The following is a 140,579-nucleotide window of genomic DNA, read 5'->3' on the forward strand; positions in this document are numbered from 1 at the left end:
TCCATAAAAGCCTTTCATTCAAATATCCCTTTTGAGGTGAAATTTGAATGTTTTACATGAACTTTATTTGCGCAAAAAGTTTTTCTGGTGCACTTTCTTCTCGCATCGTGGGAACGCAGGTGAGGAAGGGTTTCGATTCCTACCTACACATATTTTTTCAACGGTCCGAAGTTGCACAAAAGTTAGAATTATTAGCCCTTTGTGATGTTGTCAACTAAAGTTATACTAATAGATTATTTATGGATCCACCGCAGAACATGTCAAACTGAAATATTAGGGTTGAGTGTGGAGCCTCCGATACAGAAGATAACCATGCCCCCGGCTCCTAGCAGCACGTCTCACACTTTACGTTTTTATTATTCCTTCAATAATATTTGCCGAGAAAATGAGATCTCGGTTCAAGATATCGGAGTTGTGTTTAAAGTTATGGTAAATGAGAAGATTGCGGGAGGGGAATTCGATAGGAAATCTTATAACCTACTTTACAACTTTATTTAAAGAAATATTATATTTATTTCTATGTATAATTTATTCCTTATTATTTCTAAGAGGTTTTAATTTGCTATGAAAGCTGTTGTATGAATGGTAACGGATGCTGAACGCTCGTAACTCCACGTTCCAGTCATGCGTTTGTTATTAATTTGCGTTATTTCACCGAGCGTTACATTTAATCCGTTTACATTGATATGTAAGGATTAGAGATCGGCCGATGACGGGACCCCGTTAATGCTGGAGCTGTTCCAACAGTCACGTCAGGACACGCGCTCCACGCTACGAAGTATCAATAATCAATTTTAAAAGTCATCAGATTAACGTCCTAATAATATTTTGCACAAATATAACGTTCGCCTTGTAAGTGAGTCAATCTAAAGTTTAGATTATGTAGTGGCTCGCTCTCATATCAGTGACACCCTCTGTATATACAACCTGAACCCTTTCATTCTGGGCGGTGTCAGTCCACACCTCCCATAGACAGATTTCTATATCATAACCCTTCCATAAGCCAATGGTGGCTCGTCGCGGTTCGATAAAAAATCAACGGTGGAGTCTGTAAAAAACTAAAAAGACGAGCGGCGCGCGCGCAGCTCTCGAGCGGCAGTTTAATAATAACCCTTTGACGACGGGTTAGGAAGGGTTAAACAGCCAATGAGGATCGAGGCGGAGCCCCTGTAATGGCTACATACGGGGACACTTTATACTCATTATGGAGACATAAAACACGATACGAGGTTAGTTAGTTTATAGAAAGAATACATAACTCGTTAAATATAACTCCGCTTAACGATACAGAGAGAGATGAGATGGTTCAGGGCACTTCTCTTTAGACTTAGTTTACAATCAGATTGTCTCTAAACGGGAAATCAATTGGAATAGTTTGTCGGTAATTTATTACAAACGTACATACAAAAATAGTCCCGCATATAGATGGTTCAGCCACAGATGAATTAAAAACGGTCACCCTCTTGTAACAATTGAAGACAACTGGCCGTGTTACGTCGCGCCGCGCCGGTACACTTATCAACACATTTATAAAGGTATCACTATGTACTTTATATTTATCAAATAATTTCTCTTACACGTTAAAAACAATTATTATTATGTGTACGTATGTGTTGTATCTTAATCGATAACTTTAATTCAAGGTACATATATTATAACAAACGTTCTGTACTCGACTGTATTTATATTTAACATGCTTGTATTTACAAATTATCGCGTCGTCGGACAATTCGGATTCAGAGACTGACCCCTCTCAATAAACTTTTGGAAGGACGAATATTATATATTTAGCTTTTATGGGACGCTATATTTATTAGTATTTTATACAAAGCAGTCTGTTCTAGTTGTTGAGACGTATACTTTTGTACCCAGATTAATTACAGATGAAATTCAATAAAGTCCTGACACGCGGAAGTCCTCAGTAAATAATAAGACAATACATTTTAAGAAACTGAACGGTAGAAAAACGTCAAGTTGAAAATGTACATATTTTTTTTACGATTAAAATTTTATCTAATATTAATGTTAATTAACTTCATTGATCCGAATACTCTTCATGTTTCTTATGTCCGTGTGTAGACTCATTTCCCTCTGAACTCTCACTAAAAATCCAATTTGTAAAGAATATGAGGCACGCCTACATTACACACTATCACAAAACAGACGTCATAGCCACAGTCAGTCAATCATAAAATTGTCCCCTATGAATGTAATAAGTTGAAAATTCTTCTTTACACGAACCAGTAATGAGGCCTTTTAAAATAACATAAAGAAGGACAAAAAGCTGGAACGACCATAGGGGCGTATTCACAACATGTGGGCTCTATATTGTTTTATGTGTAATTGGTTAAGTAGATGAGTGTAATGGTTTACCGACACGAGTCTGTTTATGCGACTTCCTTGATATTAATTGATGTCACTGTTTAATTATATTATAGTTTGAACCACAACTTATTATTCTCTCAAAATAATCATCTACTATTCGCTCGCAAACTAACTTCTGGTCCATGTCGGGCGAAAGTATTGATTATAATAATAGCAGACAAAACCCTAATTTCGCTCGCTCGTAATCAGTTTTAATCTATTCGTTAATCCAATGTTTTGAGCGGTGCGTGTGTTTATAATCCTAGGTGAGTGGTGTTTTGTGGTTGGCCTGTGGTGTCATGTCCGAGGTACAAGGTGTCGTTTAGTAATCCGTCCAGCGAGGCGCATTACTCAAATTAACAGAGCATAAAGTGTGGCGTGCCCCTGATTAGTTAGCGGAGACCCGCGGGCGCGACTCTGACTAATTGACCTAAAAGTGCTCAACACGAATCGTTCGAAATTACACTTTATAGGCTCTCAGGGTTGTCCATCCCACATCAGACATTCATCAAATGTATTAAGACTTACAATTTAATCTGCTCCGAGTAACAATACACAGGCATTCAAATTCTATGGAACTAAAACCTTTTTATATCGAAAAAAAAGCCATCGATGAAATGCATTAAATATTTCTAATTGCTGTTCCTCGTTTGAGACTACATATGACACTAAATAAAAATTAAAACTATACATATATAACTATACCTACTATCCCAACGTTTGATCGACTTATCATTCAGTTTCATACATTATTGATACATAAACATATATGTATAGTATATATATGGATATTGTCAAGCAGCCCTGGACAGTCCGCGAGACATGCTAATACCCCGGATTGATGGTTCCACACCCACTAACCCTAATCAAATTAATGGCGACTGGACTGTGATTAACGCAGCGCAGTATATATTTCCATAGAGTGTCATCGGTCGGGGAGCGGCCGATTTATATCTATCAACTTGTAATCTACGATTCATAGTACCTTCATACTGAGCACAGAACAGAACTGGAACAGGTATCGATGATGGATGAGAGCATGTTGTATTTTCTGTACAATTTTTGTACATTTCTTTAAAGTTATTCCGAGACTAAAAACTTTCGCTAACACGGAATCACAGGTGGCGCTGTAATCGCAGTATCATACATATCAAAGTGCCAGATATATTTAATAAGAAACGTACGAACATCAAGTATAGTCATTAGTAAGTTCAGGAACGTTCCGCGTGATTGGTTCTCATGAGACGATATTAATGGCTTCGGCTGCCGTTCGCTGTTCCCTGCTCCCGGAGCCGAGTCGCACCAAACTCCTACAACTTTGTTTGACGTAATTAAAATCCATCTCTCTTCTCCCCCCAACTCCCACATCCTCCCCCCGGTGACGACACGCGGCCATCCGACGCGTAATTTTCCTTTCAAAGAGAACTTCCGTCTTAGCTCCTCCTACCCTAATGAAAGATTACTTTTCTCAGCCTAAAAAGGCTTTTAAGCAACGCCAGCAAAATGACCGAAGTTTTATACTTTAATGACTTAGTGCAAAATTTGCCGATTCTCGAACAAATTTTAAACTTAGATTAAGATTTCGATGTTTGAGATTACGAGATGTTTCTGGAACATTCCGGCCGTCGACTACCGAATATGAATACTAAGCAATCTGCTCTAATTACTTTTTAATTGCTTTCATGTATTATGGATTTCGTGTAGAAGCTCTCAAACGGTAGACGACAAATTACAGCGAAGCAAAAACTAACTTTTCAATCAATTAATAATATCGGAAACTTGAGGCGTGTGCTAAGTAAAAAACAATATTTAAATTTGTATTAACATTTTGTATTTTTACATTTAAGAGATGTACACCAGAGTAATAAAAGGTATTTGCGTTACACGAAAAAGGAGTGTTCAGTTTTCCGGTTCGCGACAACGGCGCAATTATTAATTGCCGGCTCCCCATCGGAGTGACCCGCAGAGAGGGCGCAAAAACGTCCTCCCGAGTCCTGTCAGCGAGGGAAAAAATCAGTGAGCGATCGGCCCCTCCGAGTCCATCATATTGATTGAGGGTGGGGCCACCACTGGTCAGCGTCGCGCGTTCATCTATTATACACATCGTGATGCTGCGACCTCCGTCCCTCCGACCGACGCCGACACATCCGTCCTCTCACCTTAATAATACAATACAAATATAAATTACGAAACAAAAACCTACACACAATAAAAAGCGAATGCCACAACACAATGTAATCTTTACAAGTGAAGCGGCAACCGTTCTATAACAAAAGAAATTTCTTATCTTTTAAAGTAGCCGATGAGATGAAAGTTTAACTATCGAAGACAGTAAAATCCCAGTGGCCTTAAGTCGGGTCAGGTTTAAAAGGATTTCATAGTCTCATCTGAAGTGTAAAGCACCTTTGATTGTGATAACTAGACAGGTAACGGTCACTAACTATGTTTGTGAGGAATTTATTCGACAGCTTCCAACAACTGTCATCTGCTCTATATACTGTTCGTTCGTTTAGTATTGTGTATTGAGAATCTCGTTATGTATATTTTATCAAATTATGCAATGTATTTTTATTATTATTTGTTATAAAACACTGAACACTCATATTATTATAGTAAGGTCAATATTGACAAGAGCGGTCCGAATAAGTCTGACGAAATCAAACCTTACTGTAGTGTCAGCATTAAGAGGCAAAGGAAAAATAAAAGCGGGGGCGGGGGTGAAAGTTTGGTTCTCCTTAAAATATGTAGAGAGAGTGAAAAGTATGTGGCCGGGGCCCGAGGGAGGCTGCGGTCATCAGATGATGGATCACCTCGGAGACTTCGCCTTTCTTTTCCCAATTACAGCAACCCAAACAACTTATTTAACAGATAGCGGTACATTGGGTTGTTTATTATATTTTTATTGTAGTAAATGTCGGAGCTATATACCGTTCATAATTATTATTTAACTTACATATGTAAATATACTTTTGTTATACACACTGCAGATTGCATATCAACTAATCGCTACAACAGATCTCAGACACAAACCGGTCTAGAATGTGTCGGTGGAGTGTATGTTTTATCGTCGCGAGTAGTAGTAGCGATGTGTTCCAGCATCCCGGTCCGGCGTGTCATACATACATACACACAGGGGGTCGTGGTGAGTGTGGGCGAGCCCCCGCCCCCGCCCGTAGCCCGAGGCCCGAAGCCCGACGTTGCCTGGCAACCGTTTGTTTTCGCGGGGCGGACTCCTAGAAGGGGTACACTTCATGATTGATCAGCCTATCCACTGAATGCCTACTCTCACAATGTCTGTTATATTTTTAAAACTCATCCGATACATCATTAGTGGCACACTATTGAGGACGCTATGCCCACACAGTGCCTACACATACACATGTACATGTTACGTATCTGAAACATCGTCGTTAGTTTTTTATGTTAATATATAAGACTGTGAAGTACAAAGAGTTCATATTAAAATAAAAACATATGTTTCCTATAAACTTTAAAGTGATAATTTTTGTTCCGTATAAAATAAATGTCTTCTGATAAATATATATGCTTACAAAATTATAGTAATCTTCGGACAAAGACACGGGGTATTGTTAGTGTTATTTGTTTTTAACTTTAATTTAACATTTTTCCATCAATTTTCTTTGTAGGTATACCTATTTAATATTTATATAAAACCACGCCTTGTATGTATAGCAGGTATTAAAATATAGTATGAAAAATCAAATAAAATGACTAGCTTTAAAACAAATTGATATAAATGAGTTATTCAGATTGAAAATGCTGAACACTAAAATATACAATGTAAATTATCTTTTTATATAAAAAAAATACAAAGATCGTCTGTTCCAAGAACAGAAAATATTCATAAAGCGAAATGTTTTAGGAGGCTACTTTATAATTATTCATAGGAGAGACAAAAGGGACGCAAAAAAAAATGGGTTCAATATTTTATAGAGTGCGTAAATTTTGCAAGTTTTTCAAAAAACGTGTAACAAAATCGCAATAACATTTCTGCTCCTTTTCAAATCGCTTCGTATTGTTTCCTTTGTAAACTTTGCATTTAACAAAAGAATTTATGTCAATATTAAAATTCCACGAAATATTATGCTCAGTTTGCATAACAGTCCTCAAACACATTACTTTAAAATTAACTAAAACTGTCCAGTAATTCAGCGTTTAACTATAAAACCCATTTCGGTTCGTCTGTACACGTTTCAAGACACTGTGCTAATACAAACACTGGGTTTAGCCTCCAAAGCCGTCTATAAAATATTTAAAATGAATTCAAATTTTTATAATACTTTAGAATATAATATAAAATTCTTGACACAAATAAAGAAATAATTACATTTAAAAAGACGTCTCAATAAAATATTAGTTTGTAGTAATTGGAGAAAAGAAAGTTCCCTCCAATTAACTACTACCAGTAGTCACCCTTGCTTCCGAAAAAAAACTATGAATAATAGAATATAATAGTATAGCTGGTTTACATAAATATGAGCGTCCGTTACACACTGTACTGTTATTAATGAAATACAGAACTTTTAATTTATTAGAACGGACTTATCGTGAGAATTAAAGAACATGAGGCGTTCCCTTGTTCGGGTGTCCTTCGCTTGTCCTTCCTCCAGTCTACTTTATTTAAAAGACGTTAAACAACGAAGCCGACCCAATTAATATAGTTAAAGCGAGCAATGAATCTCTCCAAAGGAACATAAAGGAATGTAATATAATTTTAATATTTCGATGCATATCTTATGAAGGAATTCCATCCCGGACCCGGTCTTTCCAAATTACTCCTATTATTTTCTAATCCCTCCCACTTACGTTTTTAATATTCATCACATTCCGATGTATTTTCATGTACACGAACCGTTTCATTACAATTTCCGTCCGACGTCACTAATTTACTTCCAAATTATATACGCATTCCTCATCTGACACGCTGTACATAGATAGTGCTGTTAACAAACGGGTCTCGTAGATATACGTATGTAGCATGCATGTACGTGAACGTTGTAACGTTATAAAATATATATATTATATAACTAATTCATAGTTGTATGCTAATTAAACAATAAAGTCTTCGTTTCACGTGCTGGTTTTAGCTTAATTAAAACATCACCTACCGCACATCGACAGATGTCAAAAAAAACGTAACCTTAACGGATAAAATAAGGTGAGCTTTTTATTAACCGCTGTAAAAAAAGAATTGAGAACACGCGCCTTCGAAATCCGATTAAAAAAGGGGTAAACGCGTGTCTCAGGAAAAAAAACGTAACCCGTAACCCTAATACGAGACGATCTGATGGAGCAATTTGAAAGTCTTTAAGTCAAAGGCGATGGTTGGTCTGATATCAGCTAATTGGATCACACGGTCATCGATAAACTTACGGCAGTATGTTCTTACATCTGCCCCTTTAATATTTATCATAATACATTAACTGAATTAAAAAAAAAAACAATTCTCAAACTACACTGTAATTCAAACGCAAATCTTTTGCAATACAATATATGGTTATTCTGATGAAAGAGTATATTAATCCCTATATGATATGTAGTTAATAAATATTCAATGCATGAGACTTAAGATGTAGGTATATATTACGTGTGTAAACAGTCATTCCGACGCCTCTGTAATATAACAATTTAAATGAGACCGCGGCCGTTAATCTAATTCAATATTTCTTTAGACACGAATAACAGGTGATGATACAAAAAAACAAGACACAAAGCTGTTTTGAATCAACTGTCTCGGCCGGCGGAGGTTTTTTGTTAACAAAAAAAACGTCCTAGATAAATTAAGAAATATAACAGCGCGTGCTTCGAAAGGATTCGTTCGATAAAATAACTATTAAAATATAAATAACAGTTAAAATGTTGACAAATATGTTGTAGCGGATCGTGGAGTACAATCATCATTACACAAGCGCCCACATTCAATAGAACAGCCCGCTTGAGTCGTTATGGAGGCAGCGTATTCCACAAACAAGTGTATTTCAATAAAAAACACACACAATTGAAGGGTTGTAAAGGGTTGTAAAGGTATGATGTCCGTGTAAACATCGTGTAATTACACATCGGAGGTGCAGGTAAAGGGGTTGCTTTTTGTGGGCTTGTTAATATAATACGTGAAAGTTTTATAAAAGACGCCTCTATCTACGTCTTTGTTTGTGTGTTGATAGGTTTTTTTATAAGAATATAATTTAATTATAAAACTTACGACATATTTTATATTACTCATGTAATTAGATTATTCTTATTTATTTTTTTATAATTTTAAGAATGCTTATTATAAATGTCCTTAGTTATATATTTCATCAATTAATATGTCGTTGTGGTGTCACCGCGTGCTGTCGGCGCAGCTTCCCAGTACGCTTGTCTCTATGGATGTCATAAATCTACGGTAGATAATAAAAAGCTATCTTCAATACGTACCCTTTTATTGCGGCCGATTGTAAACCTGATAAAGGCCTGAATGCCGGAACTGTCCGCGAAACTAATTTATAAATAATTGAGATTTCATTTTTTATAAAAATAGGGGAAAACACAAATAGAAAGTGTTCAAAATATATACAGACCAATCAGAAGAAATCGAAACTGGAGCTGAAAGGATGGAGGCGTTGAGTTACTAACGAGGTGCCGCAAGACGCCTGGAACCTACTCTCTGTCTAGGATCCTCACGCCTGCTGCTAATGAAATGTAGCATTCCATACAATTCTTGAGACTTGACTTGAGACTTCCATTGAATATTTTTCAAAACTTTAACATGATCCTGGGAATTACATAAATATCGTAAATTTAAACGTTAAAATAATACAATTTATAAAATAAATCTCAAAGCAACGTATTAAAAACACTGAGGATTTATATTTTTTATAATAACGGCAATCGATCGACACAAAGTAATGATTACTAGTTTCAAAAGCACCCTTTCTGACCCACTTTTTACCTATTTTTAACAATTTTTCCGTTCCCTCTTCAAAAGCTTTGAAAGACCGGGCGTGAACGAGTTGATGATATTACATTTTTTATAAAAAAAAAAAGTAAATTTACGAACAATCTCCCATATTAACAACAAAACATAGCTGTTGTGTTCATTGTGCTGTTTTTTGCGGGCTCGCGTGCGCCTGCGCGTCGGCGGCCCCGCGAACCCTTCCGAGATTGACGCGGAACCCTTCCAGGACTCCCTATGTGGCGAGGGTCGTCCTCGGTACCCGGACACATAACATCCTAAGGCTCACATCTCGGCGCTCCGTCCCCTGCACATGCGACCCTTTTCTCTCCACGTATCCGCTACAATTCGCATGTGTTCAAACCGACAGCTGCACTCCGTTTTTATATACTCTCATATTTTTTCACAATGGACGTAGCCGAGGCACCCTTGAAACAGTTTGCGTAATCGATGACAAAACTAAACATTCCGCCCGGTGATTTCCGTATTTTTGGATATTTCGATTTCAATGGAGACGAGGAACCGGTTTATAGCATTTAAAACATTCAATAAAACTTAAAAAATACTATTATCAATAGTGATATCATCTGAAGGTTGGGATCGATGGACACCTTTCAAACGAGAGTTAGCACATTATCACCATCGTATATGTAAATAAGGTATTGTTTGTAAAACAGCTACTGTCCATTTAAGAAGAACGATCTTAAAAGAATAAATCACTCTTAATGTAATGCAATTGAATTTTAATGTGCGAAAAAAATATTCAAAGTTATCGATCCATCCGATCGCTGTTCTAGGAACCGATCTAGTTGAGGGACACAGGTAACAGACGCGGAACACGCTCCATATTACATTATCTTTAATATCGCTTCTTTATACTCAACTTAGGTTAATTCATACTTTAGTTACCTAATACAAACCGAAAAAAACAGTAACTAAGGTCAGTGACAAGAAGGAGCTCCGGCATTAGACTCAACACCAAAACGATTCTACCGGCTCCTCTTCTGAAACTCCGACTGGTAGTCAACAAATTCTTTGGGACGAATATGATCGTCGGGGAGCACATTAGGTATCGTCATCCCTCCAAAAGCTATGGGATCGTATATACATTATTTACTCAACCCCAAATAACATTAGAATTCGGAATGGTGGTTCAGGCCGTTGATTTATGCAGAAGTATCCAGCGCAATGCAACTGTCCAGTTTTTGCAACAAAACACGAGGGGCGAGTGACCGAGGGTTGAACGGTAAAATGCAACGAAGGCTATTTCACATCCCCTTGTGTGAGAATAAAATAAAAATAAAAATGTTCTACTATTCAAAAGTCATCCTTTTATGCATTCAGTTTTACTAAGTTTCTATTTCATGATTACTTAAAGCAGACAGACCTCTTCACATGCAGGTACATCTAAATAATTAAAGGAGTGTCTTTGATTTCGAAATGACTTGGTTGTCTAAAGTTATCATTATTTAGCAAAAACCTTGTTTGATTGTTTCCGTCTGTGTGTCCGAGGTCATGTTTCAAAAATATTGGAGCTGAACGGATTGTAATAGTACACTAAACGGTAGAAGCGTTTCTTGATCTCCAAAGAACATTTTAATTATGAAACATCTAGGATTCCACGAGGAAGACCTGAAATGCCTTTAACATTAAGTATAAAAGTAAATTTCTATTTATTAATAACACAACGCCAATTATAATAACAGATTACTCACCAGTCCATATTTCGTACACGCTTTTAGCAGAAATAAATCTAAAAAAGTAATAAGACCAAGAAAAGATAACAAAAATTATAAGTACGGTGTATAGTAGGCGGTATAGGTAGTTAGTAAGCACGTGTCGGGACAGCGGAGGTTTCCATCAAAGTATCGATTCAAAGGATACAATTAAACTAAGAGTTAGGTAACGGCGCGTTTGTTTTCTCACACATGCGTATGTGCTTTAACCCCACAAAACTTTCATCTCCAGAGGCCGGGAGGCTCCCCATCCCTCCGAGGGAGTCCTAACTTGTTGTGACTTGTTCACCTCTTTCACTGTCGCCCTACGCACGTCCCGATACCGCCATTTATACAGTTACATTATGTACCAACCTACTTATTTTGAAGATGGCCGATGTTTTATGAGCTTATTTAAAATTACTGTCCAGTATTTCTGTAAATCACAAAGAGAATATCTACTAAGTATGAATATACATATATGTACTAACATGAATTCTAAATTTATTGCAAAAATTTGTTTATTTAGAATAAAAAATTCTATTGTGATAATTTGATGTTTTTTATTCAGGTCATTACACATGCATTTCCATCGATCACATTCACATACGATATCTTCTCAAAGTTCAAAACATTTTTTATTATAAACAAACAATAAATATATCATAAATCAGTTTCTGTTACCGCAAGGATCTGTTAAGAAGACGTGTGTCGCGTGAAGAGAACAAAATGTCTGCCGGCGGTTCCTCGCACACACCAAGCAATAAAAAATCCCTTCAACATAAAATCAAACGCGTGCTCATCCGACACGCAACAATTGAATCCAACCGCGGGGACACATTTTTACTAAAAAAGTGAAATTTATTTTTAAAAATCCTCTTCCCCCGTTTAAAAAACTAATCTGAACGTGAAGCGCGCGGCCCGGCTGAACATTTGACGCGCTTGCGCATGTGTTTATAATGTCCCCTCGGAATTTACAATTTTTACGGAAAATAAGTCTAGTAGAGACATTTGCGAAGGGCGATCGATGTTAAAGGGAAAAAAAATCGCGAATTGTTACAAAGAACGGACATCACGAGGATGAAAAAAATTGAAGTAGACATCGTTTTTCAACAACGGCTGGACGTTATGGGCTTAGAGAGTTCAACGGTTTTTGTAACCCCTAATTTACAAGAAGGGATCGTACCTTACGTCTTAGAGTGTGTGGAATCTAATGTAAATTTGGTACAGAAATGGGAATTTAAATAAGTGACCCCTCGACGAGGGCCCTTCGCATTAAGTACAAGTTATTGATAGCGTTTGTCTGTTGGTTGTAGAAAAATATTTGTGCAATAAATTAAATGATTTATCTTTATTAATCCATGAATTTATAAACAACTGCACTCTTTAACTTCATTTACAAATTAGCTTAAACTCTTTGTTATTGATCAGAAATAAAGAAGAAATATTCGTCTGTTTGACAAAAAAAGTCTGTCTATATCTATTGATTAAATGTATTCTAAATAAAGAAAAAGTAAAGACGAGCGGCAATTACTCAATTAAAGTGTTGTTTTCTTTAAGACCTAAACTATATTAAAAATTATCTCATGGACTCGACAAGACGAATATTGTATTATACTTTTGTTGGAAACCGTTAGACAGACAGACCAATAGAAAATTACCACCTACATTATATAATATATAAGCACTTGTTTGTAATAAATAAAAATAATACGTTTAGGAACTGAAGGCATTAGGAATCCTCAATAATTTTTTTCAGATCATTGTCACTCCTTGTATTAAAATAGTATCTTTTATACAATTAATATTTTTTGGTTAATATAATATAACAAAATAAATATATTAGTTTATTGTATAAATACTACTATTGTCCATTATATTGGTGGTTCATATTATAAATAGCATATAATATAGTTACGAAAGCTAACAATAACTTATAATTAATAGATACAATTATAAAAAGATATTTCTCCCAACGACTATGCTATTTAATTTTGTCTTTTCGTTTATTTCTTTTTATGTCAGGTTGTCTCAGTTCTATTAGAGAATGCAATAACTTCACGGGTAATACTCAAAATATTTCATATTCTACAATTAGGTAATAACAAAACTGTATTGAATATATGTAACGATTAAAAGCAAAGGGATAATATCTCGTGGCGAGAGACGCACAGGAAATTAACATGATGCGAGTTTTCCTCGGGGTGAAGCTGGAGATATCGTCAATAAATAAAATTGCCGAAAAGAAATGCCTCGGCGAACGAGCAGCGGGGGAAAAACATAAAAAACTAATAGTGAGGCCGAGACCGACTCCGGCATATAGCTACATGTATCGATATTATAACACAAACATACAAACATCAGACACCAGTTTTATATTAGAAGGACATATTGTACATATATTTGTGACATAGGAACGATCATTCAAGTTCCAAGAATCGACACAGCTATCTACTAGTCTCGTAATGAACACACAAGTAGGTATACATAACTTAGTCTTTCGTCGAAAATGTAACAAATGATCATTAAAGTTATATAAAAGATAGGTTATATGTTAAAAAATATGAGGATAAGTTTTAGGGTGCGTTGAACGATGGACGAAGTTGGGCAGCGTCAGGAAGGGTCGCAGCCAGTGAGTTGCATGACCGGCTCGTCGTTGACGAGAGGCAACATTTACATTAAACCCTCGTTACTCTACGGCGAGTCATCGCCAGCCACCAACACTACAAATACATCTAAATAACTGACATAGGGATATCAAGCATTATTTAACATAAATAAATCCACATCATCAACTTAGTAAGACGTACATTTCCCAATTATTGTGGCAATTATGCAATTTGTGGTCCGAATCTAACAGCAAAGCTCGCTAATTAAAAAACCCCTAATGAAAAATGTACTATTATTCAAGAACGCACTGTATATCGTCATGAAGTAAATATATCGAATGCGAACAATGTCCAAAAACGTATTACATGAAGGTACGTAGCATTTATATAAGCGTATAGATGCCAGGGTCGAGCGAGGGTGAGTCGCCTAACCCTTCACCGAGGGTACGTCGTCGGAGGCGGGCAGCGGAAGGGTTACCGCCCTGGCCCTGACGAGGGGGCCGGCCAGACTCCCTACACCACACACTTTTACGATCAGCTTTTTTATCGCGCGCGTCGTTTTCCTTTTTCTATTTTTTATGTTTATTTCCTCGAGATCATAAATTACGTTCGAAGGAAGGGAACTCTCGGACGTTCGCCGCGACGGAACCGGGGCCTCGTCGACTTTATTTTCTACCATACGTTTTGTTTTTTATGAGCCGTGCGTTCATAGGGTTGCAGCGTCGCCATGGTTACTGCATCGCATTAGACGCGAGGGTGTCGGCCACCGTTCGAACCGAGCCACTATCTACTACATGCGAGTATGTGTAAATAACCTGGAGATCTGTTGTTGTTGTTGTTGTAGTTGTAAGGCGATCCTCCTAATACTAGTGTCAATATTCATTTGTTGTCTGTTTACATCCAGGCAGCGAGATGGACGCACTCGCCTCGCCATGTTTACCCTCGCTCGTCACTGGACATACTCACCAGCGTGTAATTCTATCCGACAATGTTACGGACTACTGATATTAAATGTAAGTGAAAGTAAACCGACTCGACAACACACTTTCTTAATATTTATTAGTTAATATTTGTACTGGATGGCAAATTAATGTGAGGCTTCACTGTTAGTAGCAAATAACTAGTAACACTAAATGAGTCTTTGGTTCTGTAAAAGTCAGTGAAATGCCTTCAAGGACAATGGTACTAATTTTATTTTTTATTTGTTTTTAATCCAAAATTGAAGTAAATCTAATTAGCTTTGAAAATAATTACTTTTTGAAAAGAAAAATTAAGCAATTATACTTTAATGATTCCGAAAGAAATTATGATTTCCCTTGATTATAACTCAGTACATTAACAATAATTTATAATTCGTTTTAATTGTAAAGACTCTTCCTCGACCGCACGAAGCGTCCTTTGTCTCCAGGTAATTGCTTACATTTTGCGTAAAAAACCGACCGCAGCATATTGAGCTCGATCGAGTTAACCACCCGCGAAAAAGAAACTAACCAATAAAAGGAGAAATAGTTACACGCTGCATTTACAATTAGAACCCTTTAGGGCGCCACGCCGACACACAATAGAAAATGGCGAATGTCGGCAGGTAGCGAATATGTTGGAATGAAGCCAGTAATTATTAAGGGTTCCACTTTAATAAATGGCTCCTTTTCTAAATGATCACCATCGACCAGCCGACCGCGCCATACGGACGAGCGGCCGTACCTGCCGCGAACCCTTCATCGCTACCTAACACACTACTCATATTAGCAATTTTCGCCAGTGGTCACAGCAGAACTTATTGTTCTATTGAAGTAATAAATAATGTATATTTAAATAACCAGACCAGTTCAAAAATGTTCCTAACTATATCTGACGTGTGTTTATTTATGTAAACGAAGTATATTGAGTTTTAACAAACAAGTAATAAATAGTTGTTGACAATAATGTGCCTCTGCTTTGCTTTAAAAAAACCGTATTTATTGTCAAATACATATGTTGTTTATACAAAAAATGTATTTGAAAAGATGTTTTAAGCATTAAATAAATAGCGAAATTGTTATAAATTGAAAGGGTAAGGATGTGACAAGAACCCTTTTGCCTGAAGGCATCGGAGTGCATCATTAGGACTTATAATTCTAATGTTTTCCTTTTTAAAATCGTATTTCCTATCGACATTCGGATTCAGCGGAGCGCGCACGAGTATGTTCCTAATACTAGGACAAAACACAACAAACAATACACTCACGAACATTTGTAAAGAATCTCTCCACAACGCCTACGCTTCATGCGGGGTTTGGTACAAGTTGTAAGGATTATAAAGACATTAATTACAAATATAACATAGAATTAAAACTGTGATTTCGTTACTCAATACAGAGTGTACTTGATACAATGAGACTTATTCTACATTGTCTGTAAATGCCCCGGATCATCATGATGAACGATGGACCCGAGACTTACGCAATATATACACGGGACTTTTCGAATATACAGATTGAACCAATATATTTATGTACAATTTTATGATTGCGACACAAGTTTTTCACTTGGGCCGCACACGGAAGTTAAACGAAGGTAGCTGGCAGTCCTGACTACAGAACTATAGCAGACCACTCAACTGTGAAACGACAGGCCGTAATCCTTTACCGACTCAAGCCTTTCACGAGCGATAGACTCGAAATGTTTGTTAAATATTATGGACGCTACACAATGTGCTTCTTGTTACTCACACCTTGACTATTGAATCGGAATTCGGAAGGACTTAGCGCAGGTACTAATACTAAAAAATGGAAACGGTTTTATAAAATTACTAATAAAATTAATTATCATACAATAAAGTTTTGTTCAAATAATCATGGTCAGATTTAAACTCAGTGACAAACGATGTCATAAAAATTCCTTCTCATTTCGCAAAAATTTTTAGAACTACTTTATTTCAATGGTAATTTTTTAAACTTATGCTTTTTAATAATTTTAAATAAGTGTAGAAATATATTTAGAAACTACAACAAACTCTGATTGAAAATATGCATTTAAATAATTGATAAAAAAATTTCACCACATTATAAAACGAAATAAACTATGTGTGACACGAGGAAGGAATAGTTTATTATCTAAATTAATTGTCAATCGATGTGAATGTAGCGAGTGTACACAGCGCCATGTAAGAAGCCGGGCCGATGTTTCCTCAGCGATAAGTAAACAGATATTCTGAATAGCTCTCGTCATTAATAAATGTCGAATGGACTGTACTCATCCGGACTAACATCGGATCATTAATATTGAGTAATACGTGTAGGCGGTGCTCACGGAGAAGCTTTCACCCTTTACGACGGCTATTTGTCGGTAGAAAAAACGTCATTACGGCAACCGAGGACTGCGTTACAGTAATAGTGTCTCTTTTATGTTCATTAGATGGAATTTACGTGGCATATCGATTTAACGCCTGCCTGACGGACGACGCGTGTCGGCATGACTTAATAAGATGGACTCGACTAAACGTTGTTATGTAGGAATAAAAAAATGACTTAGTTTGTGATTCTGGAGTTTTGTGTTTTCTTGATCTTAATATTATTCGATATAGAATAATCATTACAAGCAATAATTGCGTTGTAATTTATCATAGTGATGGTTATCGCAGAGACAAGTTTTGGCTCTCGCCGAGATTATTATTTCCCCATGAGCAGAACTCAGATTTATACCCCGCTATTGGAATTCTCTCGTACACCAATAATTCTGTCACTCTAACATTCGGAGCGTCGAATAAATCACTGGACTGTGCGCGGTCGTCTGTCCGCTATCGGTCCGAGTATTGTACGTACATATCCTGGACTTGTGTAGCATTTCGCGAAGTGCTAAGGAAAGGGCGGGTTAGGTTTTTTGCCTCGGTCAGATATCATTTATTTAGCCGGCGATATATTATCCTTTCACGTGTCCGTGACGTCACCGATCACAAAGGAGACCCGACGGCCAACCCATTAGCCGGGCCGCGCAGCGGGCGCTCATGATCACTTCGCTCATGTTAATTTATGTGCATTGACGCTTTGTCCCGTGACAATGGAACTATTTTATAGCATTCGGCTGCCGGACACCCAGATTAACATCCACGCACGGGTTTGGCTTTCTCTGGTTTTGTGCAAGAACACAATGGCACGTCCACCAGGCACCTGGCCACGCTTTAATAGCCGAGGATACCTGGCGATAGTGGTGCCACTGTTGAAAACAATTATGCAAAAGGATTAAATGTCATTTAAACTTATTGTGCTCGTACGCTTTAATGGCAACCGAGTACAATAAGAGTCATTGGAATACATGGGAATATAATAATACGACGATATGCTCGTATGAAACCTTTAACAGCTTAGCATAATAACACATTATAATAAAGTAGTCACGTAGAAAAGCTACAGGGAACTATAAATAAACGAAAACTTAAAAATATTGATTGATATACAGCTTGGTCCTCTCTATTCTGTTTCGATGCGCATCTCCTCCTCGTTGGAGTTGTGCTGCTGCTGGCCCGGCACCAGGTCTCCGTGGATCCTCACTCTGTACACACACGTGTACACCGGGTGACCCCAGTTGGAAAATATTTTGAGACGCACTAAATTGTAGCCTTTAGACGGCTGATGCAACACTTCGAAGTACTGTATCGGCTTCCCGTCCTTCTCGTACTCGAAAGTGCCGAAATCGTATGGATAAGGGTCTCCTCGGAACTCCAGACCCTCCAACTGAAAGAGACGAGGTGCCGAAGATATCTCTCTGAAAATACATCGACGCGATGAGGGGTTATGTGAGGATGTTATTGTGCTGGCATACAAAAGTAATTCCACACGTGTAAAGTAACCGAAACCCACTTGGTGGGAGAGATGTGAGCTGGTATGTGTTCCAAACTGAGGCCGGTGATGCGTACTGTCCCTAGAAGTCGGATCGTGGCCTCTCCTTTAGAACCTTTGAAGGCCCAACACTCCCCTGGCAGCGTTCCCGGCTTGATGATAGCGTTGGCGCCGAGACAGTCGCGGCACACCAGCGCACTTATAGAGTGCAGCACCCAGCCCACCGGCGATTCGTGGATAAAGTGCTCCAGGGTGTCGCCGGTGTCGATCACCCGCGCTCCAGCGGTCTCCAGGGCGAAGTCTACTATCTTAAAATTGTTTTACTTGTGTATATTCTGCAGCTCGTTATAACCTAACCTCCTTATATATAACTCGCACTAACTTATTAACTACCTGTCGGTCGTAGTCATGGACGTCGAACAGTTGTCTCGGACTCCGCCGGGGCTCCAAAGCGTCTCTGGCTCGGCCCGCTGCCGCCGCCACAGCTGGCAGGGCTGCCGATATACGCTCCATCTCGTTCTGGAGCTTTTCATGTTTACGATTCACCTTATAAAGAAACAACCTTATGCGAAGGCACCACACGGCCAATATTATTTTAAGCTAAATATTTGGGTATTTTTAACAACCGATTAAAAACTGTATCGGCTTTATTTATTTTTACTAACCCAAATTACAAATGAAATATACTGAATTGATTATTCTGTAAGAAGCCATGCCGATCAAAAATGTCAGTGTCCATGCTCAACTCTCTAGAAACACGCAAACTTAACGAACGACCACAACCAGAGAGACAAAAGAGACCAATTACTATTAATAAAAGGTACCTATCCGTCGACTTCAGAGCTTGAAAGAGCTTTATATACAATTGCTCATTCTTTTAAATCTCCTATCTGTAATTCATTATAGAATACTGACGATTTTTGGGCATCGTGTGTTATCATTGAGATAATTAATTTCCACTGCGAGCTATACCTTAGTCCCAACTTGAAGTCATCAATACGGAGCCATTCCAGTTTTAAATTCATGGATCAGGCAAATTATAGTATAACGTAGACCTATATTGTTCTTGTTTTTACAATCATATTTTTAATTTGAGCTGTAGCTACGTATGTAAACAATTTAGAACTAACACGCATACGGACTTCATACAATCTTTCTCATTTATAATTGCACATTTTAATTACATCAGTGAGACCCCGTGTGAGCTGCATCACAACATATTTGATATCCGAGAAGTCTCCGTCGAACGAGTCCTGAGACGCCCAGAAGTAGGTGTACACCTGCAGACCCAGCAACATGGACAGAACCACACACACGAACGACCGGAACGCGTTACGGAAACACAGGTCGTGTTCCAGCTCGTAATCCATATACAAAACAAATATAGAAAGATACCTCTCTGTACAACTTGTTAAAAAGATTTGAAGGAAGACATCAAATTGACAGGTTTACTTTTTTTAGGAATATAGTTTGTTATTATGTAAAACTAACTTCAGATATATATCATCAGTCATCGATAAACAATTAATCTAAATAAAAAAAGGAAAATATATTATAGTTTCTTTTAAAATACGATATAAAATCAACCTACATTTGTTACAAATATCAAAGATGGCGTCAGGTGTTTATTAAAAGGATTTCAGTTTAGAAACGCGACAAACGTTAATAGAATACCGTTTAGAAATAGATATTATTAAACAGTCGTTTTCTAAAGGCAATCGGTAAGATGAAGAGAAATTTTGACAGTACAGACTTAAGTGACAAAGACAAGCAAGAAATAGTATGGAACACAAATAAAGAGACGCATCAGTTTTTAAATATATATATTGTATCAAAAGGCGAAATGGTTTCAGGGTTTGGGAGACTGCGAGGCGTATTCCAACTGAGCGGCGGCCACGGACTTCATGGACTCGTGGGCCTGGTGGACGTTGGAGCGCCAGGACAAGAGGACGTCGCGCAGAGCCAGCCACTGGGCGCGCCCGAACGTACGGTGCATTGTACTGGACACGCGCACGGCACGGGACGACTGGTCCATCCGGGCGCGGACCAGGCGCGTCTTCAACACTGTCAACACACACGACCAACTATGACGTCACAGTTTACACCCACACACATTAAGCACTTATTGAAGTGAAACTTCTTATGCGACTTCCAACAAGGTTGCGTTTAACGTTTAACACTCCCTGAGGGGGAGGGGGGGGGAGATAAAAAGAGATAGAGTGTGAATTGTGACTTGTAAGTAATGTTAACAAAGTTTGACTTAAAGAAACAAAGAATTCCCTAAAAATTAATTTGTACTCCTTCCCGTTTCCATTCCAGCATAAGGAAGTCTCAGTCCAGACACATGTAATGTTTCCAGGATATTCCTCCCACATACCTTCTATAATAAACTCCTCCACATTCCTTTCTTCTATCTGTAACTCTGATATGATCTCGTCGAAAGAGATCTCCGGGTTTGTCTCTGCCATCTGCATGAACGTCAGTATTCTCATTTTTTTCACGTTTTGGTCGTGATTCAGACCTGTAAGAGTAAGATACATGTCATAGGTATACTGAGACTGTGTGGAGTGTTCATAGAAACATTAATACAATAATAACTAATATGTTTGCATTATAGTAGATCATTTATCTTTTACAATCATTAATTAGTCTTGAATAAAAAAAATCTGTCTCTCTGTCAATTTTAAAACCTTACCATATATGGTAAACCTATAGGTTTAGATAAAAACATAATTTCTAAAGTCAAAATTAATAGTTAAAAATGTTAAATATCACTATCAAACCCTACCATTACTCAGAGAGAAAAAAATATTAATAAGTAATGTGAGCAAACTATTAATATGTACATTTGAAAATTGAAAGCCTCACCTTGAGAATGAACAAACTCTTTGTGATTCTTATAGAAGGTCAAATAGCTAGATAACTTTTCAGACACAAAGATGTTGAGCAAGTCATGTATCAGCTCTCCCTCCAGGAAGCGCACAGGTTTCAAGGCTAGCAGTGGGTCCAGGAGGTAGGTATTGGGGTCGGCGAGGGCCGTCACTATACATTTAATGGCATCCTCCCGGGCATATGAGGCATTCTCATCGGTGTAAGTACCAAGCAGTTCTATCATGACCTTGGCTGCCAGCTCGCTGTAAACATTAGTAATAAGTTGTAGTTTTCAATAAAACTATATTAAATTCGTAACATAACTATTGTGCTGAGTAACAAGACTGAAAAACAGTTAGTTGGAATTTTATATGAAACCCCTCACCTGTTCTGTCCCAGTAACGCTTGATGGAGTAACCTGTAGAGTTTTTGCATCTGTTCATTGGATGGTGTGCATGTGGCGAACTCTCTCTTCAGCTGTTCCACCCCCTTGAACACCTCACCCACAGAACCCACTCGGGCAGCTAGCTCAATGACGTGATAGTACACATGATAACGGAGAGGAGAGTTGGACTCTAAATTGTTGTAGAGGCGCCACAACCTGGAACGAGTAATGTTTGCTGCAGTGATTCCTTTTAATACTAAGCCATACAGAAATATTTTGTAGTCTTAAAGTTAAATAAATACAAGTATAAACATTACTGCCACAACTAATAATATTGTGAAACTAGTGTTATTCGGATTTACTACGCGGATTTTATTATTTAAAAACTACATAATCACGGGCAGACGAGGTGTGAATGTCTGCCCGTGATCACGGTTGCTGCAAAGTAACCGAAACGTCGGGATTATGTAGTTTTTAAATAATAAAATCCGCGTAGTAAATCCGAATAGCACTAGTTTCATTTAAATGAATACTCGCGAAAATCTTAGATCTCATTAATAATATTGTTCTGGGATTATTATAGTAATAATATGAACTAACGATTGTAGAGCGACCATGCCCAGCTTAGGTCCAGGGGACTTAGTGAGTCTCTGACTGAACGCCAGGATAAGATTTTCCCCTCTCTCAAGAGGTATCTGTAATCAAAACATTACACATGAATAAATATAATCATTTTGAGTGAAAAACCTTTTCAAACTCAACTCCAAAAGTTGATTTAAACATCAGTTCATCAAAAGGTGACATGACTCAAAGTTAATGAACTTAACACAATCGGTGTAGGTTTGAAACGAGAAAAACACAATAATATAAGGGCAACAAACAGCAACACTATGTAATGAAACCTGAAAAACTTGAAGCAAATTTTAAAGAAAACAGTGGACAGGCTTCGGGGGTAGTTGTAAATGTTGCGTTACATAGTCTTGAATAAAACTATATTAATTTCGTAACATATGTATCATGGTAAGTAGCAAGACCGACTGACGGAACCTAATATATAAAAACAATCTACCTACATTATACTCCACATGATATTATAATCGGACAATACCCTCCAAGTGAAACTAACGGATAGCAAGTTACAAGGAAGAGGAATAAAGTAGACTGTCTTAATAACTTGAGTGTCGGTTTACAGACCTGTGTCATTTAAGTTACACTTGTTATAGAACATATATGTAGTTTGAGATTAACATGACAAAATTAAGCTAAATTCTTCTGAAGGGTCAGCAACCTACCGTAAATTCTTAAGTATATCCTAAGATGTGGTTGTCGATAGAAGCTATGGGACTAACTTTATGCTTTTATGACATTAGGTGTATTCTATATATGATGTCAATTACACTCAGTAAGGACGGGCAGGTTTCAATATGCCAGGCAAAATTTTGGTTGGGTCCAGTAAAAAGTGTAACTCTCTCTCAATATATAAAATGTAAACAGATTTATAAGTAGGGGAAATAAAATAAAAGGAATTGATATAAAAGGTACAGTGAATGTTATGAGGCCCTTTTGAAAAACATTTACCACCAAATGAGAACGAATAATACATAACATCTCTGCTACTCAGATGAGGATACTCACGGACACCATGATGGACACTATACTGTTCAGTATGGCCTCAATATCAGCTTCATTGTTTTCTTTAAAACATGCATCACAAACTCCTACTATTTTGTGAAGATCGTCTTCAATACCCTTAGGAGATTTTTCTTCAGAAATTTCAGCACCAAGGCTTTTGAAATACTTTCTGAGTTCTAAAGCCTGAAATGAAAAAATACACCATTTAAAATTATAAAGTAAGTAGTAAGTAGAAAGCAGTAAAGATTATCAAGAAAACATTAGTAAGGGTACTTCCAAACATCAAATATATATGTTTTACAAGCTGTGTACAGAGTTTTGATAGATCCATTACACTATGGTATTTAAATCATTACGATATAAGCAACACTTTAAAACAGACATTTCATGTTTGTCCCGGTAGATCTTAGAAATGGTTTGTGTATTTCCAGCGACTTTCGCTTAATACTAGACGAGTAGTAAGAGATATAAAGTGAAATTAATATATCCTGGAAAACTCGCAAGAGCAAATCGTTATCGGAATTACAAGGATAAGTAATAAAAATATAAGGCTCAGAGCAGCAAAATGTAACTTTTAGAGGTTATGTGCACATCAACTCACCTGATCTTCTAGCGATATGTCCATAAAAACTGCTGGGCCTTGCATTTTTAATTGTTAAAACTTTATAATGCGACTGAAATAATGGTCCTTTTTGGTATCATAAATTTATAATCAAATACTAAGAAGTATGCATTTATTTTTACGTGTAACCTGTGACAACTGCTTGTTAATAGCTGTTGAGTTTTGACATAGAGTTTAACCAAGTAAAGGATATATATGGTAAGTGGTGATGGTTATTAACTTCATGACACTACTTTTTTATTATTGATTAAAGAAAATATTGCCTACGCTATAATAATTTTATATTAAAATTAAAAAGCCTCATATGAAAATAGTTTTATCAATTGGAGAAATGTTTCTTACGGTATACAAAGTATATTAGACTTCTTTTTAGCGCATACCATAAGATAACATGTTTACATTGCGAGAGAACCCATAACAGAATAATTTTAAAGCTGCAGCCATTATATGTATAATATACACGCGAGTGTATAATTTGCTGCATTCTGTGGTTTTTTGAGGTCTGACATTTACAAAAAAAAACTAGTATGTCAATGTCAATTATGAATGTTTAATGTTGTGATGATACAAAATGTGCTCTGTTTTTCATCTCTCCTACAATACTTTATACAAAACACGAAGTTTTGAACCTTTTCATGAAAAATAAAAACTGTTCATTAAGTTTAAGACAGTTTTTTGTTATATACAAGATATTTTTTAGGTTTATTGTTACATATTATCAATATTGACTATAAATACGATATGTCGAGCTTTCAAAAAGCAGTTCCTCGATCTAGTTTAAGTGGTACAAAATTAAAAAATAACATTCCCTATGTATCTTCCGGAATACCATCCTTGGACTTTATAGTCGGTGCGTATTTATTCAAACGTGTAGTTCCTCTAAGGTTATAATGACTTCAACTATAACATGTAATTTCAGGAGGTGGTCTACCTGTCGGTTCTATTTTCGCCGTGGGTGAGTATAATAAATATAATAAATATATTGAACAAATAAATGATTAGGACAACTACAAATTGTAGTAACAAAATTTATAATTTTCAGAGGAAGATGTCTTAGGCAGTTATAGCAGAGTTCTCTCAAAGTATTTCCTAGCTGAAGGAGTTGTGTGTAAACATGGCTTATTTGTTGCTTCTGCAGATGAAAATCCCAAGTTAATTGTAGGTAGAGTCTGGTTAAGTTAAATGAATGTAAAACTAGATTAGAATGTGTTCTTATTGAACAATTCTTCTTCTCGCCAAATAATTGGAAGAATGTCTGCCTTTCTTATTGGAATATCATCAGTTATATATGGAATAGTCTATAAGAGTGTTTATCAGTTCCATTTAGGATTTATTACTGGCTCAAATAAGATTCCGATTGAAGTCTCATATACAACTAAGAATAATTCAGGGTTGAAACTATTCTGTTTAATGAAAATCAATATTTTTACTACAAAAGCCTTTTTGAACAAATATTTCTTGAAGTTTAAAAAAATCCTTTTCATTCAGATCCAAGAGCTCCCCACACCCTGTACAGTACAAGAAGACAAAACAAATCAAGATGTTAACAGTGAGATGAAAATCGCCTGGAGGTATGAAGGTCTGGGCCAAGTGGAGTCATCGTTTGGAAGCAACACTAACTTCGGCCATCACTTTGATCTCAGCAGGCACATGGAGGAGCTGGCTGTTAGAGATGTTGATTTAACTTATTGTCACTTGAAACCGAGCAATGGAAAGAGCAATGGTGACTTATATACTGTTATTTTATATATATGTAGTATTCAATAAAATTATATAAATTTTGTAACATATCTATGGTGCTCGTAACAAGACTGATTGTAGTAAAGTGATCTACCTACATGACACTTGACAGCATATTATTTAAATGATACCGAGCAAGTATAACTAATACATAACAGTATAAGTTTTATGATTAATATTAAACATTTAATTTCAATGTGTCCGCAGGGTTTAGGAACTGTCTGTATCATGATCTGTTGAAAGAAATCGGAAAGGTTTTATCCAAAGAAGAATATCGGAGCGGTAGTAAAAACAAAAATATACTTCGGATCAGCATCCAGTGTCTGGGTTCGCCCGTGTGGTTGGCCACTGACTGTGACCATGACAGCAAGTACGGACAGGATCTCATTAAGTTGATATATAGCTTAAGGGTTCTGATCAGAGACACCAATGCAGTTGTCTTCATCACAATTCCCGAGCATCTGTTTGAAGTGAGTGACATGTTTATATGCCGCCTTTAAAGGTCTCGCTGGCGTGTTGGCTACATTCACGTCTATATGTGTATATAATGTCAGAGGCGCTCAGTTTGTATGAAATAATGTGTTGGGAAGCTTCATTTAATATTAAGATTTAAGAAATTATTATTACTTTGATGTGTATTCAGCGTTCTTGTATACAAAAAACTTTATTAATGCGATCGAAGTAGCGGGTCTCAGCTTGTCAGCTTCAAAATTAACTTAGTCACATTATCGCAGTATGTACATGACATATAGTTTTTTAATATAATTGTAGGATAATCAAATAATGAAAAGGCTTCTCTACTCTATCGACAACGCGGTGCGGATAGAGTCGTTCGCCGGTTCCAGTAAGGAGACCAACCCGGTGTACAGCGAGTACCACGGGCTGTTCCACATCAGCAAGTTGTCGGGAGTCAGCTCCCTGGTGGCGTTCGTTCCTCCCAGCCTGGACCTGGCCTTCAAGCTGAAGAGGAAGAAGTTTGTCATCGAAAAGTTGCACCTGCCGCCAGGTTATAACACTATTCGTGTAAACTGTTTTTAAGGTGGTAGAGCCTTGCTGTGGTCAAGTTACTACAGCTCAAACATGGGCTGCCTCGACCGGGGAAGTACACGCTCTCACAGAAGATCAATAATGACTGCGTTTCGTCCTATGAGTGAGAGAGTTGGCTGCCCTTTCCCTGTTCCCTCCCTTCCCTATCATTACCTTATTCCCACCCCTCCCTTTTTCTCAACAACTAAGGTTGGCAAAGCATCCGTAGCATGTCTGTTGCGAATGTCTCTGGGCGACGGTGACTACTGCCCATCAAGCAAGCCGTCTGCCTGTTTGCCAACTTTTACATAAAAAATATATTCCATAGGAATAAATGGAAGTCATGTATCAGTTTGCACTTAAACGCTTTCAACGCTTTTGGATGTATGTGGTACGTGCAGTGGCGTGCACACCGTAGATGCCAGTAAGCACTGCGTACCCTACCCATAGAACAACTAAACATACATTATGTAATTCTTACATTCTTTGAACCACACATTACGGAATACGAATGTTTACCGACATTCAAAATGACATTTGATTCACGAGTTGTTAAAAGTGTCATTTATCAACGTAAAAACTAACATTTTCGATCGGCCGCCGCTAGCTGCTAGCGCCGCTATGCAGCCAGAGCGGCGGTAGGCACAACTACTCTGTGCTTATTTTCCATACAAATGATCTCAAGGACGATCTACAAATCCCGTGTTGTGTGCAGAAAATGTTTGCATTTGTGTGTGTACAACCTACGCATGTGTTGTATTCGAGAGGCACTGCTTCCTTTTTTTCGTTTAAAATGTCATAAAAATGCGTTAATTGTCAATTAAAACGGGACTCTCTGATTGGTCGATAAACTGTTCATGTATTTTTTTCGCCATTTTGTTATTATTGAATATTGTCATTTGTCTTTCTAAGCGAAAATGAATAAGTTTTAAGTAGCTAATTAGTAAAAAGTGAATTATGGAAAATTATAGCTGTGAGCTCTGTACTGGTGTATGTTTATCGAAATTAATTACGAGTAGATTTTTCATATTGTCGTTTGATAATAAAATTAAAATAATTACAAAGGGAAGGTGTGTGACCAGTTTAGATTTAAGTAAAAAAAGGTAATGTTACTCGTTTTAATAAAAAGTATTATGATAGTTTTAATTAGCTAGTAGGTTGTGTACAATCATCGCTAGAGTCTTTGCAGACTCGTGGTCATCACGTATCAGTGATCCGTATACATGATGACTTTCTTGGGAAGAGATAGTTGCAGTGGTTTCCCCTTGCCTTATGCACCAGCACTTTTCGGGGCTATTTAGACCCCAAGGCTTGCTGTGGCGTCTTCTAGACAGTTTCCCGGCTGGGCTCGTTATTCCGCTACTGCTCTGTGAGACCTTCTGTCAGTGGTGTTTAAATACTCTTAGAAAGTACATATGACTCGGAAAAATCACATTGAAACTTGCCAGGTTTCGAACCCGCGCGTATGAGAAGCAGGCCTTTAACCTCCATACCACCAGGACTTATGTACAAAGAAATAAATTGTTTTGTTTTCCTAGTTTGTTGTTTTCAAATAATCATAATAATAATGTTTGGATCTCCATTGGATATTCCGATTTAAATAACTTTCATAAAGCGTCGATGAACAGATCGTAATCGTTTTAGGGTACTTCCGTGGCTCGGATGTAGTTGAGATATTCATAAAATATATAGATGTTCGTTCAGACCGGACTGCTCACTGCTGTAACTTTGGGCGCGAATATTATCAATGTTTAAATGAAACTAGTATTTTCGGATTACTTCGCGTATTTAATTATTTTTTAAAACTACACTCCCGACGTTTCGTTTACTTCGCAGCAACCGTGATCACGGCGCACATCTCGTCTGCCCGTTAAAATAATAATTTCATGTAAATGAACACTCGCGAAAGTATTAGATCTCATTACTATCGATGTTTGAGAGGAAGGAACTATGATGAAAATTGGTATTTTTTTTTCCCAACATATTCTGTTTACCTTAACCCAAATCTCTGTGCACATCCCTGGGTACATGTACTGAAACAGATTTTTTTTATTTTTGTCTATTTGTTTGTTACTACTCTACTCTGTTGCTACTCTTTAAAAGGCTGTACCGATTTTGAAGGGTCTTTCACTTGCATATAGCTGGATCAGTAAATGACCTAGTGTCCTAGTCTAGCTTCGTTTTAAAAATTGTATTTGTTATGATGGCTAAAAGACGAAGAAATAGGAAACAACTTGTAATGTTTCAGAACTCCAAGAGTCCAGCGAGCGCGAGCAGGACGACGTCACGGCCACGCCCGGCACCTGCGGCGGCTTCAAGAAGAAAGATATAGACTTCTAATAACAGTTCTGTATAACGATGTTTGTAATGAAAATACACGATACGATCACACAGCTGCGTTTCCTTTCCTCGTAACATCAAAATAATTGATGCATTAACGTGCTCAAAACTTGCTTAATTATTAGTCACCCCGCTGGCCAGCGGACCGTGTCTCCCTAAAACCGGTGAATCTATTCAGCGAGGCTCGTCCAGTGTGAGTACAGTCGACGGCCGGCGCGCACTCGTTATATTAAAAGGCAGGACAAGTATTAAAATGACGGTATCGAGAGGAAAAATCTTGTTCGGGACTTGCAACACCGTACTCTTCGTAAGGACATTCATTTTATTCCGTTGTTCATAATAATATCAATTCTCAAATCCAAGCAGGGTCTAGAGTACTGAAGTGTTATGAAATACATTCAGTGTGTTTTGTGTGTCGGTGATCCTCATCGCCATGCTTAGTCCAAGTTAGCATCGCCACATTACAAACTCAGCGTTAATAGTTTTCCATTCATAAATGTTCCTACATCACCTATTGAATGAGAAACGGTCGGCACCGCGTCACGGCGATGCAAACTTGTGCTAAGTCTGCATTGTTTCAGTTAAAAACAAATCTTGCTTCCACAGTGCTGCGGGTTTGCGAAAGTGGTTTGTGGATTTCTGCTTCTGAGTGATTCAAAACGAATCCTTTTATCTCGCCTACTGGTGTCCCCCGACACCGGCCTGGAGGAGCCTCCCTTCTACTACCTGGCCCTGGCACTCCTTGCCACGGGACTCACCGTGTGTGCTGTCAGCGCGTTGGGCGTCTGGGCCGCTTACTTGCCGGGTTACGCTATTTTAACCGTCGTACGTATATCGTATCCTAAATAGTAATTAAAATAAGTATCATTACTTCTGCTCCTCTCTACGAGTCAGTCTTTCGTCACCAGTGTCTTGTTGTCCAGTATTTCCTCCTGGTCGTGGGACTGTTGGTGTGCGAGTGCGCGGGCGGCGCGGCGGCGGCCACTTGGCCTCGTTGTGTGGGCGGCGGAGGAGCGGGGGACGGAGCCCGGGAGGCGCCGTCGGAGCCCTACAGGGACACTACGCCGTGCCGGACTACGAGCACTTCACTACTGCCGTTGATCTTGCTCAGACTGAGGTAGACGTTGTTCACTTGCCATTCAATTGTTTTGAAATGGTTACAATAGCTGCGCGACGGTCCAAAATGTAATTCCTGTTAATATCCCACCCCCAGCTGAAGTGTTGCGGCATGACGGGCGCGCGTAACTACGACCTGTCGTCGTGGCAGCTGCGGCGGCTGGGTCCGCGGGGTCTCTCCGCTCCTCTCAGTTGCTGCGTCCAGCGCGCCGGAGGGTCCTACCTGGACCCCGCGCCCCTCAACGGTTCGCGATGCCAGGAAGTCACCGAAAATGAGTACAGGCACTCCTCGGTGAGAAAAGAGGCCATCTATCTTAAAACTTACCTCAATTTCTAAAAAAATGGTCTAAGCTCCTACACTATCTTGTCCGGTCTGTAACGGACATGATATTATTTCACTGAGATTATAAAAAAACAAACCTCTTTCTATCAGATTAGTGGGCGTTACCCGGTATTTACACTCTCGCCTCGTACCTCAACTCGTGCTTCGTCTCGTATCACAGCTCGCACCTCGTTCGCTCACACCTCAGGACACGAGCGCTGCGAGGCGCGAGACAAGACACGGGGCGAGCCGCGAGCGAGTATTTACACTCTCACTTTGTGCTTCGGCTCGTGCCTCGTCTCGCGACTCGAACGCGAGTGTAAATACCTGGTTACAAATATTCTCTGTTTCATAACAGACTTCCATTGAAAACCATTCGTTCTAGCAGCGTGGATACTTTTATTGTTTTTATCGGTCACTAAAAATATCGTCTCCCTTAATTCCAGGGCTGTCTGTCAAAGATCGAGGCCTGGTACCAGCAGCAGTACCTGGTGTTCATGCTGTCCCTATTCAGCGTGGTCATTTTCAAGCTGGTTATATTGCTGAGCACCGTCTACTCGTGCATCCATTACCGGAAACGCCGCCAGGACGTGCACTTCATCATCCAGCAGACGGATCGGAAGTCGATGCCGCACGAGCCGATCACGGCGAAGTACGTCCAGCCCAACAACTATTACAGTCCGCGGGTCAGGAACCCGAGGATCTTCCGCGACAAACCCAACGAGATGGTATGAGAATTAGCCGCGGAGATCAACGCCCTGGAGAGGAAACTGGACAAGTTCTCACAAATCCTGTACAAGCACGAAGCCGATTCTATCATGTGGTGAAAACTACCACGAGCTGCCGGGCGGGATCCACACTGCGACCTCGGTTTAAGGAGATTGAACAACCGCAATAATAACTTAAGCTCGTCGTAGTGTCCAGGAACAGATCAGTCCGGGAGCCGTGTCGCCGCATAGTGTCCATGTGCCATAAGTATCTGCGAACTGCGCCTGTGAACTTTCTCTCCGGAGTGTTTTTCTGCCGCTGGAAGGGTCGGGGTCGCCGACCGAGCCCCGCGTCCTCGGGAGGCCGCGGCGGACGGAAATAAAAGACATCATCTCAATATGTAATATTATTTTCAAAAGAACATTCAAAAATTGGTCCTAAAGTTAAAAACATTGTTAACAATGGCTTTGGAATGTTACACTCGGTCACGGCCGCCTCGGGCTCGCTCCGGAGCGCCCGCGAGCCGCGCGCTCTACGTCCATTCAGTTTCGGGTATAAATAACAAAATCGTCCTCCTCGTCCGGATCGTCGCTGGACTGCTACGGAACCCGCGTTCCGAGAGCCTCCGCCATGACGATATTCTGTTTCGTAATAATTGATTCTATTCACTATGCTAGAGACGGCCGAGGCCGACATCACAGTGTGGCTGCTACGTCTTAGGTACGGAAACGACCTCACGATTACCTCAATAATAAACATTTACATTTCAACTATAAATAAAGTAATATACACACACACCGCACTCCGGTGGAGCCGGCTTCGGAACTCAGTCTCTGTGAACGACCTAACCACGGCGACGCGCCCGGGCCGCGCCGGGCCGCGCACGCCCGCACCGGAGGCTCGGCGACGAGTGACCAAGTCCACCCGCACACTGCCGCGTCTCGTCCGGCGATAAATAAATTGATTGTAAATAAAACTATGGAAATGTGTTTTGTGCTAATTCCTCGAGACGATGACGTCAGCGGAGAGAGAGAGAGAGAGCGCCCGGAGTCTACAGGATGTCGCTCAGGAAGGAGTTGTCGAGGGAGTTGAGCAGCTCCTGGGCGGTGAGGCTGCTGGCGTCCGTGGACGGCATGCTGTCCAGGAAGTCCAGGTTGAAGTCGGCCGCCTGCCCCGCGAACGACCCGCCCGCCTGCAGCCCGGGGAAGTGCATCGGGGCGGCCTGCGCATGCGCCGCGTGGCCCGTATGTCCCGTCCCGTGCCCCGCGTGCGTCCCGCCGTGGCCCGCGTGCGCGTTGTGGGGCATGGACATGCCCGCCATGCTCATGCTCTGGGACTGGGACATGTGGATGTTCGGCATCTGCTGTAACATGACGAACGATATAACAGAGCGTCGCACACCTCACCACTTATAACATTCCGATGACTGGTCTAGATGTGTAGATTTGAAACACTGAAAGCAGCGTCGCAGTGACCAGCACCGGTTATGATGTACGGAAGATCCGCCAGAGACAGAACCACGGGGCGGGTTATGTGTTGTGACTTATCTTAAATGTAGGGCAAAATAAAAACAAAAAAAAAGTGAGCAACGACACAGGGCTGAGGAATACGGGAGATTATATATTAGCGTCGCCTCTCCCACAGAGATGTACCCTGGAGGTCCCGGAGGCATCGCTGGTGTTATTATTTCCATTAATCTCCGAACCAAAACACCAAGTCTTCCGCCGACGCGTGTCTCCCCCGGCCCTCCATCTGTCAGTTATTATGTATATATTGTCATTAAGAGTGCTGAAGGGGCGCAGTCCCCCCCCCCCTCCGACGGTGCTGCCTCTGACGGATGTGTTTTGAATCTCGGTCGAGGAATGAGTCGTGTGTTATATTGTATTAGAGGTAGTAAGTATGAACCTGTGCCTGGACGGTCATCACCTGGTTCTGCTGCATCATCAGCTGCGACATGGACGACTGCTGCTGGCTCGACGTTCTGCGAACAACGTTATGTTATGTGATGTTAATTTTCGCCCAGTCCTGATAACGCTCGTTTGATCCCGTTCCTATCTGTTATCTAATGCGTCAGATTATCTCTACACAGGTGTTACCTTTCGTTCCTTGTTTAAACTAATTTAAATCCTTTGTTTAATATATTACCAAAGGAAACAAAGAAAATTTCTAATTTCACTATATTTGAAATTTCTTATACGAAATGTACCAGCGCGTGTCAGAAAATGGAAATATTAATTAAATGTAGCCTCGGGGACAGTCGATGATATGTTAAAGAATAATCCGAATAATAATCTCGTGTTCGAGGAGTGTGTCCGTGCTGGTGGTTCACCTCTGCTGTTGATGCTGCATCAGCTGCTGTTGCTGCTGCTGCAGTCTCGCCTGCTGGAGTTGCATCTGTTGCTGCTGCGCCATGCTGGTGTTCACGCCGCCAACGTTGCCCATGTTGCCCACGCCACCCATACCGCCCATGCCGCCCATGTTGAAATTGCCTCCTGGTTGATATAAGGAGAGTAAACTTTGAATGATGTAATGAGATCTAAGATTTTCGCGAGTATTCATTTAAATGAAACTAGTATTTTTCGGATTTACTACGCGGATTTTATTATTTAAAAACTACATAATCCCGACGTTTCGGTTACTTTGCAGCAACCGTGATCACCTCGTCTGCCCGTGAATGATGTATTAAGGAAGTAAAATGAGAAAATATAGAAGGTGTCGATGGTCACACGACACGAGCTGGGCCCGAAGCTACAGCCTTTGGTGTAACAAGTAACGGTCGCTTTACCAGTAAGCCATCACATGGACCTCCATATAAGTTTTATGCAACCACTAGCTGAACATAGCTCTGATCATCCTACCTTGGAGATGGTGCGGAAACTGTTGGCGCGCGTTCTGCTGCTGTATGAGGACGTGCCTCCAGTCGGGCGGGTACTGGCGGCCGTGAGGGGCGAAGGCCCGGGGCGCGGGCGCGGGAGCGGGTGCAGGCCGGCGGGCCGCGAATCTGGCCTTGTACTCCGGCGGGGGAGGACGCATCTGTTGCTGCTGGGCGCGCAGCATCTGCTGCTGCTGCTGTTGGAGCATCTTGGCCTGCTGCTCGCGGGAAATCCCCGCCGCCGCTATACCTACGACACCACACAACGTTCTCATAACTAATGTTTTCTATAAACTCATACATAATAAAGTATGTGGAAACGTTGTGTGTCTATTGACCCGCATCCTATCGCACAGGGGGGGGGGGGGCATTATGTTCAGTGCAGATAATGTACACGGAGGGCTGAACGTCATGTGTTCGTTGTTTATATGTGTAGGGAACACACAATGAATCCCGACTGGACATTAAGAACTCCGGAACGCACCGGAAGTGACATTGAATTGCTGACATTTGTTTGTTAAGTTTTGCGCGGGAAAGTATCTGTCGACGCTGTTTGTGAGTGTTTTTGCAAATTAAATTTAAGGTTAATTAAAGTAAATTTAATGTGTTTTCTTTTTAGTTAATACTAAGTTAAAACTCTTAAATGCAAGTTTTGCTCCACTTAAGGTTTGAAATATTACTTTAAAGCTGTAGATTTATGAGACAATCGCATTTTTTTCTTCGAATATTAAATACATATAAAATTAAATAATATTTTAATACAATACATAATATTTTCAATACACAAGCGATATAGCAGGTGTCAGTGTGAGTGGTTATCGATCGCGTCCTCTCAGCTGGCCGGCTGACTGCTCCACTGGCTGCTTCTCTAAGTCTAGACCGAGCCTGACAGACTAGACTGAGACTCCTTTCATAACGACTACAGAAATAATACCCCAATAATGTATTGCTGTACTGTGCCCCTACTACGAGACTTGATTCTCGCACTAAACAAGAACGGTTTACAGTGTTTCAATAATAATTCTTGGAGCGTGATAATATCGATCTGGGAATAGGAATGAAAACTATGTTTTTAAATCGATTTGAACTCATGGTAGGGGACGTCCTGTCGCTCACAGCCAAATTTTCAAGTAACTTGTAACAGGATGGTAGTGTGTTTCTGAATATTTCAGTGTGTTTATATATAACCAGCGAGCGCCGACCGCTTCAGAACAGATAGTAGGTACGTTTCCAGTACAATTATTACTAAGCATTAAAATTGAACAGAATCATTTAGTACGAGACGGACCTCGCTGTCGGCGTACTGTACTGAGCTAAGAGAGGTGAACATTAAACATGTATATATGTAACGTGTTGTGTAAGGAAATGTGTTGCGATTTGGTTACGAAACAGCTTTCGTTCGTCTCTCACAGCCGTCGTCAGCGTGCTCAGCCCGCGCCTGAATCATTAAAGCGAGTCCATCATGAGCCACATCAACAATTCATCAGATTCAACGAGACACATTTATTTTAAATATCATATTATTAATATTTAAACCGTCGAGTGTGGAACTGTCTTTATAACCGTGATGCTCTGTATCGGTACAGTTAGCACGGACGTACGGAGCGTTCAACGTTTACATTCACATGAGAGGTATTATAAATGGAAAACTTGTAACGAGCCGTACAGTGAGACGGTGTGAACTCAGACTAAGAGTATCGACGTGTTGTGATATATATAGGTGTAATTACATGTATTTGATACTGACACACGTCGTATAATGCGAGCGGGGTTTGTGTTCGGATCGTGTCTCATGGTACTAATTTAATTTTTACTATATTCAATACACGGGAGAAGAAACGGGACATACCCTATAGAGTATAGTAGAGCAACTGATGTGTATATCAAAAGGTATGTCTGTAGTGTCCGGCGTTATCTCCGCAACAGAATATATTATATCAATGCATATACAATAATCCTGGTCTTTCTGGCATTTTAATACAAAATATATATTATGTTAAGATACATGATGACCCAAGTTAGCGTCGTGACTACACACGAAGCGTTTCCAGTTTGTCATTCAATAAACCATTTTAATACTATATTGTGAGAATATTGATGTATTGAAAACTGTTAACGCAGAGTACGTAGTGAGCCGATGTGGACTCATGATAAGCATACTTTTCAATTGAAACCCGGCGCGGCTGGGAGGGAGTTGAATCGATCGCGCGGCACTACGTACTTACTGTGCAGAGTGTTAGAGACCTATACTTTATAATTATAAGAAATGTGAGATCAGGAATGAGTTGAGGACAAGCTCTCGACACAGGGTTCTCCTGCAGATGACAGCGACGACACGAATGTTATATACATAGCGTATAGTATGTGTGTGGTGTGTGTGTGTGTGTGTGCGGAGCGAGGTTGTGTGAGTGATGGGAGGAAACATTAATTTAGAGCTGGATCGAAGTCTTCGGTTAATACGTAATGAGATGCAGCAGACGGCGCTGAGACGATTCAATCAGCTGGGAGGGTCGAGTGTGGGCAGAAGTGTGCATCGATAGGCAACAGGACCGCCGTAGAATATGTACGCTGTTTATGGTTTTTAAGGACGTATGCGGACGCCACACAGACCTCGTGTTATCAGCGACATGAATGTTTTAATCAATTAATTTCTGTCCGCGAGGGCCACACCACGGACTCATAATGTACACGGATCGGGAATCGAACCCGGTGTGTGAGGCCGGCCGGGATGAGAGCCGCCGCCCCGCTGGAGCTTGAGGTTTATTGATTCAGTGACGTCATCCACACGGCTGCGGGGGCTCCGGTGGCTCCGGGGGCTCCGTCGCATTGTAATGAATCGATCTCGTGAAGCATGATGTTCGTGAGAATCTCGCTTTTATTTTTAATAGTTTAATATACAGTAACATCTCGCTAAGGTTTCGCTTTAAACATATCTGGAACCTTCCACGAGCGGACCCTGCTAGTAACATGTACCGTGTTCGAACTCACCGAGAGGTTGCCCCTGTGCCGGGCCCGTGTTGGTCTGCTGCGGGGGCGCGGCGCGGGGCCTCATAGACGGACTGAACTTGATGCTCTGCGACTGGGACACGGAATACGAATCGCAGCTGTTACCTGGAGACGGGACGCACTGAATTACTTACACCACCCTCGTGCTGTGGATGACTACTTCAAAAATGTGACGTCAAGTTCGTGACGTCATAACATTCCGGGGTGGGACTAATGTCGTAGACTGGTGACGTCATACAATAGATACTGTATGACGGTATTCGGAAATACTTCAAAGTAAATATATAATACGGGCTTAAGGCTGAATATACATGGATACACTTTAAATATTATATATATATTCTTTTAAATAGCTCTTTTCTGTACGTTTACTGGACGTTTTCCGTGTCGCACTACACGGTGGACGATCGTCCTTTATCAATTTGTAACTATCGGTAAAACTACAACGTTCGAGTTACGAACACGTGCAAACTTATAGTACGGAAACTATGGGCAGGACACATGTTGTATATTTGTATCAGTACAGGAGGCAGGTATGTTAACACTGCTTGTCTGTTTGTCTTGATGACATTGACTCGCTTACATCTGTTTATAAATAAATAACAACACGAGACCTCAATAGAAAATATCAGTTTGGCGAATAAATAATGAGATTATACAAAAATTGATGGTTTAAGAATAAAAATTCTGTTTCGGATAAAACACGATGAACAAATAAAAACCTGTTCAGGAATGGCTTCCGCTCGCTAATATTATTATTTATATTAAACCGAGGAATACCTTTCTCTTGTGTTTATAACACGATTAGAGAGCTGTACTGGAGAAAGGTTATACTAGATAGAGTTTCGAGCGGACTGAAACCACAGCATCCGCTGCGACGACCGGAAGCAGGTCGCGGCGGATGACTCGTGGAGGCGCCACGAGAGAAAGAGACCTGAACGAATATAGCGATAGAGGTAGTCCAAGTATGTGGTCCGAGCTGCCACCTCCAGGGGCGAGGAGGCGACTCGATGCACCTGCCACCTACCACCTACCTTGATGGTGCGGCGACGGTGACGGCGCCTGGTGACTGTACCCGGCGTACATGCCCTGCTGCGCGGCCACTGACAGCCCTCCGGCCGAGCTCACCTGCATGTGCTGGGCCGCCGACACCTGGACATGACGACCCTCACATTACTGCGTAATACATATCACACACTACTGTTACGAGACAGAGCGACGGTTTAACATATGTAAGGAAAAACTTATTCCTATTAATATTCATGCAATCATTAGTGATATCTGTCTGTCTGTCTGTCTGTGTACCGCACATATACCTTTACACGCGATACTAAGTAATGAATTGAAACTATATAATTATCTCACGTCAATACTGAGCCGGTCGGTGAGACGAGTCGCGAGCGGGGACACCTACATGTTAGTTAACTCTGATACTTCACGTAATCAAAAACTCGATGGAACTCGTTACATATTACGGAAATATTATAAGTCACAGCCTCGTAGAGACAGACAGACATACATTAATTACGAACAATAAAACATATTTTAAAAGCCTTCGAGGAACATACGGAGACATTTTATTGACATGGGTTAAATAATTTCCGAGTGTCTAATATTTATTAAATCAACGGGAATGTCTCCAGCGCGCTGTAGTCAAGCAGCTCACCCAGGGTCAGACCCGTGCGTCCGTGGTGAGGTAGTCGGTAGCGTGCTAACGGCGCCCGTTATCAGATGGTGCAGTCCGCGCGCGGCTCGCTAGCTAGTTTACCGTTACTCCGGCTACATCGTGATGAGTCCGTCCTCCGTCCTCCGTCCCTCGTCCCTCGTCATAGTGCGGCCCGTACACTCGCTAACGTCGCTACCTGAGCGTGTTCGTGCATGCACATGTGACGCGGCGTTATATGCATGTGTAGAAGACCCAACTCGTCCTCAGTCTAGTCGCCTGGCAGTGTCATTGATCTCAGTATCCGCGGACTTCACGTACAGAAACACGTAACGTACGTCATGACGTCACACGCCCACCCTACAGCGGTCCTAATATAGACTTCCATCAACTTAAACCGAATCTACTCCATGTAACATGTATATATATTATACATATACGAGTTCGCAGTCCTTAACATGAGTATGATCAAACTAAATACAGATAGTATGGAGTAATGTAATAATTCGAGCTGGCAGTAACGATCTAGGTATATGGATGAAAAACTCGAAACCGTCCGTGTCGAGTCCGATGATACGAACTCGTGATAAGGGAAAGAAATAAATATGAATTAGGTAAACATCAGCCATACAACGTGTCGGGCTCGAGATTAGGAACGCGGTTGTGTAACAAATGTTTCTCGAACACTTAACATTTGTAATCGAGGTAAGTAATATTTGAATCGAGGCTGTGTTTAAAAACCAGCCGGAGAACGGATGCGTTGAGGACGCGGAGACACAAACTAGTTTGTTTATTAATAAATATTATTCAACGTTCAAACGACACTGGGCAACACGGACGACGAGCGAGCGAGTGAGATCGAGTCGAGATCGAGACGTAATGTTACGAAATATATTAAAATACAGGAAACAACGAGGGTCCGGTGTGGTGAGACTCGGAGTAGGAGCGCATTAATGAGAGTGTCGGGACACACGGCACACGTGTTCACCATACAGGAAGCGAGCGAGCCGCGGCTCGCAGCCCGCGGCTCGCTCTCATTGTTATGTACTCGTATATGTTTCAATAATATTGGCTGTGTCCGCGTCCCACCGCACGCGGCCAGCGACCAGCACCACATGCTGCATCTATGGACACGAGCGGGACCTCGTTAATGTATGCGTTACAGCGAACGTCGACCAGGACGGTGTGTAACGCGGCCCGCTGTCCGGTGTGAGGCGAGGCTATCAGCGCGCGCACCCCCGCAACCCCCGCGGTCGATGCCACACCCCACTCGTATATTTTTTATATGTTGTACGACACGTCTTACACGGAATGAGGCGACGGGTGAGCGGTGATCGGGAACCGGGGTACGAGGCGAGGAGGGAAGAGAAGATTATACATGGACGGATACGTAGGTGGAGATGTCGTAGAGCGTTACTCACCTGAAGGTTGTGAGGCTGCGAGAGGTGCATCTGCTGCTGCTGCGTCATGTGCAGGTGTTCGAGTGCGGGAGGCGGCGGCCGCGGGCGGTAGTTGTACCCGCGGAACCGCGCCCAGTCCCCGCCGGCCGCCTGCTGATGCTGCTCCGCCATGTGTTTGAGGGTCTGCGCCGCGGGCGACATCTCCCCATAAGGCCGTGGCGGCTCGGCCCCCGGTCCGCCGCCCCCGTTGGTCTTCCCGCCGTCCAGGTCGAAGTCCTTCATGAGCTCCGGATACTCGGAGATCTCGGTGATGAGATACTCGAAGGCGTCGTCTCCGTCGTCCTCCCCTATGAGGTCGGCCAGGCCCGGGAAGGCGGAGGCGGCGTCCCTCTCGAGAGCGGCGGCGCACTCGTCCAGCCCCACGAACTCGTCGTCGGCCGCCTCGGACTTGCACTCCGCCTTGCACTCCCGCTCGCAGTCCAGGGGCGAGGGCATCCGGGGCGGCTGCGAGGGCTGGGCGGGCTGCGGCGGCGGTGGCGGGGAGCCCGACGTCTTGACGGCGTTGGCGAGGGCCTTCACCGTCACGTTGGTGGATATCTGCTGCGGCTGAGAGTCGGCGGCGGACGTGGTGAACTCCAGCTGCTGCACGATCTCCACCGAGAACTTGGTGAGGCCCTCCCCGGGGCCGGCGGACGCGCCCCCTCCGCCCCCGCATTGTATCTTAGCCGGAGGCTCGTAGTCGACACAACCGAACTTTTGTTGCTGCAACAACGGTTCCATATAGCTCTTCAGGTCCCAGGGATCACTGTCGCTGAACCTCTACAGTTTTCTAACCACAATAAGTCTTTGAATGTCATCTACATATTCACGAAACGTCAATGTAATAATAATTAAAATACTTTTGACTTTATTCAAGAAACATTTAAGTTAGTTTTGAGAAACGACAATGTTACATGACAAATAATATTCATCGACAGCGTCGAGATGATCGTCGTGACCCGAAGTCAATCATAATATCTGAGTAGTACTCTGTATGCTGCAACACCTAAAGTGTAACCAGATCGAACAGTGGTTTCCCATGACTGTCGGCCACATCGAAGGGACCGCCTTACCTGTGAATATTTTTCTTTCCCGCCTCACAAGAACAATCAACAGTAATGAGCAGCAGGCGCATTAACAAACACACTTGTAGTAGTAATTTTAACAGTAGGAAATTTATTCAGAAAATCTATTACGTCGTACCTATATTTAAATTTATTTTTTCTGAACAAATGATAAATATTCATATATATATATATATACACATATATTGTATATATTTTACATAGGTGTCTGCGTGTAGATGTAAGAAGATCGTCTCTGGCAGCAGTAATGATAGCAACAACATTATCTACATTATACGAACGTCTCGTCTGGTATCCCGAAGCCGAGAATGTCACATGTGTCTGAGTCCACGGAATGTCCCCCGGGACTCGACCCGGGCGTCAGCGACGAGACTATTGTTGCTCGGCGTAATAAGTATGATGTGTTTAACCGAGGTTCAGTAAAAGCTTCGGCGGAAGGTCACCGCCGCGCGACTGGAGCGAGCGGCCGCCGTGAGACAATCGTTGTTGTGTAACTCTTGTTTGCAATACTCGCCAGATCCACATTCACAACCAACCGATTCACACACACACGCACACACTCACACACACACAACAATATAATGACATTATTCAAAAGATAACTGTCTTCTTTGGGACATCTACACTGATTCTGTATGCCTGCCTACAACTAAACAAACTGCAATCAATAACTCAACAGTTAGTGCACCTCAATAAATAACATTGTCGTCTCGGATGGTGTGGATGTAGTTATACTATATGTAGATGTCCTCACCGTGGATGTTGCTGTGTGCTGCGATAATCTAGTCTATCATATAATTATTGTACGTATCGCCGACACCGAGCTCTGTTAGACGACCGCTTACTGTGAGTTCACGTCGTGAGAACAATTAAATATAGCGTATGAATAACAGGACTATCAACACACTGTGCAGTGAACGATTCGTGGGTATTTAAAACTGTGGATTACGAGGTATATTATATATGACACTGCTTACGATTTAAGAATAGTATACGAGGCAGTTATCTACAACACAGACATGTAGTTTGTAAATGTGATAAGTTAATCAACGTAAAGCAGAACAACACGTCGTCCGCCGTGAAGACCGTAGACCGACCGGCCGGCCGGCCAGCCTCCTCCACACGTGCTCCGCGGCCCACGTGCCCCGTTGTATTTCTTTTGCCTCCAACATTCCCCTGTTACAAGCACGTGACCTTTCAACTGGCGCACTCACACAACGACCGCCGATATATATTACATAGCGACCTGGCGGCTATTCTTTGTGTATTATTTACAAAAACTTTTTATATAAACAGTACGCTAAGGGTGACGACCAATATTGTCTTTAAACATTCAAATACTACTTCCTCTCTTCTTAATCTGAATAACCTTTGAACTTAAATGGTGTATAGAGAGTAAACCTTTTTTTGACACTTTTATTGTATAGAGCCAGTGACAATGTCACCTGGGCTCGTGTCATGTTTTGACTTCTGACCATATCGACATCCACATACCCTTCACTTTGTTTTCCACTCAATGTGGATTCTAAATACATATATAACAAAGAAAAACGTTTTATAACAATCGTGTATTTTTGTCACTGCTCTAATTATTCTGATATCGAGCTATATTTTTCTCGGAGTTAATCCGCAGTAAATTAAGGGTTCACGTTGTATCTGCCCTTATGTTTATGTGTGGTCAGGACGGGCCTATATCATAAACTATGTAATAGTAGAGAATTGTTTTAAACCAGAACATCATATGCAACTACCCGTTATTGTGCATCTAACGGGATACCAAGTAAGAAGCCGTTTGTACCGTCGTGGTTACATTAGGAAAGGCTCGGCCATCACAAAACACCTGTCTTATAAAACTTCTAGTACTATTGTTTTAACAGACTCTTAGAGGAAGGCTTTTAATAGATTTGTTAACAATAACGACCCAACTCGACGACGTTACGCTCAGCTGATTCTGTATTCTTGCGAAATTTAACGGATGACGGATTAATAAAATCTCGTTTACACCTGGGATGCTCATATCTATAACTTGGTATACGGGTGTCTGGAACGCAAGTAAGAATGACTATTACGACGATTAATGTAAAATAAATACAGTAATATAATTTGAACGTATCCGTCATCGCATGAACGAAATCGAAGGAAATCTGAGGTCAAACATCCAAGGTGACATTCAAACACGGCCAGTCGCTGTACGAAGCGATCGCTAAAACGTTTTCAAACACGGGAACCTACGACATTAACATACACACATGTACACACCGCCTCATGTATTATAGGTATCAATGTGGAATATTTATAAATGTGATTGTCTTCAAATAGTAAGGAATGGTCAGATATCTCACACAGCTCACATGGAGACTGCTGTGCAGGTTGCTGCTGATCGCGGCCAGCTCGGGCTTCCGGTCCGTCTTCTTGGCCTGTCTCTTGGCCTTCCCCTCCAGGAACCTCTTCTGCAGCGCATTCGTCTCAAGGTTCTGCTGCTCGCAGGCCCCGCTGAACGACTGGTCGAACCTCGGCACGCACTCCGACTGCCGCCGCCTGTACGTCTCTATTCTTCGTCTGTTAATACCATTGACATTATTAATTTCTGTTACTCGACATCATAGTTCACAAGTTACATTCACGTTCGGTAAAGATTTTAACAGATGATTCGTAGTTTTAATAAGCAAACCAGTTTTAACAAGATTATTATAAGTCGGACATGTACCAAGTCTCACGCGAACACATACCCGAGCTATATTTTAACTGTAAATGTCGTCGTCTGTATGTAAATTTTGTGTAATGTATTTAAATTAAGTTCAGTTAAATCGTACGACCCTCACTGTCGAACATTAACGAACGTGGGTTTCCACACCTCTTCATCAGATGACCATGTGCGAGTGTATTGATGGAGAAATGAAAATCGTTATAACCCGAATCCCCGACGATCAGCGTTCATGTTTTAAGGTGAGGTAATGAATCGTATAATCAATAATTGAATACTGGGATATTAGCTAACTGTTGGATAAGTCACGCCTGTTACTTTGGAAACAAGAAATTATACAGTACGGTTCGAGGGTCACTTGTAAGCGACCACAAATTGATGTTCGCATATTTTAACATATTCAATTGTTAAATTATTCAAGTTTTTGTTTAGGATATAACATGAATAAACGTTCCTTACGTATAAAACATATTTAAGGTTAAACCAAATACAATAGTATTTAGTTACTCTAAGTAAATAAAGGCACTGGACGAAATAACAACCTTTATAACCTTTCGACGGTCCGAACATATAGAAGTCGGTCTGTCTAACAGTTGAGCCATCTAACTAACAGTTGAGCCATCCAACAAACGGTCTGTCTAACAGTTGCACCATCTAACAGACGGTCTGTCTAACAGTTGCACCATCTAACAGACGGTCTGTCTAACAGTTGCACCATCTAACAGACGGTCTGTCTAACAGTTGAACCATCTAACAGACGGTCTGACTAACAGTTGCACCATCTAACAGACGGTCTGTCTAACAGTTGAACCATCTAACAGACGGTCTGTCTAACAGTTGAACCATCTAACAGACGGTCTGTCTAACAGTTGAACCATCTAACTAACAGTTGAGCCATCCAACAAACGGTCTGTCTAACAGTTGCACCATCTAACAGACGGTCTGTCTAACAGTTGCACCATCTAACAGACGGTCTGTCTAACAGTTGCACCATCTAACAGACGGTCTGTCTAACAGTTGAACCATCTAACAGACGGTCTGTCTAACAGTTGAACCATCTAACAGACGGTCTGTCTAACATTTGAACCATCTAACAGACGATCTGTCTAACAGTTGAACCATCTAACAGACGGTGTGTAACAGTTGAACCATCTAACAGACGATCTGTCTAACAGTTGAAGTATCTAACTAACAGTTGAGCCATCCAACAAACGGTCTGTCTAACAGTTGCACCATCTAACAGACGGTCTGTCTAACAGTTGAACCATCTAACAGACGGTCTGTCTAACATTTGAACCATCTAACAGACGATCTGTCTAACAGTTGAACCATCTAACAGACGGTGTGTAACAGTTGAACCATCTAACAGACGATCTGTCTAACAGTTGAAGTATCTAACAGACGGTCTGTCTAACAGTTGAACCATCTAACAGACGGTCTGTCTAACAGTTGAACCATCTAACAGACGGTCTGACTAACAGTTGAACCACCTAACAAACGGTCTGTCTAACAGTTTGGCGGTCTCTAGTTGATTGTCTAGCAGAGGGCCACCTAACAGCGTCGCCGTTCGACCGTTTTAATATTATAATCTCGTTGAATAAACAATCCTTTTATCTTATCTTTACGTTACTGTACAATTCCCTTATCTTAATGTTTCCATGAACGTCCAGTTTGTGATCTTCTCCGACCAAAAAACTATAGACTTTTTATTTGTAATGAGATTTTTTTACATAATATACAATCAACTTAAATGCTAATGAAACCAAATATATTCTGTGTGCTCAATTTTATTAGCGGTGAACTAACATATTAACTACATTTCGTCCCTCGAATCCCGAGGGATAAGGAGCGACGCCCTGAATACTTGTGAAAACTTAGACAAAAATCCAAGAATAACATCATAGGAAAAATTTAAAATTCGTACTTTTTTATGAAAAATTAACTATTAACTATGTATTTTTATATATCATGCTTTATTTGTACTTTAGTTAAAGGAATGAGCATATATGGTAAATTAAATAATAACGGAAGCTGAAGGGAGTCGTTTGACGAGGGACTGAACGAGGGTATGATAGGCAGATAAGGGGAATACCGAAAGATCCATACACACCGTAGAGTATAAACAGTCTGGTCCACGTCAGAGAATGGAACATGAGTGTAAGAACTATGGAAAGCGTCACACGCGCAGAAAACATTGGACAATGGATTCATAGGCGAAAGTATGGATTCCTGTAGGTGTGTGTGGGCTGATGTACTGCCTGTTGTGAGTAGTTGCGATGTAGAATTAAAACGAGGACGTGGACCTGAGAAGCGACCAGACAGGACGGGGGAGCGCCTCGAACACAGGTTGGCATGTGCTCGAGACGCGCCAGGTTAGATATATAATGAAGTGAAATCGCTGACAGGTCACGTCTTATACACTATTACTATTGATGGCCGCCGGTGGTCAGTCAGCCGCGACCACCGACTCACCTTCAGCTGATGTTTATACAGTGAATTTCGTTTGCGAGCGTAACGTGCGCGACTCTTGATCATCCATCAGCTGCCGAGCGCGCGGTCGGTGAAGGGTTCAAGGTTGGATGAATTCACCTTCGCATTTTCCATTCTAATATTCGAATTTAGCAACATCATTAGCGATTCCCTGGACCACGCTCGATCCAATGTGGTTTGAAATGTCTACGTAGGTAATATTTTGTGAGGATAAACATGCATATATGTTACGAGACTGCTACGTGCTAAGGTATATGTAATAGAGAACGCGTCGCAATGCTCATACAAATATGTGATAAATAATACAGTAGGTAAGTATAATAAGTGCGACGCGTTCAACATAGCGTCCACTTGTTACGTATGAAGCTGTCTCTGTAACTGGAGCGACTTCGCTGGACACCAGCCGGGGGAGGGGGGGCGGAGGGAGAGGAGTTTCGAGTTTGAGAGAAAACCATCGACGGGCGACATCCGCTACATGATACATCGGTAAAGTCGGGCCGCACGCACACACGTGCACGGCGGGTGACGTCACCGGCCGTGTCGCTCTGACGCGCGCCCGAGGCTGGGAGACGTTGCCATGACGACGGTGACGTGAACTGACGAAAACTAATGCACTGACACTCTCAGAAAACGACGGCGGAGGGGGCGGCGCACGGATAAGAGATAACGTAGCGGGATATGGCGACGTGATGAAAGTAGATACATTGTAACGAGATCCCGGACAATACTAGTCCTACGACCGACTCCGCACGGCCCGCGATCGACGTCTCCGGGACTACTTTAGATATTTAATATACATTTTGAAGCGAATAATAAAAATGTTATCATATTCAGCCATAATATATATTAAGGCCGTGTGATGTGGACGTAGGAATATATAAAAAAAATTTAATCTTATTCAAGATCACCTAATATCATATATACATTTCACTTGTCTATTTGCTTGTCGGTGGAGACACCGTACCAGTTCCCCCCTTCCCCACCCCAGCAGCTCTGATAGCACCACAACCAGTCTCGCTCTACTATCACACTTTCTCTCGATGTACATCACATTACTAATGTCTCTATAGAGCATGCCCACTTCTACTTTTAACCGACTGCGAATGGTGGTAGCTCCGGGTTCTAACATTAGTATTTTAAATAATTCTTTCATACACCAATTGATATATGCAACAGAACTATCCCGCTACTCCCCTCGATGTATATCATTCGTATGCGAGTATGTGAGTGTGTGTGTGTGAGTGTGTAACAAGTAATGATCTGCTTGATAAGAGTGAAAGTCTGTATCCATATTAATACAACATATACATTATGACATAACATTCAATGCATAACATTAATGTATAACTAGCTCTCGTCTCCTAACGTGTCACATATTCATATATAATTCTCATCACATATCTTTTTTTTTATCCAAAGAGTTCGTATAGGTTTTCCTCGTAGATAATTCGTTTCCGCTATTTTAAAATGTTCGGATACATTCATAAATGTTATCTGTATTGCATTACTGACGCTCTCACCGACTTACATATATTATACGTATACATGTGTAGGATAATATACAGTAAGTAACTCTGACGCTGTACAAAACACACAACGTCAACATGTGTTTACTATATAATACACAGATATACCCAGGGTACGTCGATAGAGCAGACCGCAGTGTGTTTAAGATTTCACATTCATTATATAAAGTTGAATATAGAGATCCGAGTCGAGCGTACGGCTTTAGAAACTCGTTCCGCACAGAGTGTAGCGAGCGACCTGCACGGTGCACCACTTCTAGATGTTACATCTAGAGTCATCGAGGGCGTGGTTACATGACGCGCGCCCAGGACACCTCCGACACTACCTGGCTCCGTCACGATAACGCTCGACGGACGGATTGATCAGATCGATTACTCTAACACCAAATACGCTGTATAGACGATAGGACGTACGAAAATACAGAGTAGACATTACTGTAGAGATATGAAAGTTAATAAAACGATATATTCATATAGAGATGTATCGTTTATTCTGTAATAGTTTAGTTGCGGACGGTCCCGGCTCCCGGGCTGCGGACGGGTGTCGGGTGTTTTTGTTTAGTTCATTGACCAGTCGTCAGTCGACAGTCGACAGTCGACAGCGAGCAAACACACGATAAAGACAGTGTCGCGGCCGCGGTCGGACCTCCTCACCTGTCACTACAACCGAGATACCGCTGACGGTATCAGTACCAACAAACTCATACACAACACACTTGTGTTATTTGTGACAGTACACACGAACATATAGATAATAATTTTTACGTTTAAAATGTCGTTATTGTAACGGGATTTACTATAAGACACGCTATTTAATTTCAGTGGAAAATATACGAAACTGATAATAATTTACTGTAATATAAATATTAACATAATATAAAATGAAATAATAAAATCTTATATGAAAAAACTGTCATTACACTGAAAAATTTATTTTAGATTTTACATATTACAATACATCACAAACAATATATATAGTATGAATTACGAAATAAAATAATGTTTTGACCTTACATAACATTATATGTTCAAGAGTTAGACTTCAAGAGTTACAAAAACATTGGGAGAATGACTGATGGAGTAATCAAGTGTGTCTGTGCTAGCTCCCTCAATACTACATGCCCCAAACTATAACACCCTGCACTGACACATACACTTCTGGATTGAAATAAAATATAATCAGAATATTAATTTTGACCATAATCAATATCAAAGTTCAACATAAGGTTTAATCCCTTACTGAAAACCAATGAAGGTCCTTCAATGGGATTCCAATTGTTGAGTAAACACCAACCTCGCCGGATCATATATAATTTGTTGTAACAATGGACTCATTTCAATGATCACCCAGTTCACAACAGATGCTAATAACAAATTAATCAACATAAAAATTATGTTTTTATACAACTAATACCTAATATAGAATATTTTCCTTTAAGTCATTTTGCAAATCAATCACCATTTACAGCAGATAATTATAAATCTCACTTTACACATCACTTCATATCAGCTTGTTAAACGAGGTATATTTTTATTATTTTAGTTGTCAACTAAATCAATGGGGGCTGTCAGGTAATGAGATAAATATTACTTAATACTATACAGCCGAGTCAGCACAAGAAGGTCATATATAAATAAACCTTCAATAGAACATTACTGTAATCAGCAGCAGATATTAGATTACACTTAGCACAGAGATATTGATTTGTAAATACCTTAAGCGATCAACAACAGCTTGTCGTTTGGGTGGAAGAATCATTTCTTCCATGGGCTGCAGCATGTTGGGCGGGTGCTGGGCGGGCGAAGCGCCGGGCAGCAAGCCGCCCGCGCCACCGCCTCCCACCAGGTGCTCCACGGTGATTCCTGACTACTTTACCTCTGCCCCCTCATTCTCTGTCCCTCTCTTAACCTACTTAGTACTCAAGTACTGCACCGTAACTGAGATAACACTATGAGAAAATAGCCACAGTTCGTCCTCAACAATCTAAGCACATTTTTCATGTTGACACCAGTCTTCAAAACACAGTGAGTAATATTACAAAAATTTTAGCCAAGGCTATATAACAATTCACTGAACAACCGAGATACGTGTGGAGTTGTAATATAAATGTTTGAAAAACAAATGTTTTGATATAAAACAAGTTATGAAGTCACAGCACAATCATCCGGAGTAAAATATTTAACTTGCACAAACTTATATTAAATAACTGGAGGCATTCGCACATATGGAAGGCAATAATTATTGTATTTTAACATATACTTCTCTTAGTAAATTCTTATAAAAAATTATTCAAAAGTTCTAAAACAATTCGCAATAACTCAATGCGCTCAATACCACTAAGATCTCAAACATCAACTGACTGACGGAGGTCGGACTTCGGAGACGCTTACATTGCCGTTTTATGACGCATTAACTAGATTCCTGTCTTTGGATCTCATAGATATTTTATTTTGTTGAATGAGAATTGGAATCAGACCATTAACATTTTGTTATACATCTGTTTATAATCGGTGATTATAAAGTAATAATCAATTATTATATATAAGTATTTCCTTATTAAGTAATATAAATTGGATTTAAAATTATATTTGTTTCTCTTTTTAATATTTTAATCTTGAATCACAGAAATTGTATCTATTGTATAATTACCATTTCAAAAAAAGAACCTATATTACTATAAAGAAGAAAAATAAATTGTTTAATATGTGGCCTTCTTGATGTTATTATCGTCTTATTAAAATATTTTTATTATTAAAATGGAATTATAGAAATACATTTCAATGTCAAGATAACACTGTCACTTGAGTTTGAATTGAGACTTTGGTAACCTAAAAGATTGAATAAAATTAAAATCGAATAATAATTATACAATATTATATTTAACTTGTACCTATAAAATTACTGAAGGACAAATTGAGAAAGAAACAGTTGTTGAATAATATAAATTATCTTTATTTACATTATACAATGTCAGCTCTTCGATCCCGGTTAGGGGGGTCTTCTAGACTTCTGTCTAGGATTATTTATCATTCCAAGACTCAATCCAATTTAATATATCGCGCATCTGTTCCTGCTAATAATTTCGGTGAGTAAATTTATTGTTGGCTTGTTTACGCTCTTAAATAACGATAACGATATTATTTATTAATTTCTAGAAAGATTCAATGTAGCCTTGCACTACAGTACAGTATCTGACCAGAAGCCAGTGGAATCGAGTAATGATATATAGAAAAGAAAGAATTTCAAGCTGAAACTAGAATGCTGTTGGATATTGTGGCTAGATCTTTATATTCAGATAAAGAAGTAAGCTCATAAATTTAATAAGTTGATATAATTTTTAGTTAAAATCTGCCCTATTAATAGAAATATTGTAAATTAAATAAAATTTTGTCTTATTACAGGTATTTATCAGAGAACTCATTTCAAATGCCAGTGATGCTCTTGAAAAGTTTCGTTACTTAAGTGTTAGTTCATCTCCAGACTCGCCGAAACTGGATGGCTTAGACAGAGCCCTCGAAATAACATTGACCACAGACAAACAGAATAGACAACTTATATTCCAGGTAACCCTCATGTCTGATCTACAGATAGCTAGTTTTTCACACTGTCAGCGAATATTTTATATTAATTTCTTATTAACACTTCAAAAAACAAACAATTATGTAGGAAATGAGTAGATGGAACCCAAAACAAAATATATGTGGCAGAACTATTAAAGACCATCTCAAACTATGTTGTTATTTTTGGTACTACAAGAATTAAAACAAGCGACCAGAAGCATAAACCACAATATGATCTGAAAATACATAAATTGAATCGAATACATCAATAAAAATTGATTTTACAGGATTCTGGTATTGGCATGACAAAGGAGGAATTAATACAAAACTTGGGAACAATAGCTCGGTCGGGGTCCAAGTCCTTCATAGAGGAGGTGAAGAAGCAGGGCTCGGAACAAGCGAGCTCCATCATTGGCCAGTTTGGTGTGGGATTCTATTCTGCTTTCATGGTCGCCGATAAAATAGAAGTGTTCACTAGAAGCAGTATCGCTGGCTCCAAAGGATACAAATGGAGTTCCGATGGGTGAGCAAAATTTATCAGTTAATATTTGGTAGTTTTGGTCATTAGCATATAGTGACTTTTGTACAGGTCGGGGTCATATGAAATACAAGAGGTAGATGGAGTGGACATCGGCACCAAGATTATCGTACATTTGAAGACTGATTGTAGGGAGTTTGCCGATGATGATACTGTCAAGAGTGAGTTAGATCCAAGAGCACATATATAGTAACCAAGCATTGGGTAACAGTATAAAATGTTTCAGATATCATAATGAAATACAGCAATTTCATCGGCAGCCCCATTAAACTGAACAATGAACAAATTAACTCTATTAAGGTGTGTCATATATAATATTGTTTCCTGATACTTCTCTTTCAAGAGTCTGTAGACTAAATGTAATACGTAACTGTGGTAAATTATTTGTCTCAGCCGCTGTGGCTGATGGAACCCAAAGAGGTGACATCGGAGCAGCACATAGAGTTCTACAGGTTTATTGGCAACTCTTACGACAAGCCACGCTTCACACTTCACTACAAGGCGGATGCACCTCTCAGTATCCGATCCATACTCTATGTGCCCGAGGGCAAGCCGGGCCTGTTCGAACTCTCCCGGGACTCGGACGTCGGAGTCGCTCTGTACTCCAGAAAGATCTTGATCAAGAGCAAGGCGGAGAACATACTGCCGAAGTGGCTGAGATTTGTTAAAGGTTGGTCGGAAACATTGTAGCACACTACACTCAACGAGACGTAGATGCGTATCTCATACCAGCTTGCGACTGAACGTATTTTGCTAGTATGGATATTTTTACTTATTTACCACTCATTTCAGGCGTCGTGGACTCGGAGGACATTCCGCTGAACCTGAGTAGAGAATTATTGCAGAACAGTGCTTTAATAGCGTACGTACTCTTATATTTGAATGGCAAGAATATTACCACATATATCTTTGCTTCCTCTAACCCCCCCCCCCGTACTCCTCAAAGACTTCTCCAGGATAGAGATATTCCAAACACCGCTCAAATAGTTCTCTTGTTAATCCCCTCCTTACTATGTTATAATACGCTCTCTTGTCTTAAAGTCTTCCTCTAACAGCTCCACCCCTCGAAGCTCCCTTAACGTCACCAACTCTCTCTGGTGACAATCAAATCTATAACAAACTCACGTATTAATAGCGTCTTCATTGGGAGACAAGATAATATTGTCTGCTTTCTGTGAACTGCAAAGATATCAGAAAATTTAAATAACAAATACACGGAAGTGAAATAGAAATATACGGCTGTTTTTGTATGTTAATATAAGACATGATGATCGCCTGTTCCCAGGAAGTTACGAACCGTGCTGACGAACCGTTTCCTGAAGTTCATGGCGGACATGGCCAACAAGGAGCCGGTCGGCTACGAAGCGTTCTATCGGGATTACTCGCTGTTCTTCAAGGAGGGCATCGTCACCAGCCAGAATCCCCTGGAGAAGGTACTCCTATATATACTGTATCTATAAGCTCCCGGTCTCACCATGACCCTAAGGCCACCAGCAGGTGCCGCTGGTGCGAACTCCTGTAACTAACAATCAAACGCGACCTTACTGGTTATTTTAACGAGACATTCAGCGCCACGGGTTACGATATGGTCCTATCTATTGGCGATTCAGCATAATATGACGAAAAATAATGTCAGAATTTTATTTTGTAGGAGGAAATAGCTAAGCTGCTGCGTTTCGAGTCATCAAAACTGGAGAACGGCGTCAGGACGTCGCTGGCCGACTACAACAAGCGGCAGAACAACGACCAGAGGAATATATACTACTTGGCAGCGCCCAGGTATGTGGCCAATAAGACAGACAGGGACAGGGACAGATTCTTTTAAGTAGAATTTTGCTGATAATGCGATGTGCTAAATTCATTGACGCTTTCAGCCGAGAGCTGGCGCAGTCTTCTCCGTACTACGAGTCACTGAAGAAGAGAGACGTCGAGGTCCTGTTCTGTTACGAAATGTACGACGAGCTGGTGCTGCTGGAGCTGAAGGAGTTCGGCGGCAGGCCGCTCGTGTCCGTCGAGAACGACATGCAGAAGGATCCCGCAGACGGCACCGACACCATCATAGGTGACGATCTCCTCAGAAATAAAAATCACTACCCTCAGAGAAAAAAGTTCTTAAACAACCTGTATTTTAACTGATGGACTGCGAACAACATTGTCCCGGGCTAGCTGTTATCCAGAGCGTCCTTTGTTGATTTCCTAACTTCTATTGCTCATCATCAGGTCGTGTGTGAACCGCGTCTGGTGGAGTGCAGCCTGGTGATAGTGTCGAAACTGCCCTGAGTTTCTCCTCCCCTAATCAAATTCCATCATTTGTTGCCATCCGTTCTCAAATGTGTCCTAGTCTACGTCAGTCCTTATGATTAGGGACGACACGCGAGGCTTCACCTCGAACTCTCGACTAAACAAATTTTATTGTTTTAGATTTAATAAGCACTCCATATCTATCACAAGTTTTTTGGCAATAGTTGTCATCGTCTGAGCTGATTTCCTCTCGATGTCCTTGAGAATATTTCCCCATTATATCTATAACTATGCGGTGATGTTGAAAGCGATGAAAGAAATAATCAATGGATCACTTGTTGATGATGTGTGAGCAACTAATCTGGATTACATACAATTATACCTAGCATCTAAAATCAACATTATAAATACAGGCAGCGGGGAACTAGAGCAAAGCCAGGTGAACGACCTCATATCGTTCCTGAAGACGAATCTCGTGGGCAAAGTGTTCGAGGTGCGGACGACGAGAAGGCTGGACACGCATCCGTGTGTGATCATCGTGCCGGAGATGGCCGCGGCCAGGCACTTCATACGGACACAGGCGCAGAACCTCAGCGAGGACAACAGATTCGCGCTGCTCCGGCCGCAGCTCGAGATTAACGCCAAGTCAGTACCACAACCTCGCCAATCACCACCATGGCCATCTGAAAGTTACACCTCACGCTTAAAGAGCGGACTCATTTATGCAATAAATAATACTGATACTCAAAACTTCCGACGGATGAAATTATTTTTGTATATGGCATCCCCGGTAACGAGAATTTTTATTTATGGTCTGATTTATTATTTCAATAACCATATTGAATTTCAGACATCCCATCATCAGAAAATTACACAAACTGATCTCCAGCGACAAGGAGTTGGCGAGTATGATCTCCAAACAGCTGTTCTCCAACGCCATGGTGACGGCCGGCCTCATGATGGACGCGCGCACCCTGGTCACGGACATCAACGAGCTCTTAATAAAAGCTTTGGAAAAACACTGAATGATCTTTACACGAAGCTACGTTGACTGTTTTACAAATATTATATAATTAATAAATATAGTTATTTACAAAAATGGTGTTTAATTTATTTTTATAACATAATCTATGCTGTTATTTAAAAATATACATGTTTTCTTGGTTAACATTATTTTAAAATTTATGCACACAGATTGTTTAATACTTCAAAAATTATATGTGCGTGCGATTTTTTTTTTTTAATTTACTTGTCACCTTGTAATAAGCAAAAAATTCCGTCCTCAATGCTGTGAACTATCCACGGACAAACAAAACAATCCTTCAACAACGGCAGATTGCTTATTGGATTTTATAATCAGTAATCCAACAAGACGGTGCATTTATTGGATATTATGCTCTCCCAAACTTGTAATGAACCAATGATAGTTAATATCTCTTATTTTGATCATTCGGAGTTTTATACCGTGTTATCCAAAGGTAAGTGGTTCTTAGCATTATTTGCCTTTGAATGGATCCCATTCTTTAATAATGTAATATAAGTTCTTTAATCAGTTACAATTATTTAACTAATTAAATTTTAGAGCTCTTTAATAAAAAAATCAACAGGAGTATTTATATCAGTATTCAGATTTCATTAATACAATTTTTTCGTAGCACTATGTGCGTTTTTTGTTTTACAATTTTTATACATGGCATCATTATTAAGCTTCCATTTTATAGTCTGTGTGTTTGCATTGTGCGCTGCATCCTTGAAATAGCGTAGGAAGTTGTAATCGACCGCAACGGCGGCCGTTGACGGTAAAATAAGTAGCCGGCTCGGCTCACGGGTGACTGAAAAGAGAAGTAACGCCTTAACGGAAAAACCATCGGACGGTTAATTGAGAATGTTTAAGACCATTTTTATTTATTAAAGTATACAAGATCATTTTAAAGCAGGTATGTCGTAGTATCTTTTGTTGTTTAATATAAAAATATATTTTTTATAAAATCGAGTTCAAACAAAAGAATTAGTGTTTTTATGAAGGAAAGTAATGTTTTCGTATAATATTTATTTCAGTTGGTTTGATATAAATCTTCTTCATTTATTGTTTTCAATGTTAAAAAAACGACACTCCCTAAGAAGCGACCATGAGTACGGCCGATATAAATAAAGTGGACAGTGAGGACAGTAAGACTTTAGATAAACAGCAGATTGAAGCAGAAGAAAAAGAGATAATGTTAAAAGAAAGCGAAGCCACCGAAGCCGATGTCGAGCTTAGAAATGACGGTGGGCCGGTAAAAGCTGCCCTCTGCGGCGACATCACCGAGCAGGGGCGTGAAGTTAAACCAAAGTTTATACCTATCGGCGCTATCAAAATGCCAGGATTCTTCACAAGGAACTCTGACAGAGAAAAGTCTAAGGCTCGTATAATATGTTATTGTACTCAATCCAATCGTCCTATATTTCAGTTGGCATCGTTCGTTACGCTAGAAACAAGTAGTCGCTCTGAATTTAAATAACTTAATAACTTGTTCTATTAACTTTTTAATTAGCTGCGTGTTTAATGTTAACTTTTTTTTTTAACTAGGACGAGGAAGCAATTGAAAAGGATATTGACAATGAAAAGGCTCATGATAAAAGTGACGACGAAACAAAATCCAAACAGAGGTTCCAATTTCTCGGGACCTGCCCATTTTCCCAGTATCTCCATCAGACTGCCAATGAAAACGGTAATATATTAATTACTATCTCACAACTCAGATTTTTTATAACATTTCAATTATGTACAATACAGTGTTTTGACCCTGGCTTCGCATGTTTGAGCTTTGTGCATATTACAGATTTGTAAATAAAAATATGTAAATTTCGCCAGAGCTATGTCAATACAACATTTGTGTCATAATTTTGCCAGTTCACATCCAGTGAGCCGATGTAAATATTTATATTTATAATATCTGTACTTTAAATATTATTTCTTTTCATTTACTGAACCTATTCTGATATATATGCCTACTTATGATAGAATTTATAACAGGAAATATCTTTTTCTGTATATAATGCATATTTTGTACAACTATATAAGGTGGAAATGGATTTATATAACACTAAACACCATACCCCCTATAAAGATATTATTCATAAAAATTATTTACGAATAATTATATTTATTAATGTAAATGAAGACACGAAATGCTTTTTTAGTTTTATATCATAGTGTTATGCATGCATGCTGGTTGCACTAACTTCATGTTGTGATCCGCATCAAACAGTATCCGTGGAAGAGCATGAAGATTTTTTATGCCTGGCCGTCATTGATTGGACAAATAAGGAAGCATTCCGGTTCTTTGTTTGTCCAATCAAAGACATTCCACAAAATACTCACTTCTCATGCCATAGCTATATCTGGGAAGATATTCAATGGCATGTTATTCTCAAAAAGAAGAGCAGAAACATTATTAGAATAGAAACTAGAAAATTCTTATTTTATAAGTTTCAGTTATTGAATCAATATTATTCATCTACACTTGATTTTCTTTTGTTCTTTATCAGATGGAGACAATGCTGGGAATAAAAAAAGTTTCGGGGTGTTCAATGTGTACCCAAAGATATTCAAAAAGCAATCGGCAAGCAATGAGGCTGCCCTCGCCTCCATGGAGACTCTCGAGGATAAACTTGACACGCCCAACGATGGAATGGAAAATATTAAATTGGATATTGTGGTGTGCAATCATCTTTACTGTTCAGTTCGTCTATGTCTGTGTAGATTAATGTTCGGAGTAATTTTTTGGTCACAGGATGATCAGGAAGGCAAAGTGGCCACAAGGCTCCCGCTGAAAGAAAGGATCAGACAGAAGAGGTTTATAGCTGGTATGCATCAGAGCCGAGTTCTGGCGTCTTGTGCTCTGGAAGTGTTCTATATGCAGATATATCATTCCAGATGACATCCTCGTGTGTGGTGTGGTCTTGCTGGTGTTGTTGGCCATCATCACGGGCATCGTGATAGGAACTCGAGTTGGACCTCCGAACGAGAGACCGCTGCGCCTGGGACGCTTCATCACGACACAGACTTCGTGCGGCCTCGTTGAAGGGTAATCGTCTCTTATTGGCTGTAATAAATCTGCATTGCTTATGTTGTTGCAGAATAATATTTTTTTTGAAAAAATCTACTTTATTCAATGCCCTTAAAGTCTTTCGCCACTTCTTTACCACCCAAATGATGACATTTTTCTGTAGTTTGTACATAAACATGCAATGTTTATGAAAACCTAACTTAATATTGGTTCACTTTTCAGAATTTTGGAGAAGGCGGTGTACCAATTTTACAGTATTCCCTACGCCGTTCCGCCGGTCGGTGAGAGAAGGTTCACATATGCACAACCACTAAACGATTTATCCATGTGTTGGAACGGTACCCTGGACGTGCATAAGAAGGGCCCACCGTGTATTCAGCTCCTGGAGAATGGTACCGTCATCGGCGAAGAAGACTGCTTAACGCTGGACATCGTCACTCCGCACGTGAGATACGATTCCCCGCTGCCGGTGGTCGTGTTGATCGGCGCGAACACCTTGGCCGGCGGCGTGGGCCCCGCCCAACCCTCGACCACCTACGCGTGGACGAACGAAGTCGTCTTCGTCAGACCGAATTTCAGACTGGGAGCGTTCGGCTTCCTCGCCTTGGATATCCTGTCGCAATCGAAGTATCCGCCTTCGTCCGGCAACTACGGTCTCAGTGACCTGGTGGTGGCTTTGCAATGGATCCAGTACAACATCAAAAATTTCGGAGGCGATCCCCAGTCCGTGACGCTGCTGGGGCATCGCGCGGGCGCCACTCTGACCGCCGCCCTCACAACCGTCCGCAGCGCTCATACGCTCTACTCCCGCGTGTGGCTCTCCTCGCCCTCCGTCATCTTCCCCGGGGAGCCGTTGGAGCGCGCACAGAAGAACAACGAGCAGTTCAAACACATCCTCAAATGTAACGACGTAGAGTGCCTGCGGAACGCTAAGCCGATGGAGATCATCTCCGCCACGCCGGACACCTGGCTGGGCAGCGACGCGCACACGCTGCCGCGGACCGGGGAGACGAAGAGGTCCTGGCTCGTGCTGGACGGGGAATACCTCAGAACGCACGCGTACGAGAGCTGGGACTCGCAGAAGGAGGCCAAGAACATCGGGAAGGAGAAGTTCTTCAAGCCGATGGTGTTTGGCACCACGCAGCACTCGGCGCACTCGGAGTTGCTCAGGAACAAGCACGTGGAGTGGACCGCCGAGCTCGTGGAGCGAGAGGTCGAAGCCAGCGCGCTCGGGACAGGAACCTCACCGGCGCACTGCTCGACATATACGGGAGGAACTACCTCGGCCTCGCGGAATTGACCTCGGCCGTGCGCACCCTGTGTCCGCTGGTCTCCCTGGCGCGGCTGCGGCTCGGCGCTCCGCTGTACGTGGTGACGGCGGCCGGCGTGGCCCGAGGTTCGGGTCCGGCCGGGGCGAACTCGGACGCGGAAGCCATGCTGGGGAGTCTCAAGTCGACCGCACCGGAGACGAGGCGCTACATAGCGGCCATGCAGCAACTGTTCTACTACTTCGTGTGGCACGGCAAGACGGCGGCGGGGATGGGCGGGCTGGTGGAGATAGGCCAGGACTCTCGGCCGCTGGCGGGGCTGCCGGCCTGCGACCGCCTCATACAGGAGGACATCGTGCCGCGGTTCGCGCACGTCGACTGATGGAGCCGCCTCGCGCGTCCTTCTCCCGCAGCCCCCCCGATGTCGTCTCCTGCGCGCGCGTCCTGTAATACTCGCGTCGAGCGCGCTCGTCGTCTCTTAACATTAATTTCGTAATCTCAAGACTGATCCCAGACCGCCGTATCTCGCCGATCTCCCGCCGCGCCCGTCGGTGGTCGCCGGAGGAGGAGTCTCATCAGCTTTATTAGTTTTATATTTAGGTATACTATACACTCGACGTAACGAGTCGAGAGAGTGATTGTTAGGCTTAAGGTGACGGAAGGCGACGCCCGGCTCCCTGGGTCGGAGCGGTCGTCAGTGATGATCCAAAGAACCGCTAGCGGATATCGTCTTTACCATAGTTTACTCGAGGCGCCCCGTCTGACCCGCGCACGCCCCGCGCCGGGCGCCTCCCCTTAGGATCTCAGTATTTATATCTCTGTACTCCCTCTGTATGAACTTAGTTTTACTGCATGTGTGTGTCGTTCACCATTCATAGACTAGTATCGTAGTGGTCGACCTAGCTTTTGTTATTTTCGTATTTTAAATAAACTTATGAGGCTGAAATCTGTTTTATTCGTCGTCGAGACGATTCCTGTCCTCGCTTGTCCCAGTGTCGCTTGTTTTTAACTTGACCTCACTATTTAATGTGACCCAAACATTAACTAGCACATGTCAAGTTTTCTGAAACAGTCACTTCACTGAGTAGTGTTTTATAAACGGTTCGAGAGGGCGACATACAGCCTTAACTTTGTCAGCCAGCTGAGGTTGAGCAACAACCAGCAGAACTAAATGAATGCCATCCTAAGTAACGAACGATTCTCCGCCTCTCCGCCTCCTTTTCGCGTGAAGCATCCCTTGGTATAATACTTTATTAACCCCTGATTTCTTTTATAACATTAAATCGCCTCACTCCTTATCGAGCCGCCCGCCGCTTGTCCACACCGGAAGTGCTCGTCGACATGTAGGTTATATGTTGTTGTTTTACTTTATTAATAACGTCACTAATACATTGCAAAGTTTTTTAACGGATCTCGGAAATCAAGGGAAGTCTGATTTCCCATATATTTCATTCGTAGTAAAAGATGAGGGACACACGAGTCGCAAAGCGAAGTAAATAAAAACCCAGTAAAGCTTTGGTTAGTTATATTTAAAATGTAAGCGACCAAATAAAGTGTACAATAAATTAAAATACAACATGGTAATGACTAAGGCGATCCCAACGACAGAATAAATTAAAACCTTCAAATAAAAACTTACAATCCAAACATCAACATAATCTATTAGTCTGACGACGCGGGGGAGAGTCAGTGGTTCCTCTCTCTCAGAGGAGACACCGCAGCCTGGAGGTTCTCCTTGCCCAGCTTGAGAGTCTTCCTCATGACGGACGGGGAGCGGGGCTGGCCGGGAGCGGCCGACTCCTTCTTCATCTTGTCTATGATGGAGCTCTGCTTGGCCAGGGACAGCGTCAGCTCCTCGTTCTCCTGGCGCAGGAGAGACAGCTCCACCACCAGGGACTGTTGGTCTTGGATCTGAAGACATTCAATAAAGTGATGGAATGAGATAATTTTGTTTAAATTTAGTTAACAAATGGTTTTCAACTTAGGGGTTGTGTGTTGGCACATCCAATTTATTTATTTAATAATAAAATAATTCCGGAGCCCTGGGGGTTTCAGATGAATTCTTAACTAAATTGCTTAGGAAGTGTAACTCTTAGAAGTTGTAAATTGTGAAGTCTAAATTGTACAGTGTGTCGGTGGTATGAGCTGTATGTACCTGTCTCTGTAGCCGCGCGTTCTCGTCCTCCAGCCTCTCTATCTCGTGGGCGGCCCGCGCCAGGAGTCCCCGGGACCTCTCCGCCGCGGCCGCGGCCTGGCCTGCCTGCTCCGTGGCCAACTCGCACAACACGCGCTTGTTTTCCACCTAGCACCGTGAACATTAACAATAGATTAATAACTTGTGAGGTTATGAATGAAGCTACTTTACTGACATCCTCAGCTTCTGTAGTGATTGTAGTTTATTTGACTCTATTTGTACCTCGTCTTTGAGCTGTTGGATCTGCGAGTTGGATTCCTTCTTCAGCAGCTCCACGTCCTCGATGAGCTCGCTCTTAATGGAACCCAGTTCACGGTAGGCCTCCTTCTCCACATTCTGCAGGCTCTCGATGAGGGAGACGTTGTGTTCCATGATCCTGTTGTGTTCTTTGGCCAGAGCTGCTTTCGACTTGAGTATGTTGACGAGAGCCTCTTTGTACTCGTTACACTCCAGCACGGTGTTGTTGAGAGTGTTCTTGAAAGTTTCCACTTCCGATTCGAGCAGTTCTTTGGAGTTCGTCAAGGATTGGACCTGATTCTCTAGATGCTCCAGCTCCTTGTCCGACTCCCTGAGCCGCATCGTCAAGACCTGTACTATATCCCTTGTGACCGACAGAGACATTTCAAATTTATTTTTATCTTTGACGGCTTTGTCTGCTTCCACGGTCAGTCTCTTTATCTCATTTTCATGGTGGGTTTGTTTCTTCTTCTTCTCTTCTTTCAGATCTTCTAGTTCCTGTTGTAAGTTTTTCTTCTCAGCATCACCGGCATCCTTTTCGTTTTGGATGCTGAGAATATCTCTCTGTAAAGATTTATTTTTTTCCTCGCCTACAGTGATGGCGTACCTCAACTCTTTGATTTCGTTTTCTAGCCGTTTCATTTCCGCCTGCTGATGCGCGAGATGTTCCTGGAGATGTCTGGTCCGTTCCTCGTACTGGATCTCGCACAGCCTCAGTTTCTCGCGAGTCGCTTCATCGACCTGTTCTAACTTAGCTTTCATCTCTTGCTCCTTTTTAATGATGTCGCTTTCCAATTCATGTATTCGTTCGTCTTTGGTGGCGATTTGGTATTTAATAGCTTCAATAACATCACTGTACTTCTGTTTCAGGTTCTCTTGCTCAACTTTCGATTTATTGATGATGGACTGTTTTTCTTCTTCCAGTTTTGTTTTGAGTGTCTCTAACTCGACCTTGTACTCGCGTCTGATGCTTTCGTTGGCTTCGAGGGCCAGAGCGTGATGACCTTTGACCATTTCGAGTCTGTGTCGGGTCTCATCCAGACATGATTCCACATCTGTAAGCTTCTTCTGTAAATCTGTACACAAGCTGTCTCTAATAGTGATGATTTCTTCGAGTGAGGATAGTTCAACTTGCTTGCTACTAACTTCTTGTTCCAGTTTCTCACACTCCTTCTCTAGAACACTGATCTGATGCTTTAGATTATTAATAGTTACAGTCGAGCCATCCTTCTCACGGTCATTTTCAGTGTCAGCTTTATCTTTCAGATCAATTTTACTGAAATTATTATGTAACTTCTCAATTTCGCTGCCGTTCACTGTTTTCAACATTTTTTGTAACTTGGCTATCTCAGACTTCAGTTCCTCGATTTGTTTATTGTGTTCCTTGATGGTATAATCTTTATTTCTAAAAAGACATTACAAATTATTTAAGACAATATTTTAGATTTAAAATTATATTTCCTTTAGAATGTGACTGTTATGTACTAGTTACACTCGCTCGGTATCGTTAAATAATAATATAGTTTCCCTAATGCTACAATTACATTATTACCTAATTTCAACTTCATGAGACTTGAGGAGATCATCTCTGATGTTCATATCTTTTTTTAGATTACATTTTGGAAGTGATAGGGGCTTCTTCAGGCTGCTGGTAGCTTTAGTAGGAGGTACAGTTTTAACAGGTCTTGGCTGAAACACAAGGCAAAAGTATATACATAATTAAAAACGAGGACACACTTCGGACACTTTTTTAAATATATTATTAATAACAATAATAATCCAAAGTTAGATATTAAATATAAAACAAACACGCTTATAAGAATAAACTGCGTTATATAAAAAATTTAGAATCAATCAACAGAAAGGTAATACTTCTCGTTATTATTCATCCACTTACCGTTTTAAATGATTTTGAACTATGTACTGAGCCGCATTGCGACTGTGTCTCCAAATTTTCATTGGAACTCGTCGGAATTTTTATTTTTGGTAAAACTTTGGTACAATTTTTCTCCGGTTCTTTTTTGTTTTGAATTTTGGATTGGCTTTTAACTGGGGCCGCTACTATTAAAAAAAATGGTTATGAAAAAATTAAATCATATTATCATACAAAACATCTGTTATATTGCAAATGTATTTAAGGAGAATAATATAAATCTATAACTTACCATCAAATCTCTTTGCTTTCGAAAACATTGTAAGATATTTTAAATAAACTCCAAAAGGAATATTCTATAAAACAATCGTTTAGATTTAAACGTTAAACTTTGTAAGTTAAACTTTTATAATGCGCTATAGCTCTCAAGTTCACTGTTCACTGGCGCAATTGCGCGCGAAATACAGTTCCTTTTCTAGAGCATTTCAATATCAATAGCTTTGTTTTGTTTCCTATTGTGAAGCACGACGACCGTTACGTTACGTTCCTTTTTACGCAATCGATAATATATACAGCTGTCTTCATTTCTTGTATAAGTAAAATACAAGTCAATATTATTCGTTCAAATTTCTCGTAGCAATATTTTGTGAATGTTTTTTTTAATCTAAGGAAATTAAATAATAGGATGATAGAAAAATATAGCTCATAATAATTTCTATTAACTCAAGTTTATGCAATGTAATAAAAAAATAAAATCAATAACTTAATGTTAATATTTTCAGATTTGTAATTAAAAAAAATCCCGCTATAAACGTATACGACTATGCCTATATCCTTCAAGTACGCTGTAAAAATAAATTAACTTAATATGACTTTGTGTGAAAGTTTGTGATCAACAGTTACCTATCTGAACTTCCATCAGAAATAAACTGACCCCCTTAAAAGGGAGTTTCCAAAGTCTCTTTCTATTGATAATTCTTTATCGTGGAGGCTTACTTCTGTCATCTCTTTCCAACTCGAGTCGTCTGAAGCCACCTGAAACCAGTTCCCGACAAGGTTTCACAACGCCTACATTTCAATCTCGAATGATATAAAATCGTCCTAATAATAGTCAAGTTTCAATAATATTTGAGTAAAATGTCAGCTCACTTTAAAGCGGTCTTACTTTGCTAAATGATTTACTAGTTGCTTGAACTTTTTTAAAAGTTTATTGAATTTAACGGGGGCTGCAGTCGGAAGTAAATGAACAAACGAAATAAGATGGACTCGGGTTTTACACATATAGGAAAATATGGAGAAAAACAGTCTCTGCATTCTCTACTACACTCCTGCTACTTTACTTCAATATCAAGGATATTGCACAAGAGATTCTACTTTCTAATTAATTTGTAAGAATCTAGGTCACCTCGTTACAACATATAACAAGTGCAGGTTGAAGAATAATCCCATATATGGACAAACTCTATGTTTGGAGCCAAGATTAATAAAGTGAAAAATATTAATATTGTCATAATTATTCTAACAATGTAAAAAGCACACATTTGGATAAAAGACACAGATTATATTTTAAATTATGAAAGAAAACAATGTACTTTAGTGAAATGTAATTTTTATTTAAAAATATTTACAAACTAATTTACATGGAGGGGGGCGGCGGGGGAACCGGCAGCAGTGGGGGTGGAGGTGGCACCCCCATCATTGGAGCCCCGGGAGGTGGTGGTAAACGGATGCCATGGTTTTCCCACATCTTAGCTGGGGGTGGTGGCATTCTCAGAGGTTCCATCTTGAATGCAAATTGTAAGAAGAATTGCTTTGTATCTTTGTTCCAATGCGTCCAGAACTTTGCATCATGCTTCTCCACCTCTCGACTTGGCACTTTGAAAGCTATTGTCTCATATGGTTCTGCTGCAAAGAGCAAGTACTGCCACCTTCGGTCTGGAGGCTCAATTTTCTGCTCATAGGCTGACATGAAGCGATGTCTTGGTTGGACACCTTCTGCTATTTCTAAAATCAATCATTTTCAAGGTTCATGATAGAATGAATGTCAAAGTGTTAAGAAGGAATTGAGATAAACCAGATAGATTACTGTAACAAACTAACTACAAAGATTTTTTTACCTGGATAATCAACTTGAAAGAGTAGACTTTGCTGTCCGTTCTCTTGATCCTTTTGTTTAGTAACTCTATAACCAGGACGACCAATCTTAACAAACTTCTTCGGCTCAATCCTCGGCTTCTCTGGTGCTAATTGCTGTGGAGCTTCTTTTGCCTCTTTGGCTGCTCTTCGAGCTAAGTTAGCTTGATGTTTCTTGCCTTGAGTGTGGGCTAAATAGCTGCCCTCATTATTGTGGAGTGTCAAACATAACTTGCACTCATAAGAACCTATAGAAAGAGAATTGGTTATTAATTAAAATACTGAACGAAAATATTAACTAAACCTTGTATGGTAGAGTGTAGACAAACCTAAATGATTTTTCATAAAATAAGGATCCTTATTTAAGTCAATTGTTTCTAAAGCGAGCTGTCGCAAACGCTCCCGCCGATCTCGGTTGCTTTCGGACCATGACGCCACTCCACCACCGCCAGTTTTACCACCAGGGCGGTTTTGAAAATCCATTTCGAATCTTTATCTATTTATGTTGGTCACATTTACTAGAAAGAATTGAATAAAAGGTTGAAATATTGTTCGTGAGGTCTAATTACTAAATCTTCAAACAACTTCACAATTCTTGCGAATATATGAAATGTCAAACTGACAAATAGTAATCTGTCTTTTTTTTTAAATTAAAGTGAACTGTGAAGTAAATAATTATGAAATTCAGGACCATAATTTGTGAATAATTCTCTTAATACTGAAAAATATTGAAAGAGCAACTTAATCAATTTATAAATTAGATTAAAGAAAACAAAAATTATTTTGTTTATTCAGAAGGTAAGTCAATCGTCAAAACTACATTGACATTGACAGCAAAGTTTTGGTAATCTGTTCTATGTCTCACGGCTGTCTTTTCTTTGTCAAAATACGGCGAAGGTAGTGTTTTTCTCTAAAATCTTAATAAATCTTAGTAATCTTGTAATATTTGTTAAAATGATTACAAGAGTTTTATTTGTGGTGTCGATTGAAGTTTTCTTAATAATGTATTTTAGTAATAATTGTGAAAATTTCTGTAACATAGCCAATAAAATTTATGAAACTTTTAGGTAGCGTATCAAGATGTTGATGCCCAAACAGAACCGTGTCGCTATCTATGAATACCTCTTCAAAGAGGGTGTCATGGTAGCCAAAAAAGACTACCATGCACCCAAACACATTGATCTGGAGAAAATCCCCAACCTCCAAGTTATCAAGGCAATGCAGTCCCTTAAATCTAGAGGTTATGTTAAGGAACAATTTGCATGGAGGCATTTTTACTGGTGAGTACAATCATATTTATTTGACGTTGAATAGAAAACGATTACATTTCGTACACTTCGAATCTTGTTACATGAACTGGGAAGTCTAAATTAATGATTCAAATTCATAAATACATTTTTATTGACATTATCTTACTCGTCTGCTATTTTCCTTCATATTAAGTGTTATTAAAATATATTAGCAAATATTTTATTAAGGGTTTGTGTTTGTTAAATAAACAACTGTGTTGATATGTTATTATGATATATTTAAAAAGTATGATTATGATATTGCAGGTACCTTACAAATGAGGGCATCGAGTATTTGAGGATTTTCCTGCATCTGCCCCCTGAAATTGTCCCAGCCACTCTGAAGCGTTCAGTGCGTACGGAGACAGTTCGTCGGGGTGCTGTGGGTCGGCCAGATGCCCCCGCACGCTCCGCCGAAGACAGATCTGCCTACCGCAGAGCACCCCCAGCTGGTGGACATGATAAGAAGGCTGATGTCGGACCGGGCTCATCAGATGTTGAATTTGTAAGTATAAGATTTATTATGTCTTTAAAGTTTTCATATAATTTTTGACTAGTATACTTTTAGTAGTCTCTATACATGAAATTATCTGTGTTCTGAGAATGTGTAAATTAATTCTTTAATTTCTTTTACAGAGAGGAGGATTTGGACGTGGAAGACCCGCCCCTAATTAAGCTAAATAAAATTACAATTATGTAATATTTTGTTTTATTTTACTAGACTATAGACTAGGCATGAGTAATCTTCATTACAATTTATAACAGGAAGTGATTTTAAAGTTAGACAAGAAAACACTACAATGAAACATGATAATTTATTAACCAAACTATGTCAGATTAAGTTCATCACGGTGGCAGGTAATCTCCCTTATGCAATTAATAATTAACAACTTTTGGGTTTGGTGGTCTTGGGAACTCTCCAATTTGATCGATGTAGTACTGGTGGGCGCGGTAGGGTCTGAGCTCCCACGGAACTTGGTCTTCCATGTGTGTGAGAGTCACATTCAAGTCCTCGAGAGTTGGAACACCTTTCACAACATTATCTGTGGTCGCTTCCTGTAATTATATAAATCAAAATTATTATGAATGACTGTTTATATAGACTTAATACAGTTGTCTCTGATCTTGGTCCTTTGTAAACTTACCTTCTCCAGACCCTCCCAATGAAGAGACCCGAAGGGATAAGCGGGAGACATGTTAGCCATAGCCACTTTGATAGAGAGGACAGGGTCATACTTCATATCAAACGTTTTGAAGCCCCACTTCTCATCTTTACGCATCAACCGGAAGAACCACCAGACTAGATCATGCAGTAAATATCTTTTGGGCCTGAAAAACACGAGAAACATTAAATATTGTGTATGTAATGATGCGTGGAGACTAAGAGCACAAACAACGATTAAGTGTTTCGTAGATTCATACAGATCCGTTGCCAATTTTATAAGTTTAATCGGTAGTGAGCAGTGACGTCGAACATGACAGGGGTCGTACTCACCCCACCGCCTGGTAGACCTGGCAGCGCGTGTCGGGGTCCCGCGCCGCGTTCACGATGCCCTGCGCCACGTCCGACACGTACACGGGCTGTTTCACCGTGTCCATGCCGTGGCGGTACAGCGGCATGTAGCGGTTGTGACGACGCCAGATTGACGCTATCGACCTTGGACAGACAGACATTTATTGATGTACTTTTGTTTTTATACGCTTAAAACAATGCAAGATTCATTCAATGAACAACTCATAGACACGAGCAGACATAGAATTCGGGACTCGCTTGTCGTGATGTTACAAACATTAAGCCATGACGTAGCAGGAACACTGTCTAAAATTACCGCTAACGCACGTGATAGTGTTTCCCTACTTTTAAATTTGTTTTACAATTTAAAACAGGTTGATAATTTTTGACATTTGAGATCATCAATAGTGTTTGAAGCGTGCGCCAATTCCAGAAGTTTTACAATTCAAATAAAACAAATTTTCTAATAATCTTTGAAATACATTGGAAATAAATTAATGGAATTTAAATAATATAACGTAGAAGTAACTTTCACCTAATAAATCTATCCTCTGAACCATAAATGTCGGAGGCTCGATGATGGTGGCTGTAGGGAACTCTTCTCTGACGGCCAGCTCACCGTGGTACTTGGATACCTTGAACATGGACGGTGACTTCATCACTAAAGGTTTGGGATTGGGTTCAGCATTCAAGTAAGAGAGGTGAATGAATCTCTCCACACCCATTTCTCTGCTGATTCTGAAATTATAAAAGAAACATATTAAGCAATCTACTTATTCTACTTATTTATTTATTTTAATCTACTTATTTATTTTAAATTAATTATACCTGGCGAGAAGGCGTGGTCCATCCACATGGACATCCTTGTATTTAAAGTTTTTGGTTTCATAGTCTCTTCCAACAAGATTGATGACAACGTTGGAGTATTTCACTGCTCTCCTGATGGACTCTTCATCTCTAAGGTCATAAGGTGTAAACAAAACCTGTCCCAAGTCACCGCACACTTTCAAACGAGCTGCATCATAGAAGTCTCCTCTATAAGGCAAAATCATCTGAAAAAGCAAGAACTTCTACATTTTATAGTTTTAGAGAGCAAGAGACTGGAAAAAATTACCAAGTCATAAATACTTCTGGTTAATTTTTAAAAGATTTCTGATGGAGTTATAACATATTGTTCTTATATATAAATGGACTTATAGTCGGACAGCCAGGCTTAATAATCTTATTAGTAATAAAAGGGTTCTACCAAAATCACAATAAATTTTTATAATGGTTCTACAAAGAGTAATAAGTAGTAGTGGACAAAAATTATAAACCCAGATAATATGCATCATATTTTCAGATATATTCATAGAATTAAATTAAAAATTCGTTTTCTTGACTTTGTTCATACCTGAGTTCCAATCTTGCCAAGTTTGTTGCACACATAGCGACCAACAAATCCTGTGCATCCAAAGACAGTAGCCACTACCCCATTGAAGCTGCTGCGGCCACCGGTACCACGTTTATAAGCAGCTAGATTTTGATCACTGCTGTATGCCCAGATTGTATATAAACAATGCTTATATGTCCCTTTTTAGCTGAAAGGAAAATTAAATTACGTACTGACTAATCATGTCGCACTAGTCTAGGAAAGTCTAATTTATTTCAAAACAGTCAGTTTTCGGAAACGAGACTGTAAGTCTCTGTAATAAGCGCTAAAACATCAACATCGCTTCAATTATGTAAGAGATTTGAGCTATTATATTTTTTATAAAAAGCTATGCTTTGTATAACTCACGAATGATTTTGGAGACCAAATTGCCTGTAAAAGCTAGTGAAGCCATTTTGCAGGCCTTTCGAAAAGGTTTTGCAGTTTATTGATATCACACTTTGAATGTCTTCCAAAACCTTTGATAAAATATTTTGTCACCTTCGTTGTCATCTGTCAATGTCAAAAGTACGTCGGTGAAGAGAAATTCCTTAATATTCATAGGTTTTGGCTACATCTTTCAAGTTAATTTATTTTCTAAGTTTTTCTAGATACATGCACACGTACTCGTAGAAAGTACCTAATAAAAATTTCAGGAGAAATATACAATAACGCACATTAATCGTGATCGATTTTTTTTATTATAGTTTCTCTTACTATTGTATTGTAAGAAGATTATAGTGTATTGTAAGAGACACCAGAAATGAAGTATATGGGTATACATTTGAAGTATTTTAGTCTTGCTCGTATCCAAATTTTAATACTACCACAAAATTTTACATATAAAATTTTATACATATCGGAAATCTGCAAAACAGTAGGACCGGTGTCGTAGCGCAGATATGAGGAAATGAAAATTATAATACGTTTTATATTTCCAATAGTTTATTCATATATAACATCGAAGAAGACGGGACATCTGAGCAGCGCAGCGCAGCAGCAGCACGAAGATCACAATCAAAGAATTGAACTGAACTGTTTATTACTTAAACAGAAATAATCATATCTTATATAACGCTGTTATGTTAGTTGCAAATATATCTTTTATCTCTCGTTTTCATCTTTCATAAAATCGAGATCGAGTAACAAAAATAAAATTATAAACATATAAGTTGTGAAATACTTAGGCCGACAAACAAACTTAGGTATCCATGGGTGAAGGTCGTCTTTTTCCATAGATGAAGTCTTATTACGTTACCTATTATATATATACTGTTTTTTTTTTAATTAACTTCATAATCTATAATTAATGTTTTTCTGCAGTTTGTAGTATCAACGATGGTAGTGTCCATTGGTTGTTTAGACTTTTACGCATTTAAACTTTTTGAAAGTAATTTTTGTTTTAATGAAACTATTTTGTAAAAGCTTCAATAAAGTAAAAAAAATACTATTTAGTCTAAAAATTTTAAAGATATATATGTGGGAAACAATTCATTATGGCTGATTAAGAGAAAAATGAATTAATAATTGACGCTAGGTACATGTAAACATTAGTGCAAAAAGCTTGACGTAAGACGTCTGTCATTTGTTGATATCGAGCGCAGAGCGGATGATTTTTGTTAAGGTGTTGGTGTTATTTATTAAGTAGAACTTAAAACATGATAATATGTAATATTGTATACAAGAGTTCCAATATTTGAAACTATGAATTGACTTAGAATTTAGAAATATCATAAAGAACGGCAAAACTAGATAACACAATGAACGACGAAGATATTCAAATATTAAATGGAAACAATTACTCACAAGTGAGCCAAATATTGGACGATTTCTTGAAAACTGTAAGTAGATCACATATATTTTATAGTTGCATTGTAGCTATTATATATTTCCTCTTTATTTTTGATAAAAATATATAAAGTACGAGGAAATAGGAAGAGGATATAATAAAATGTCGGGTTTTCAGAACGATGATGTTTTCACATTTCCATATCTCTCCGAGAACAACAGGAGAGTTTCTTTGTGGGCTGCATTATTTCAACATTTACAAAATAAGTCTTCGGAGCCAATACACACTCTGTGTTTAGCTACTATAAGGCTCTTAAGGTAAGTTACTGAAGTTGGTTTTTCGATTCTTAAATTATTTGTTTCCCCTATATTTTATTTTATAATTTTATGGCATTTTTCTCTTTCAGTCGGGATAAAAATGAACTAGAGAGTCTTATTTGTGAAAAATGGGTACTAACATTAATTGAAAGAGCTGGTTTGTTTAACTTCGTCGACCCAGAGGACACTATGGATATCAACATGCCAGCCAAGGAAGTTGTGATGGAGGCACTCAAATGTCTATGTAACATAGCATTTAACAGTGAAGTGGCCCGAGCTCTTTGTGCACATTCTAGTATTGCTCAGGGCCTTGTGGCTAGACTGCGATCTTACAAAGAGATACCGTTCAAAGACGACATCATGCTGTTTGATATGAAGCTGCTTTTCATCTTGACGGCTCTGAGGCCAGATATTAAGACGAAGATAAAGGATGAGCTGCACGGGATGGATTATTTGGTGAGCTGTATGAACGAACTGGTGTTGGCATCTCACGAACCACAGCAGGATGTGGCCGGATGTACGGACATTGAAATGAGTCATAACTGTTTACTGCAGGTGAGAAATACTTCATTTCTCAAATATATTAAAACTTATCAATACAGTGTAAAGGGGAAGTTGTTCAATCGTTGCGATATTTTTTTTAGGATCACCAGCAAGCCATTGCGTGCGAAATACTGAAGACTCAATTCAACCTCACCTTGCACACGGGATCCAGCGACCCTGTCAGCGAGGAGGAGGAAGTCATCTACTTGAAATTAATGCCCTCACTGACGGCACTCCTGTATGCGCGCACGACCTCACAGGAGAAACTTATGGAGTTGCATAGCAATATTGCCAATTTACTTACAAGGTACTATGTTCATATGACGCTGACATTTTTAACTAACAGCTTCTTAATCCTCCTGATACTGTAAATGTGAAGCGATCAATCCCAGTCAGTTGAAACTAAGGTTTTTATAGTTATTGAAGCAAATATTATTGACTTTCTTAGAACATTTGTATACATACATATATATATTTCAGTGTGCCGCCAGTGTTCTACCAGTTTTTGACTCCTGAGCTGAATGAAGGTGAATCAGCCCAGTACGTGTATGATGGTCATAACATGGATGCTCTGCAGTCCCTGCTGCAGCTTCTGCTGTACAGACTCTCCATCACTGAGGTGACTCAGAAGTTTATAACAATATTAAGTCTCTTTCATGTATGTGCTATTCTCTAGGATGGAATCTGATTTCAGACGACGAAAAATCAGTACGAGAACCTGTCCCCGATACTCACGGTGCTGAACAAGAGTGCGAGGAGTTGTCGAGTTCAAAGGAAGTTCTTGAGGCAGGAGGTGTTGCCGCCGCTGAGAGACGTGTCCCGCCCGCCCGAGCAGGGAGACACTCTGAGGAACCAGCTGTGCCGCCTCCTCACTACACCCATCACCTCCGTCAGAGACCTTGTCGCCGAGTTCCTCTTCATACTCTGCAAAGAAAAGGGTTCGTTCTATTTTGTTTAATCAAAATTGACATAATCATAAATGACCTTTTGATTGCTGTTGAGATAATTTTATAATGATAAGAAAGAAACTGCCGACGTCTCAATCGATCGTCTCGAGGAGTGAAAGTCAAATAAACAATTACAGTCGGCAGAATGGTGAAGTACACGGGATTCGGCAACGCCGCCGGCCACCTGGCACAGAAGGGGCTGATGGGTGAAGGGCGCGGGCCGGCGTACTCCTCCAGCAGCGACTCCGACACCGAGGAGTACCGGGAGGCCGAACCCCACATCGACCCCGTGGTGGGCTGCACCAGGCCGCCCCGGAACAACCCCTGGGAGGGAATGACTGACGAACAGGTGAGTGGGGATACACTAGCCACATACACCAGAATCGCGATAAGTAGCAGTCCGAGGATAAGGCGTAAAGTCAGAAGTTGAAATTCATTCATTATTCATCCTCGTTTGGATTCTCTCCGTCGGAATGTCAGTCGGCACGGTAGCTTGTGGACCACGGCCGCTTGAGATTTCTGAGTAGTGATAAGACTCAAGGTCACTTGGCATGTCACAGCATCACAAGCAACTAATTTCATAATATTTTGATATATCTTGTTTAAATTTCCAGAAGGAATACGAAGCCATGAAACTCGTCAACCTGTTCGACAAGATGCTGTCCCAGGGAGTGGTGAAGCCGGCCAGGGTGGGTCCGGACGGCCGGCCGCAGACCCTCGACCACGTCATGGAGCTCAGAGAACAGCCGCACCGATCCAACTCATAAACATGCACTAAGACCTGCAAACTCTGTACCTGGTAATCGATGACACGCCTGTTACATATAAAAACGGCAGATTATACAAATAAATCTGTTCGTAACACCTACACACACTGGACGAGCAGATAATTCATAGTATTTAGATTTAAATCTTCTAATTTGTTATGTAGTAAATAAGTCGTCAGTATAACAAAACAGTATTGGTAGAGAATACAAATTACAATACTAAAGCCGGCTCATGAAAACAGTTTTATTATGAGGTGAGGCGTTCATGGTCAGGCGGTAAATGGCTTTAATCTCCATGTACTCCAGGTGTGACGTCACACTGGGAACCTGGAGAGATTTGGAGAGAAAAAAGATAGGAGGGGTTTAGGACCTGCCCCATCAAACAACTGGCGACTGAGGCTGATACTGTTCAAACCAGCACACGGATGGCTGTAACCTGCGAAGAATCAAAAATAATGTTTAATCCATAAATCTCTTTGATATTTCTAATAAAAATATTGTAAAAAAAAAAATCTTCATTTTCCTAACAATGTGTTGGTATTGTCTCCGTTGTAACCGTTACTAATACACTATATTATATATTTACATTTATTTATAATACAACGAATCATATCTTATTGTTGTAGAGTAGTGATTTAATAGCTTGGTTCTTAACTTAGAGTCGGACACACAAACATACGTTTAGATTCAATACTTAGTGGCGACAGGCGAGGGCTTGTACCGTTGACTGTAGCACTAACTACTAGTGTACTGAGATGATTGCAAATTGAATTCCCTCTATGTGTAAGCATTTTAGCCTTTTACTAGTCATAGATGTTCCACTCTTTATAGAATTACGTTGAGTATTTAATGGCCAAAAAATATTTTGAGTGATACGTGGACCGTTCAGTGTTGTTACTGAACGGAACGCGTTTTGTAGTGATTCTTTTATTAATAAACTGTGAACTTGTTTTTTCTAGGTGTTTAAATCTTTCATTATATTTAAATAATAAAGATTACAGGAATATAAACGGTTTTTAATTTTTAATATTTATTCTGACTTATGATTAATTTAAATTTCTAAACTGATTATAATCTTGACATGACATATTGTTTAATAAAAAGAAAAGTGGTTATTCCACTTTTAAAAGAAGTTTAAATATCTCTACGTTTTAGTTTCTGAACCAAAATGCAAAATCGCCTATTATGTGTTAATATACAACACCCAACAAATATGATAGGTACCAATATTTTAAAGTTTTTATTTCAAACAGTCAATGTCTTTGTGGACATGCGCCTTAATTAGAATTTGCATAATATGAAGTTTGGATTGATTTCGATTATTTTTTTTAATAATGAAACCATAGCATTAAAAAAAAATTATAATAAAGGCTTTGTGGCCCACAATATTATATTATTATTTTCGAATGTCAAGGAAGTGAAAAGCAAATATATCATTTTAAGGCGGCTTAAAACAATGTGCTTGTCGCATTTAGCTGTTTCTATTTTATTATTTTAAAAATAATTTTATTTTTCTGACGAAATGTTACGTTTAAATGTCATGTGATGTTCGTTTTTTCTTAAAAATACCGTTAGGTTGAGGCAATTAAATAAATTGTGACAAAACATCGTATTTAAAAATTCAGTTTACAGACCGTTGTGAGAGCTCCAACGGTCTGTAAACTTGTCTCTTTATAATACCCTTAGCGACGTGACAGCGCAGCCCTCACTCGGCTCTCCTCAGTACAACCCCGAGACTCGCGCGGTGAGGGCGATCACTCGCATACAGTTCTGCTAAATCTCTTCAAACCTTCTAATCAATATAATGTATTTAAAATCATTCTTAATTTTGCCGTAAACTAATGAAAATATTGCATTTATACAGTTGCAAAAATTGCATTTAAAATAGGTCATTGAACTTTCTTTGTTTAGTTGACCGTCATTGAGTACGGAGTGTACTCTGGTTTATTGGATACTACAAATGATCATTTCTATATTTGATTTTTTAAATAATAATTACAAAAGTTTATTTTTGAAGATTTATAATAACAAGCTTAGGTTAGAAATTTTATGTATCTAAAGAAGCTATAAAATTATTAATTGAAGAAGATATAGTTAATTCAAGTAAAAAAAAAATTGAAATAAGAAATAGGGTATTCCAACTAAAAAAAAAGATTAACTAGAAAAGGACATATCTTGTATAGAGACATGAAGAAACGACGGAGATTATTGTAAAATACAACTAAAACGAGTTCTCGGGATGATTTTAAATAAAGATAATATTTAAAGTTTTACAAAAATATAACGCTGAGAAGCCATAATCATCTTGATTATAATTTTTCCCAACTAAATATAATTGTAATAATGTTTTTTAGAAATAAAAGTTAGGGTTTTTTTCAAATCAAAAACGTATGTGTTCCAGGAACAAAGCGAAAAGTTTATAAAAGGCATTTAATCGCGTAGTCTAAACTCAGTGTAATTAAAGTTATGTTATAGCGTGGGTTTGTGGAGACCGACCATGTTGGTGTTATTTGTGATATATTTGTTGGGGACATGTCGTGCGTCTGTGGCGACGAGCTGTGACCGCGCTCCGCCCGACTCTCAACCTGCTGATAAAAATTACAAGCTGAGTGTAGCTGGAGATCCGGACCTCTTCCTGCCGGGAGAGCTGTACACTGGTAATGAAAAATATAACGGTTTATTATTAAATATCGTAAAAACTTTAATTATATTGGTATTTATGTTTTAACAGTATCCCTGCAAGGTGTAGATAGCGGACAAGGCCCGACGCCTTTCGTAGGGTTCTTGATATGGGCTGAGTTGGATGATCCGGGTAATGAGAGTAATGACGACACTCCCAGGGGTCCTCCGGCGCTCGGGGCCCTGCAGGCCTACGACACTCAGACTAAACTCTACGAGCCCTGTAAGCCCGCTGTGGATAACGCTACCTCTCATCCAAAGACTGAAGTACAAGTGAGCGTTTGTGAAAAGCGAACTATTTGTTAACACTTGGCTACTAGGCGGTCGACAAAATGCTTTATAGTTATTTATTTAGATTTTTCGTCTTTAAATCTGTCAGATTATTTCTAAAACGACCCCAAGTCTGGTTTCCTCTCTCCAGGTAATATGGAGTTCCCCATCGACCGTGACTGAGTACAATTGCGTCAGACTATGCGCTCGTGCAGCAAACGCGGAGGGCACGACGAGTTCCATCCTGTGTCGCAAGTTATGTTCAGCTCCGGTCGGAACCACGACCAGCAATCAACAGCCGCCGATCCTGGAACCATGCTGTGCATGCGACGAGGCTAAATATGAGGTTCACCGACTAATTATATCTTCTATATCAATCACAGGCCAGCCGATATCTTATATTAAATGTTATGGAATGTTCACGCTCTAGGTCACGTTTGAAGGACTCTGGTCCAGGAACACACACCCTCAGGAGTTCCCTCCTGAAGGATCGCGAGCTCATTTTGGGGACGTCATCGGTGCTTCTCATACAGCTCAATACCGAGTGTGGCAGGAGGGCAGGGTGGCCAGCTCGGGTCTGAGAAGATTGGCTGATGATGGCTCTACGACCGCCCTTGAAAAGGAACTTAAGGCCGAGGTTTGATTCTCTTAATAAGACATTGATTCATTGTACAACTTTATACCACTAAGCTATAACCCCAACAGGTAATTTTCAAGAGGAAAATGCCATCACGTTATTTAAAAAATCTGATTTGATGGCGAAACTGTTTCTTTAAGCATCCGTTTTATAAAGCAACTGTTTCATAAAGCAACTGTTTCATAAAGCAACTGTTTCATAAAACAACAGTTTCATAAAGCAACTGTTTCATAAAGCAACTGTTTCATAAAGCAACTGTTTCATAAAACAACAGTTTCATAAAGCAACTGTGTCATAAAGCAACTGTTTCATAAAACAACAGTTTCATAAAGCAACTGTTTCATAAAGCAACTGTTTCATAAAACAACAGTTTCATAAAACAACAGTTTCATAAAGCAACTGTTTCCTAAAGCAACTGTTTCATAAAGCAACTGTTTCATAAAGCAACTGTTTCATAAAACAACAGTTTCATAAAGCAACAGTTTCATAAAGCAACTGTTTCATAAAGCAACTGTTTCCTAAAGCAACTGTTTCATAAAGCAACTGTTTCATAAAGCAACTGTTTCATAAAGCAACTGTTTCATAAAGCAACTGTTTCATAAAGCAACTGTTTCATAAAGCAACTGTTTCATAAAGCAACTGTTTCATAAAACAACAGTTTCATAAAGCAACTGTTTCATAAAGCAACTGTTTCATAAAGCAACTGTTTCATAAAGCAACTGTTTCATAAAGCAACTGTTTCATAAAACAACAGTTTCATAAAGCAACTGTTTCATAAAGCAACTGTTTCATAAAGCAACTGTTTCCTAAAGCAACTGTTTCATAAAGCAACTGTTTCATAAAGCAACTGTTTCATAAAGCAACTGTTTCATAAAGCAACTGTTTCATAAAACAACTGTTTCATAAAGCAACTGTTTCATAAAGCAACTGTTTCATAAAGCTTCGAATACCTCTTCATGTCACTTTTCATTGATTTTTAATTTAAATCAATCTGAATGTTGATTTCACAAGTTTGCACCTCCATTGCTAACTGAGAACATTTTTAATGATTTAGTTGCCAGGATAGAACTAGTTTGTCTTATTCTTACGTAAAAGAGGACTATTTAAATCTGTTTCTCGACCAAGGTGGATGATTTTCGTTCTATTGTTCTAGAGCGAACACATCCGCACCATAATCAAGGCCCGAGGTATATCGTGGCAGCAGGTGGCTGGCGCCGGAACTCCGACCACCTTCGCGGTGTTTCGGGTGGACGCTAAACATCACCTCGTATCGTTGGCGTCCAAGTTGGCGCCGTCGCCAGATTGGATAGTGGGAGTGTCCGCCCTGGAGTTGTGTAATGCTAATTGTACCTGGCGGAGGTCCATCACATTGCCGCTCTATCCGTACGACGCTGGAACCGACAGTGGACTGAATTTCACTGTAAGTTTTACAATATTCTATGACTACCTTCTTGTTGTTACTTCTTCTCATTTAGCTGTCTTAACTAGCTTTATACAGGTGTGCTTGGGTTCAAAAAAAATATATGCTTGTAGTTATTCTTGGGAATAGATCAATAAGAAACAAAAAGAAGGTGAGGCTAGAAGGTGTCATGTCCTGGTATTTAGAAGAACCATAATGATATTTTTCTATTTCTTTTATCATATTATAAGTACCAGCCAGTACCGGCCTCTTATGATACACTGACAAGAGAAGCTATTTCTTTGAACTATGAAATTTGAAGTGTTGACAGGCATACTTCAATATTTTCATGAATCCGAAACTTTCCCAAATTTGACATTTTTGATCTTAAAATCTAAATAAAGGTCTTTTAGTTAAAATTATGTTTTTTTTTAAATTATTAATTGAATCAACGGTATTAAATTTAATTTCGTTAACCAACCGAGTGCTGATTCAGTTCCAATAAAGAATACTGTGTTATCTGCAATAGTCCCAGAATCACAAAATTCTTATGATCTTAGCGTTATTCTTATAATAAATTAAAAGCTTTCGCTGGACAAACTACAAGATAGTTTTAATGAAACAGTGTAAAAGACACATGCGTGAGGGCTTCGTCTATGCTGTCCATCAACATCCAAGGTATTCCATACCCTGGCTTCAACCGTCATCTGCAGTTCCTACCGATTTATTTTTTGTTTTGATCATTTTTGTTTTGATTTCTGTTTTTGAAGTGAATAAAATTTATTATCTAATTATTAAGTTATCCCAAAAAAAATTATCCCTCAAACTTATAATAACTTTTTTCTTCTATTTTCAAATATAATTTATTCTTCAGTTTAAAGTAATTTGCCTAATTTAAATGTCTAAAGGCTCGTCGAAATCCGACAAACCCAAAAGCTCCAGTCCGAGCTCTCAGGCAGGAGTGGCCCAGAGACACTCGCTCGGGGCCCTTCTTGAGCTCGTTCGGTGAATTGCGACCATTTGCTCGGCTGAGGCTGACGAGATTGAGACTTTACGAGAAAAGCTGTGACGTCACAGGTGATTATTGAAAAAACATCTACCTTGTAGACAAGAACATTACGAACAATATTTCTCTCCGAACTATTACTACTTAATATTATGTGGCCGTAGACAGTGCTAGAATGTGTTATTAAATTGCTTGCGATAAGGGAAACTGATACTTATTGTTTTATTTAAAGGCTTGAAAGTCGAGTCTGACGTTAACCGATTACCTTCAATAATTATGGAACCAATTAATGACTTTCTTTTCTTCATCACGCTCCATAAGAGCCTACTGGCGTGCAAGTCCCCGAGGGGGCTGCCGTTCCCGGCGGTTCATGTGCTACGTACGGTTGGGGCGGTTGGAGCCCCTGCAGCGTGTCGTGCGGCACGGGGCGAAGCACCCGCCAGCGCCGGTACATGTGGCCACTCCGCGCCCAGCACGACGCCTGCCGCACTACACTCACGGAATACAGATCCTGTCATGGACCGAGACTGCACTGCAGGTCAGTCTTTAATGTTATGGGTCGGGATTTAACAGCGCTGCAGATGTGCGCCAACAATGAAAATGTGCTATAAAGGTTTGCGTGTGACTTCTTTGTTCTATTCTAAGCCCGCTTAAACTCCCAAAAAAAGTTTCACTTGCATGCAAATATGTGTTTGTTTGTATGTTCCGTAGTTTTCTTATCGTTTCTGTTGGAAGTGATACAAAATAATGGAAGCTGGGATCTGATCTTCAGTATTATAACAACGACGCGCGATCGAGGTCAAAGCTAGAACATGTAACTGGTATGACATTAAAGACCACGTCACCTCGTTACAACCAGAGTGAAGTCTGACTACGAGCCTGAGGCGGCGGACTCATCAGGTCCTTGCGCCATGTCTCCCTGGTCGGAGTGGTCTCCGTGTGTAGGGTGTGGAGTGCGAGCTCGCACCAGACACTACCTCGCTCCGCGCGCACACAAGCGGTGCCATGTGGGGTTCCGCGCAAGAACCGTCATGAGTCAGGCTATGCCGTGCGACGCGGGACCCTGTTACAAGTTAGTGATTTATAAAATTAATGTGCATAGTGAACATACTGATTCTTTTAAATTTTGACTTTTTGCGAGAGACCCTTCCACAGAGTGGGTCAACTAAGGTCGTATATACTCGGAGGATACAATATTGTTGTAAAATATTGCACTTACCAGGTTTTACTTGATTACAGACCTCCCAAAGAACGCGCGAATGCAACAAACTTTGATTGGTTTTTTGAGGTACGTGCTCCTCAATCTGCTTTACGTTTACTTGTGCATGTCATAGCTCATGATGGCAGGCTATGGTCCCGGTACAATGACGTCACATGATGTCCAGGAAAGCCCCAAGTCGGACTGTCCGGTGACTCCGTGGTCCACGTGGTCGCCGTGTTCCTCGCGCTGCGGCCGAGGCCGGCGACTCCGCACCAGGATGTATGTGGTGCGGGAGACGAACCTTCAGCGAGAGATCACTAAGAGGCTGTTAAGGGACTGGAACCAACGGTTCGCTGAACTACAGAATTTGGTGAATCCTCGTAGATTTTTTACGGATATTGTATAAAAAGTTCGAAGTCATGTCGTTGGGAACATTTGTACATATATAAAATTATAAAATTTTCAGTAATATTTTTCAAATCACGACAGAATTTTAGTGACTCTAGAGAGTTAATGCTATTTGTGTGATCAAGTTATTGAACACATTCAAGGAACTGCCTCATGAGAACATAACCAGCGAGGACCCGTCCCTGGACGCCGCGGTCCAGGAACATCTCGACAGATGTCAGTTCACGATGACGCAGCAGGAGGCGCTGTGTGACGGAGGCGACGGAGGCTGCTCCGACAACCCTTCACCCAATGGTTATATAACTTATATGTTGTTTTTGTATTTGCTAGTGTTACTTTTATTTCAGACGGCCGCTCGGACGCACCCGGCGGACGGTACTCTTGATTGGTTTAACAGTTAAATCGCTGGAGAGGTCCGCTGCCACCTGCAGCTAGTGGACGCCTCGAGCGGATCTTCGTTATCATAGACTACAAATAACATTTCCAACATCCGGTTCAAGACGACGCCATCGCCGCGCGACAACTATTTTTATAAACATTATACATCTGTCAACGAACACAACCCGGTCGTTGGTTTCATTTTAAAATATGTATAGAAAAAAAAATCTAAATATCTAAGCGTGTATAACGACTTGCGTCCAGAGATCTGCACGCTGCCGGTGTCGGTGGGGCCGTGTCGGGGCTACGACGAGCGCTGGTTCTTCGACCGCCCGCGAGTCGCGTGCGAGCCCTTCGGGTACACCGGCTGCGGCGGCAACGAGAACAACTTCAGGACCCGGCAGATCTGCGAGCAGACTTGTCTGTCGCAAGGAAACAAACACGACAACGGTAGTGGGGCTTCTGTAGGGAATTTATCCCAGTCGTTCTCATCTCGTTCTAAGCGATCGCGGTTACCGCAAAGTTAACCGAACAGTTTTATTGTAATGTGAGCTCACGCAAGCCTGTACCTCATTTCCACCGGCCACAGACCACCTTTCAATCTCTATATAGCAAACGGACGACAAGCTTTATGGCTGAAGTGTCCTGCTCCTCCTCTCAGATTACTTGAGTCTCAACTCCCATACAACTCTGTCATCTTACCAATCACGTCTCTCATGTCCTGTCTAACGCACTTCAACCATCCCTTCTCAGATCTCCATTTCCATCCAACCACATCCCCACCATCCTTGCGTCACTGCTGTTATTTCAGTTTTTCTGACATTCCTCCTTTTCCACACATCCTTCTCATTTCTCCTGTCCGTCGCGATCGCTTCTCCTCCTTCTAGTCACTCTGATCTGTTTCGTGATCGTATGTATATGATCCGTGTATATACTAACGTTGTCCGTAGCGTCGGCGCTGGTCGGAGTCGCGCCCAAGAGGATCAAGGCGACTCCCTCGACAGAGGACAACGAGGTCATGCAGAATGACCGAGACGCTCGCGGTGAGTCGGGTTAGGGAACAGCTCTTAACACGATCGTTAAATATACCAAAATGACGTTATACATTCTGGGCGCGTCAGATGTGAGCTGCGAGATGGGTCCGTGGCTGGGCTGGAGCGAGTGCTTCGGCCAGTGCGACCTCGCCATCAAGCTCAACTACAGACGCGTTCTGGTGACTATCACGGCCCGACATTTACATCCTGTACCCACTCATTTACTTTCAAACGATGATCATTAAGGAAATTACTTAAGATCTGCCGCATGAGCGACCTTTAAGGATAATATTATTAATCTGACTCATTGCTGGACAGTAGTATGATAAAGTCTGTTGATATTCTTTATATGTTAAAGGATTCCTTAATTGAAGGTCGCGTCGTCAGGGTCAGGAAAGTCGTGCCAGAGGACTGTGAAGAGTCGAGTCTGTAAGCCGGAGCTGTGCAAGAAGAAGAAACGCATGATCAGCAATAAACCGGGTAGTTCGTTTGAAGATAACGATTACTAAATCAATCAATCAATCAATCAATCGAAAGCAATTACTTTTAGCAGTTGACTAATGCGTATACATTGTTACCGGTAGAGTCGCTAGTTGTTCAGATAGGTGCTTGTTAGGCTGTTCTCATGTAAGTTGTGTTTAGGGAAATTCGTTAGAGTAGAGTCTTAAGTCTGTTTCTAAGAGAGGGAGGTAAGTGTGGAAGTAAAAGGTGGTGCCTCACGCTCAGAGGACGGCAGGAACTATGCGGTAGCTGGTGTCCTGGAAAAAACATTTCCAAGAACACAGAGTGACACGCTCGTCACTCAAAACGCTGTACTCTCCAATATCTGACAATAAAATCTGTGAAAAGGTCAATGTTTTTTTATTGTTTGGACTAAAAAAATAATACTATGGAATATTTTTACCTCACGTCACTATCCGTTTAATAACAGGCGGCATGTCGACAATTATTTTATTCAAAAAGTCAATTTGTACATGAGTCAGTTTCCAACCAACTTACATATAAAACACAATACTGTCTAAAACAATTAGCATCACAATTATTTTGTAGCAGTTCCATGGCGAGCAAGAAGGCAATATACATACATGCCGGGGTGTGGATATAAAACATAATAAGACTTTAAGCCAAAAATAGTGAATTAAAAAGACGGAGCGGCCGCCGATACATATTATGACAACAATACATGTGTACATACAATAGTTTATGGTTTCAATATATATTTTGTTTACGAAGTGAGCGCCCAGAGCATCATTTTCAGCAGGAACTTTTAGATTTATCAATACTTTTACTATAAAATACTTTCACACCACTTCACAATAATTCAGTTTTATTCGAATGTGACATTATATATCAATATATGTAAACATTTGTCTCTTTATTATAACACATGCTAAATTAAAATACTCCACAACATCTCATGAATCTTCCACGGTCAGCAGATACCGTTCTTTGGTTGTACGTCCGTGACACTTACTTAGCTTATATTAATTACTATACACATAAAATATTATCGATAAAATTGAGCTAGACGTATCCATGGTTCATTATATTTACAAGCCTTTGTTATTTCATAAGTGACGTCGAGTCACATAATAACGTTCTATACCCTGTGTGAATTATTTTGTAAATCGTTGACGTGCGTTCAGACGCGTGTGACGGACGGTCGCCGCGGGGCCTGGCAGCATCGCGGGGCCGAGCAGTCCTTGGCGCAAGGACAGGAGCAGGCCGTGTTCGCGAATTCGATTAACATCTTCCTCTCTTCCGCATCTGATAAATAAAATCTTTATCTCATCGTATCCGCTAAAGAACGTCCACGAACGCAAAAGATACCAAAGTATAAACATCGTAAATTATTAGTGTGGACGAAGCTTCGGAGAATAAGAAATATTCAAAAAAATATACGTTATACTGGCCTCACTATAAATTCCTCTCAGTAGTATATCACAAGATTACAAAATAAAAGAATACAGTCCTGATAGATACCTGAATCCGCTGAGACTATGAACTCCGGTTGAAGAGTCACCAAGCTGATGCCGTGGCGCCTGAATACATCACAGACGAGGCCGGCGCTACTCAGGTAGTCCTACAGCAGTGTGAATTATAGTCAAACATTCCCAAAGGCTTGCCATACATAAAAGGAACCGCGCAATGACGATTTTATCTTTAAGAACATTTTTAAACCAAGACTAATATAATTCGTCTCATAACGCTTTAAGTTCCTCTATATCGAACGACGTTCCTGAACTTTTTGTATCATTTATTTTTGTCAAAGTCCCTGACGTACCTCAGGTGATTCGTAGAATATGTGAGCCGTGGCAACAATCCTGTCTCGGTGAAGTTGCCACACGTGTAGCTCGTGGACGGCGAGAACTCCTCGGACTCGGAGGGCGGCCTCGCGGAGGGAGCCCGCGCCCAGACCCTCCGGCACGGTCTGCAACAACACCAGCCCGGCGGAACGCACTGGACGGAGGCGATCGTTAGATTATTCCAGATTGTAATGTCTACGATTCAGTTTATAGCTTGGCATACTCCTAGCAGGGTCGACTTCCTTTATAAAGATTATTAAAAACCAGCTCCAAAGTCAGTGAACAGGAAATGACTCTAACGTTTGACGCCCACGTATTATTTACCACGTATTTATAAAAAAGGCCTAAGTACTGTACAGATACTAACGTGTACTCAGGAATATAACAATAACAATAAAGTGATCTCTTCACATCATATTTTGTAGATTCTGAAGATATGATCGCTGCTACATATTAAGTTTGTGGTTTTCTATTAGAAATTACGAAACTCTTAACAATAAAAGCTAATCTATTTTCTGTTTACGATTGTGATAATTACTCGGTTTCCATGTAAAACTATATCCTTTCAAATCTGAGATGTAAACTTTGAAGTACTATTGAATAATTTAAATTGTATTGTATCATTAATACATTAAACGCGACGTGTAATAAAGCAGTTAATTAATATGTTTAACAGAATAGAAGGGAATTGATAATGAATTTCTTGTGAAACTAATAACATTTAAATTAAGTTTTTGATAAATAATCATAAAAGAATATCAAGCTTAGACGTTATATAGAATTTGGACACATAAATAGTTCCTGTATTTATGATAATTTTGATAAGATCGCGATTGGGATTTCATATCTAATGTATAACTAATGATAAAACAAAAATTTTTCTAATTCTATTTTTAGGATTTAAGATAAATTTCGTTGGTTACATCAGAAAAAAAAAGTAATAATATTAAATAATCACGCCGAGTCACGCGTGTTACTATGAAACGTTAAAAATCCATATGTATTTTTTTTAAATATAAAGTAAGTGATATTAAGAGTAATAAGATAATGTTAATTTGGGAATACTCCTAACAAACCGCCTTGTTTAAAATATTATGTGTTTTAAACAAGGAGGGGCATCTATAAAGTATTGTTTTAGAAGTAATGTGATGTCACCGTGCGAGTTGTGGTTCTGTTACGCTATCAATAACAAATGTTAAGTCCGACTTTAAATAACACGAGACTGACACCTCCATGGTCGACACAAATGACTCATAAGCATTGCATATTTGGATTCTGATGTATAAAACCTCTTTATTGATGAAATACTAACCGAAAATGTTCACTACTTAAGATACTGTCATTTTTTTAATGTCTGCGTAAGAGGATTTTAATTTATATTCGTTTTAAAAATTAAATCTATCTTTTTTATCAGAAAGGGAGATTTAGAAGAACTTAGTTTTATTATTCATCAATCTCATACTAATGGGTTTTAATATTTTTTTCCTCATATATGAAACCGCGGGAAAGCAAAACATTTTATTTAATAAATACTTTTTGCGTGTACTTGTGAGTGTCAACGACCTGGCATTGGACCACTCCACCATAAACGAGCCGTATGACGGCTGACATGAGAATTAATCATATATTTGGAAAAAAAGATTAATATGACCAAAGAGGCTCCTTGTAACTTGAACCTTGACCTCCCTTTAACGGGATATCGACATTGTCATCACCACAGAGATAGACACTTTAACAAGTTAAACTAAACCATCATTTACATGGGGCAGGTTATATTATGCGTCGCAAAATACAGTTCAGTGTAACTGTGTACTCCATATGTGATAACTCACTGAATGGATAGTTGAATATAACGAGGGTGATGGCGGCGGCTGCTGACAGCGCCGGGTCAGCTATCCTCGCGGCTACCGGCTCCCACTCTAGCGTCAGACCGGCGGCCATCACGAACAAACTGCCTGAACCATACATACAATATATACGCCATGTATACACTATTTATACTCTATGTTTGGTCTTCATTCTCCAAATACAGTAAAATGTATGATAAACTATTTATATCTATCAGGTCTTTGTGTCAAAGACACCCCTGTCTGTCTGTGAAACAAATTCCTTGTTCACTGTCACATTATCTACATTATAAAGTAGGAAATACATTATTTGTTTGTTAACACTATTAATGATTGTGTTAATGTACCTCCAGCTTAACATTGCGTTATTATTAATTTGAACTCGATTGATCTCAAAGTGATATCTGTAAGGAGTTTTGATATGTTTGCAAGCTGACAATGACGTGGCGGATATATGTATGGGAGTGGTTATTCTAATGACCGGTTTAACGGGAGAAAGTTTAAACTCACTAGCTATATCGGTGGGCGCGTGTGCCAGTACAGGCTCAGCGGTTCCACTCTTCAGAACCACATCTCCACCTTCGGCAATACTCAGCCGACGACTGTAACTTAACTCTCGACCTAAAACAAAGATGGCTTTAAGGCGAATTTTGATTGCAAAATATAAGTATCGTCATGGGAAGAGTCGACGGTTATTGCATATTGTTGTCTTTAAAGATGTCTTTCTATTTTATAACACTGCGGTTTATTCTTATAACAATGCAGTCTGTCTATGAAGTATTGAAAATGTTTTACAATAGGATTCTTGCAAGTAATATACTGCAGGGTACATATACTTTGGCTGGTCGACATTTTGTAGGGCCAATGTACGGCGCCGGGATATTACTCAACAAAATAAAAAAATTAAAACATTATTAAAGAGCTTCTCACCAGCGAGTAGCATATAGTTAGTAGCGTGTAACAACAGTCCAACAACAGCGCTAAGGACTATGACCCGGGGGAATTTGGGTGGGGTGACGTGTGAAGAATGGACTCCCAGCTGGAGAGCGTTCACCACCAGCGCTAAAGCGAAGGAGGCGAAGAGCACGTGGACGGACAACCTCCCAACCACCTCGATACGGGTCCAGCCGAAGGTGTTCCGAAGACGACCCTCGCGCCCGGCTCCTTCATCAGCCCTTTGGTACTAGAAGATTTTAAATCAAACGTTTGTCTCCTAACATTTGCTTATGATGATGAATATAATTATGTACATACGAATCAGCCGTTAGGGCTGCATTATTATTAGTGTAAAGTGCGGACTGTCATCAAGATGTGACGAAAATTGGCATTTGTATAAAATTAATATTTTACATTCTCTTTTATAAGCCGGTAATACTTTGTTAAAACATATATAATTATATCGAAGCTAACTAGAAGGGTTAGTTTCTGTATCTTAGACTATTCAAAATAAATTTTTGCTGCCTTATTTCTCATGAAACACGTGCCATTTTAATTTGGAACAACATCGTAATCGGGGCAATGCTTGGCAAGAATACATAGTCACAGTGTATTAATAATTTGAATGACATTATCTTATTCATATTATATAACACCTTATAGGCCAGCAGTGTGGTGACGAGGCCTACCAGCCTGCACAAGGAGTGACAGGCATCCACTAGGAGAGTCGGTGAGTGGGTGACGTAAGCTGCGCACATGCGACCGCCGAAGCCTGTGATGGCTATGAGCAGTGCCATCAAGGAGCGAGGAGGTGGGAGCCACTGCAACCATTCTTTCATAGCCATAGCTTATTCTATATCTGTAAAAATACATTTGTTTAACTGGGTGAGCGAGGAGCTGGTGATATATTAGTCTTATAAAGAAAAATGGTTCTTGTCACACCCTCAGCTGAGAGTTACGCTTATTTAAGAACACCATACCATATATTTCATGCCGTGAACGGTCTGCGCGAGACAGACAGCTATATAAAATGTTTTGAAGATTATATCAAAAGAAAATATGAAGAATGCTTGTTTCTCAAAAAATAATTCAATTTGTTTTAGTTAGGTCTAGATTCAAGATTGATGTCTAATGTTTTTCTATGGGTTTCCATTTCGTAATTATCATTGGATAAAAAGTTGATACTGATCAAGTTAGTTTAACGTGCTTGCTTCACTTAATCAATACAAACTAAACTATAAACTATATGCCTTTTCTATTCTCTAATGTTCTTTTATCGTTTGAACAGAACATTTAAGAAATTTATAATGATTTAACTTACAAGCGAGGCTGAGTATACATCTATTTATTCTTTACATATATGTGTGTATATATATATATAATTAATATACTAATTCTAAACTAATATACGTTGAAAAGAAAATAATCTTTGTTTGAATCATTTAATGCAAAAAATAACGCTACATCTCATTTTAAAATCACAACTACATATATATATATATATATATAGGTGTTTTTGAAACAAATATCTTTATTTGTAAGATGTGAATTGGTGAGGTCTAGTTAATGGTTAGATCCGTTTCATGTTAATAAGTAATCAATAATATGTACCGATCACATAAATATAACCAGATGACTGCTAGCATCTATACCTAGAAGTAAATGCAACGAGACTTCACATCTCTTTAATTTCAAATGGCCTTAATGAGATCTAATACACTCACATCTCGTCTGCCCGTGATCGTGGTTGCTAAAAAGTAACCGAAACGTCGGGAGTATGTAGTTTTTTCAAAAATAAATCACGCGTATTTTATCCGAAAAATATTAGTTTCACGTGGCCTTTCAAGATATTTACCTTTTTAAACAATTTAATACGACAAACAAAATTAAATTAGATCTAAGACTTCAGCGAGTATTCATTTAAATGAAGCTAATATTTTCGGATTAGACGGTAACTTTATGAAATCATAACTACAAAATATATTGTTAAGTATTATAGATCAACTGTAAACGAGCAGTGAAAGTGTATTTAAAAATATAATTTTTTACCTTTTTCTGTTTATTAATAATTTGATGATATAAATAATGTTACAATTATATGTTAAACCGATGATTCCATTGACTTTTTGATTTTTTAATATTCATGAATAGTAATAATGAGGTTTACCTCATTAGTGTGTGAGAGCCGTCTCATTCGATTGAGTGTTGACTTTGATTATCGCAGCGTAAAATTAAATTTGTAACGTCATTCATTGTGGCAGTTAGTTATAATTTTATTATATTTTCATTTTGAAATACAATTTAATCGCGATGAAAAATTACTGCTTTATAAGAATTTATTTTAATTTTATGCGTTACTTAGATAATAAATTAAAAGTATCGACTTCAATTTATAATTAATTTGCATCCTCAATTATGGACAATGCTGTAACTATCAGCGGAATTCATGAAGCCACTCCAGGTGATGGTCCAGGAGATTCGACTCGCAACAGGTCTTAAGATTTAGGTGGAAGTCATGACATTAGACGAATGAAGATGTGCAGTGAATTTATAAGACCTCTCTCTTTTACTAAAATGTATAAAAATTAAGAAGACTGTATGAATGATTTGATAAATAAGATCAAAAATAAAAAACAAAGTTGTATTTTATTAAGAAAAATAGTTTAAGAAAAACTACATGTTAGAATCGATAAATTAATTTAAGATTAGCACATCGGCTGTAAGCATTAAGTGGTAGCCATGACTGACGCGACTAAAAAAAATAAATACCGTACAAAATTATAGTTTGAACTAAACAGGAAATATGCTTAGTTGATAATTATAACATGGTTTGGAAGAACGTCACTGACAGCCAGAGAAAATACACTTTTAACGCGTATTATAACGCATTATACGGCGGACATTTTTGAATTATTACGAAATTTCCTACAATGCGCATTGTTCACGCAGGATCAGCCGAGACGAATGTTACATTCGGTAAAATATTCTATTGTTTTCACGGCGAGAATTTACATAATATAGAAATATTTAAAAGTCATATGTGTATACACATAGAAAATGAATTGTGATCAAACTAATATCAGTTTTATAGAGTGTATTCAACGATTTTCAGACGTACAGACGTGTGGACGTTTTATTACGTATGACGTCACGTCACACAGAACATAAACGTCTGTCGGTTGGTTACATTATATAAGTTTAAAAACATATATTTCTTACTTACCGATTCCGTAGGGCACGCGAAAGTCACGCGCAAACACTAGCTAATATATTTAATAAGTACAAACATTTTTACTTTAAAATACGCATGTGTGTTTGTGGGTCCACATATTATCAGTAAACACAATTCTTATCAGTTGTGGTGAACATATTATATACTTTTAATAAAGTAGGCATTTTGACACGTTACGTTTTTCAATGGATCGTTTAAGATATTTTTGAGTGAAAGTTGTGACAAATAGATCGTCTAACGGTATTGCTTTATTAGACCAGTGATAGTGGGTGGTAGACGCGTCTCAGATATTTAACTATTTTGGCGAAACTTTCGACAGTTATGATATAACGAAGACGGGAGTCTTGATGCCATTAAGTAATAACGCGAAGCGACTTCAAACTTTAATCGACCGACTTTACTTCAAACGAGTGTAATAAAAATAATGTAATTTACACTATCAACTGCTCACGGGATATTATTTTAGATTTCCATTTGTTGTATAAATTACAAACGTTTATCAAGTATTCATGACCAGAGCTGTTTCGCTGTTTGAAAATCAAAATGATTTATTACTAAATAAACGTCAATAGACAAGATTCGTGTTTGTATTATAATAATATTATGAAGTTACGAGTGTCATTATAATATTTACAAAATATGTCATATTCTGGGGCTGTATCACATACATGAGGTCCAGGCAGTCTGGGTAGATCAAGTGTAGGTATGAGTGTAACGAGGAAGTACTCAATCAAACGTATTGCAAGTATTCTGGGGGGCATTGAGCGATGTTGATGAAATAAAAATACCTTTAATCAGATCAACGCATCGTATTAGTCTGCTGACCTTCACCACCAGACATTCTACTACAAATGACTGAATGTGATAATTGAATTCGTAAACGAGCAACAACAATAACTCGTACTGTTTAATGTCCGCGTAACATAATTAGGATGTGACCTTTTGGACCGTATCTGACGTTACTTGTCGATTTATTGGAAGTTAAATACTTAATATTTAAATGTAGGAGATATGTTGAGTAAATAAGAGATTAGAATCATCGGGACTCGTTGGACTTAACAACAAATATCGAGAGTTTTTATTAAAGTTATATCTATTTGTACTGATACGGCTTAAAATACGTTTATGAGAATCATCAGAGAACAGAGGTAGGTGAGCAGTTTGCTTTTGTTTATGACAACAAATTACAGAATGGGTAAATGGGTTAATGTTCCATAGCACGAATAGAAGGAGAGCTACATTCCACTGTCTAAAAAAATTACGAAAACCTGAATACCTACTGTATTGTCAGCACATGATTATACTCTTATTTGACTCGTTTATTGTTTGATAAATATTGGCTGATGTTTTATCGAAATATAATCACTATTTTATGTATTTTATCTTTGGTTCCTCGGTATCAATAAACTCTTTGTATCGCACGATAATAGTGTATTGTTTGTTGCTCGTTACTATCCGCAGTTAAAATAATGGCTAACTAATTATTTGTTGATATTAGAATACTTATAGTCTAAGAGCCAATACTTTGTAATCTCTCTTTTACGCCGCCGTAATATTGTTTAATACGACTCGGTAACCTAATAATAATTGTAATAAATTTATTCCGGCCCTAGCCATTAACTATTTAAGTGTTTTTGTAAACAATCTAAACATATTACACATGTATTAGATATATTTTGGGCTGCTTTACATCTCATTATAGATCAGGCGTGAAAAATAAATACTAACACATTTGTAAAATTTGTACAAAATGACAGCTAGACAGTGAAACAATTAAATCTTAATGATGAAAAGGTAAACAGATCCATACATATTTGTAAATGTTATTTGTAAGAATAGATTATATCTATATATAGCAGATGAATTTTTATTTATATGTAAATTTTAAAGATTTGCTAATGTTGACTATAAAGAGAATGGAGTATTTTTTAATGTGATAAATGTAGAGTAAAGTTATGGAAATGAAAGTCAGCAAGTGTCTATGTTAAGTGAAAATTTATCCATGTTTCCGGTCACGGCTGGCTGCACGGAAAGATGACACTAGCCTCCCGTCTATTAAAAGAACATTTATAACAGCCTTTTTATAATATCGTTTACGATGATTTAAAATAAACATTCAATGACTCTTATCTCATCATTTGAATATAACCGCGCACATTGTGATTTTTCATAACCTCGTTTCGATCGAGTCGGTTATCTTGTTCGGTACATGACTGAAGCAATCATAGTAAACACACCAAAAATAGCTTCAGAGTGTTAATTATCGGATGCGGTTGAAGCGACTCACCGTTTATGATTAGCTGGACGCACAGCTTAAAGTAAAACAGCTCACAACACTCAAGTTTACCAAACACTGCCCCTCACCAAGCATAGCAGCCAATTGTTTATATTTTGAAAACGTGTGTCGTTACGTCAACCGGGGAAATGTTCGTGCGCCGGCGTCTGCGGCGGCACTGAAGGCTCAACGTGCGCGTCTTATCGACACCAATTTCTTCCGATAAGCCTTAGCTACGGAGCTCATGAGCACCGACTGAGCCCAAAGCCACTCGGCACTCCATCGCTCACCTACCCGAGCCACTCGACGTGCCACTGGCGATTGGTGTCGCATCGTCTTCAATAAACGATTTACATTACAATATTTATAAATAGAGGTCAATGAACCCTAGCAAAAATATATCTCGCTGTGAAACTTCGTCTTTCTTCCCGAAGGTCTTTTTCGTTTTATAACGCAATAAAGAAAGATTTCATCGAAATTGTAAAAAACAGTTCTTTAAAATAAAACATAAATGAGCGTAACGATAAATTTTTTATATATATTTTTCGTTAGAACGCTCGTTTCGGGTCAGGGCCGATCGCCGTTATATCCGCAGCGGCTGGCAGCTTAAAATAAATATATTATTTGAAGTTATACTACGCATTGGCTGTTTTATATAACACTAGCAACTAAACACGGACACGCCCGGGAACAAAGAATACGAACCATCAGACAGGCGGAATAACATCTTAAACGGTTTTAAAAAATATGTATTTTGTACAAATAGTTCTAAGCAGAATAATAATTACTAGAAAGTTCGTTATCTGTGTAGTTTAACGAATTCATATGAAACGTATGATAATTTAATGAGATGCTATTCTTATTTTATAATATATTTAGCAAACATTTTATTGAAATATCTGTCAAGGATAAAGTCAATATGTTAGAAAAGAATGTTTACTGTGGTTTTAGACGATACCAAAATTAGGTCACAGATAAGATTTTCAATTGAATTTCTTATCGGGGACTTCTATAATTTTCCATTGTTTATGTTTTTGTTACTGTTTTATTAAATAAATGACTTTAGAGCCTGCATTGTATACTCAAACTTTTACTTGTGTACGCAATAGCGTAAGCGTAGCGTAGCGTGATCGAATAGGATTCCGTATTTTACAAGTAGATGAAAGATTCTTCTTAATGTGATTAGTCAGACGGAAATCGATTCTGGATACTTTTCTAATATGTATTTTTTAAATCTTAATGATCTTTTTTTATAGCTGTTTAAATTGATGAAAAAATAATAATTTTATCGCAAGTCGAATAATAATCAAATCATTTATTACAAACTCGAAGATTATAGGGAATTGTTTTTGTGGAGGAGACGTTTGAGATCATTGATTCCTCTGCTACTTAATCATTTTGGTCTTGAAATTATTTGATGACGATTTTTACTGTGCTGAATACTTTTATTGATTACGATCGTGAAAGCAGATTAGTTAGCAGCCGTTTTTAAAAACAACAATACGAATATATAATATTGTGAATAGGTTAAATTGTAGCAATATTTACAGTAAAAAGATTTGATTGTAGCAAATTAAACAAAGAAGATTTTATTGAAAATACCTAAAGTTAAAGAGCGTGCCCCGTGGCTCTATTTTTAGATTTCATACAAAGTCGACTACGATGATGCGAAGTCTAATTTTGAGAGAATTTATTTTAGAGCTATCTATAAATGACAGTAAACATACTACATAGTAAACTAAATTTCTAATTTTGAGTTCTGATTTTTATTATTTAACTTTGTATTATTTTATCTCTTGACCATGGAATTAGCAAACGGGAATAGAAATATTATTTTCTAAAGATACTTTAATATTTTCGACTGTCTATCGCATGTCGTATCGCAGACTTATGTAAGAAATCCGTTGACCTTGTCTCGTTTATTTGCTATGTATTCCGTAATAATATGCATGTTAAAATGATCATTCTCATATCCAAGTGTGAAAAGTGATTTTAATATCCTAAACAGAATTATTTCCTAAACAATCCGTTAGCTGCGATCCCAAAAAAGTTTCAAGTGTATTGTAGTTTCACAAATAATAACAGCACAATTGTGTCTTGAGCCGCCAAAAATTAAGGACCAAAAAGAAAATTTAGAATAAATATTTCAATATGCTCTACGTAGTTGAAATTTTCGCAGGTCCAGGAGCCCGTCAGACATTTGTAACTGGCCCCTCTCATATCTCGCTTGCCGCGATATCAACGGTGAATAAACTAAATAAGTCACTTGTTCCGGACAAGGCTTTTGTTTCGAATTAAGTCACGCAGGTAAAAGCGATTTAATTTACATCAATATAATACTTAAATATTATAACCAGACCGTATTATCGTATTACAAGCGATTGTCATTCATCCTAAATTTAAAAACATTTTGCTTGGGTAAAGTGCAAGCAGTAGAGCTAAAACCTTTCTTGGAGTGACAGTTCATATACAGAAACCTTTTTAGGAATATGACACAAATACAATGTATAAAATCATGTGTCTAATAACATTGTCAAAATCATAAAATTTTATAGCGTCTCGATTTTAAAACTTAAAAATTTATAAAAACACTGTGATGTTCAACACGGTTTGCAAATCGGAACCTATGGCAGGTTGAAATTTATGTTATAAAATAATTTTCTATTAAAATCCACAGAATTAGTTTAAAAAATTATATTTTGTGCATATAACCAAGTTACGGACTATACCGTAGTTATTCTCGTAAGGGTGACGTTCTAGAATTTTCTTTTATGTTGGGTCTAGAAATAATTAACTAATAAAATATAGATATAATGACTTAATTTTGAATCACCTTTAACATAACGTTTTATCCTTGGCTAGTTGTTGCCTCGGTGGTTAGAATGAGCCAAATTTATGACTTATTTTATCACTCCTCGGATTATCTGAATATCAATTCGACGTAAATTTAAATGTTAATATAAGTTGGAGGATTTTATCAATTTGTTTTACAAATTTATTAAAATTGATCCGATATTTGAAAATCTCGTGTTGTCTGTATGAATGTCAACATGTGTTTTCCATTGTCTTTCAATTATAATTTTATTTATGTTTTTAAATTCCATTATATATATTCGAAGATTTGTTGGACAGTCGTTTTAATACATACATACAGATAAATATTGAAATCTTCAAAACCAGCACACGTAACGATAGAATACAATAACGCTTTTCTTAAAGTTGGTTAAAATACATCTGATTGTCAAAAAGATTTTTGACTCCCCCTTTACGTTTATTGGTAATATTTTATATATGTACATTTGTAGAAAATGACAATGCCGGTCTTAAGAAACGACCTCGTCCTGTGTTATACAAGAGAGCGCAATCTGTCAGTCCCATCGCCAGAAAACCTCGGAGGGTCAGTTAGACAGTCATAAATGAAATCCCCCTTGCTTCATTGTAAACATTACTTTAATTACATTACTTTCCCAGACTCCCTCTGTAGTGAGAAAGATTGCCAACACGAGAAGATGCCAAAGTTTATCTCCATCGAATGTGAGTATTTTTTTCAGCTATAATTTTATAAATCTTCATTCTGTCAATATATTTCGCGTCACAACCTAACATATAACACAGTGTGATCATGAAATTATATTTTGGTAACTATATATCCATTTTTATATTATATTTTTAATTTGAAACATTAAAAGGATCTCCTTAATTTTTGACAAATACAGGAATATACAGTTGCTATCCGAGCGGAACCGACGCAGCAAACTAATAAGATGGTATCAGATCAATCTCAGAGCTACACGAGTGAAAAGTCCGGTTGGTGTCATATATCATAATGTATTGTACTTAAACGAAACGCTCCTTAAACTTGTTTTTCTTGGATTTTTTTAGAAAAAGAACCCGTCATACCGCAATGCATTCTGACAAAAACCTTGCGAGCGTTAGCCACAAAGAAGAGAGAGTTTATTAAGTTAAGGAAGAATTTGATTGCTCAGCAAGTAATTGACTAAAATATTTAAATGGCAATACAAATTGTGAAGTCGTAACTCTTATTATTTAATTATTTTTAGAATACCGTATTAGAGCATTTTGCAGCAGTGAAGGAGTTAGAATCGAGAGCTGGTATGCCAGACGAAAGTCTAGGAGAAATGAGAATACTTTCTTTGAAGGGCTGGCCAGCGCACGACCTTCTACTTCTTGTGAGGGACGATTTTTCGACTCCAATAAATAATGAAATTGATGGAGTTTTTGGTATATATTACAACAACTTATATAAAGTGCTATCTATGTTTAGGAATTTAAAAAAATCCAAAAATAGACTATGATTTGCAAATGATCTATTTCTTACTATTAGGTCCTCAGGTTTGGCAGCAACTGGTTGGGCATCTGCAACCCATACCAGAGGAGGTGCTGGGTATGGGTGCCGACATCATGGCCAGGAGGTTGGATATGCTCAACATGCTAAGATGCAAACATCGCAACGACCGTTCCACATATCTTACGGTTCGTTTCCAGTCTCTTGTTTTTATCTGAATTTGATCGATTGATTAACGGCTACTTGCATTACTTCAGAATTTGGAGTGGAAGACAAAAAACCACGAATTCGACAATGAAACTGAACAGTTACATAAAATGGTGGTTGGAACTGCTGAGAATTTGAAAGCTAAAATCAACTACTCCATGGACCTTGCAAAGTGAGTTGCTATATGATTAAACCTAACTTAAACCAAGTAACTTGCAGAATAAGACCAGCAATGTTGTTTATCTCTAAACGTGGAAATGATATGAAATGTTTTGAATTATTTATTTAGGATTCCATGGATAGATCGTGATGCTATGATCAAGAAAATTGAACGCGTTACAAAAGAAAACCTGACGCTGCAACATAAAATCGAGGAACTGATTAAGAAGGAACAAATAAATCAAGAAATCAAAGAGAGAGACGGACGGAAATCAGATGTCTCTGTTAATCATCAGGTCTTGAGTGTTGTTTTATTGAAATTTCTGCGTGTTCGTTATGAATAGCAAACTATTTATAGAAACTTGTTGGCCCAGTATATCCTATTCGGTACCGTATATAGAAAAATACTTTCGAATTTGTTTCCATGCTGTCGTTAACTACGTGGCTACATACGATATTTTGCATGTTAAGTGATAAAAATTGTTATTTACTGATCTTAAAACACTCAGTTTAGAAATTTTAGTCTCTTAATAAAGCTGATGACGGGTTAGTTCTTTCCATTGAAACGAAGTGCAGTTTTTCCGTAGATTAAGTATTTGTCATAATGTTTTTATCTCTGTACAATGTGTCTTACCACCATTCAAATTATTCAAATCATTTTAAAGATGTATAGATTCTTCCAATTTTCGTCAACTTATTTAAAATAATATAAACTTATATTAATGTATGATCTTGATTGGGACGGGAAACCCTTCCTACATCTGACGGCTTTATTTAGTTTGGCGATCAACAGTAATCATTATCCTTACCTCCTTCTTCGTTCCACGTCACATACTCATCGAAACCGTCACCCCTACTCCATTGGCACGATATCACTTGACAACCCCAGTTAGTCACACAAGTTTAAATGTTTTGAATGTAGGCATTATTTGAAGAATTGAAAAAGGAGCGCGAAGTGCGAGAATCTCTTAAGGAAGTGGTAAATGGAGCTGAGAGTATGCTGAGGGTGGCTCGAGCTCGGATAGTGACACTGGAGAGACAGCTCAAGGAAGTCCGAACTGAACTCGATACGGCTCGTCGCAAGTACAAGGATATGGAACAACTTGTAAACAATGAAAATTTAGTAATTATGTTTAATGCAGATCATGTTAAGTCAGTGTTCGGAAAATTGTAGTTTAATTTATTAAAACATAGCGTGCTCTTTCTAATTTTAATTCGTTATTACAGTATCGTAACCGGGAGTTCAGCTATGACGCACGTTCAAAGAAGATGTTAGAGGTTTCCAAAACCGGAGAAATGACGATTGAAGCGTTGTCACGTCAGAGAGACGCGCTCGAGATCAGGTTGCTATAACAAAAGTATCAAACAGCGTGCACAATGAACATTTTTGGTTCATTGCGTCAGTCACCGAGTTGTGGCGTTGTTCATATTGCTGGTTACATATCCTTGATTTGTGTTAAGTTTGTCAAAAGAACAGAGAGCATCAATTATATTCGTAATTTTTTTACATAAAACATATTTAGTGAGATACTTACTATACATTTTTATGGACTTCAAAATTTGTGAGGAATGAAGGAAAAATGTTAAGATTATACACTTCTCTAAAGTTCTCTTTATAGTCTACGAATGTTCTTAATTATTTTTCAAATATATAAATAGGATATTATTAAAATTTAAAGAGTTAAGGAGTTAAGGGAGATAGCAGAAAATGCAGAACGTACAGAGGAAGCGCGCCAGGCGGAACTTAAGGCGAAGACAGAACTGCTGGAGCAAAAAATAGCAGAACAGGTGACATGACAATAGCCTTTTTCTATGAACCCGTTTATTATTAAGAATTGTTTTTACACAAAAGGTACTAAAAAGATATAAAAATGTCAAGCTTTATTTTTGTTGCCAGGAAAGAAACAAGAATACTGCTGAAGGACAAGTGGCTGAATTAAAAGGTCGGGTTAGAGAGCTCGAAGACCAATTGCTGTCTTTACGAGAACGAACAGTTCGCTTAGTGGATCTGGAACGAAGACGCTGTGGTGATTACATACCTTCAAAAGGTTCGTCCATTGATACGTTGATCGAAAATAGTGTCAAACACATGTTACACCACGCAATCCTAATGTACTTTTGTTTAAAGAAAGTGAACCGTCTGATCGAGAGACTGAAATTTGGAAAGAATTGCAAGTGACTCGGGTTACTCTATCGCGGGCAGAAGAAGAACTACGTCTGAGCAGGGCTGATAAAGACAGCTTTTTAGAGTCTTTATCTCAAATTGCGGTAATTTAAACAATTAAAATATATATATCAATATCATGCAGTTATTATATCTACAGCTTAACTGCTGTTACAGCAAATGGAGAGGACTGACAAGGAAGACAAGATGTCTGCAGAATTAGTAAAGAAAGAACAGCACATACGGAAATTACAGAATATAATCGAAGAACAGCGAGAAAACGAGAAAATCATGCAAGTACTTCACTTAATGTATTAGCAGTTCCATCTACTCCATAGGAACAGGTTGCGCTGACAGAGAAAGACCCTTCAATAATTAATGTACCGAATACTGAAAGTCAAACGCTGATATCTCTTAATAAACTTATACATTTTTCGTTAGGGAGCACACCATGACAGACTATGAAAATCAGCTGGCGACGCTGCGTCTTGAGGTAAAACGTTTGAGAAATTATGATTGCTACACCAAGGACACTCAGTATCAAGATCTTCAGACTGAGGTTTGCAGGTTTTGGTTGTCTGAAGCAGTTGATGCAAAGACCTGGTGCTTGCACAGTTTCCATGATTCTTCTTTTTAAAAATTATCTTTTTATTATTTTAAAAGCTGTTGGAATTACAAATGCAAGTGGAGACGTTGTCTCGTGAGCGGTCGGCCTTAGTGTCAGCCGCGGCTTCACGAGCGCTCATGTTGGAGAGGCACGAGAGGGCTGCGGACTTGTTCGCCAAGATCACTCGGGCGAGGAAAGACCTTGAAGCTCAGTTAGAGGATAACGCCTTGCCCCGTATATCTGACGGTCTTCAAGCTGAGGTGACTATCTCTTATTTAGAAAATAAGTACCGAATCATATGACACGACATGACGTCTATTTAGAAATATATATTAGAATGTTTTGAGTATTAATTCAGTGAATATGTAGTGAGTTGTTTTAGCTGGACAAAAATATAAAAATGTCATGGTTAATGTCATTGTTGTTTCTTAATACAAACGAATAGATATCTAAATCCGTGTCGTCTATCTGCGCGTCGTCCGCCGAGACCTGGTCTGCTTTAAAAGCTGAGCGGGCTCGTGTGTTGCGTCTCGAAAGCGCCGTGGTCTCACAGAGCATACAACTGGAGAGGGAGACCAGAGTTAGGACTCAACTCGAAAGACGGAGGGCCACGTTGGAGAGAGAACTATTCCGGACCCGTCACGATACTTCCTGTAGCAAGATTTCCTCAAATCCAAGTTTGGTATTTTTATAAAGATAAAAAACACCTTTGTGTATAGTTATTTTAGATTTTTTTTCTTATTTATTCACTTCTTAGTAACGTAGTTTCATGAATTTAATATTTTAACAACTGTCACAAGTTCTCATAGATTTGGGCTTATTTAACCTATTTTTTTATTTCAGATTCGACCATTTTCTTCCCTTAGGTGATTGGTAACAAATATGAAGAAATTTAAATAATTTACAAAACGTCAATTTGTAATAAATTATAATTTATACATTTGAAAACCTTTCATTTCACACATCATTTTTTAATATTTCTACAAACGCCATAAAACTAACATCCCATTCAAGCGAGGGGGTGACCGGCGAATTTAAACATTTTACTCTTTTTATCAATTCTCGATTGATCAGGAAGGAGGTTTTTTAAGTATTTTTCAGCTGGGTATTTAGCTTGGCCTGGCCTATTGTGGTATATTAAATTACTTTCATTAAAAGCCATCAGATCGTCTGCGTTGGGAGGGGGCATCCACTTCTGTGTTTCAATATGGGTGATGGCCTGCTTTCGGTCGAGATTGTCATAATCGTATTTAGAATCATTTGATAAATCGTATGTTTTCTTGACGAAATTTCCCATGACTATTTTAGTGGGTGTTTTAACATTTTCTTGTTGAATTTGATTGTGTTCGTCGTAAAATCGTTTTGTGTGATGGTTGTCCAAAACCTCAAGGTTTCTGTAGTCGCTGTAGCTTTCCTTGGCAGCCAGCAACTGCTTCTCATATGGCGCTTCAATCTCTTCCTCGAGTATCTTTATTAAGTTATCTAAATGTTCGAATTGCGGAGCTCTGTTTAGTTTTTTCTCAATATAACATTCACAGTCCTTAAGCTTCATCTCCAGCGAATGAATCTTGTCGTGGTCTTTTCGTTTTTGTATCGCAGCTCTGCAGTTTTGATCTTCCAAGGTGAGAATGATTTTCTCGAGTTGACATATTTGTTGTTTCCTTGTTTCAATGTTGGTGATTAGTGAGTTAATTTCTGTATTCTTCTCTTCGATTTCTTGACTGAGGTGTATTATGTTATTTTGTTCTTCCTCCTTTTCGGACATAATTTGTAAAATATTCTTTCTTTCCTTGAGTATTTCGTCTTGCTCCCTGAGCGTCTCTTCTACTTCATTTAATTCGCCTCTCTTCATGAAGATATCCTCTGTTATTTTATTCAAGTCCTCCTTGGCTTTGGACAACAACGAGTTTTGTTCTTCAACCTACAAATATATGTCACTATGTGATTTCTAAAATTTATTTCTATGTAAATTTCTACAGGAAAAGGACGAGAAGGCGACCAAGTCTACAAACAAGTGACAGCTGAATAAACATTAATTACCAGATTGCGAAGGTTATTCAAATCTTTTAATTCACCGAAGTGTTCTTGCAAAATTTTTATTTGCTCTTTAAAATCGATCAACTGACTTTCATACATTTTCATTTTACTTTCACTGAAATGTTAAGAAAAATATCGATATAAAGAAGTCGTCAAAAAAACAGAAGAAAACTTTGTCAATAATCGAATCTCAAACGGTAGCAGTATGAACAGTAAGGTGACAGATAACCTTTCTTGTATCTGTCGCTCCATATGTTCCTGTTTGTTTTCCAGTATTGCTATATATTCTTCCTTTTTCTTAATCTCTCCTTTTAGTTTCTCTTCCAACATGTGACACCTCTTATAATCAGTCTGCAATGTTCCTGTCGTTATATTATAATGTTCAATCTAAATCTCTATCGTATCTAATCTTAACTAACCTCCATTTCTTTTATAACTTTACTGTGTTCTGAGACAAAGTTCTTATATTTTGCTAAATCGGAATTAGTTTTTTCGAGCTTTTCTCTCGTTTCCTCAAACTGATCTTTATATTTAACTGTTTCTTCTGAAAGAAAAACTTCTTTTTAAAATATATTAAGTATCCTTTGAATAATGTCGTCTTAACTTTAACCATTTACTAACGGACCAATGTAATATACACATAGTGTCTAGATTATAGCACCTGTCATCCCAAACGGTTTCCTTTCATTTCATCCATGTTTCTCTACAGTATATTAAACTCAAAACCTCTATACATATATATGCAGTATGCTCAGTACACTCAGCACTTACTAAACGCCGCTTCCATGTCCTTATACTCTCCGAGGAGCTGAGCGTATCGTTCCTCTGTATCCGCTATCCGTGCGCTCTGGGACTCCACGGTATTTCTCAAACTCAGATTCTCTTCCTTTGAATGTTTATATTTCTTTTCAACGTCCATTAGTTTTGTCACATTTTTATTCAGTTCCTGGTTAACGTTGTTGACGGACTCGCTGTATTGTTCAGACAATTCCTCCAATTTCTTTTTAAAGTCTTCTTTCCTAAAAAGCAAATTTTATAAAATACTTTGGATATTGATCCGTTTGTAATCTCGTTAAGGGACTGACTCAGCCTGCAATGATTCCCTCGCAGCGGCTATCTCTTCCAGCTGCAATGTGTTTTTCCTCATCGATTCCTTTAATTTATTTAATTCCACATCAAAGTCCTTTTGAAGTTGTTCGTTCTGTGGAGGATTAGTTGAGTAAGTTCACTGATGTCATACAGTTACTATTTTTATGAAGACGACGTGTATATCTGTGACCACCGCCACCCCTAACAACTCGCTCAGTTAATTTCAAGGTTCTGCATGTCCTTATGAAATGTGTAAATAAATAATTTTAAAACATCGTCACCAACTTGATCATGTAATTGCTGCACGGTGCGCTCCAAGGATCTCGTCCTGTTCCTGGCGTGGCTCAGAGAACTCTCCAACTGCAGCGACCTTTCCTCGCCGATCTTCACCTGACCTTCGGCCCTTGACAGCCTGTCCTTTATAGTCATTCTCTTGATATTTTCTTCTTTTAGTTCTTTTTCAAGTTCCTTGTGAAGTTAAATGAACATAAGAATTGAACGACAAATGGTTAATTTATAAAGACTACATAATGTATGAACATATAGAATAATTGCACCTATATTTTTTGTGTTATTTTATAGAGTAATCACTGAATACCTCGATCCTCAACTTATTGTTGTAGGACTTTTGTTGCTCGCAAATATGTATTCGTTTTTGGAGGTCCTTATTCTGGGAATTCAACTCGGACAAAGTACACGTTAGTTCTTCGTTTTGCATTTGAAGGCGGACTGCTTCGTTCCAATAAGTTCTTAGAAAAAATCAAATCGAATTCAATTTAACAAATTTCTAACTGTTAATATTTACACACTAGTCACACACTAGAACTGACCTCAAGTAGTCGTTTATCTCATTGAGGAACTCGCTCTTAGAGTTCTGTAAGCTGCTGTAAATCATGTCATTCTCTTCGTTGAATTCGTTGACTTTTTTTAAAAGTTTTTGTTTCGAATACTCCTGCGATATAATATAAATACGATCTTTTTATATTTTTCTCGTTTCAAACGTTCGTTTATTTATTTGTCTAAACTATTTCAATCGACAGCTAATATATGGATCCTATTAAGACGTGATGATGGTCACCTTCACTGAATTGTTCAAGAAGCTGTGAAACCAGTCAATGAACTCTTTTCTCTTGACGAGGGTCTGTTCGCATGTGGCGACGAGCTTCGACGGCATGTCATTTACCCTTTTCAAATCAATCGTTAAACCCCTCGGGGAGAGTTGTTCATTTTCTGGACAGAATGTAAACTTAAATTAAAAAATACTGCTAAAATATAAAAGATGACAACACAAGATAGGCTTCAAATAATAGGCAGTAGTTTAAAACAATAGAAAATCCTATCGATCGTATTTCCCCTCCCGTATCGTTACGACCCGAACCTTCTTTCTTAACTTTTGATCCAGCACACAGCTGGAGCAGCTGCCCCGGCGACATGTTGGCCACATTCATCACGCGCAGATCCTCGGCGGACGGCAGGCTGGCTGGGTGGCCCAGCACTCGCAGCTTCTCCTTTGTGTTGCGGAGGATGGCGTATACTTCCAGTATGGTTTTCTGTGATTTATATTTAATGTATTTGTTAAGGCTCAGTATATTCATACACATTATTCTTCGTCCTCTGCATTTGGATCCAAGTGCCAAAACAATTATTAAGTCATTCTTAGAGATTCAATCTATCAGCATACCAAGCTATATTCGTAAACCTTTTCATTGAAAATAGAAATTTACCTATAAATAAAAACATTACGAGATCCAATAAAACTTTATTTTTGAGAAGTGACTAAAGATCACTACAAGAATCAATCAAAATAATATAGTCAAAATTATTATTGGATTTCACGATAAAGGTTCTAAGTTAAATCCTTTTCGAGGAACGTTTTCCCAGAATCCTCGAGTTTTGTAAATTATATATTTTTTACAATTCGCGTCCCGCTGAGATGATGTATGACTTATGGACCTGTTCGGATCCGGTATGGTAACGGGATCAAAATTATTCTGTTGTTTATATTTTGCTTTAGCTTTTACACCCGTCGCTGCTCGCACGCGACTTATACATGCTTGTATTTTGTTTAGTTCAAGCCGTTCGATTTGCTTATAAAGTTTATATTAAATTACAGATGCTAAATGTATCGACAATATGAACAGATACGTTTGGTTCTCCACGTAAAGTTCTTCGAAATTACGAATAACTTTTCTGTGACATACAAAACAAAATATACGCCCTGTTTAGGTGAAATGAAAGATATGACCTGTCGATTATAAAGTTCGCTTTTCATTTCCTGAAACTGCAGTATTTTTTCTTGCCAGTTGTTTTTGAGGTAGGCGATCTTATCACTACGAGATGTAACTGATTCTGTGAAATCAAATCCTGAAGATTAACTCGTTGAATGTTTTTTCCAATCATTAATTATATTCTATACGATACATTTAATACTACATTCGTAAACATTACAACCTTCTTCGTTGGAATCGTAGAACAAGTTCTTCATATCACTATAAAGCTGGGCAGCGTCAGTGGAATCCTTTTGGTTCAGCTCCAATTCTTCACACTTCTTTATGGTCTCCTGGTAGGAAAAAATGAAATAAAAATGACATGGTTATTATACGCGTCAGGCTTTTTGAATATTTGAATACCTGGTCAGGTAAATTGGATCTTTGATACGTAGCTTTGGATAGTAACATTTTCTGAAAGATAAATATGTTATTTTAGATATTTTTTCTATAAACAATCACTATCCCACTGCACGTAACATACCTGTCTTAAGGGTATTGTTATAATTTGTCTGGTTGTTTTGTTGGGGCTGTCATTATAGTTATCGTTGTTCAATTGTCTTTTTATGAAGGGCCTCTAAAACGTAAAAAAAATGAGTGTGGCCAGCAAACCGACAAGACACGTCGTGTGTGGACCGAATGAAAGAGATATATAATATATGACTACGCTTCAAAGGGTAAAGCAAAGTATAACATTCAGCATTCACTACTTGGTCTGGAACAGACAGAGCCTTACGAGTGGTGTTGTAATTATAAATTATGTTTAATCTGAGGCTCGAATTCCTTCTAAATTAATATCTTTATTTTAAAGCTTAGTTAGAACAAACTTTTTTTACTTTCGATATCGGCAACAACCTCTCTCGCTCCAGTCTGGCGGACCGTGTCATATTCGGTATCATTTCTATGGTGTCATCAAATATTTTGTTACTCTTTGTAGCTGACTGAAGTTGTATAATGTACACAGTACGTGAGTGGCCTTTATATACTTAAAACAAAAGAAATACGTTTCTGTTATCTGAAATAAATTCTAACCTCGTTCGACCTCGGCCTGATGGACGGTTTGTATTTCTGTAAATTTTTAGATTATTACATTGTGATAAATGTATTGTGATTATAACAAGGTAATAGAAATACGATGTAAACTATGTTGGTATGGAGAGTGTTATGAATAACTTTCATTGGGTTCCTATATCTAGTGAACAACTTCTATAAAGTGTTTAGAGAGGGTTTTTTATATTATTTTAGTACTCACAGTATCAGGCATCGCTTTATTAGCGGAAGGAGTGCGTTGTCGAGTCGGCGTTAATCGCTGTGGTATCTTACATTTAGCATAACCCATTGCTCCTTCATTTTTTGCTGCGATTATAAATGTATGAAAAAGCGGTATAATTGTTCATGCTATAGCATTGTATGAAGCTAATAAAATAGTAATGTCCAGTTAAAATATGCATATAAATCCCACCTTGTACTTTAGGCTCCAGAGACATAATAGTCCAGTATTGTTACGGAAAAATCTGACTATAGAATGTGATATACAAAACAAAAACAGCTAAAATATAATGCATAAAGAAATATTAAGACAAAAGAGTTATAAAGTTTGTAAATATTATACCAAATAATTTGTAATTGCGTTCTCAAGCCAAAAAAAGAGCAAAACTGACACTCGTGTTGTCACTTAGGCCAGGCGTTAAAGGTTTTATATTCACATAGAAAAGAGTTTAAAGCTATGTCACAGATAATTAAAAAACACCCGACTAAAGTAATGGCCGTTAAAATATATTTCGTTAGTTTTAAAATGAGAAGCATTTCAAATCACAGCAGACCATATTAAATGTCATCAAAATTGTAGAATGTTCAAGTTTTACGATTCAATCCATGCTTCATAGTTATTAGAAATAAAAGGTATTACACCTTCGCATCTTCCAATTGTTCAGTGTTTTTGAAATAATGACAACTACCAAATCGTTAAGAGACAAGTCCTGTAAGTACTATTTTGATATAAAGATATATGGCCGTTACTCGCTGGTGTGAGTGTTGTGAGTTTTATTATATTATTGAGACAGATATGGAATGGTTGTTTATGAATAAAAATATGAGATGAGAAAAGATTTGACAGCGCGTAGTTAAGTTTGAGATCAATATTGATGATTATCCTATCAGATACATCATGTCCCCGGGTGACTCCACGACCCACGGCGGCGTCAGCTGCACGAGCCGCGAGGAACGCCTCCAATAGGAACTTATCCTTGCCAACACCCCAACGAACGTCTCCGACAAGAACGACGTCACCTGTTTCATCAAAAGTATATCAAAGTCATAGTATCTGCAATCCCAAACTTGGTTAAATTTGAGATTAGAAATGTACTGTACATGTATATTTCTTCCCTCAGATAAAAACTACGTTTTCACGCAATGGACAGAGATCCGAATCCAAAACCGAAATTAAAGTTTGTAGTCATTTCTATCTTAAAAAATTATTAGACGGTGGCTAGATGTTGATTAATTGATTGGTTCGATTTCAGATAAATAGGAATACTGAGAATCAGTTTTTGGAACCCGACTGTGAGGTAGGAAAGATAAATGTAAATTTATTTGTCAGAGTTTTTTTATACTTGATATAATTCAAAGTCAAAAATTGCAGGCTGGTATAAAACAAGACAGTTCTTACATAAAAGACCCTGGATCTGTCATATCTGAGAATATAACAAACGAGAAGGTGTTGTGTTTAAATGAAGAAGTCAATGAACCATTTCTAAACACTATCGAAACACTAGGTGCGTATTTTATGTAACAGTAAGTAAAAAAAATGTTATTTCACATTTTATTGAATATTTCCCAGACATACAACACATGGAGGTAAACCCTGGAGCTTACGTGGAATCAGTGGAAACAGGTAAACATTACTTGTAATATATTATCGGTATTTCCACAAAAGCCATTTTTGAAGTAAAAGAGAATAAAACTCCCATCGAAGAGAGCAAGCGGCGTCCCCCCACGCCGGTGTTCAGTCGTCCGCAGACCCCGCGGAGCTCAACGAGTCGACCGCAAACTCCCCGCCAAGTACCGACTCCGCGGCTCCCAACTCCTCGCAGCCGTCCCAGCACCCCACAGAAGAGTGCACCGCGAGTCAAAACACCCACACTGCAACCTCGCCCTTCAACCCCCAGCTCGCAAGCAACGAACGGCGACGATCTTATAGTAGCCTACTCCACCAAGCGGAAGCAATTCCACCGCTTGAAAAAGGAACTCGACCTGAAACAAGTATGGCAACTGTTGTACAAAAACTCATTAATCACAGAAAACTGTCACAAAATCCTACGACGGTTTTTACTCGAATCTTTGAATCTAACATTTATATAATGAATTATGTTGAGATAGCGAATGTCCTATATTGTCGTTTTAGATATTTTTTTAAACAATGAACGGTGCCTGGCAGCATTACATACAGATTGAAGCAATAATATATAACAAGATAAGCAGATAATTCAAATTCATTTCAAACAGCTTCGAAGATCGCAAAAAATACACTTAAATAAATAGAGCAACTGTATATGCATTATGATAAATGACACATCCTTAAATTCTAACTTATTAATTTTATTTTTAGTTCATTATATTACATGGCTCATAAATGATCAACACGTTGGCTTCTTACTAAGATCATTTAAAACCGAGATAATTTGTTCAGCAAGCCGTGCTAGAACTTTTCGAAACCTTGCGTGATCTGCGCCCTAAGCTGCCGGGAGAGCAGCCAGTCGGAGTGGAAGGAGAGCTGGTGGTGTTTAACGTGGCGGACTGGGCGCCTGAGGAGGTGACGCAACTGTGCCGAGACGCCGCCGCCTCTTCCTTCAACGAAGGCACCGTGGAGCTCATCAACACTACTGTCGCTATAGGTCAGACACGAGTTACATTGAAGTGAAACCCTTTCATATTAATATCTTGTTTGTAAAAATCACGATCAGATGAAAACGCATTGGGAGAAGTGGAAACGAAAGTGTTGAACATTCCCGGATATTTTGCGGAACTATGTCTCCAGGCATTTACAGCACGTCAAGAGCTGATTGATTGGATTAAAGATTTAGTCGAAAAAAAGGTTAGTAATGTCCTGCAAGATCTCATACTCTTGAAACTTATGATTAATGCGATGTTATATTTCTATTTGTGTCAGGAAATTCTGAACGAGGATGTTATGGACCGAATTTCTGCTTACAATAACCAGGGCCTCCATTTATGCGAAACTCTACGAGAGTTGAAGTCCAAAGCTGATGAGGCCGTGAATACTGTAACGCTGTTGTTAAAGTATTTCAAACATAACATCTATTACTTGGCTATTGTTTTTGAAACAAATCTACGAATTTCTAAATAAGCCTACCGTTCACTTTCTAACAGACGAGCTTGCAATGAACGTTCAACACTTGTAACAGTTGGAGAGTCTTTAGTTCGAGAAGTCGCAAGACTACGTCAAGATCTTGAAAACCGGTCTGTAGTCGTGGAGGAAATTCATGAACCACGCGTCGACCCGGAAATGAATAAGGCTCTAGAGGTGAGTCGACTGATAGATGTTCGGTCAAAAGAATAGGTGTTACGTAATGGTTTTATTTGTTTTGTTCAGGATCTACGTAGTGAATTAGAAGAGGAGCGGATTGCCAAAACGGCAGTGAAAGACAAGTTGGCAAGCGCCGAAACGCAACTGCGCCAGATGCGTTTGCGAATTTCGAAAATGGACCGACAGCTTCGGGAGGCAGACGCCAGCATAATCAGTCTGACAGAAACTGTTAAATCTTCAGAGGACAAGGTAATATAAATGAAAAACAGTTTAACTGGACTTTGGACAATTTTACTAATTTTTTTTTTGCCTTACAGATCAGACAACGAGAAGTACATTTTGAGGCCAGAGCGAGGAAGTTAAAAGAAACTTTAAAAACTGGAGAAGTAGCTAGTAACCATTTGGCGCAACAACGTGACGCTCTGCAAATAGAGTGAGACAAAAAATAACGTTCATGTGCGCCCACAACTTGGACGTCTATTTAAAGATATCTTTTGCTTCAGAGTGAATCAACTTAAGGATCAAATACAAACAATGACAGCTCAGCACAAAACGGACGTTCAGGAACTGAATCAAAGAATAAAGGATATGACGTTTACTGCTGAAGAAAATAAAATATCGACACAGACTCTGCTTGAAGAAAACCAAAATCTTCAATCCCTCCTCGGCGAAAGCAAACATTGCAACGAGGAATTGAAATCCAAAATAACTGATCTGGAAAACAGTAAACCAAATCCAGGTACAGATAATAAATACAATATCAGATTTTTATTTAACGAGTGATATTTATTTATGACATATGTGTTTAAAGACTTGCCAACGGAAAGAGAAATGGATTTATGGGCGGAATTACAAGCAACTAAAGACACACTACGGATGACTGAAGACGAGATCACGGCTTGCAAGAGAGAGAAGATACGCTTTTTGGAGAGCCTTTCAAAAATTGCTGTAACTAATTATTTTAATACGATCGTTACTTACTTAAATTTTAACTTTACTAGTTGATTTTCTTTCAGTCTTATATACCCGATAGCTTTTACAGTATTATCGATAAAGGTGATGTCATATGGATAGCTTTATGTCTCCGGAAAATATCCGCCTAACGCCTAACACATTGACTTGCAGGAATCCGACGATAAAATAGGATTACAACAAAAATTATCTGCCGAGTTACTCAATAAGGAAGAAATATTATCAAAAATGCAAACACAAATACGAGATTTAACTAAGAGTATCAAGCTAAAGTAAACAAAGCTGCCAAAATTAATAAAGTTCGTTCTTTTACATGTAGATCTTAACGTTACGGTAAAATGACTGTTCCAGTGAACAGAAGGTCATTCAATATGAACAGTTTGTCAGAGACATACAAGCGCATAACCGTGCAGTGGCCAACTGTAAGGAAGCACCTAACGGCATCAGTTATGAAGACTTACAGCAGGAGGTAAAAGTTATTTATTTATTTTTTAGCAAGACCGTTAGTTCAGAAGAATTATACGATGTAGGGAATATTTGCGAACATAATAGATATACATCCAAATTAAAACTTGGAATGCTAATTTCATCTAATTTTAAAATTCAAAGATTATGAACCTCAAGATGAACCTCTTGGACGCAGTCCACCGCAACGATGAACTGTCGGAAGTCTTGGCACAGAAGGAGCAGCAACTAGAACACCAGGACAAAACGTCACGTGCTCAGACAAAAGTCATTAAGGTGACTTCCTTTACTTGGAAATCGGTTCACGACAGCACAGTTTATCATGAAAGACACAATTTTCTTCAACTTGGTCTTGGTTTTCATTTATTTATTTATTTTTTTAATAACCGCACAGGTTCGCGAAGAGTTGATCAATTTGCTTAAAAACAAAGAGACCGAGCAGAGCCGGGAGCTCGCTGGACTACAGCAAGATTTAGAGCATCGAATGAGGATAGTTGACGAAGTGAGGCGCTTTATTTTTAATTATTTAAGGATTTTTTTTATATTATTAAGTAGCAAAATACACATATACCAATATTTTTAATCAAAACATTAATTAACCCCAGTTTCAGTTCTAAATGCGATTATTCACGCGTTTTATCTCGTCCGGAATGTTTCTTTTACTTTTGCCAAGTCTTTGATGGAATTAAATCATTCAAATATTCTTCTTAGTTTAATATCCTATATCAAATTTGAGGTGAACAAGCAGATAGCAGAAAAGGCGGACGAGATTCAAGAGCTGTTTAGCACGTTAGAGAACAAACAACAGCAAATCCACCGCCTGGAAAAGATTGTGCTGGCGCTGGAGGAGCAACAGCGACGGGCGCAGGCTCAACGCACGCGGCATGAGGAGAAAATAGCGGCACTAGAACACGAGCTGGCAGCTGGAGGGATCAGAAAGGAACGGTCAGTTTGTATCATTTTTACATATTAGTCCATTTTATAATAGTTTTAAACAATAATAATATTTATGATCCTTATTTGTTTTATTTTCAGGAAATTTCTTTTCTTTTAATTTCGGATAAAAATTTTGCGGAGACGTGGAACATGTTGATTTTTTGTCAAGTGGGTTAAAGTTTTAGTCAAATTTATATTGTTTTTGTGATTATTGTTTGTAATAAAAGATTTTAGAAGTCCAAAATGCCTCTTATTAAAAGATAAATTTATTTCGTAATATGCTAAACATAAAAAAATGTCACCAATTTTGAAATTTCTACTTTTGAGTCAAAACAAAAGCTATATAAATAAGGATCGCCCTCATAGTAGCATTTTTACAGAAATGTAATGCAAATGTTAAAATATCTTTAATTTGCCTCAATTAACTAGAAGTTGAATCTCATACTTAAGCATTAATGGTCTGTTGTCAATAGTCAAGCTCTGTGAACGTCATTCAATTTAATATATGAAGATAAAGATGTGAAAAGTGAAATTAATGCTAGATACGCTTTGTAACAGAAAATTATAAGTTAGGAAAAGTGGTTAAGAATTATAGATTGATATTAATTTATATTTAATTATTATTTTATCATAGTGTGAATCAATAACACAAAATGTCTGAACGGAAAGTTCTAAACGTAAGTATTAATAAATTCAATATTTTCTTATGCGTAGAAATAACAAAACAATGTTTTATCGGTAGTTATATTTACAAATAAATACATAAAATTAGTAATACTTTTATTACGGAATGGGCACATTTTGTGTAAATTAATATGAGATTGTGAAATGGTTTCTAATTCATGGATCATCCTTTCTAACTTCGTGTTTTAGAAATACTATCCCCCGGATTTCGATCCCTCAAAAATCCCACGTATGAAATTGGCTAAAAATCGCCAATATACGGTAAGACTGATGGCTCCTTTCAACATGAGATGTGCTACTTGTGGAGAATATATTTATAAAGGAAAAAAATTTAATGCTCGGAAAGAAGACGTTGAAAATGAAGATTATCTTGGTATTAGAATATACAGATTTTATATAAAGGTATGTATACTGTACTGTTTGTCTTATGATTGGGCCAAAATGAACATTTTATTATTAAATTAAATAATCACATATTATATGAACAAATATACTTAGTGTTAAATCTATCAACTACAGTGCACCCGATGTTTACAAGAGATATCATTCAAGACCGACCCAAAGAACACAGACTATGAGATAGAAGCCGGCGCTACCAGGAACTTTATGGCCTTGAAACTGGCAGAGGAACAGGCCAAGAAAGAGGAAGACGAACAAAAGGAAGAAGAAGCCAACAATCCCATGAAACTCTTAGGTATTCCAGAATAGAATAGAATGTGCTTTATTATACAAATAAATATGCATATAATAATAATTCTATATGAGAAAGTACATTAAAATTATTCAGTAAGCTGGCCATGATTATGATAAAATGTTTATACATTGTTACGGCTATACCGTAAACACACAACAACACAAGTATAGACCGGAAACAGTGGAAAATATACATGGAAATATAAATGGTACACTTGACCGATCATATACAGTTTGGAATAAGTTAACCTGTTATTATAACATATTTGACTTAAATACTAATGTTAATGATGAATTGAATATACTGTGCATTCATTATATAACACTTATTGTTAAAGTCTCTGTTTCTCATTTAAAAATGTTATGTAAAGAAGAATATTTTTTTACCTGTTCATAATAAAATATTAAGTTTGTTTAATATTCAATGCAATAGGTTTATAAATTTGCTCAAATCTTGTTGATGTTGATATTATTGGTATTGTTTTGTGTGGCACAAGTGTGATGAATGGGAATTACTGCCCTTATAACTTAGTTGATGTGGTCGGTATATAATTCTTATCTATTTGCTTCTGATTTTATACCAGTTCATGTGAATGAACGAAAAATGTATTAATGTAACTTTGTATTAATTTAATATTTAAACATTCTTATTCAGAATACAGAACAGAACAATCTAAACAGGAGATAGAGAGATTGGAGAGTCTCGAGGAGCTCAAGGAGTTGAACAGGAGACAGAGGACCGTGGACTATGAGGGGATGTTGAAACAGTACCAGGGAGAGACGGCAGAGGAGAGACGAGCCAGGGAAGAGAGAGAAGACGATGACTTCATTAAGTATGGACCAATATTAATATACATATTCTACATAGTTTTATATATTCTGGACACATTGATATCATTGGAAATAGATTCGGTTAAATAGACATGGTTTTCAATAGTTTAAGAATGAATGATGTGCCCTTGACAGTGAGAAATAGTGTTTTGTACCAATTGTAAGTGTGAACATTGAACCATAAACAAAACTTTGCAAGTCTATTACTTGATGTAGTTTATATTGGTTTCTGCCTGAAATTTCGTCTGCGTGGACTCAGAATCACATGCCAGTGAAATATAGTCTTTGTCACGTAATGCATCAGTACATTTGTTACATGTCATCCTCAAATTATAGGAATAGCAAGTCCATTAAAATTCATTCTGTCAATTAAATACTAACGTGGGTATAACTTAGGCATTGTGTGAAACTAACAGGGCCATATCTGGATATGGACTAACAGACTTATAAGTCCCCAGCTGTAGGTGAGTTGAAATGAGACTTAAGAGAGTGTAGGTTTATTAAATATCTTGATAATTGAAAATGTACATAGATAAAAAATATATTATTAAATGTTAAGGAATCAAACCTAAAAGGTCTCTGAAAAGAAACAAAGGAAAAAGAATAGTTTAAAATATTATATGTATTGAACAAAACCTAATTTCCTAATGACCTTAAATTGTTTTTCTCATTGTTATATAAAATTTTTCAGATCAATAAAGTTCAACAGCGGTCTGAAGCACAAGATCGTGAGCGAAGAGATCGTAGAAGAGTTGGAAGAAGACGGACCCAAGACAAAAAACATTAAAATAGATGAACCTTCGAGCAGGGTGACGGACCACAAAAAGAATGAAGCCTGGAAGAGGAGCCTCGGAGTCACCAGGAAACCACTGTCTAACCTGGTCAAAACAAAGAGAATGGACGGAGCCAGTAGTGATACAACTCAGACAGCCAAGAAGGAAGAGAAGGAATCAAGTGCCAAAGCCACCGGGCTGGCATTACTAGCAAGTTATTCAGGAAGTGACAGCGACTAGGAAATGTATTGTTAGAGACTGGGAGAACGATAATAATAATTTAATTTAACAGTAACTAGATGTGGTGGATATTAAAACCATTTTTACATCAGTAAACATGAGCTTTTTCCTTTAAATTTTTTAACCCATTATAGTTGTATCAAGATAGTTTCGTTTGTTGTGAACACGACTGATGACAGTTAAGTTAAAAATAATGTTTCTGTTTTAGGAACTAGTAATTATATTTGTTTTTAAAATTTTATTATTTATACATCTTTAAACAGATTATAAAAAAAAAGAAATTGATGAAATATTTATAAAGGTATTGGTAACACTAAAAATGTCATAGTTGACATTTCTTTATCTGTCTTTTTTTCTTTATTGTAGGTTATTGTCGGTTTTAAACTGTTATAAAGCCTAAAAGATAATGAATTGTACGGTAAGTGTGATGGAAACAATATTTATAAGCTAAACGCCATCAGTTCAGATGTATTGTGACTATAGTAACACCCGAAAGGATTTTGTGTTTTGACAGACATGTAAGAAGTAATTTACTTATATTACAAAACGTAATCGTTATAAAAACTTCACATGATCCTTAATTCTGGATGAAATAGTTCATAGATGAGAACAAGGAGTAGCATGAGGTTTAAATTATATATTCGTGGAATTTTGACGTTTTTATAACAAGTCCACGGTATAGTGTAACCCTACCGCTGATGAGGATCTTGTTTGTGTTCTCTAAACATATGTATTATCTATTGTGATCAACTTATAAGCTAATAAATACTTTAAACAACGAGTCTTACAACCAATACAGGCAAACACAAAAATAGAGTTAAGAATTACTTATTACATTTAAATAATTACGCACTGTTCTTCAAAATAGCAAACAATAACCTTGAAATGCATTGAATTTTAAATTTATCCTTAGTTTGGCGTGAGTCTCGTGACTGCAAATCCGTTATCGGCATGTGTATTTTGGAGGCAAACATTTATTTATCGATCTAATAGAGAATAAATCGCGGCAGTATAATAAAAGACCTGTTATATATTTTTCATTAACGGTTTTTTTAGTATGATTCTTGTCTCTTGACATCCAAATTTTTTGGTTTAAAACAACCTGACTTTTCTTGTAACTATTGACGTGAATGAAAAATGTCAGAATATAAGTGCTAATAAACAAACTCACTGACACATTACAAATTTAACGGACAATTCTAGTTTACAATTCACATACCTACTTGATAATAACCTCAACAGATCCAAAAAGTAAATCTAATTAAAGTATTTAATGTTTCGGGAAAGATAAGTATTGGAGTTGTTCTGTGTTCGTGTTTTCAGTATTTCATATTCCCTGTTATTTGTAATATAGACTGGCTTGAATATCATTCTACCTGGTAGGTGGTGAACGCCCTAACACGTTTATAGCCGTTTATTCAAATCGTAAGTTGAAGTAACAAAATTCAATTAAATATATTATATACGTACATAACCGGAAATACAGAATTCATAAATTAAATAGGTCTTGCTTGTAATCAAATTTAAAAATGTCAACTCGACATTCGCCTGACCTTCGATAGCGGATATTTGACGTATTTCGTTTATTGTATTGTTATTATTTAATTTAAGATATGTTTTTCTCGTTGATCCCCGTTAGTATATTCCTTGGCCTCTTCAATTGAAAATTGTTTTTATTTAAACAATATAATATATATACTTTATGGTCTTAAAAGACTCGCGGAATAGTTTCAAAAATATATTCTGTTAAGTGCTAAATTGAACACTTAAAAAACACTTATCACTAAACCTACTTCTGGAATTCTACAAGTTACTTCACTGGTTTACTGAATTTTAAAAATTATACAATTGACTTAAATTTAACTTGTAATCCATTGTGTACTCTTCTGCCTTTTAATTCCAATTCTCACATAGGCTGATCGGTCCGGGTAGTAGTATCTTTTCACAGATGATCTTTTAATCAATGTGGCCTCTTTTATTATAACTTTCTTATCATACCATTTCCTCTTCTAGGATTTGTTAGGTATCCTGTTCTATAAAACGGGCTTAGTGCACTCTGAAGTTCATCGCCATAAAAATCCTGAAGTTGGTTTAATTTTTTTCTTTAAAACTGCCCTTATTGGTACAAGGATTTCTGATCTTAAAGGCCTGGTTTCTTTGCTGAACCTGTACTATTTTAAAATTTCATACTTTATAACAAATGACGCATAGCAACCAGTAACAGCTAATAATACAATTCTGCCTCCAGGTCTAGCAACACAATGCTGTCAGAGTAAAGCAGGACCACGATTCCAGAAATGGAAAGAGACCGATAATTTTTCCTTTAGAACCCCTTTTCTTTCTGTCGCAGTTCGTTAACCCTCTTTTGGCGTCCAATTGAACTTTTAAACGGAAATGCATAGTCGAAACAATGCATAAGAGAAACGTACGGTCTCTAAAAAGCTCCTTATCTAATACATCATATTCTATCTGTAGAACTGTGACGCGGAGAAGGATTGTGTGTTGTCGCTCTAAACCAGCCAGTTACCATAAACTTACTTTGGACTCATTGAAGTCGAGCTTACAAATTCATAATGCTGATGTTGTGGTGACATATTTATCTGTGGGTGTAAAAAATTATAGTCTTGACATAGTAAAACCTAACCATATTGAATAAAATGTAATGGAAAGATTCTCAAAACCACTATGCAATGAAATGAATATTACTATTTCTACATAAGGCATACATATATAGGTTAATTATTAAGAGAGAAAAAAACCTAGAATCCATTTTGTGTAACATGTTCTAAAAAAAATAGTCGAAGAATTTTTTAAAGAAACGAAAACAAATTTGTGTCTTATGTTCCTAGTTTCTTCTTATTTTAATTTAAAATTATTGATTATTTTCCTATTATTTCTCCACGGAAACATTGATCTTCTGGAGCTACTGTCTACCTAACTTGGGCGATATTCGACCGAATGAAAAAACAAAACAATCTTTGGCAGGTCCAGCAAGGTCATAATATATATGAGAAACAAAAAGGTACAAAATGGACTCATTAAGAATATTAATTCTGAATGAATGTGCTCTCTCAGAATAGTTTCGGCAAAGTAGAAACTTAATAAACAAAGTCTAATGATGCTTATTTTGCTGCATAGTATTTCAAGTTTCTCATTTTTGGTAAAAGCTGAAATTTTCACAAAAAACCGACCATGTTCCTTGACCCCTACTACGCTACATATAATTAAGTTGTACAATGCCCTCGACAGCTGTCTACACTACTTTTGAGAAACCATATTGTTTCTCTTTATTGTTATTAACTTTGATATAAATAAAGAATTTCTTCAATATGACCTTATTTAATTGAAAGTGGATAGTAAATACAGATATTTTTCTATAATTAATAGGGTATATTAACATTTAATAAGTCGGGAAACACCATTACACATCCAATGATTTAGTACCGGCTTGCGTTCGTTCGCGTGGCGGTCAATCAACGCGCAAAAAGTGCTGTGTACTTCTTCACGACTCATAACATCATGATAGTTGGAATCAATACAATGCATTTTATTCGTGAGTAGTAAAAACTTTAAACACAACCAGACAAAGTCACTTTCGCACTTATAATATTTGGATAGGTAATTAGTTTTTTTTTTCAATCAAAAGTTTTAAGCTAATATAGAATCACAATTATTTTCTACTGTTATGATAATATGGTCTTATAAACTTATAAACAGATGACTTGTTAATATAAGACTCTGTCTGGAAAGTATTTTCCAAAAGCTTTAGCGACCTTGATGTCTGAAACAGATGGAGGGTGTCAATATCAAATCCTAAACCTAAATTTGTAATACATTATGACATAGCTACAATCGATAGTCTACCACAACTAATTAATTAATTATTTCAAGTTCAATAGTAGACTAGAAATCGACGTTGTGACGTTTAGACGTTTAGATACAATACACACACACACACACACACACACACACACACACACACACACACACAATACACACTTGGACGTTTAGACACAATACACACAAGGAGGGATCCTTACGATTTGACTTGCTATAATATGTGTGTCCAAGTCATGGTAAGGTATGTGATGTTAATTGTAAATAATTTCCAGTACCTACATTTAACAAATATATTTTGAGCACTGCTGGTCATACTTTAAAGCGGTACACAGTTATGAAGACACGTTATGGTCCTGACTCCTTTGAAGGAATGGAATAGAATATTTTCTATAGTGCACTTGTAAACCTTTCTTTCCGTAATGACGATAATTTCTACATTTGGGAATTTTCACTTCAGGTTCGTATTAATAAGTTTCTAGAAATACAATTTAGAATTCCTTTACCGAATATATGATTATCATGTGTTATATCAAATACTTAAAACTAAAATGTAACTCCTCTGTATTATGTTCAGAGACATTTTTTTACAAATATACCATTTGTCAAGGTCACATTACAGATAACAAAGTCTTATTGCGTCAACGATACCATTAAATCCGATTTCCAAAATTATAACGCACCTCTCTTTTTGCCGTTCCCTTCATTTCTAAAGGTGACATTCACATAATGCTTAAAGAATTCTCGAACAGGTGACATTGTTGGTCTTTATGATCTTTATTTTTTTAATATCAAAAGCGTCTAATACAGAAACAAATTAAAATAAAATTTATCAAGACAGGTAGAAATTATATTTGTAATAAAATTAAGGATTAAATTATAATTATTTTTAATAACACGATAAATTACTTGCTCCGCAGGATAATGATGTTTTCAAATACTATAATTATCGTTACACTCATCTCATAGACATATCAGAAAGTTAAATATCTTAAAGTATTATCAGTTTTTGTTAAGCCGCCGGTCGCGGTACCTGGCCTCTCAATATGGAATTAATTGATTGGAAAGAGTATTCGGTTAAGAGAGAATTATAGCAGGTCGTATTAATGCGATGTCTTTTCTATATAAATGTATATATTTTAAGTTATGCTTAGATGCTAACAAAATAATCCTATATTACTGTGTAATATTCATTAATTTTTTTAAGGTATCTATTTGTGAATGTTACATCAGACGGAACACAATTTTGAGAATATCTGTATATCTTTACACAGACAACACGCTCATATCTTATGTCGTTTCGTAAAAATATTGTTCCCGATTTTTTCGTTAACATAAATATATTTTTTTTGAAAACGTAACGGCCTCCAGGCGACACGTTCATCTCGATTCTGGGAAGCGATGGTGTTGCGGCGCCGGCCTTCGCCATCTCGGTGTTCTTCTAATAAATAAAAGGCTTGGGAAATATTATATTACGTCCCAGGGTGTTTTTTGGATGAGTGCGTGCGTGGTCGGGTGGCACTCGAGCCTCGATGAGCCGATAATGGTAGCCTTTTAGCACAATCTTCATTTATTCTTAGCCATATTACAACCAACCGAACATCCCCCTGACCGGTGAAATATACAAAATCATTTTGAATCGATAATAAAAATATAATTAAGGACAAATGATATGCCTAGTGACTCGGCTGAACAGTCGCTGAGCCGGATGCTTGTAACCCACATGATTGATTAAAAGCCGCGACTTATTCATCCCATTATAAATAAAGTTGTTAATGGAGGCCGGCTCAGTAATTGGACCTCAAAATTCCTTAACGCACACAGGCATCTTACGATCCTTTAGATTTTAGGGAGGTGATTCCCTCCGACCGACTAAAAATCGGTATCTTTCAAATTAAAACCGACGAATTAGCTGGTTACACATATTCTGATACCTGTTTATAAGATTATTCTTTGTTGATTATCTGATATATGCATATTTAAAGTAATTTTCTAACGACTTATAGTTTTTAATTCAAGCATCATCGGCTATAAAAGTTTAAATTGGCAAGCTAGATATAATTAAAAATCGTATTGGATATCAGAGCAATGAACCGTAAATGTATATTGTAATGTTTTTTTACTTAGGGCTAACCTACTAATTATAATATTTCATAATAAAGTTCCCGCATAGCATGAATGAATGTGCCAGTTGAAGTGCTTTAATTCTGTGCCATACAAAGTCCCACAGCTTACGATCGTTCCATAAATGGCACAATACGTTTCCATAACCCGATTTTGATGGGAATTTACTTTAATAGAACTAAGACATATTAATACCACGGCTATGACTCCGCTGCTTTTATAGTGTTCTGTTTATTTGCCACATAAGATATAGATGCACGACTCCCCGTTGGAATTTAATTGGAAGCTCTATAACATGTGGTTCATTATATATTATAAATTATTACAAAACATGCAACGGATCAATGAACAAAAGTGATTCGTCGCGATTATCAAATTGTATGACCCTAGGACAAGTGATCTAAAGAAACGAACAAAGATGAAAATAGGCAATGTTTATTTAAAAGTTTTAAGCAGGCTCATGGGATGAACAGTCGACTCGAAGAGATCGAGTGTAGAAGAGAAGTAGTCTAAGTATTAGAGCGGTATAGTGGGAAAGGCTGTATGTATAGTGTATGCTCATACATGTGTAATTATTTTTCAATATACAACAGAAGAGCTGCACTCATCTTGTTTATTTCTAAACACGTCCATCAAATCTGTAAACATATCATTACCACATGGGTCTGTGTGCATTTCTTTGTGTGAATTGTGAAACCTTTGTTTGTGCCGGGGTTATCAGATTTATGGAACGTCAGTGGCACCGTCCATTAAAACTATGACAGGCTATCTAAATTCCTGAACAACAAAAGCCGACCTACGATTAAAATAACACCTTCGTAGAACGTATATACCTACGTTATTTCACAGGGGTCCGTAACGTTTCCGCTGGGCAGCGACTATATGTTTTTACCGAGTTCGAAAAAATGTGGCGTCCCATTAACAATAAGATCAAAACTAGCCGCGCTACAACGGTCGAGCGCCAGCCTCCGAGCGATACTTCCAAGAAGACCCTTTTAAAAAGGACCAACTCATCCTGGGGGTGTGAGGTGGCGAACCTGTGGATCTTCAGCGATCTACATCCAGTCGGTTAGGAGCGTTAAGTATTGTTAAGGTCGGGAATGTTATACGGCATAAGATTAGAATAAAAAGTCAAATCTGGAAATTAATTAAGGTCAAATCTCGAATATTCAAGAATTATATGTGGTCTGTATATAAATTATTGCTTGCAATTCTAGTAATTCCTATTATAATGAATACTACTCAGCATGATTCTCAAAACGTGCCTTCTTGTTATTTAATTTCATATATGTGTTTAATTTATATAACAGCACATTTGTAAGCCCACTGACACACTTTAGATTGACACAATAAATCACTTACAAAAGCATTTCGAACGAAACACAATAAACTCATGCAAAAACAATTTCAATTGCAACAAAATGCAGCGATCCATTGTAGCGAGGCTTGTATTGTGTTCTACACAAACTGACAATACAATAGTAATAACTTTTAAAACATCTATTAGTGGTCGCGACTCCCACGTTCGTCCTTCAGCCTGTTCAACTTCAAGCATCAAAGTCTTCTTCATCCATATCATAATTTTTTTTAAGTATTTTTTTTCTTGTACATAAACATCGACCATTAATTTTTATTCCGTTCCCATAATTTCTCGCATCGACAAAATGTTCGGCGTCGTCTGACCCCCCGCAAGGAACGCATTACTTACAACAAATTCCATTCGCCTACATCTATTTAATGCATAACAAAAACAAACGCTGTATCATATAAACATAACCGAACGCATCTAAACTGGAGTGCTGAGACTTCTTCATACACGACACTACTAATCTTTAGCTATGTTTTGATACAGGCTAGTCTTTTATATTTGTAGGAGTTATAATGCGATACTTTATTGTATACCTTCGGATCGACGGGAATGCTGTTTCAAATTTAATGCTACGTGTTCTTATGCGCGTGCGCATCTCATGGGAGAACGCATCTCTTGTCTACTCTTGTTTGAATTCAAAAATATTTTCAACTAAGCATTTCAAACACTTCGTTTGTTTCCACACAGAGTCACAGCATGACATCCGTATGTTCTCATTTATCTCAAGTAATACAAGACTATATTTGTATGGTATATTTCCAAATAAAACTCGTACCTTTCAGTAGGTTTTAGCATCGACATACTTAATTTATTTTTAATTATTACATTGTAAGCCGCATCACACTTCGTTCATATAACGTGACCAATACAACCTTATCTAAATAAGTGAAACTGTGTTCGTAATTATCGTAGAAGTTACAAAACTAGTACAACGATTTCAACGAAACATGATATCTCAGAACCGAATCGAATGTCGGTCCAGTGGGAATCGCTCGGTGTATAGTGATATCATGTGTGTTCACAATGAAGGCGATCGCTTATCAGAACTAGTGACCTCTGGACCGTTGATAACTGCATGGGAAATGCGCCATGGGAACTAGGAACCTAATAGGTGTATGCAATAAGCATTACACGTAGATATGATACGTACAGGCGACTTGACACTGACAGCTGACGGATCAAACATCAATCTTACATTTCACATTGCATTCTGTAAAATAGATTCATTCGTAAAACAATGTTCTTCTTCTTAATGAGTTTAGTTTTGCATGTTCCCAGATGAAGCATCGCCTGAATGTCATCGGACAACACTTCAGTTGCATTCAAATCTTACTTCCTATACAATAATCCAGTAGAAACGGTCACACCTCATATATACTAGCGTCAACGTTTTTGTAATCAGCTGTTACACAATCCATGCGGGCGTTTGTATGTCAAGTAAACAGACGTAATAATATTAATGTAACATAATAATCACGTCATATAGGACCCCATCGAATACATAAACCCCCTTATGGTTATGGTTATGGCGGTTCACGGGGCAATTGTGGCGAATTCCCAACACGTGACCATTGTTTGTCCTCTCCATATCGCATCCGAGTTAATTGTTTGTAATTAAGACGTCACTAAATGAATGCGGGTCGCTTGATCGGTCTCGAAATAATCAGATCGGTGTAATTTTAGCACACATTTAGAACGGTTAGACGTTCGACGATAAGAGACGCCGCCGTCACAACCGACACATCCGGCCGATATCGATAAGTCACGGCGTAATGCAGACAAATAAATGATACCAGTCCATAACTGAGAAGCGAAACCAGCGAAGCTCTGGCCGGGAACAGATTCCGGGTACTCCTGTTATGTTCGGTGGTTTTTCACGGATGTAAAAGTTAAGAATGGTAAGCTCTCACACAATAGAACGAAAGCGTCTGGCGCCGGCGCGTCGCCTTGACAACAAATGAATAACGGTTGAAGCGAGCGAATCGACGATTACCTGAAGCAGGTACATCTCGTTATACGTATTGAAACGTAGCTGGAATGTAACAGGAAGTCGCTTGCGATGGAAAATATATCCTTAGAACCGACGTCTTGTAAACAAAGTGACATCACAAAAGTGAGTTGCTCGTGTGCGCGCTACAAACAGGTTTTAAACTTTTGTTACATCTGCACTAAAGAAGTCTAACGTTTGGCAATACAATGAACTGAATAGTTTTAATATGTGGATCTCTAATTGCTGTGAGATCGCCATAGTCTCTATAGACGTGGTCGCTCGGAGACTGCTCAGACTACTTTCCATCGAAGTGCACAAGCAAAAAAAGCAAGTAAAAGCTGCAAGTAAAAGTTAACAGGAGCTAAGTTGGCTTCTATTTAGTAAACATCTCAGCCATATACTGGTACGTGAATATATTATCGGGGACTTGGTTTTGAATCACGTAAAGAGTTTTTCGTATCAGATAATAGATATATTTGTGTACAAAATCATGATGCAAAGGCATCGAGAGTAACCGATCTTTACCATGAACAGATCTCACAGATCGTACACATTGTTAAGGCGAACATTATATATGAGTACCCATAACTCAAACTAAAAAAAATGTCGGAAATACGAATGTTAACGGTATTCGGAATCTAAGAATAAGCGACGACTGACGAGCAATACACTCACGTATTGGACTTTTGTTTCGACTTCTCCGAAATGCAGTGTTTTGCATAAGTCGGGCCACGTGTCCAGCGTACCCGGGGGGTAGGTCGGCTGTCCTGGTCAGGACATGTGTTCCCGAGTTCATTCATCGCTATTAACGCCCCATTCATTGTCTCGCACATGCTCCGGAAACACCGCCCTCCCCGCAAATTAGCAGAGACGATAATAAACGTCTCGTGTATTATTAACGGCGTAGTGTCGCTAACACTCGCACGTACCCATGGATGACTTTAATATTATCAATGGGTTTATGTTTCACATTCTGTGGAGGACTGATGCTACTCCTTCAACTGGACCGTCAGTTCCTCATTGTGGCTACGACATCCGTAGCGGGTGTAGCACTCGTGCTACGAATTTGATGAGAGAGGATTTATCCTTTTTTTCCTATCCTGTATCAATATAGTATAATGTTTTATAATTTCAATTGAATTCTTTATTTCAAATTGCTTTTATTAATATTATTTTTGTCATGCTCACTAAGTAATAAAAATACTATTCTCGAGAGTCATGCTATAAATATATCAAGTCTTAAACAATAGCGTTAAGTCAGTGCGAGGGTGAGGTCGCGTGAAATGCCATCCGTATCGGCTATCTACGTCCAATAAATTCCTTAAAATCGAGTACCTTCGGATAACCACCCATAGCGCTTTCAGGGCTCACCGAAACTGATAATTGACCCGTCCGACGACTTCGGCCACCCTTTCCATAAATATTTCCCGATCAAATTATAATACGAACTAAAAAATGCCACTCGCTTCATTCTCGGAAACCTCCGGGGCGGTTATATTCAAAGTTTGTGAGAGAGACGGCGCTATGAGGACTCCGGCGTGTCGGAGGAGGAGACCTGCCCAATGGAATGAGGCTCAGGATAGCCGAAGCGACGAGCTGTGAGAATCACAAGAAATGTGTATTTATCGATGTTCGTTGTTCCGTTATAGACTGGCTTTGTAAATAAATATTGTCATTAAAGTTTTTGTGGCATCGATACTAATTTACACACATTCTACCCGCGGCGCTTCCATTCCTTAAACCACACATGACCCTCGGTCTCGGTTAGAGTTCAATAACTAATAAGGCCTAGCTGGGTAATGATGTCTCTAACCTGTCCGTCTTTATAAATACACACATAGACTTATTGAATATCTTCAAATCCTTATGATTGTTGTAGTTGACAATTTGTTGTGTATAGTAATTAGATATTATTTCCCTGTAATACAATCTACAAATAATCCCAGGATTCCTAACAACATTAAAACCGCTGTAAATCAATGTAATCCACATGTCAAGTGTCGAGCTCCGTGGAATGTGGGGCGAATTTGACATTATATTTGTTGTCACTTCCCAGGGATGATATCTAATCAGAGACTTAGCCGCCGTTACCATTGTCGTCCCGGGGCGCTTCTCACGTCTCCATCCTTTTCAGACTAAATATTTATTAAGAAAGGAAAAGGCTTCCTGCTGATAAGCCATTCCCACACATCCATATCGTACCTAGCTCTCGTTAGGTTTCCGCCACATACTTTAAGATCCGTATAATTACTCTGTTTGCCTCATTCCCGACTGTATTTGTTTAATGCTCGATGATGATGACAATATTTATGTTGTTTAAGTAATGGGGTGGTCGCTCGGTTCGCCGCTGCTATGTGCACTGTCAACACGCAGCCAACACTACGGCACACAGTTTTTTATGCGCACATGTGCGGCGACACACCCGCTCCAAAACTACCCACAAATATTTGTCTTCAATTCTAAAGCGCTCACAGCCAGCCCGATTGATAAACTCCCGAGAACTTTAAACACGTGATGTAGCCATTTCAAACAAATTTCTTGAAGCTCATTGAATTTAGGTCATTACAGAAAGAAACTAATTAAAGTGACTGATACAACACATTATTACTTGTATAAAATAACATTTTAATTATACTCTGATACCCGACTTCTCTTAATGAGAACGAAACTTCTTCGGAATTAATTATTTCTAAAACCTCGATAGCATTCCTTCATGAATGCTTCGTTATCATAAGAGCTGAGCTGTCAAACCTTTGTGCGTCGTTTTCTAATGCTGCACCAAAAATAAACCAAGTAACGGAGCAATCCATTAATTGACCGGACCCGGCCGGGGAAAAAAGATCAGATAAAGAGGGTAAGTGTTTACGGTTTCTCACGACGCTGGACCCACCCTCGATGGCGCCTCGGTGATTGAATCTGCCTTCGTCCACCTTCCCGCACGTCGACACAGACGAATACACACCTTAATAATACGATGCAAGGTATGCATTACAAATGCTTTTTTTTATAATATCACTTTCACTACATTTTAACAATTTTCATAGCTATCACACAGATATTAGAGTTCTTTGTTGGGCCGATAAAAAAAACCATGACGCCCATTCAAGGAATTCTGCACCCTCAGCGTGGCAGGTACCAGCGGCCGCTTTAAACTGATAGAGAAAAAAGTATTATGGTAATTCAAAATAACAAATCATTATTCATAGTTGCCATAATAGCTTTGTTATCATTATTGGATAACACAACCTTTTAATCGGACGCGGTTCGATTCCCAACGAAACATTTTGGACCGTCTTAGCTCAGTCGCCGCGAGAAATATCAGCATGACTTGAGGGACTCAGACTTGAATAACCTTCGGTTAATATAAACACCATGTGGATATCACGCTCTTAGCACTCAAGAATTCCATTCAAATGATCGCTCTGAGAGACTACAGAGAATTGACAGTTTGCATACTCACAAACCGGTTAAATGTAGACTTTATGCATGTATTGTGGGTATTTTATAAATTCCACATGTAACGAGGCGTGATGAGAGTCCTCCCCCGGCCCGCAGCCCCGGCCCGCGGTCCCGGGCCTCCGAGCTTTGTAATCCCATAGTCGGTGTCGGCTTACGGCGCGGGCGCCTCCTGCAATTATCACATCCCACCTAAACACATACCGAACAGGCAATTTCAAAAATAACCACCGACACTGTTCGACCACGATTTACGAGGATCCAGTGATGACCTCGCAAAACATTCACTTGCTAACAAAACACCATTTTACACTCTAATGACATCTGTCTCATACATTTTTATGCAAAACCCAATTCTGATAACATTATTGAACCGGACTAATTGTAGTCATCCAGTAACTGACAGTTATTTAATTGATACTAGTTGATAGTTATTTGACGAGAACTCTTTAAGCTGACGTAAGATAATGTCCTTCATTTTCATACATTGTATAAGTTAGTTCATCCCAGCAAGCCAAGGCCGTGCGACGAGCCATTATATGAATCGTCGAGTCGGACGGGTGTATGTGAACCACAGCATATAGTATTAGTGCATAGCTGATGAGCGAATACAACCAGATCAACGCATGTTTATGAATCAAATGCATGAATGAGCTGAGCCACGTGTCGTGTTTCTCACGCCGGTCTCGGACGTTTTTTTATAGTTTCATTTTTTGGTGTGCGTGTCGCGTGGGCTACACATGGAACGAGATTCCCCCGCGAAGAACTTACACATGGCGCTATTGCTAACAAACTCAATATTTATTAGCCCATAACCTGCCGATAGGCCACCTCACGAACAGAATGTGCCTCTGATACCAAAATACGTTACTGAAATCACTATGCAGGTGATAAATTTAGATCGTGAGTAATCTGTGAGTCGCATCGACTTGAATGACATTGAATAATAACCGCAATCAAATCGGACTCGTATATAACGTATTTCGTGCGTGCGAATCGCTCGAACCCGACCTGTTAGAAGGCGGCATTCTTTTCGCCATTAGTTTAACAAACGAGACCGGGCGGGCTGCGGCGGGCTGCGGCGGGTCGGTCGCTCTGTTAGCAGCCATAACTAACAAGGATATATGTGAACCGAGAACGTTCCCCGGAATGCCTCTTAATTGTGTTTACGCAACACAATACCGCCCTTAGAATTACCATTTGACTTGTTCGAATGTTATCAGCACTAATATATACATATATACTGTATACATCTCGCGTTCATTTTTGGAAAGTCGTCGTTAAGTTTATCGATAGAATTATTTATATGAGGTATCGATGATTTTGTCGGTAACAGTATGATAAATATAGATGGAAACTAGATCGTGACTTGACTGTATGAGAGATTTTCTTAGGATTATAACATTCTTTGAAAATATTTACCAGATAAATGCCTCTTTGAAAGTGTTGAAATATTTCACTCTCGAAATATGATGCGCTATCACCGCACATACCTGCCTTAATGACGCTGTTAAAATTCTTTATCTAAATTCAAAGGTTACAACTCGTTTCGATGTTTGTATTAAGACATTATCTAAATTCCGAGAATTTTATTTAGATATGTAATTGTTTATTACTTTGCACAACAATGTTGCCGCTTGCCAAAAAGCAACTCGATTTCTGGAAAACTTCTTTTAAAAGTAATTCGCCAACCAAAAAGGGTCGCGTCCAAAAAGGCGAACGTGATATAACAATTATTTCCCCAGTAGGCAATCATCTTTAACCGGATGTTACGTTTTCACATCAGCTGATCTCTACAGCAGACACGTAATGTAATCGCTATAATTGTATTAGTCGGGTGTGACGATGCGCTCGGGGAATGTTATACGAGTTTTTGTTATTCAACTTCAACAAGTGGGCCAGCGGTCTGTTCAAATGTCAGGCACCTTTCCGCAGTGTCTTTTAACAGTACAGAGTGGAGGTGTTAATTGAAAATGTATATCCATTGATCGTGAAAGTACAGTCCAAGTAACTATATTTCCTTTCATGTTAGTTCGAACATACACTATTGAGAGATTTTCAAAAAATTCAGAGCGTTTCAATTTATATTTATTAATATGGAAGTGCCTTTTTATGTCAGAGAAGGCAAAATGCGTATTCCTGAATAAGTACATATGAATATAAAACATAAATGTTTTTGTGTCCGTGGTATATGTATTGCGTGCTGACAGAGACCAGCGGAGGTCACCCTAGGCAGCGACCGTGGCCGCAGCTTCCTGCGCACTCAATTAAAACTCATTGCCGGGTCGTGCGAACTGACTCCGGCCCCTCTCCAGCAGGAAATAGTGCTTGTCTAAGCTATCCCCGTTTTTTAGTTCGATCAACTCCATTTCTAATTCAATATTATCACATCCATCACCGAGTCTTGTCGTCTACTCTTATCTTGAAGCTCCTGAGTGACTGACCGAGAAACTGTCATAATTTATACAGTTTATTTTTTAATTGAATTTAAAAACAGCGATTTTTTTTCAGTTTACTAAAAGACATCATGTCCACGAGACATAAAATAAATATTCATATGAAATAAAAATGAAAGTTAAAATATTCTTGGGAAAATATCTTCAATAATTGAATCCTTGAGAGTTAATCCTGTAGTTGTTATTGATAGCATAAAAGCTTTTAATTGATTACCTTCTGAAGTTTCTTAAATTCTTTAAATACAATCGTAATTTTTTGCTCATCTTTATCTCTATGGCCGTTTGTCGAAGCAGGTGACTTTTACATTCCGTCACGAAGGCGTTCTCAACTGTATTCTGATTTATACCATCTTTGCTATTGTGGAACCAAACCATACTCTTTATAGAACACTTTTTACTATTATTTTATCGAGTCTTGCGTTGTAACTGTATTCATTTTATTAAATCAATCAATACTAAGTGGCTACTTTTTTCAAAGCTTGAATGCCAGTGACATGAACGATTTACTAAGAAGATGAATAGCATTAGAATTAAAAAAAATTCAAGATAATTTATTTTATATATAAACCATTGTTACAACACCATTATTATGACCAAAAACTCAAATGTAACCCAAATTCTCGCCAAATCAATATGTCCATCAATAATTTTAGACATTTGTTAACATTCCAAAAGACCAATAGAATTAGCAGCCTTATACTAAATATGACGACAATTGATCAGGAAGTTTACTGTTCCTCGATTTCAATACAAAAAAGGTTTCAAAGCAGTGTGGTAAAATAATAGCTCAATTAAAACAAATAATGTATTATTCGATACCGGTAACACAAACAACTACCATGTAATTTAATAACGAGAATGCGAACTATTTGTTGATATGTTAGGGTGTTCAGAAATCAACTTCAGTGTTTTCAGTGAAAGGGGTAATTCCCAAATTCTTCTCGAAACTCCCGGTTGACTACAGTACTATAATCGGCCATGTTAAAGCAGTTTATGCCAGGCGACAGAAGCCACCAAACTATTATAACATAAGATGAAAAGGCTTCGTAACTAACCCTCAAGTAAAATGGTTCCCGGTTAAATTCACACTTAGTTAATGACTGTCATTCAACAGGTATTACTGACATGTAACTTAATGACTCGCCTTTTAGTTGAATCTAGTTCGTATAGTTATGTATTATTTATTCAAACAGAATTATTGCGTAGTTCCATCGGTAGTTGTTGTAGGTACATCTTTATAGTTAAATGCAAGCTTTTACGGAAATATATATAATGTACTTCAGTTTGGAAGAAGGGATAATCCAATACAAAGTAACATTCAAATTTACACCTCTATATATATATTTTAATTGTCGTAATTATTAATTCAATGGAAGTACGCGAATATATCTGCACAATTTAGTCTGAAGTCTAAAATTACAGTAAATTCGAAATTAATGTTCATTGAATACTTCTAGTGGTTTAATTTTATTTGTTTGTAATGTTCTGAACGCAGAACAACAACGCATTGAGGCCCCAATTCTGTCTACAACAGTCAAGGCCCGCGAGTCATTGGCATTCGCCCTCACTCAAGGCAACTATATAAATGACGTGTTCCGACACTCGAAGCTTTACAATTTACGCTGAAAAAATAATGTTAGATATTCTCACTAAAAACTAGAATTCAAAATTCCATAGTTTTTAACCATCTTATAATAAATTTTAATGTTCGAGATTCTTATACTGCGAAAAAAAACTTCAAATAGCACTTTTATAGGCTAGGTGATACTAATCGTATAGTCGCGCATGGATCACTCCGGTCACTTCAGGTTTTGGTCAGTCAGTATGCATAAAGCCGTTAAAATACCGTAAAATCGGAGATCGAGGCGGTTAGGAGGTAGTTGGGGAACTTCGATTTTTAATTAAATAATATGCTGTACCATTTACTAACACCTAAAATTAAATTATGGCAACACACCATTATATTTTTTTTAATCTAATTCATCTAACGATGGACCACTATCAATTTTCTTGGCGAAGTATTATATTCTAGGATTTATTGATACAATTTTTGGTAGTTATGAGTTTTTATGTCTGTAGATAAAGACGCAATACTTTGATACAATAGTAACCAGCATTTAAAAAGATAATCATCTATTGACTGTCACTACATGAGACTCAGTTAAGGACTGAGCATTTGGTTCGAGTTTATTATGTGACGGTTTGAGGTTGTCACCACATGTTAGTGGTCTCTGTTCGTGTCTACACGGGTTCGAGCACAAGTTTCCTCGCGGCTCCTGTCTTCGTGGCTTCTATTGATATCTATGCTCTTACGGGTTACACCATTTTCTAGTCATTTTATTCAATAGTACCATCGCCATATGATTTTTATTCCGTCTCAGCTTCGATCATACATCTGTAATATTTATTTCATAATAAAGTTTCTCCACTACCAAACGGTTTAAATTTAATTTATAAGTTAATTTTTAAATTTAAGCATGTGTTTCGGGTATTGATAATAACTTTTCCACTCACAAGAGCTCAAAACGAGGTCGTTCCAAAATGTACAAGTTAGCGTAAAGAAAGAGCGGGCCCCAGGACTCGGGGGCTCAAACACAACGGGTGTTCCTTAAATAGAGGGCATTCGACGAAACGATAAAAACTGGTTATATATGTCGTAGGACAATTGCTGGATCGGCCCGATCGAGATGTTGCCGGCCGGTATTTCTTGATTTGCCTGTCCAATCCTTCCATAATGTTCAAAGCTTCACCTTTGATCACTAACCCGGTCGCACTTTGACAATCGCTCGTGGGAGCAACTGAAGATCGATCGGACAAAAGGCCATAACCAGACATGTCTCAATTGGGCCGCGGTCGTTTACAATCGGCCCCGGCACGGTCGTGCTGCCACGACACTGTATTATGCAACAATGTTTATATAAATCGCTAGTATTTTCAGCAAATATTTTTAATTTGAGTACAGCGCCACGAAGCCGAGCAGGATTACGATTCCATTGGCTAATCTAAACACGGAAATTATACGGGCTTTATCAGACGCGCTGGCGAGCATCTGCCGAAATATTAAGCCTGATGGAGACAAGTAAAGGGTTCACGGTCAACTTCGCCAGTTACCGAATTGTCTTACATGAGCTCGTTATGTATTAACTATTAGATTAATGAACCCGTACACATGGCGTGCAATCGACATGTGTTTCAGACGATGTATTTTTTTCTATATTTGTATAAAGTAAACTATTTCTGCAAAATAAATGGAATATGTAACATAAACTTCAATAAATAACTTCCTTGTTTTGTATTTTTTACCGACTTTGTGTTATGTGATCACCGTAAAAACCTGATTCTTTGTAAGCAAATTATAACATATTTTACAGAGTATAATGCAATACACACATACAACAATATACAGTGGAACTTGTCTAATCGCATTTTGTATCCTGTTGCTGGTTTAATTATATCAATATTGTTAAATGTTAGAGAAGTTAAACTGAGTGAGGTTATAAAGATTATTAAACAGTCCTGCATCCTCTGACATAAAAATAACATACAATTTAATTATAGACGCAGATCTGTCGTAATACTAATGACGTGTTTAGAAAAGGCTTGATAAAAATAACGTTTATTGAACATAGGTATCCTTATATCTTGAAAGACATCTTGCCTCTAGGTGCACACTTAAGTTAATAATAGGCAGAACATTACTCGATTGTAGGTCTGTCAGTCATGGCACTCACATTACTTGAATATAAACTTAATTCTTCGTCTCATTTGATTTTTAAATATCTTATTTGAACACTTCCACGATCGGATTTGGCATCCTCAAACATTTTACAGCTCGCACACGACATTCGAATAACTAATTCCATGAGAAGATTATAATCAATATTATTGTCAACATAGCGAGCGACTCCTGGCGTGCCGCGTGTGATCGGCGACTTCCGGCCATTTGAAGGAAGGAAAATAAGAGTTGGATAACAGTTACAACACATAATGACGATAAATAGTATTGTATGTTGCATATTATGCGAATAACTATACGTTAAATCGGAGTCACGCGGCCAAAAGCTGTATTAATATCTTAGGTTTATATTTAACGGTGCCAATATTTGTTTCAAATTTAAAAATATTCGAACAATACAATAAAATCGTCATTCCCAGAAGATAGTTTATTATCTACTAAGTCATTATGGTCTCGGACTTCTATGACAGATAAGATATTGTATGTTATCTGTACTTACGTATTTGCCGTTCGCCTTCACCGCCTGCTTTGTTAGTTCGACAGCAAGCGGTTCTTCACTTGCGATAGATATTGTGTTTTCTCTGAATCATATTTATTATCTGAACATGTATCCGTATTTGGCAATAGTTTTGCTTTTTAATTTTACTTCATGAGAGTCAAGTTTACATTATTTAAAGTAAAACCGGTTTATGATAAATTTTTAAGGCCTTCTCTGAATTTGCAGAGAGTATTTTAAATATAAATAACAGTGTTTGAAATTGATGTTAAAAACGAATACTGTGAGCGGAATAGAAGATAATTCTAATAAGACGTCTCTCTATAAAAGTATTGAGACTTGTCTAGAAGCGCAATATTTTTTAAGTTATTTAAATAATTTAAGACGTCCCGATCCTAAAACTAACGTGAATATTTAACTAACAATAACTACAGCGCCGTAACGTGATGGCATTAAATTGAAAGGCAAATTAGCGGCGCGACAGAAGAGCAGCGCGTGGAAGAAAGAATAATTGATAAGTATTGCGTTGGTTAACAACAAACAGCGACTAATGTTGTGGTCCTGTTCCCACGAGCCGGGGCGGTGTGGACGAGCCGGTTTAAGCTGGTTTGTTGTCAAATTAATCTGAATCCGCTGAGCATGCGACCGGCGACCAGTCCAGCAACTATTCATTCATAGTCTGCGGAATGCTAGATGCCTCGTGGTTCGACCGACCTTCGTCGCCTGACACCACAAAAACTGTGTGAGCCGTCGTGCCCGCTACAGTACATAGCAGGCTGTACGTGAACATGGCCGAGCTCCGCCATACTCCCACCAGCTCTCGGATACGGTTAAGGTGTTTTTACCCATAACGTACGACACTCAGCAATCAATGAACGGTTATAAATAAAATACATAAAAAAACGTACATTGTCAGACGTCCAGCGACAATGGAGTAGACATATCGAATCAAGTCGCTGATCTTGCATCCTGAGAAATGTACCGGGGAACGTAATGACGGAGAAGAAGTAAGACAAAAACTAGCATTACGATACGATCACATTCAATGAAATTAGATTTACTTCTGTTGCGGATTCGTAGCATATATTATTTATGTATTTATAAAAACGACATGCCCTCATACTTTGTACGGTTCTAATTGAATTACTTACTAAAATGAGCCACTTCATTTAAATGCCATAGATAGCAGCGGGTTTTTATATAATTGATTTATTAATGTGAGGCATACTATACTATTACGTCATTGAATTGTATTTGCTTGTATTCGTGGCCTCTCAATGAGCGCCGGATGGTTAAAGTCAACGACCTCATTTTTATGCGTTCTGTTACGGAATTTTAATTATATCTATATATGCTTATCAACGAATTATTAACTAATGCACAGATATTGTTTGTAACGATATGATTGTAATTTACAATTATTTCAGTCGAACGATAACGAGTTAATGGGAACGATTAATTTACAGCGTTTATCGATGTTCCAGCGATGTAGGTGCGACGGACGGTATTTAAAATTCGCTGAAAGCAATAGAATCCGAGCTGACGTCAGCGAGGCCCGCGCCGCTCAAGGACACTAAACATTTGGCAGGTCAACGCCCGCTAACGTCTAGTAACTGTTTCAATTCGGCCCTGACGACCGAGCCATCGAGCGACCAGGGAGCCGAGGCCCATAGGACTTACTTACTACTTACCGCAAAGCAGATAGCTTTTTCCTTACGAGTTACTACATTTAACCATCACTAGACGCATTCATTCAGTTTTAGATCATTTCAAAAACAAATTATAACAATTTTATATTGATCGCAGACTGTTTGATTAAAAAAATAACACAAACATCGTCACCACACTGCTTATTAAAGTGAGTCCTAATTGACAATGTCAACGGTTTAGTTCAATCCTACTGATCGCGGTGTGTGTGCCCTAAAAGATCAGCCGTTGAGGTCGACGGATGAAGACGAGAGGACCCCACGCATTGCCGGAAGTAATGTTAAGGCTGTATCCTGTTAGACATTATATTGACACATCTACCTGTCAGAGAAACTTGCAAGTCAATAGATAGCTAGCTGACTGCCGAGTAATCTGTATATTCACTCCACACGCATAGCACGATGGACAGACGCACGTCGTTTATTCGTTCTGGTACATTATAAATATAATATAATAAATTGAATAAAAAATGAGCTTCTTATCACAATAAAAAATCAAATAATGTATATTAACATATTAATTGTATTAAAACCAAAGGCGTTTCAAGGAGGCTTTTACGATACACCTTACCTTACCTTACCTTACCTTACCTTAGGTTTGAAAGCATTTTAAGTTTTTTATTACAACTCTTTTTATGATAAAACTAAATTAGTTTAATAATATTTTCAAAGAAACGTATTTGTAAATGGAGGTGTTCTTTCCTTAGTTAAATCATAAAATGCAGTTCTGAGAACATTTATAAAGAAAACAGATTTTCCGTTTTATTAAAAAAGCTTTCCTTAACAACTACATCTATTTTATTATTAGTACGTAAAATCCTGGACTCAGTACTTAAGACTGCATCTTTTTCTATTAATTTCCGTAAGCCAAATCCTGGAACTACTGAGTCTTTATTACTGATTCTGAATCAGTAATAAACACTCAGTTATAAGCCGACACCAGGATTAACTTTTACATCCACCAATAGGTAATACATTGTTACATAACTTTGAGACCGTTGACGCCACTATATACTTATATGAAAGGATTTTCTTCCTCCAGAAAGTTAGTCAGTTAAGACTATCTATTGAGATGGTGTAGTGTGATAAGTGTAACTTTATCTCTTTGTACATGACAACATTTTAAAGTTATTTTTAATAAAACGTATCTCATTTATTATTCATACAATACTCAAAAACAATTGTTATGATTAAAAAAACTAATAGCGACATTTCTTCAAACAACCTCCAATTTTTCTAGAGGGCACTTAAACATTTTCCTTTCCCTTGCTCTCGAGTCTCGGCTAAGGCCAAATTCGTGTTAAGGTCAGCAATTTTATTTGAAACAAAAATGTCTAACATATTTATAATTCATTGTTAATGACTAATGTCTCAATAAAACCGCTTTCCGTCTTAAAATTCACAACGTTTTATCATTACATAAAACATAAAAACATTGTTACGGGCGGCTAACTGTAAAACCGATATTTTGAAAAATCGATTGCAAATTTAATGAAAAAAAAAGCAGTGTTTATCGCATCAATCAAGTTTTGTTCAAGTTAAAGTTTTCTTAATTACCTGTTCGCGATGTTTTTGTCGTGCGAGATGTACCTGGACAAATGACCGGCCTCGTGCTGACTCCATATTGGTAGCCGTTAAGTCTGAGCGCACGTCATCGGTGCACGCGCACTGGTCGGAGTCTAGACCGGGTCTCTTGACCCATTAGTCTCCGCGGGCCTCAAAATCGCCGTACCTGCCTCAGGGACGTATGACATCGAAAATTTGTTAATTACATACAAACATCTAGCTCGAATGCTTCTGTTCGTGTTTTTTATACTAACGATAATCATACCGCTCGCTGTTGATCGACTTATGCTATGATCAAGGAAAATTTATAAATAGAAAAGGAAAATGCAATGCCCGTAGATAATATTAATAATGTTTATTAAACTATAATCCGTCTTAGATAATACTATTATTAATTAAATAGGACAACTCCGATAAAATCTCTATAGAAAAGTTGAATTGTTGGATTACAGAAACAGCAGTGTTGTAACATGTCTTTTCGAGTCTAAATAGATTTCGGTAAAAGCAACAACCGACATTTATACGAATTCAATGAAATATCGGTTTTGGTTTATGTTTATAAAATAACCCCGGTCCGGA

The 140,579-nt window shown here is 38.4% G+C and overlaps 18 protein-coding genes across 30 annotated transcripts; 10 read left to right on the forward strand and 8 right to left on the reverse strand.

The window, feature by feature from the left end:
* Positions 1-17,967: 17,967 nt before the first annotated feature.
* Positions 17,968-19,887, reverse strand: LOC116766322 (SUN domain-containing protein 3-like). Its single transcript, XM_032656146.2, has 4 exons — positions 19,645-19,887; positions 18,854-19,006; positions 18,482-18,768; positions 17,968-18,386 (listed from the first exon to the last, which is right to left on the reverse strand). Exons 1-4 carry the CDS (start codon positions 19,828-19,830, stop codon positions 18,092-18,094), a joined length of 921 nt encoding a protein of 306 aa, XP_032512037.2. The 5' UTR covers positions 19,831-19,887; the 3' UTR covers positions 17,968-18,091.
* Positions 19,888-20,270: 383 nt separating this feature from the next.
* On the reverse strand, positions 20,271-24,137 carry LOC116766451 (eukaryotic translation initiation factor 3 subunit M). Its single transcript, XM_061522938.1, has 7 exons — positions 23,950-24,137; positions 23,352-23,531; positions 22,317-22,411; positions 21,717-21,932; positions 21,329-21,594; positions 20,838-20,981; positions 20,271-20,524 (listed from the first exon to the last, which is right to left on the reverse strand). The coding sequence occupies exons 1-7, from the start codon at positions 23,992-23,994 to the stop codon at positions 20,310-20,312; spliced, it is 1,161 nt and encodes a 386-aa protein (XP_061378922.1). The 5' UTR covers positions 23,995-24,137; the 3' UTR covers positions 20,271-20,309.
* Positions 24,138-24,517: 380 nt separating this feature from the next.
* Positions 24,518-29,127, forward strand: LOC116766102 (elongator complex protein 4). Its single transcript, XM_032655761.2, has 7 exons — positions 24,518-24,820; positions 24,890-24,925; positions 25,013-25,128; positions 25,459-25,693; positions 25,918-26,180; positions 26,482-26,716; positions 28,985-29,127. The coding sequence occupies exons 1-7, from the start codon at positions 24,712-24,714 to the stop codon at positions 29,074-29,076; spliced, it is 1,086 nt and encodes a 361-aa protein (XP_032511652.2). The 5' UTR covers positions 24,518-24,711; the 3' UTR covers positions 29,077-29,127.
* A 42-nt stretch (positions 29,128-29,169) lies between these two features.
* Positions 29,170-31,619, forward strand: LOC116766103 (CD82 antigen). Its single transcript, XM_032655763.2, is given in 6 exon segments — positions 29,170-29,383; positions 29,683-29,901; positions 30,000-30,092; positions 30,095-30,193; positions 30,290-30,484; positions 30,961-31,619. Coding segments are annotated over 6 exon segments (948 nt in total). The 5' UTR covers positions 29,170-29,329; the 3' UTR covers positions 31,249-31,619.
* LOC116766101 (neurogenic protein mastermind-like) lies at positions 31,616-50,384 on the reverse strand. 5 transcript variants are annotated; one of them, XM_061522738.1, is made up of 9 exons: positions 49,723-50,384; positions 43,639-43,846; positions 40,185-40,925; positions 38,135-38,252; positions 37,083-37,205; positions 34,081-34,344; positions 33,552-33,714; positions 33,128-33,203; positions 31,616-32,585 (listed from the first exon to the last, which is right to left on the reverse strand). In XM_061522738.1, exons 1-9 carry the CDS (start codon positions 49,785-49,787, stop codon positions 32,274-32,276), a joined length of 2,070 nt encoding a protein of 689 aa, XP_061378722.1. In that variant the 5' UTR covers positions 49,788-50,384; the 3' UTR covers positions 31,616-32,273. The 5 variants fall into 5 exon arrangements, with proteins under 5 accessions (XP_061378722.1, XP_061378724.1, XP_061378723.1 ...); XM_061522740.1 differs by having other exon boundaries at positions 31,616-32,582; positions 33,149-33,203; positions 43,630-43,846; XM_061522739.1 differs by having other exon boundaries at positions 33,149-33,203; positions 43,630-43,846.
* A 418-nt stretch (positions 50,385-50,802) lies between these two features.
* On the forward strand, positions 50,803-55,446 carry LOC116766282 (heat shock protein 75 kDa, mitochondrial). The gene is made up of 13 exons (XM_061522877.1): positions 50,803-51,093; positions 51,164-51,311; positions 51,410-51,571; positions 51,856-52,091; positions 52,158-52,267; positions 52,333-52,406; positions 52,500-52,776; positions 52,899-52,968; positions 53,392-53,539; positions 53,758-53,885; positions 53,981-54,168; positions 54,761-54,992; positions 55,198-55,446. Exons 2-13 carry the CDS (start codon positions 51,267-51,269, stop codon positions 55,370-55,372), a joined length of 1,845 nt encoding a protein of 614 aa, XP_061378861.1. The 5' UTR covers positions 50,803-51,093; positions 51,164-51,266; the 3' UTR covers positions 55,373-55,446.
* Positions 55,447-56,082: 636 nt separating this feature from the next.
* Positions 56,083-60,613, forward strand: LOC116766238 (neurotactin). Its single transcript, XM_032656029.2, is given in 8 exon segments — positions 56,083-56,284; positions 56,406-56,749; positions 56,917-57,058; positions 57,879-58,048; positions 58,124-58,196; positions 58,267-58,417; positions 58,622-59,631; positions 59,634-60,613. Coding segments are annotated over 7 exon segments (2,235 nt in total). The 5' UTR covers positions 56,083-56,284; positions 56,406-56,476; the 3' UTR covers positions 60,050-60,613.
* Positions 60,614-61,175: 562 nt separating this feature from the next.
* On the reverse strand, positions 61,176-64,478 carry LOC116766110 (golgin subfamily A member 4-like). The gene is made up of 6 exons (XM_061523013.1): positions 64,264-64,478; positions 63,996-64,159; positions 63,651-63,787; positions 62,084-63,503; positions 61,823-61,969; positions 61,176-61,578 (listed from the first exon to the last, which is right to left on the reverse strand). Exons 1-6 carry the CDS (start codon positions 64,289-64,291, stop codon positions 61,354-61,356), a joined length of 2,121 nt encoding a protein of 706 aa, XP_061378997.1. The 5' UTR covers positions 64,292-64,478; the 3' UTR covers positions 61,176-61,353.
* Positions 64,479-65,563: 1,085 nt separating this feature from the next.
* LOC116766117 (splicing factor 3A subunit 2) lies at positions 65,564-66,721 on the reverse strand. The gene is made up of 3 exons (XM_032655790.2): positions 66,434-66,721; positions 66,089-66,352; positions 65,564-65,975 (listed from the first exon to the last, which is right to left on the reverse strand). Exons 1-3 carry the CDS (start codon positions 66,585-66,587, stop codon positions 65,608-65,610), a joined length of 786 nt encoding a protein of 261 aa, XP_032511681.2. The 5' UTR covers positions 66,588-66,721; the 3' UTR covers positions 65,564-65,607.
* A 149-nt stretch (positions 66,722-66,870) lies between these two features.
* On the forward strand, positions 66,871-68,093 carry LOC116766118 (small ribosomal subunit protein eS10). The gene is made up of 4 exons (XM_032655791.2): positions 66,871-67,001; positions 67,172-67,384; positions 67,661-67,898; positions 68,030-68,093. The coding sequence occupies exons 2-4, from the start codon at positions 67,185-67,187 to the stop codon at positions 68,066-68,068; spliced, it is 477 nt and encodes a 158-aa protein (XP_032511682.1). The 5' UTR covers positions 66,871-67,001; positions 67,172-67,184; the 3' UTR covers positions 68,069-68,093.
* A 101-nt stretch (positions 68,094-68,194) lies between these two features.
* On the reverse strand, positions 68,195-70,848 carry LOC116766113 (NADH dehydrogenase [ubiquinone] 1 alpha subcomplex subunit 9, mitochondrial). Its single transcript, XM_032655785.2, is given in 8 exon segments — positions 68,195-68,449; positions 68,539-68,722; positions 68,889-69,050; positions 69,442-69,475; positions 69,478-69,644; positions 69,735-69,958; positions 70,300-70,486; positions 70,687-70,848. Coding segments are annotated over 6 exon segments (951 nt in total). The 5' UTR covers positions 70,300-70,486; positions 70,687-70,848; the 3' UTR covers positions 68,195-68,269.
* A 1,034-nt stretch (positions 70,849-71,882) lies between these two features.
* Positions 71,883-75,690, forward strand: LOC116766111 (synembryn-A). The gene is made up of 9 exons (XM_032655782.2): positions 71,883-72,158; positions 72,284-72,423; positions 72,513-72,978; positions 73,068-73,273; positions 73,447-73,585; positions 73,661-73,904; positions 74,051-74,262; positions 74,528-74,712; positions 74,987-75,690. The coding sequence occupies exons 1-8, from the start codon at positions 72,078-72,080 to the stop codon at positions 74,678-74,680; spliced, it is 1,641 nt and encodes a 546-aa protein (XP_032511673.2). The 5' UTR covers positions 71,883-72,077; the 3' UTR covers positions 74,681-74,712; positions 74,987-75,690.
* A 720-nt stretch (positions 75,691-76,410) lies between these two features.
* LOC116766120 (spondin-1-like) lies at positions 76,411-84,546 on the forward strand. 2 transcript variants are annotated; one of them, XM_061523010.1, is made up of 16 exons: positions 76,411-76,486; positions 77,082-77,337; positions 77,412-77,632; positions 77,781-77,975; positions 78,060-78,266; positions 79,420-79,686; positions 80,574-80,742; positions 80,993-81,209; positions 81,531-81,743; positions 81,911-81,959; positions 82,057-82,242; positions 82,424-82,574; positions 82,923-83,108; positions 83,609-83,701; positions 83,780-83,871; positions 84,067-84,546. In XM_061523010.1, exons 2-16 carry the CDS (start codon positions 77,178-77,180, stop codon positions 84,199-84,201), a joined length of 2,541 nt encoding a protein of 846 aa, XP_061378994.1. In that variant the 5' UTR covers positions 76,411-76,486; positions 77,082-77,177; the 3' UTR covers positions 84,202-84,546. The 2 variants fall into 2 exon arrangements, with proteins under 2 accessions (XP_061378994.1, XP_061378993.1); XM_061523009.1 differs by lacking the exon at positions 76,411-76,486 and having other exon boundaries at positions 77,009-77,337.
* A 41-nt stretch (positions 84,547-84,587) lies between these two features.
* Positions 84,588-94,627, reverse strand: LOC116766114 (proton-coupled zinc antiporter SLC30A1). The gene is made up of 8 exons (XM_032655786.2): positions 94,301-94,627; positions 89,438-89,640; positions 88,776-89,028; positions 88,356-88,466; positions 87,831-87,953; positions 85,977-86,152; positions 85,676-85,775; positions 84,588-85,459 (listed from the first exon to the last, which is right to left on the reverse strand). Exons 2-8 carry the CDS (start codon positions 89,624-89,626, stop codon positions 85,335-85,337), a joined length of 1,077 nt encoding a protein of 358 aa, XP_032511677.2. The 5' UTR covers positions 89,627-89,640; positions 94,301-94,627; the 3' UTR covers positions 84,588-85,334.
* A 2,179-nt stretch (positions 94,628-96,806) lies between these two features.
* On the forward strand, positions 96,807-102,666 carry LOC116766112 (myosin heavy chain, non-muscle-like). Of its 2 annotated transcripts, none has more exons than XM_061523011.1 (19): positions 96,807-96,921; positions 97,594-97,685; positions 97,760-97,822; positions 98,005-98,095; positions 98,171-98,277; positions 98,350-98,530; positions 98,634-98,782; positions 98,852-98,973; positions 99,091-99,256; positions 99,883-100,083; positions 100,188-100,303; positions 100,640-100,748; positions 100,858-101,008; positions 101,089-101,228; positions 101,302-101,421; positions 101,570-101,683; positions 101,788-101,991; positions 102,177-102,408; positions 102,575-102,666. In XM_061523011.1, the coding sequence occupies exons 1-19, from the start codon at positions 96,885-96,887 to the stop codon at positions 102,595-102,597; spliced, it is 2,418 nt and encodes an 805-aa protein (XP_061378995.1). In that variant the 5' UTR covers positions 96,807-96,884; the 3' UTR covers positions 102,598-102,666. The 2 variants fall into 2 exon arrangements, with proteins under 2 accessions (XP_061378995.1, XP_061378996.1); XM_061523012.1 differs by having other exon boundaries at positions 99,883-100,065.
* LOC116766109 (myosin-9-like) lies at positions 102,605-108,815 on the reverse strand. 5 transcript variants are annotated; one of them, XM_032655777.2, is made up of 19 exons: positions 108,587-108,815; positions 108,377-108,480; positions 108,157-108,192; positions 107,961-108,065; positions 107,609-107,701; positions 107,488-107,538; positions 107,309-107,417; positions 107,103-107,206; positions 106,236-106,407; positions 105,936-106,087; positions 105,688-105,809; positions 105,456-105,606; positions 105,143-105,325; positions 104,854-104,969; positions 104,540-104,787; positions 104,188-104,312; positions 103,998-104,119; positions 103,772-103,883; positions 102,605-103,652 (listed from the first exon to the last, which is right to left on the reverse strand). In XM_032655777.2, the coding sequence occupies exons 1-19, from the start codon at positions 108,609-108,611 to the stop codon at positions 102,741-102,743; spliced, it is 3,042 nt and encodes a 1,013-aa protein (XP_032511668.2). In that variant the 5' UTR covers positions 108,612-108,815; the 3' UTR covers positions 102,605-102,740. The 5 variants fall into 5 exon arrangements, with proteins under 5 accessions (XP_032511668.2, XP_032511667.2, XP_032511669.2 ...); XM_032655776.2 differs by having other exon boundaries at positions 107,952-108,065; XM_032655778.2 differs by lacking the exon at positions 107,961-108,065 and having other exon boundaries at positions 108,587-108,813.
* An 83-nt stretch (positions 108,816-108,898) lies between these two features.
* LOC116766415 (trichohyalin-like) lies at positions 108,899-114,257 on the forward strand. 3 transcript variants are annotated; one of them, XM_061523007.1, is made up of 21 exons: positions 108,901-109,105; positions 109,285-109,427; positions 109,515-109,571; positions 109,647-109,691; positions 109,766-109,898; positions 109,964-110,017; positions 110,078-110,385; positions 110,813-111,017; positions 111,087-111,217; positions 111,293-111,423; positions 111,514-111,667; positions 111,737-111,919; positions 111,988-112,103; positions 112,174-112,409; positions 112,482-112,618; positions 112,796-112,914; positions 112,994-113,111; positions 113,252-113,383; positions 113,502-113,609; positions 113,844-114,052; positions 114,143-114,257. In XM_061523007.1, exons 1-21 carry the CDS (start codon positions 109,072-109,074, stop codon positions 114,159-114,161), a joined length of 2,772 nt encoding a protein of 923 aa, XP_061378991.1. In that variant the 5' UTR covers positions 108,901-109,071; the 3' UTR covers positions 114,162-114,257. The 3 variants fall into 3 exon arrangements, with proteins under 3 accessions (XP_061378992.1, XP_061378991.1, XP_032512145.2); XM_032656254.2 differs by having other exon boundaries at positions 108,902-109,105; positions 110,099-110,385; XM_061523008.1 differs by lacking the exon at positions 113,502-113,609 and having other exon boundaries at positions 108,899-109,105.
* A 268-nt stretch (positions 114,258-114,525) lies between these two features.
* Positions 114,526-117,360, forward strand: LOC116766116 (splicing factor YJU2). The gene is made up of 5 exons (XM_032655789.2): positions 114,526-114,720; positions 114,917-115,129; positions 115,247-115,421; positions 116,076-116,253; positions 116,943-117,360. The coding sequence occupies exons 1-5, from the start codon at positions 114,697-114,699 to the stop codon at positions 117,262-117,264; spliced, it is 912 nt and encodes a 303-aa protein (XP_032511680.1). The 5' UTR covers positions 114,526-114,696; the 3' UTR covers positions 117,265-117,360.
* The last annotated feature ends 23,219 nt before the right edge of the window (positions 117,361-140,579 follow it).

The sequence above is a fragment of the Danaus plexippus genome, chromosome 15 (genome assembly GCF_018135715.1).
Source record: "Danaus plexippus chromosome 15, MEX_DaPlex, whole genome shotgun sequence".
Lineage (NCBI taxonomy): Eukaryota > Metazoa > Arthropoda > Insecta > Lepidoptera > Nymphalidae > Danaus > Danaus plexippus.

Bases quoted from the DNA above. Each gene is read 5' to 3' on its own strand.
- LOC116766322 (XM_032656146.2), bottom strand. From the start codon at position 19,830: ATGGATTACGAGCTGGAACACGACCTGTGTTTCCGTAACGCGTTCCGG. The intron at 19,007-19,644 runs GTAATTAAAATG...TTTCTTTATAAG, and splicing joins TCACACGGGGTCTCACTGAT to GTGAATCGTAAACATGAAAA. The intron at 18,387-18,481 runs GTGGGTTTCGGT...ATGTATTTTCAG, and splicing joins GCTCACATCTCTCCCACCAA to AGAGATATCTTCGGCACCTC.
- LOC116766451 (XM_061522938.1), bottom strand. From the start codon at position 23,994: ATGCAAGGCCCAGCAGTTTTTATGGACATATCGCTAGAAGATCAG. The intron at 22,412-23,351 runs GTGAGTATCCTC...TTTTGATTACAG, and splicing joins TAGTGTCCATCATGGTGTCC to ATACCTCTTGAGAGAGGGGA. The intron at 21,595-21,716 runs GTGAGGGGTTTC...TAATGTTTACAG, and splicing joins GCGTTACTGGGACAGAACAG to CGAGCTGGCAGCCAAGGTCA.
- LOC116766102 (XM_032655761.2), top strand. From the start codon at position 24,712: ATGTCGAGCTTTCAAAAAGCAGTTCCTCGATCTAGTTTAAGTGGTACA. The intron at 24,926-25,012 runs GTGAGTATAATA...TATAATTTTCAG, and splicing joins CGGTTCTATTTTCGCCGTGG to AGGAAGATGTCTTAGGCAGT. The intron at 25,129-25,458 runs GTAGGTAGAGTC...CTTTTCATTCAG, and splicing joins ATGAAAATCCCAAGTTAATT to ATCCAAGAGCTCCCCACACC.
- LOC116766101 (XM_061522736.1), bottom strand. From the start codon at position 49,787: ATGCTGCAGCCCATGGAAGAAATGATTCTTCCACCCAAACGACAAGCT. The intron at 43,847-49,722 runs GTATTTACAAAT...TGGTATTAACAG, and splicing joins GCTGTTGTTGATCGCTTAAG to ACGAAGAATAGAGACGTACA. The intron at 40,926-43,629 runs GTGAGATATCTG...CCGTTGTTGCAG, and splicing joins GCAGTCTCCATGTGAGCTGT to CAACAAAAGTTCGGTTGTGT.
- LOC116766282 (XM_061522877.1), top strand. From the start codon at position 51,267: ATGCTGTTGGATATTGTGGCTAGATCTTTATATTCAGATAAAGAA. The intron at 52,407-52,499 runs GTGTGTCATATA...TATTTGTCTCAG, and splicing joins AACAAATTAACTCTATTAAG to CCGCTGTGGCTGATGGAACC. The intron at 53,540-53,757 runs GTACTCCTATAT...TTTATTTTGTAG, and splicing joins GCCAGAATCCCCTGGAGAAG to GAGGAAATAGCTAAGCTGCT.
- LOC116766110 (XM_061523013.1), bottom strand. From the start codon at position 64,291: ATGTTTTCGAAAGCAAAGAGATTTGATG. The intron at 61,970-62,083 runs GTACAAATAGAG...TCACGGTGCTAG, and splicing joins TCCAACAGCTCAAAGACGAG to GTGGAAAACAAGCGCGTGTT. The intron at 61,579-61,822 runs GTACATACAGCT...GAATGTCTTCAG, and splicing joins ACGCGCGGCTACAGAGACAG to ATCCAAGACCAACAGTCCCT.
- LOC116766117 (XM_032655790.2), bottom strand. From the start codon at position 66,587: ATGGATTTTCAAAACCGCCCTGGTGGTAAAACTGGCGGTGGTGGAGTG. The intron at 66,353-66,433 runs GTTTGTCTACAC...CTCTTTCTATAG, and splicing joins TTTTATGAAAAATCATTTAG to GTTCTTATGAGTGCAAGTTA. The intron at 65,976-66,088 runs GTAAAAAAATCT...GATTGATTTTAG, and splicing joins CTTTCAAGTTGATTATCCAG to AAATAGCAGAAGGTGTCCAA.
- LOC116766118 (XM_032655791.2), top strand. From the start codon at position 67,185: ATGTTGATGCCCAAACAGAACCGTGTCGCTATCTATGAATACCTCTTC. The intron at 67,385-67,660 runs GTGAGTACAATC...ATGATATTGCAG, and splicing joins GCATGGAGGCATTTTTACTG to GTACCTTACAAATGAGGGCA. The intron at 67,899-68,029 runs GTAAGTATAAGA...TTTCTTTTACAG, and splicing joins GCTCATCAGATGTTGAATTT to AGAGGAGGATTTGGACGTGG.
- LOC116766111 (XM_032655782.2), top strand. From the start codon at position 72,078: ATGAACGACGAAGATATTCAAATATTAAATGGAAACAATTACTCACAA. The intron at 72,979-73,067 runs GTGAGAAATACT...TATTTTTTTTAG, and splicing joins GTCATAACTGTTTACTGCAG to GATCACCAGCAAGCCATTGC. The intron at 73,586-73,660 runs GTGACTCAGAAG...ATCTGATTTCAG, and splicing joins ACAGACTCTCCATCACTGAG to ACGACGAAAAATCAGTACGA.
- LOC116766120 (XM_061523010.1), top strand. From the start codon at position 77,178: ATGTTGGTGTTATTTGTGATATATTTGTTGGGGACATGTCGTGCGTCT. The intron at 83,109-83,608 runs GTAGTGGGGCTT...CGTTGTCCGTAG, and splicing joins AGGAAACAAACACGACAACG to CGTCGGCGCTGGTCGGAGTC. The intron at 83,702-83,779 runs GTGAGTCGGGTT...TGGGCGCGTCAG, and splicing joins GAATGACCGAGACGCTCGCG to ATGTGAGCTGCGAGATGGGT.
- LOC116766114 (XM_032655786.2), bottom strand. From the start codon at position 89,626: ATGGCTATGAAAGAATGGTTGCAGTGGCTCCCACCTCCTCGCTCCTTG. The intron at 89,029-89,437 runs GTGTTATATAAT...AAAATCTTCTAG, and splicing joins CCACACTGCTGGCCTATAAG to TACCAAAGGGCTGATGAAGG. The intron at 85,460-85,675 runs GTATCTATCAGG...TTTATTTATCAG, and splicing joins CATAGTCTCAGCGGATTCAG to ATGCGGAAGAGAGGAAGATG.
- LOC116766112 (XM_061523011.1), top strand. From the start codon at position 96,885: ATGTTCAACACGGTTTGCAAATCGGAACCTATGGCAG. The intron at 98,531-98,633 runs GTATATATTACA...TCTTACTATTAG, and splicing joins TGAAATTGATGGAGTTTTTG to GTCCTCAGGTTTGGCAGCAA. The intron at 101,009-101,088 runs GTTCGTCCATTG...TTTTGTTTAAAG, and splicing joins TGATTACATACCTTCAAAAG to AAAGTGAACCGTCTGATCGA.
- LOC116766109 (XM_032655776.2), bottom strand. From the start codon at position 108,611: ATGTCTCTGGAGCCTAAAGTACAAG. The intron at 106,408-107,102 runs GTCATATCTTTC...TATAAATCACAG, and splicing joins GCGAACTTTATAATCGACAG to AAAACCATACTGGAAGTATA. The intron at 104,313-104,539 runs GTAAGTGCTGAG...TTTTTCTTTCAG, and splicing joins GGACATGGAAGCGGCGTTTA to AAGAAACAGTTAAATATAAA.
- LOC116766415 (XM_061523007.1), top strand. From the start codon at position 109,072: ATGACAACTACCAAATCGTTAAGAGACAAGTCCT. The intron at 109,899-109,963 runs GTGCGTATTTTA...AATATTTCCCAG, and splicing joins AAACACTATCGAAACACTAG to ACATACAACACATGGAGGTA. The intron at 110,018-110,077 runs GTAAACATTACT...TTGAAGTAAAAG, and splicing joins CGTGGAATCAGTGGAAACAG to AGAATAAAACTCCCATCGAA.
- LOC116766116 (XM_032655789.2), top strand. From the start codon at position 114,697: ATGTCTGAACGGAAAGTTCTAAAC. The intron at 115,422-116,075 runs GTATTCCAGAAT...ATTCTTATTCAG, and splicing joins CAATCCCATGAAACTCTTAG to AATACAGAACAGAACAATCT. The intron at 116,254-116,942 runs GTATGGACCAAT...AAAATTTTTCAG, and splicing joins GAAGACGATGACTTCATTAA to ATCAATAAAGTTCAACAGCG.